Below are 144179 nucleotides of genomic sequence, written 5' to 3'. Positions count from 1 at the left end.
AGGGGGCTGCTGCTCACGACTCCCTTTCCAGGGTGACTTTTCTTGGCCTCTGGTTTCGGGAAAATCACTGAAGTCAGTCACACTCTTCAGAAAACAGGATATTTCATCGAAGACTAAGCAGCTGAAACCATAGCCGGCTTAAAGGGTAAGGAGATGAAGAGTCACAGGCAAGAGAAATTGGCCCAAAAAGGTGAGGAGGCTACAAAAGTTCTGGAGAGTTAACACCTGCCAGCACCCCTCCACCAAGGAGACTGGACAGAGTCTGTGCATTCACACCCCCAATTCCTCGTGCCATTTACCAAGGCTCCCAGCAATACCCCCAGAATCCAATGCGCCACAAGTCAGAAAGCAGCTGAAGCCCAGGATGAGAAAATACAAAGTCAGATGATAATGTCAGATCACAATCATCCCAGGACAAAATACTGCCCACAATGGCTGGAGAGGGGCAACCCTTTCTGTTCTAAAAGGAGAGGGGGGCATCACTATGCCATAGCAGGAAGAACTGTAAAGATGTATGGCCCAAAAGCTACCACAAAAATTGAGAAGAACATCACACAAGCCTTCAGAAGGCCACCAGCAACAAGTCAGGGCTCCGCAACACAGAGTCAGGAAGAAAGAGAGTGGTTTGAAAGAAATGCAGCCTTCCAATCCCAAGTGAGATCATGTGTCCAGTGGGCAAGAATTAGAAGAAAACATAAAGCAATGAAGGAGGCAGATGCTCCCTGAATTCAGTCAGTGCTCTCCTGGAACATGAAGGCAACACATACAGGCCCTAACGAAGGCCATGGGCAACAAGCCACATTCATGCATAGACAGCTGATCAGGAAGGACAAAGAGCAGAAGCTGCTTGAGGAGGTGAAAATGGAACCAGCAGAAAATCCAAGACCTGGAGAAAAAAGTTTTAAAACAGGAAAGGTCCTCTAAAATCTACGTTTGGGTTGATGGGGGGTGGGAGGGAGGGGAGGGTGGGTGATGGGTATTGAGAAGGGCACCATTTGGGATGAGCACTGGGTGTTGTATGGAAACCAATTTGACAATAAACTTCATATATTGAAAAAAAAATAAAAGATAAATGAATGAATGAATAAATAAATAAATAAATAAATAAATAAATAAATAAAATTTACGTTTGTATTGTAAACAGGAGAGCCATGAACTCTCATTCACAGCACAGGATGTTAAAAGAGCTCTTGCCACAGAGAAGAGGGGACCTGCCAATTTGAGGTACATTTTAGGACAAACACACCAAGAAAGAGAGAGAGACTTCAACAAACAGTGTCCCTCAAAACAGCTCCAAGAAGTAAGCAGTCACCAGAAACTTCCTGGAAGGCACCCTCAATGACCAGAGAGTTCCTCTGGCCCAGCCCCCAAAACAGGTGAGACCTGGCTCCCAGCACCAATAATAAGCCGACCCGTGGGGTCTTTCTCTTCTTCCCAAAGGAGCCCAGCCTGGACTTGGAAGCCACAACACCAATTCCTAGGGGTCATGTGGGCCCTCAATTTCATGGCATGCCTCCTAGCAGGCACAACTGTGGTCCCACCAATGAAGACAAAAAATCCTTCTCCTCTAAAGAGCTGGATGTCACAGGCCACCTGTCGTTTCCACAATTTCCATGATTTCTAAGACTAAGATGCCCAGCCCACTGGGGAGACCACCATCCCACCCAGAAGGACCTCCTGTCCTTCTACCTTTGGTTCTTCTTAGACAGTAGCTACTGAGAAAACACAATCCACACTTTCCCCAAGTAAGAACTTCCTTTTGCCCAAAAGGGTACATGCAGACAACAATCTGAGGTTTAGGGTTTTAAAAATCTGTGTGACCACTATAAAGACCACTGCTCAACCTGTTTCTTCCCAGCACCAACAATGAGCCAAACCGTAAGATCCTCCTTGTCCCTCCCGGGGGCGGCTTAGCCTAGACTAGGGTCAAGGCCTGCTGAGCACACCCCCACACCTTGTCCTGGGCTCATCTGGGGCCTCAGCTCCTGACTCCCTATCTGTGCTGCGCCCAAACCCTTCACTTCCACAGGGAAGCACAGGAAAACCACTGTGTCTGTCAGTGTCCTAAAGGAACCAGCTCAGGGGCCATGAAGAGGGCCAATCCTGGGCTGACCCAGTCAGCACCGCCCCCTCCCACCAAGCCTCCTGGCTCTTCCAAATAAGAATGACGAGATTGTGGCCCCGCTGTGTGGATACTGGACACCCTCCAGCACCAGCTCTACTGTCCACACAACAAATGGGAGGACTCCACAATGTTAAGACAATTTGCACCACAATCTTTGGTGCAGTTCGCCCGGCTTGAAGAGACTCCTTCTCAGAGGGGCCACCTGCAACTAACGTCAGACCTGATATCCCAGCCCCATGGTTGCCATGCCCATCTGGGAAATGGAATCTCCCACAGCTATGAGGACCCGCAGCATCAACTGGGTCTACACAATGCAGCGTCCTAGTGCATGATTGAGAAATCCCAGGATAAGAGCCACATTGGCCCTGCAGAGGGCTGGCTCAATGTTTTTAAAGCATCTGGCATCATTACTGTGGTTCACAACACTCACCCAACCCTAGACATCTCTGTGTGTCACCTTTGTCATGGCACCACCATGGTGGTGTCACCAGGTGCTAGCTGGAATCCTTATCGTTGAGCTCACAGGACCATCTGTGCAAACGACGGTCCAGGTCCACACAAATGCCAAGGGGACTCAAACGGCCACACTCAGTGCCGTAGACATGCACCTCCAAGAGCCGGATTCTGTGCGGATTCTTATACTTGGGTTAAGTGACAAGATCCCCAAACCCCACCGGGCAGAGGAGAGACTCAGGCAAAAAGCAGCCCCTGGTCCCCTTTGTCAGAGTCAATCCATCACCCAAGCATGCTGCAACCACAGCATTTCCAAACCTTGCTTCTGCTGTCTACTACCAGGCATCACAGTACCAACGATAAGATACCATTGTGCTGGCAAACCCACAGTGGAAGAACTGCCCAAAAGCAAGCTCCATGAGCATTCAGGAAAAAAAAAAAAAAAAAAAAGCTGCCAAAGTCTGGAGGAACATTCTTCGCTCCTGGGCAGTGACACAAGAATTCCTGGGGAGATGTTAGAGCAGACATACGAGGAGTTAAGCAAGAGAAGGAGAGCTGAACCTTACTCATCTATGGAGGAGGATTTATCCTTTAAAAGTCGGAAAGTCAAAACCCTCATCATAGACCGGATGCCTCCCGCCACAAGGGCACCCAGTGTAGGGTATTCTTAGACCACCTGCTAAACATTGCGGATGTCAAATGCTTCCAGTTCTTCTACCATATCTGTTTCCTGCTGGGCCTTCTCCTTAAAACCCTTCTCTGGCCTTTCCCCTGAATGAGGAACTACCAATTTGAGGTTTGTGGTTTAAAAAAAGAAAAAATGTATTCACCACAAAAGATTACCTCAAGACCTTGTTCTCCACAGAATGAACTGTTTAACTTTCATTATAGCCCAGGTTTCAATAGTAAATGACTGAGCGATTTATGTTGCATTTTAATGCTCTAAAAACCCTTTAAGTGAAAAGAAATACAATAAAAACCAAGTTCCAATCGATCCAGCTGCCCAGCCAGGTTAAGGAACCAGTCATTTATATCAAACGGGGCCAGGGCTTGGAAAGCCTGTGGTCCATCAACTTTGAAAAACCCTCTGTCAGGATGTCACTGGACCCCACCCCAGACAGTGCATAGAAGTAGGCAGACACACTGAGATTAAGAAAATAACCTTGGTATATGAACTTCAGCACAGCCAGCCACTCACTGCCACTAACTGCGGGTTCATGGCATAGAAAGCTTTGCAAGGCAGAAATTCTCCCCCAGAGGCAGTCTGTCTCCCTCTCACCTCCCTGAGGACATTTAGCAACATCTGGAGACATTTTTGGTTGTCACAACCAGCCTTTCCTGGGGAAGAGCTACAGATGCTGCTATTCATTGTACAACACGCAGGACAGCCCCCACCCCCCGCGACAAAGAGTTATCCGGACCCAAGTGTCAATAGTGCTGAGCCTGAGAAACTCTGGTCAGGAATGAAGATACTTGAACCCTCCGAGGCATCCAATCTTGAGTCATGACCCTTTGGGCATCTTAGCACGTAGACCCTGTGCTTGAGGGGGAAAGCTACTTATGCACGCAGACACAGACACAAGGTTTTGCAGCTTGGGAGGGGGTGGTTCAGTCCCTGACGCCATTCAACATCCCCCTGCCCCAGTATCAGGCACCCAAAGATATTGAGGTCAGGTACTCTTCTTAGGGAGTATTCCTATTTTTTTAAATCCTTCTAAGTAAAAGAAACCCTGCTCTAAAGAACCTCTAGCACGTATCGTTCCATTTAAACCTAACAGCCATCTAATCAGATAGGATCACCATGTGACAGAGAAGGACACCGAGGTACAGAGAGGTGACACAGCCAGTAAGTGGCAGAACTGCAGGCATGGCCCAGGCTCAGGCTGCCAGCGCATACCGGGCACTCCGACACCAGTCTGGCTTTCCGCGGGGTTCACACTCCTCGGCCGCCCTCCACTCGCTGGGAGACGGTTGGCCAGCTGCCCTATCACACTGGCCTCAGCAGGGACAGCGGCTCCAGAGGACGGCATGGACGTGGACACCTGGCATAGAGCAGAGGCTGTGCCCTCCCCGTGGCCACCGAGTTTGCGGGGAGAGGGACCCTGCTCCGACTCTCCCAAGTTGAAGGTCTGGGCGGGTGTTGCCCTGGGATCAGGCAGGACAGGAAGCCACGGTCTGGGTCAGATCCTTCTCATCTCTAACCACGCTCACCTGTGAACGTGGCCTTCCACACCAGCAGCCAATCCGTGGAGTCAGCAAGTCAGCTCCGAGACACATCACCTGTGCATCTGCGGCCACCAGAGCTGCCCACCCAGACTTCTACCAGGCCCGGCTCTGTGCTTCTCAGAGGCCCACAGCCAGCCAATATCTGGAAAATAATGAGTCATGGGGAGTCCTCGAAGTTTCCTCATTTTTCCTTCATTAAACCTCTCCTTGTTCCCCAAAAATGCCTCTGCTTTTGTTTCACAGCAAGAGGTTGCTCGGGGAGCTGCTGTTCAGGGACCTCCCCCAGCTGAGACTGTGCCCCAGGACTCATCCTCCATCCTCACTTCCGGGCGGCCACTCTTCAGTCTCCCCGCCGGCTTCCTGTTGAAAACCACCCAGCGTAGCACCTTCGCATCCCTGGAGGCCTGTGACAAGCAGGAAACTGCATCCAAGCAAACTGTCTTCACAGGCACATTTTTCTCAGTTTGCAAATACACATCCTCAAATCTAAAACTTCTGTTTCAGAAAACAACAGCCAGCCCGATTTAACAGACATTACCCATTTGCTGAGTGTGTACAATACAGCCCACATCTGCACCCTGTTTGGCTCATCTCTTAAGAGGCCCCAGCTCCTTCCCTTGACTGGCTATCTCATCACCGACCAGTCGTGCACAGGCGGCTTCTGAGAAGGGGATGGGAAATGCCCAGTTCAGGACCAATCCCCACAGCAGGAGACAGTGGCTCTTCTGGATTCTGGTCCCCTAAGGGCACTGTCTGAGGCCACAAAGCATGGATGGCCCACACAGCAGCACTACAGCCCGGCATGATTTGGGGGATGCTCTGCATCCTGGAACAGGCTGGAAGCTGTAGACCCGGCCATTTGGTGGAGAGGAAATAGGCCCAGAGAGGTGAAGTGAATGTGTCAAGACCACACAGATACTCAGTGTGTCAAAGCGCATCCTTGGCCCCAGGGCCTTAGTGTATTTGTGAGCTGGTGGCATCAACAGAACCTTCTTACTTTTCATTCCTAGAGAACAGGCTGTGTAGACGAGGGTCTTCTTCCAGCACATTCAGCCCAACTAAGAGGAGCCAGCCAAGTGCGCTAGTGTTAACTTGTGGGCATCCTGCCACTGGGATCAGCATTTCTGCTCCAGACGGAGAGGACTAGGGCACCAGAAGTGGGGACCTAGGTGGGGCCAGAGCGCCCCCTGCTGTCTAATTGCTAAGCGACCCAAGCCTCACGTCTGCCTCCCTGATTTCTTGTGCTCCCTGCCCAGGAAAGTTGAGGGCTGGGTTCAGGGTACACTCCCTCCTGGGGAGTTTCTCATTTCATTCCAGACAACCCGGGGGAGTCCCCAGGCTCCCTGGTAGCGGAGTCATGCCCACCATGCTTTTCTGTTTCTCCCTTGCTGTACCCCTGAATGTGTCCAGTCAGCATCACATATTGAGGGCTTTCTGCGGCCCAGCCACTGGGTCTGGTACTTTAAGAACCAGAAATGACAAGCCACTGTTCCAGAAACCCCACCACCACCCCTGTGGAGTCTCTGGAATGAGGCAGATAACCAAGGAAAACAGTGAAGCAAAGATCTGACAGAGGTTGAGAGCCAAGGGATGGAGAACTGACCAAGTACCAAGGAAACGGGTCAGAGGGGCTCTAATGGCGGATGTGGTGAGTCTAAAAAGGAAACAAAAGCAGACAGACATGGAGAGAGGGAAAGGCATTTCTGGGGGCAGGCACAGACACAGCCAACACTCCTCCTCACTTGTCCCAGCTGCTTCCCCTTCCTCCCGCTCTTCCTCCTAACTCACCATGGGTCATGGAGGCTGTCCACCTCAAGAATCCCCCCACCTCTCTTGACTGGCCTCTCTGGCCAGGTCCGTGTCTGCTGGGATTCCTATGACCCTCCCAGCCCTTTTACCTTGGCCCTGCTGATGAACACGTGGTTTCCTGAACCCTACACAAAAGCCTGTCTGCAATCTGGACCCTGGAGAATTCGATACATGGGACAAATTTCTTACGCAGGGGATTCAGTAAAGTCTAAATCATCCTTTGCCCCTAAGAAAGGGAAATCGTCCCAGGGAAGCAGGAAAGGTGCAAAGGAGTCATGCTGAGGGAAGTTTCTCTACAAGTTAGGTGGAAGGAGCAAGTTCACTCTGCACCCCGTGCAAGACAAGAGGAAGTGGGCAGGAAGGGATAGGATCCCCATGGAGAGACGGAGTTAAGAAGCAAAGACTTGGAGCTGGAAGGCCCAGGAGAGGTCTGTGGGACATTGCAAGGAGGAGAATTTCCCAGGAAGCAGCTGTAGGGTTGGAAGCAGGAAAGGGACATAGTAAAAAGTGTGCTTATAAAGATTCCTAGGACAAACAGTGCCCAGTCTCTCTACAGCGGCTCTGATCAACCTGTACTCCAGGGGCGACTGGGTGACTCAGTTGGTTAAGCGTCCAGCTCTTGATTTCCACTTACACCATAGTCTCATGGTTTGTGGGATCGAGCCCCAAGTCAGGCTCTGCACAGACAGCATGGAGCCTGCTTGGGATTCTCTCTCTCTCCTTCTCTCTCTGCATCTCTCTCTGTCTCTCTCTCTTTCTCTCTCAAGCTAAATAAATAAACTTTTAAAAAAATGTTTTTCAACCTGCCCTCCAGCTAGGAAGGGTGGGGACAGCTTGAGATCACCAGCATTTAGCAGAGCCTTGGCCCTTGAAGGCATCCTGCAAATGACCGTCTCCATGGGATGCCAGTCTTTAACCCAAAGGCTATTTAATACTCAAGGTCCAGATCAGAACAGGAAATAGAAGTCCTACTTTTGTGACCTTAAGCTTGTTACAGCACAGAATGGGAACAATAATAAAACCTCCCTCATAAGGTTACAGTGAGAATTGTCTGTGATAATACACAGTCCTACCTGGCATCTAGCGGCTGCTTGAAATCACCACGACGACGTTCTACTTCTTAAAACCTGCTCTTCCCAGGGCTTCGGGGACTTTACACCGGTTTGGTAGCCTCTGCAGCCGCTTGACTTGCTCCCTCAATCTCCTGTTTTCCCTAATGAAATGGTAGCCTTTGTGAGTACTATACACACGTGAAAGCACTTTACATATGCAAGGCATTTAATCCTACAATGGTGCTTTGAAAACAGGTTCTATTCCTTCCCGATTTAAAGACTAAAGTCAAGGAAACTCCAGGACAGAGCTCCCACGTGCACACACCAGGGGTCCGAATGGACTGGGGTTACTGGATCAAACGCCCCTCCCCTGAGCACGCTTTCACATGGCCCCACAGTGAGACTGCCTGGGACTCTGCCTGGGCTCCTTCAGGACCCTCGAGCCACGCTTTCTTCCTCCATAGCCCCTCCTCTGGCTGCTGTGGGAACCCATCTCACTCTGCTTTGAGCCTCCATCTTCTCCTTTGATCAACAGACCCACATTTCCAAAGGCCAGTGAAATATATGCACATGGATATCTGTCTTCACCTAAAACCCAACCAGCTCCAAGCTCCTGACCCTGTCCTCCAGCCTCAGCCTCAGGCACCTCCAAGAAAGCACTAGGTTCCTTCTATCCAGAAGTCTAGTTCTCATCCAGTAGGGGTCCTGGAGAGCAGCAACCTGTCCTCAGAGGCCACTCACAGACCCTAGCACAGCAAATGTCGGACTCACCCATCTCAAACCAGTCAGCCCTCCCAGCTCCCCTCTTGTGGCTCACAGCGCCACCTTTCCTCCCATCCTCTGAGACCGAAGCTGTCCCCTGGACCCATCCCTCTCCAGCAGCCTTCTCACTCCCCCAACAGTCCTTTAGCCTGGAAACTGTCTCCCAACTGCCTCTCGGATTGTTCCCTTCCCCAACATTCCAACTGACCAACCGGTCATCCGCTCATCCGCACCCTCCAACCCCCTTGAGTCTTGACCACAGTCTGGCTTCTGTCAGAATCAATTCCCAGTGTGCATCTTACCCAGTGAATCATAAACTCCTTGGGAACAGGAACTGGCTCTACTTATTTTCCATCCCCACGAAACTGATTGCCCTGGCACACAAAACCATTAATCTATTTTAAGTAAATAAATTTGGGGATTTACTTAAATCAGAAAGTGTCTGATTCAGAGGGAGCATTTGATTAAAAAATAGTCTCGGGGCACCTGGGTGGTTCAGTCAGTTAAGCATCCAACCTCGGCTCAGGTCATGATCTCACAGCTCATGAGTTCAAGCCCCACGTCGGGCTCTCTGCTGACAGCTCAGAGCCTGGAGCCTGCTTCAGATTCTGTGTCTCCCTCTTTCTCTGCCGCTCCACAGCACGTGAGCACAAGCGCTCTCTCTCAAAAATATACATTAAAAAAAAATTTTTTTTAATTAGCCTGCAAGTTCTATATATTTCCTGACACAGAAACATGAAATTGCCCATACCCACAACCCAGGTCACCATGCCCCTTGTCATGCAGACATCACACCTACCCTGTCTTTATTGATTCATTTGTTTATTCTGTTTGAGCACTGACTGGTCACTCAAATATTTCTTGAGCAGAATGAATAAGATGTTAAAGTTCACCTGATCCAGGGGAATACTAGAAACACCCAGGGAGTTTGTTAAAAATACAACCCCTAGCTCCATTTCTAAGATTTACCAAATCAGAATCTCTGGAGGAAGACCCAAGGGCTTTCACTTTTATTCATTTGTTTTTAATTTTTCACTTTTTCTCTTAACTTTTAGACTTAGAAAATAGTTTGAAAATAAAAAGTTCCCACATACCCTTCAATGTTAACATTTACGTCACTGCTAACGCAATGATCGAGACAAGGAAATTAACATAGATATGTTTAACTAATCTACAGACTTCATTCAGATTTACCAGCTGCTCACTAATATCTTTTTACATGTTCCAGGCGCCAATCCAGGTTACCATCCGGCACTCAGGGGTTTTAATTTACATATCTCTCCTTAGGATCGTGCGTGCTTATATATGTTTTCATATGTTTGAGGACCATTTTAATTTGTGCATTGTGTGTGAATTGTCTCTTTGAGTCTTTTCTCATTTTTCTTTCAGATCATTCATCCTCTGTCACTCAATTTTCAAGAGTTCTCTACGTATTAGGGATTTTAGCTTTAAGTCTTTGTAGCAAAGCCCTTAGTTTTACATGTTGTGATTATTTTCTCCCAATTTTTTAGTTGTCTTTTGACTTTGTATATGGTGTGTTCTGCCGTGTCCAACTTACCAATGATTCATTTAATTGCCTCTGGATTCAGAGTCATGGTTTAAAATCCTTTCCTTACACTGAGGTCAAGTGGAATTTACCCAGGCTTTTTGTTCTTCCCACTAGTACTTACTATGGTTTCCTTTTTTACATTTAAATTAATGATCCACTTGAGTGTATTTTTCCATAGGATGTGTGCTACAAATTTAGTTTTATCTTTTGAAATGACTCCCCAGTTTCCCAGCACCATTTATTGAAGAGTCTATCATTGCCTCTGAGATTGGGGAGGCCACCTTTGTCATACATGACATTTCCATTTGCGTTCAGGTTTATTTCAGTTCTATTCTCTTCTATTGGTCTATCCACTCATGTGCCACAGCCCCACTGCTTTAATTACAGAGGCTTTATGGTTTGTTTCAATGTCCAGTGAACGAGACATTAAAAGACCTTCTTTCTTTTCAATGTTTCAGTGTTTCCCTGGATATTCTAGCAGGTTTATTTTTCATATGAACTTCACTATCAACAAACCATTTGTCCCTCGAAACAGCTCCAAGAAGTAAACAGGCACCAGAAACTTCCTAAAAGACACCCTCAGTAGTCAGAGAGTTCCTCTGGCCCAACCATCAAAACAGGTGAGATCTGGCTCCCAGCACCAATAATAAGCCAGCCTGTGGGGTCTTATTCTTGCCGGAGGAGCTCAACCTGGATTGGAGGCCCCAAAACCAGTTCCTAGGAGTCATTTGGGGCCTCAAGTGCATGGCATGCCTCCTACCAGACACAGCTGGGGTCCCACCAAGCCATGCAAGAAATCCTTCTCCTCTAAAGAGCTGGATGTCACAGACTACAGTCATCTCCATGATTTCATGATCACAACAAAACAAAGATGCCCACTCCACCAAGAAGCCCACAGCCCCACCCAAGAGGACCTCCTGTGCCCGCCACCCCCATGCTTCCACATACAGTTCCATTAGACCCACCGAGAAGACACAGTCTGTGCTTCCCCCAAGTAAGAACTTCCTTTTGCCCAAGAGGGTACATGCAGACAACAATCTGAGGTTTGGGTTTTAAGAAACAGTCGACCACTATAAAGATCACTGCCTACACCGTTTCCTTGTATAGAATGACCTTCTTAGTTCAGCTCCTCCCAGCCCTAGAAGTAACTTTGAAATTTATAATGAATTTAACGCTATAAAGAAGTACTTTCTGTAGATGGACAGCAAGCATTCCACAGTTATTCTGATGTGCAGCCGGGTTTGAGAACCAGGGAAATATAACCGACGGGATCAGGATGTGGTGACTCTGGGGACTGCTGCCACTCTCTCGCAGGAGCCCTTGAGAACAGCTGGACCCTTCACGCCAGCAGTGAGGAGGGGAGCTCAGCAATGCCAGAAAAGGTCCTCCAGATCACAGTGGTCAAACGATCAGTGATGAGTAACAGTCACCACAGCTGCCTCTCCATGCTAGGTGGATACGCACACTCTAGAACAATATCTTCCTTCAATCTTCCGGCAGCCCAGCAAAGTAGATTCGGGTATGATCACCATTTTATGGGAACAAAGAGGTTAAGACAACCAATCATGGCCGACCTGGAGATGAGCAGAGCCACCTGACTCTGGCAGCTGTGCACGACTGTTTCCAAGACCTGGTCTTCTAAGGGCAGTACAAGAAATACAATGGCCCTAGCCCTGGGGATTTATGGGATGCTAGTATCCCAGAATAAGCTGGAAGGGGACTGAACCTGTTGCTTCACAGAGGAGAAACAACCCCAGAAAGTGAAGACAGTTTCTTCAGATCACAAAGCCAGTCAATGTCAAAGCAGAAACCGGAGTCCAGGTCTCATAGGCAAGGTGCTTGGCATCTGTTATAAAGCAGTTAGGTGTTAGAGGCAATGCAAGGCTGCCCCCTGGAGGAAGGGCCAGAAACCTGCAGGCACCCCTTCCCAAGACCCTGGGCTGCTTCACTTTGCATGCTGGTAGATTTGGAGACACTGCCGCTCCGGGGATGGGGTCTCCTTTCTTTACTAGTGCCCCCCTGCAGAATCCCCAGGACCCTGTCAATGAAGCCCTATCAGGGGCCCAGTACACACAAAGCAGTTTTTCCTCTCACTGCACCCCTGAAATCACGGACTCAAGAAACACCTTGAGGGAATGGATTTCACGTGAGAGGCACTGCGGTGGGTACAGTGGGGACAGAATCTGAGAAAATAAACCTGTCAGTCTCCTCAGAGGTTATGACTTGTTGGGTGTCCCAAACACAACCTGTGGTGAGCAGAGAGCTGGAGTGAAACAGAGGGGAAGATCAAATACCAACTCGTGGGCTCTTGGCAGGCATCCTGTCTGAGCTAAGAGTGAAGAGGCCAAGATTTCAGTAATGAAGAAGTCAGTAAGAAGGTCCTGGGGAAAGAGAGAAGGCAGGGCCTCCCCTCACATTCCCTGGTGCCTGCTTTTCCTCTCAGCTCCTCACTCCCTGGCCACCCCCCATCCTGGGGCGTCTCCAACACTGACTCCTTCCAATGTGCCCCCACCCCCCCACTGCACCTGCCTCTCCTCTCAGGCCCTCTCCTCTTAGGCCCTGTCAATAAGCTAAAACTAGTTCTTCTGTACTTACTGCAGAGGACCCAGAAAATTTTCAAACCAACCTCTGCTCCCAAAGAAAGAGAAATCGCCTGAAGGAAAGAGCAAAGGTTGGGAAGAAGTGACAGAGAGAGAGAGAAACATCTCTGCTAGTTCCAGGCCGCTGTGCAGGAGGAGCCCAGGAAGATTAGGATGAGCACTCAGAAAGGGAGGAAGGCAGGAAGGCCCTGGATGGTTCTGCAGGACAGTCTGTCTGGTCTGGCTAGGAGGCTGAGGGTCAGCCTTATCACTGCAGGGCCCCGATGGCTATTTCCCCTAATGGGCAGTGAGGAACCACTCAAGATTGAGTAACAGGACGCCCTGCAAAATGTGTTTAGAGAGATTCCTGGAACAAACCGTGTCCTTCCCTCTGCACAGCGGGAGCTCGGGTTTCACAGCTCTGACAGCGCCTGAGAACCCCTCCAGCTGGGGGGGGGGGGGCTGCCTGTCCTGCAGCCAAGTCTCCACCTCCAATTCTTGGGGCAGAATTTGTGCCACCCAGGATGAAAGGGAGGGGAAGCCACAAAGTCAAAGTTGGGTAGAGGCTGAGAGAAAACCAAAGCCAAGCCGTTGACTGTCCGTGCACTGCTGTTTGCTCAATGCACACTCTCCCTCCAGCTTGGAGTCTGGGCGGCAGATGGTAGCAGAAGGTGGCTTGGGGTGGGGCGCAGTGTCCCCCCAACCCATCCTTCTGAATGTGGGGTACTTAGGGTTGGTTCAGATCCTGTCCCTAGATGGCAGAACACCCAGTCAAAGGAGGAGGCAGGACTAACACATAGGAAACAGCTGAAAACAACCTCAAACCACAGGATGTGCTACAGGCACTTCGTGCCCTAGGAAATCCGGGCAGTAAGAAGGAATCAGTGTGAACTGTGGTACCAGAGACAGCCTGAAACCTGTTTCCAATCGAGCACCAAACCCTTAAAGGCGCAAAGAGGAGGAAGAGACCAGTCCTACCAGATATGAAAACATATTATTTATTACTCTGGCGAAAGCAAGAATTCCACAAGAGCTGGAGAACCAAAAAGTTGACAAGTTAACACAATGCTCTTACCCCATAATAATCGCTGGGTAAATGGGATGCATGATGAGTCCTTCCGCAGCAGAAATTTCCCTGCAGGAATAAAGAAGAAGGGCGGGGGAGAATAAGGAAGGAAGGCCTTCTTAGAAATGGTTGTATGTTCTGCCCACCCACCCATCCATCCACCCAGCAGTTTTATCACAATGAAACGTGAAACCCTGGTCAGGGGAAATGATGCCTCTCTTCTGCCCTTCAAGACGAGATGCCCCTTTTAATGAGGGAGTAAATTATTGTTAAGAGGATACAAAAATACAGAATCCAATAAACTGGCAAGTCCAAGGTAACCATAATTTCTTCCCTGTGTTTTCCTACTGAATTCATCTCTCAAGAGTTTTCTGGAATCTTCTCTCGTTTCCCCTACCTCACTCCCACCCCTATTCCAGGACCTGGGCCTGGAGACCTCACGCCCCTAACGGCTCTCAGGCCCACTCTCCTCATCCCGTTCTGTCCTCGCCCGCCTGCTACCAGGGCCTTACCCACCCCTGGCTCAGGGGCGCCTCCTGCCGCCCACCCGCAGCCGGTTCCAGCCCATCCAGCCTCAGTTCCCACCCGTCAGCACAGCGAGCCTCAGGTCCGCCCGCCCACTTGCCAGCTCGTCGCTGTCAGGATTGAAGGCATCGGCTCGGGCAGCCCCTCTCACCTGCCCTCCGCCGGAGCCAGGCGCTCGCCCTCTAAGTGCCCGAGCGCGCCGGAGGGGTCATCCTCGGAGGCTGTGCACCTGTCGGGAGCGCGGCTGCCCGGGGCCGGGTCCGCGTAGGGCTGCCGGGGCCCGGGGCGCGTTCCGTCTGACAAGACCGCTTCTCTCCCTGAAGAGCGACCCTCCTTCCCCATGTTCCCCCAAATATCCCCGCGTATCTGCATGTGCCGGCGGCCTGGGACCCGCGGCGGGGACTCCCGGGTCTCTGCAGGCAGAGATGGACGCGCGGAAGCAGCTCGGGCGGCGGAAGGGGCCGTAGGCACTTCCCTTCAGTGGTAAAGAAGCCCTTCCTTCCAGCGGCCCTCTTGGCGCAGTGGGCAGCGCGTCAGTCTCATAATCTGAAGGTCCTGAGTTCGAGCCTCAGAGAGGGCACGGTCATTTTACTGTGCTCCAACGCGGCGTCTGCATTAAAACTAACGAAGGGTGCTTAGAAGCACCACAGGTAGGGGCATGCCCTCCGTAAAGCAGCGTCCTGCCCCGGCGGAACTAAATCCTGGCTCGGCACACAGATCCCCCAGCTTCGCTAAACGAGAAAGCCGCAGGCAAGAGGAAGGACCTCGGCCACCCTCTCGAGCCAAGAATAAAAACCTGTGAAAAAAAAACACGCCGTGTTGGCGCGACTGGGGGGAAATGGACAAGGCGGTGCCGAGCGGTGCACTGTCTTTTACAACATCTGTGAAAAACAATCTCCTGGACCACTTCCGATCTCCCTTTTCTCCCCAGCTTCCTCTACTCGGAGCAAAGCTGTGTCTGCACCTTCTTTTGAGGCTGTATCCAGAGACTGTACCCTCGCTCTATTCCAGACCAGGCTTTCGAGAGCGGAGCAACCTGGGTAGTCAGCGCCCGTCCTTCCACGTGGCCCGGGACCGAAAGGTGGGGCGTGGCACTGATAGCCCAGGCGACGCCAAGCTCCACCCAAGGCTCTAGCTGAAGACTTCAATTTTTGATTATTCGGTTTACAGTAGCTTCCAGTTACTTTGTGATTTAATCTCTAGTTATTATTTAGAAGTATATTTATTTTCCAAAATAGGGAGATTTCTAGTTTTATTATTCATTTCTATCTTAATTGGTTGCATTGTGGATGTAGGATATATATAATATGATATATATATTTCTTTTTAAAGTAAGTTTTTACCCACTGAGAGGCTTGAACTCACCACCCAGAGATCAAGAGTCACTTGCTCTACCAACTGAACTAGCCAGGAGCCTGGGTCATAGAATATATTCTGTAAGAATTAAATAGCTCAATGTATGGTCGTTTTGTAAATGCATTTTGAATATTTGGGGGAAGTATTCTGTACTGGTTGTGTGCATTGTACTAAATTTTCTAATCACGTTAATCTTCTATATTCTTTTTTTAATTCTTGTTATATTTTTGTATGTTTGAACTATTGGTTATTTTCGATTTTGTCATTTATATATACTTTGAGGCTACATTAACAAATGCATAAAGCATAGAATTCTTGTATCTTCCTTGTGAATCAAACCCGAATTGAACACTTACGAAGTGTTCATCTTTATCACTAGTATTGCTTTTCATTTTAGACTACATGTGGCCTAACATTAATGTAATATCAGCTTGTTTTGATTTCGTGTGTACAAGAAACATCTTTTTCTAGTAGTTTCCTACTTCTATTATGCTTATGTTTTAATGTCTCTTTTAAACACCTACATTTCATGGGGTGCCTGGGTGGCTCAGTTAAGCATCCAGCTCTTAATTTCAGCTCAGGTCACGATCTCTCAGTTTGTGAGATCCAGCCCTGTGGCAGGCTCCACGGTGAGCCTGCTTGGGATTATCTCTCAAAAATAAACAAACGTTAAAAAAAAAATAAATGCGTATATTTGAGATATTTTTAATCCAGTCAAATAACCTCTACAGATTAATAGGAATATTTACCTTATTTACATTTAATAGAATTACTGATCTATTTGGATTTAAATCTACCATTTTAATAAGGTCTCCTTTTTGTTCTGCCTGTTCTTTGTTGTGCATCTTCTTTTGGATTGCTTTATTATATTTACATTAATAAACTAATAGGTTAATGAGTTAATAGATTATATTAATTATTAATATGAATAATAATGTGTTATTATTATATTCTATTATGCTAGTTTTTTCCCTCTATTTGGAAACTGTACCCTTGTTTACTATTCTTTTAGTAACTAACCTTGAAGTTCCAATGCTACTACTTGACCTAATGAATACTGCTATTATTTGGGACTTTTACCTTTTACTTTTCTTGGGGGGGGTAACCTCTACGCCCAACATGGGGCTTGAACTCTTGACCCCCTGAGATCAAGAATTTCACGCTCTACAGACTGAGCTAGCAAGGGGCCCCAGCACTCTTACCTTTTTTCCAAAAAAAATTTTTAAATTCTTTTCCTTTATCACTCCGGTTGTGACCCCCTCAACTTATGTGCTTTTTCTTTTTTCAATTCTCTTGGACATATTCCTAACAGTGGAATTGCTAGGTCATATGGTAACTCTAGGTTAAGCATTTTGAACTACCAAACTGTTTTTCAAAGCAGCTGTACTTTTTTTACAATCCCAACAGCAGTGTATGGGGGCTCCAATTTCTCCACATCCTTACCAACACTTGCTGTTGTCTCTGTTTTAGTCCAATTGTCCTCGCAGGTGTGAAGTGGTATTTCATTGTGGGCTTGATGAGCATTTTCCTAATGACCTTGTTGAACATCCTTTCATGTGATTACTGGCCATTTGTATACCATCTCTGGAGAAATGTCCATTCAAATCCTTTGCCCTTTTTGAAATTGGCTTATGTGTCTTTTTATGGTTGCATTACAAGACTTATTTATATATTTTGGATATAAAGAAATTGGATTTGCTAATATTTTCTCCCCTTCTATGGGTTGCCTGTCCCCTTTCCTGTCTCCCTTGAAGCAATTTTATTTTGATGAACTTTTTTTTTGAAGAAATAAACGTTGCAGAGAGTTGAAGCTCCCGTCTATGACCCAATTTCACTGTCTCCCTCTTCAGAGATTACTATTCTAAATGTGATCTTTTTAATTCCCCAATTTTGTTTTGTTTTTTAATTATGCAAAATACCCATAAATGTTAACATCTTAACCACTGCAAGGTGTACGGATCAGTGGCACTAAGTATGTTCACACAATTTGCCACCAACACCACATCCAGCTCTAGAGTTTTTTTTTTCATCTTGCACAGTTGAAACTCTATCCCAATTAAACCCTAATCTTCCATTTTTCGCTCAGGCCCTGTAACCACCATTCTGCTCTCCATGAATGTTGTAAATACCTCCTATGAATAGAATCACAGTATTTGTCTTTGTGTGACTGACTTATGTCAACTTAGCATAAGGTCTTCAAAGTTCATCCATGTTGTAGCAGGTGTCAGGATCTCCTTCCTTTTAAGGGTTGAATAACATTCCATTGTGTGTGTGTACATCACATGTACATCACATTTGCTAATCCATTCATCTATAAATGGACACTTGTTATAAATGTGTCTATTTGTCTATAGCCCAGTGGGCTAGATCTTCTATTGATCTCTACCCTCTGTATCATATTTTTGAATGGATTTCAATTATGTATATTATTTAGAGGCACTCTGGCTATAGGAGGGGTAGGCAGACTTTGACCAGCACACCAAATTTGTCCCACTGCCTGTTATATATATATAATTCCATTGGAACACAGCCACATTCATTCATTTATCTATTGCCTATGGCTGCTTTCATGCTACAACAGCAGAGTTGAGGGACTGGGGCAAAAACCATATGGCAAAACCTAAAATATTTACTATCTGGCCCCTTAAGTAAGTCTGCTGTTTCCAAGGCAATAGTAACAAATAGATTCCAAAATGTGTAACAGCTCAAATACCAGCTTCTCTTCCACAGCATAGTCCAAAGCCAGCAGTTTTCTCCATGTTTGATTCATGTACACAGGATGCTTCCACTGCACGGCTCTGCAATCCCCAAGGGCCTCCATGTCTTTGCCTTGAGCTAGTAGAAGGGGATCAAGAACCTGGAGGGGACCCCCGTACTCCTTTAGCCTCGGTCCAGGAACGGAACTCATTTCTCACTCATGATTCATCAGCAAGAATGCCTGACAATATCTCAAAGTAAAGAACGGCACATTCATGCCTCCTCCCAGTGACACAAGCTACAAATTTCAGTGGGAGGCCAGCTGTCTCAGCCATGCCAACACCCAGCAAGTAAAGAATCAGAATGAGCAAGAAAGCAGGCCGATATGGCTTGATTTCAGGAGATGGGCTTTTTCTGCCTGGAGAGGGCCAGATGGAATATTATAGAAAGCCAGAATGAAGAGCAGGCCTTTCAAAGATTCAGATAAAACCAGGTATCATCAAGCAGTTGCTAAAAGGAGAGAGAGAGAGAGAGCCCTTTCTTGGGATATGGTTAGACCAGCTCATGGACTCTTAACCTGGATCAAGAATTGAGTGTTGGGGGCGCCTGGGTGGCTTAGTCAGTTGAGCGTCCGACTTTTGCTCAGATCATGATCTCGTGGTTTTTTAGTTCAAGACCCACATCAGGCTCTCTGCTGACAGTGCCAAGCCCACTTTGCATCCTCTGTCTCCCTCTCTCTCTGCCCCTCATTCGCTCACACACACTCTCTCTCTCCCACTCTCTCAAAAATAAATATTAAAAAAAAAAAAGAATTGAGTGTTGGTGGTCTAATGACACCCCAATACAGTCTGAAAGTTTACACAGGTAAATAGGTTTCTTCTTGAGCTTTCTGAAGGCTCCAAGAATTCTCTGACCCCCCTCCAAAAAGTTACAAACAAAACTAAGTGTGGTCTAAAATTCCTTCCACATCCTGGAAGCTGCTGAGTGGGGGCATAAGCAATCCATCACCATCATTTGTTATTTGGAAAAACTGACCACATCTTAGGCCATTTTGGTTTTTGCTTTTCTATTTTGTTAGTTATAAAGTCAGGTTTCCCCACCCAAACCCAGAAATCAGTGGTAGAAAAATAACAAAGGAAAAACCCCTAAGCCATCTCATAAAAACCTGAGAGCACAGGCTGAGCGTGTGCCAGGGGCGGGGGGAATGGACAGATGACAGTCCATCGTGGGTTAAGGTGGAGGTATCCGGGGCATGGAAGTGGTCATCTGCTCTACCTGCTGACCTTCCCTGGGTCTTCATCAGCAGGATCACGGCACGCCAACTTTCAATACAAGAGCTGGTAAATGGTGGCACTGTTCTTGGAGCCTGTGACCAGATACTGGTTGTCAGAGGACACATCACAACACAGGATATCTGTAGACTCCTCTGCCTACAAGGAAAGAGAAGCCAAGAGTGACTACAGGCAGGGGCCAGGCTCGGGCCAGACATGAAGGCCTCACTTAGGGCTGTGTCAAGGCTAAGGACAGACCTGAGCCTCAGTCTGGAGACAACAGGGCAGGTCTCGTGGTTCAAGGTGAAGCCCATGAGTTCACTGGACCTTGGGTCCTCATTCCCCTTGATGTATTAAACGGCCCAGATACCACCCCGGAGGTACTTTGCAGCACTGTCCTTGGGACCTGACATAATGGATCTGAGGCTATGAGCTCTGAGTGCCTGGGTGTGCCCATCCCTCCTCCCAATACCTGAAACAACCTTTGTAGAGAAGGTGCAGCTAAGCAATGGATCGATTCATCCAGCGTGGTCACAAAATAGCTCCCTGGCAAAGGAAAGGCAGATGGAGAGGCCAGACACCAAGCTTGCATTCCAATCCCAGCCTCATTCCCAAGGGGACTAGGGAAAGGGCAACTCCTTCTCTGCCTCAGTTTCCCCATCTATAAAAATCAGAGATAAGACCCAAGCCATTCCTTCATCTGGTCCTACCCTCCTGCTACACGTGGGATCATGGTCAGTATCAATGAACAAAAAAAGGACAATCAGATGGGATTTCATGTCTCTTCTGCCTGCCTGTGTCTTCAGGCTGCTGTTCTGTGTAGGAAGGCACCATTACAGAGAGAGCCAGAAAGGAGAGGGAGGGGGACAGAAGACAAACAGGGTGCCAGACCACAGCGGGAGAGGAAGTGGTGGGGAAGGGTAGGTGGGTGCAGAGGCAAGAGCAGCAGGCAGGAGAGTTGACACCTGGGTCTTGGCTTGGCTGCGCTTGGGGCTGGAGGGTGAGGAACAGACCCTGCAACAAGGCTGGGCCCAGACTCTGCAGATAGGTAGACACCCCATGGTGTGACAGGGCCTCTAGAGGTGTCACCTGGCTTCAACTCACCACAGGAGGAAAACTTGAGGTTGTGGTGGTGGATGTATTTGTTAAAGAAAATCTTCAACTTCTCCCTCCGGTGCGTGTGTAGGATTATGATGTCACTGTTTCTCAAGCCTACTAGCACCCACTCTTCACTGGGGTCATGGGTAATGCTAAGGATCTATTTGGGAAAAAAACTGGAGTCAGGGGTGCCTGGGTAGCTCAGTTGGTTAAGTGTCCAACTTCAGCTCAGGTCATGATCTCCCAGTTCATGGATTCAGGCCCCGTGTTGGGCTCTGTGCTGACAGCTCAGAGCCTGGAGCCTGCTTCAGATTCTGTGTCTCCCTCTCTCTCTGTGTGCCTCCCATGCTTCTGCTAGCGCTCACTCTCTCTCTCTCAAAAATAAATGTTAAGAAAAAATTTTTTAATTAAAAAAAAAAAAAAAGAAAAGAAAAGAAAAAAGGACTAGAGTCAGTGCTCCAAGCTGCCAACACCATCATTTGTGTCTCCTCTTGAAACCCGGCTCTTCCTCCTGCAGGACCCCCAGCTCCCAGCCACCGTGACTGCCCTCAGCCCTGGCACCTCATGCCGGAAATGGTGCTCCTGCACCCTCTGGTAACTCCTCAGGTCCCAGGAATACAGGCTGGCGTCTTCACCTCCTGTCCAGAACTTATTGCCTGCCATGTCCACGCATCGGGATCCATATTCAGGGACTTCGTGCTTCCTGGAGGGAAAACAACTCATAGAGATTCACGCACTGGTTAAACACTGGGAAGTTCTGGGCCCAGGAAGCCCCCAGGAGTGCCCCCCCACCATATATTCTCCTCACAGATTCCCCTGATCCTACCGCACAGAGTGGGGAAGCGCTGTCCAGAAAGGGACACAGGCTTTCCCAAACACCTTACTGTCAAGCCCTCCCCTAGGTCATACCTGATCAAGATTTGGTTCTGCAAGTCCCAAATCTCAACAAATCCTTTGAAACAAGCCAAGCAGATCTGGGCATTGGAGGAGAGAGCCAGGGAATAGCACATGGGGCCTGTGCAGGCCAGCTGTGCCCTGACTCGAGGCGTGGGTGCCAGATCCCAAAGAGTCAGGTTCCGGGACAGACCCCCAGTGATCAGGCTCTGCTCATCAGGCAGCAGCTTGCAGGCGAGGACACGGCTCTGATGGTCCTGCAGGGACAGTTCCCACCCTCACATCACCACCTTAAGGCACAGGGTCAGAGTCTCACGCCAGAGATCATACCCGGGCTCCCCAGGCCTATCCCAAACATCCCTCACCTGGAAGTCCAGCTGGGCCTGTGGGGCCTTGTTGCAGGCATGCAGAGCGCTCTCGTCCCACACCTTAATGTAGCCGTGCCCACACGTGTACACGTGGTGAGTCGAGCCGCTGATGGCAATGGCGTAGACCTTCTTTCCATGGCGGACATTGCCAACCTTCCAGGACTCCCGTGGGGCTCTCTGCCTGACCACCACTTCATCAGGAACGGGAGGCTAGGGACAGGAGAAGGTAGGCGGCCATCAAAGGGCACAGCCCCGGCCTACTGTCATCCACAGCCTGCTGGTCCACTGAATGAATTCCTAACTGTTCACCCAACAGCCCTCTCTGACCCGGGGCGAAACCATGTTCTTATCTGGGGACCCCAGACCATAGACATCCTCCTGCACTAGCCACATGGTGCCCAGGCTTCCCTCCTTGACACACAGAGCCACATTTTGAGACAATTCTGTGCACCAGCAGGAAGAGCAGGACCCGGCACAGCGCCCCCCGCGGACACAGCTTTCGAAGAGGTGACACTGTGAGCTGAGGGCCCTACATCTTGGTGACGAGGGCAGGGTAGCCTAGCTCAGAAGAAGTAGGGAGCTGCAGGACCACCCCACCACCACCACCACCACCACCACCGCCTAAGGGAGAGAGAATGAGGACACACTGCGTGCCCTCACCTTCTTCTTACTAGCTTCTTATTTGGGGCAGGGCAGGGGAAGGCAAAGATCCCAAGTTTGGAAAAATAACACACTTACAATTGCCCTGAGGAATGACCAGACTTCTTCACTGGGAGGTGGCGAGGGGCAAGGCTGGCCTGCAGGGAAATATCAACACCCACCCGCTCACAGAGAGGGGCAACGGATAGCAACAGAACTGCAGGATTCAAGGAGAGGGCCGCTGTCCTGACACCAGGCCTGAGTCTTGTCCCCCACCTTCCCTGCCCACGCATCCCACCTGGGACTTACCACACTCGGGTCCTGGCAGGAAGCTACGACACATAGAGAGCAGAGAGGGGACAGCGCGTGAAATGCAGGGCTCTGTGCTGGGATCCCCTCTCCCACCACCAGTCTTGTTCAAGGGGAGACCTACCTGCGATCCAGTTCTGCTGCTGCTTCTGGCTCCGCCTCAGAAAGCCAGCTGGCCTGGAGCTCAGATCTGTCCAGAGGCTGGAGGACCCACTGTTGTGGGGTCCCAGAGCTCATCTCCTGATAAACCGGGCCATGCGATGTCTGGGGAGCCGGGGGCTGCTGAGGCATCCCATACTCCCCCTCTGCTTGGGATTGTGCTTGGTGCTCATGCTGGGAGGAAATGCCAGAGCTTTCTAGCACGTTCCTCCACTCCTCTGGTTCATCATAAATTCTGAGTGTACTAAACGAGGCCCCCTCCTTCTCTCTATTCATGTTCTTAGATCAATCAAGTGTCTGAGCCACCCGGTTTTGGGCTTGAGAAATGAGTCCATCAAACAGCTCCCGGGGTTACCAGTTCGTCCTGATCCCCTGTAGCAAGAGAGAACAGATGCAGAGACACAGATGTGCAGCATTCAGGGCCTGTTTAGGAGGCTCTGAGAACACCTCTCATGGTGAGAGGTTTCAAAAGACGGGTGGCCGACTAATGTTTTACCCTAAATGCTGGCAGTGATGGTGTCAAGGGTGAACGTTTCTCACAGACACTTTGAGATGTTAGTAGCAGGTGTTGGGTTTTTCCTAGACCCATCTAGACAGATGGCATTTCCAGTCCTTTTAAATCCGAGTCACCCTTTAATCTGGCAACATACCTTTCAGATGAGGACTCACCCCCAGTGTAAACATGGGGTAAGGGGAAACTCCACTCATGCCACAGGCGCTTTCCCTGCCTTCAGGGGATCCCCGAAGGCAGTATGCAGACATGATGTTCCATTTGGATGGAGCAAGGTCACACAACCACAGAGTTTGCTGGTGGGGACATTCATCTATCCCACCCTATATGGTCATTCTGAGAACTAAATGGAATCCCATGTAGAATACTCAGAATTATGCAAGGCTACTGGCAGACCTTCATTAAATGGCAGTGAGTGCATTTATCTGCGGACTGTGCCAGGGACCAGACCTTTGAGGATTTAAAACAGACCATCTGCCTTCCCCCAGGCCACCCAACAGCAAGCCCTTGGACGGGCCTGGGGAGACCCAGCGTTCCAGAACACAGCAGAGCAAAAGCTCAGCCAAAAAATGAGAGGTGGTCTGGGGAGGGGGTCTTCCCCTGTCTATGGAGACCATGCCTGGACGACCAAGCTCAGTCCTTGGTTCTCAGAACCCACCCTCCGCAAATGCCCCATGGTAACCCCAGAGAGGCCGGGTTGCCTGCCTTTGGGAAGATGTAGTTGTATCGCCAGACTCCACTCCTCTGAACACTTTGAGCTCTTAGTATGTATTTAGCCTTGAACCAAACACACTCCTCACAACCGTGTGAGCCACATTTCACAGATTTTAAAAACCGAAGCTCAACTTTGGTTATTTAACCAGAAAGCACAGGGAAAAGGTTCAAATCCCGCCCTGTCTGGCTCTAAACAGTCTCCTTTCCTGACTCTCCACGAGGAGAAGGAAGACAAATATCCACTGTCTTTACAAAAGTGGTTACCTGGGGAACCTGAGTGGCTCAGTGGGTTAAGGGTCTGACTTAGGCTCAGGTCATGATCTCGTGGTTCATGGGGTTAAGGCCCGCATCACCCTCTGTGCTAACAGCATGGAGCCTGCTTCAGATTCTGTGTCTCCCTCTCTCTCTGCCCCACCCCCATTCCCTCGCACTCTCTCTCTCTCTCTCAAAAATAAATTTAAAACAATTAAAAAAACAAATGTGGTTACTCTCCTACCTAACACTGCCACTTTTAGGGATTTAGCCTGAAGGTGTACTTAAATATACACAAAAAAGACACCTGTACAAGCAGCAGCACCACAGCACTGTTTGTGACAGCAGATGACTGGAAAAATCCAATGGCCACAGGAAGGGACTGGTGAAATGTCACAGTATATGCATTCTGCGGAATACTACACAACTGTTAAATGTAATAAGGACACATCTTTAAGGACTGGAGAAAAATCCAAGGTATGTTAAAGAGGGGAGGGGTGGATCTAAGGTTGACAAATGTGAATAGCAGCTTTGGTGGAAAAGAAGGATGGAAATTAGAACCTATCTTTGCATATGTTTGTATGCACAGAAGAAATCAGGAAAAGCAGTCGTCTTTGGGAATGCAAATTGACCCAAAGGAAAGAAGAATGGAAGATTTGGCCACCGTAGAACCTGGGATAGTTTTTGCATCTGTGTGGCTCCTGGAATCTAAATGTAAAATAGTTAGACCTTGAATCTTTTCCTTGACCAAATCCATCTTTCTCACCTTCCCCCAAATGATAATTGGGGTCCTTGTGATGCTCAGTTACTTGTTTAAATTATTTAACCAATTCATCCTGACGCCTTCAGCCTGCGTTAAATGGGCCACGAGGGCTGGCTCACCCTGCTGAGGATGGAGGCCCAGAGTACCCACATTCCCAGCCAGCATGACGAGGATGAGCAAGCAGGGACTGGCAGCGAGCTGCCCTTGGGTAAAGCTTAAAGGCAGTGAGGCCATCTAGCCAGTATTTCACAGATGAAGAAGATTTCACCCTAAGAGTAAGACAAGGCTTTCTAGAAAGAGCAGAAGGAAGAGTCACTATCACTGAACCCCGTTCTGCTCTGTCCCCAGAGCTGCAAGTGTAGAGACCCCACCCCTTACCAAGCAACTCCTACCCCAGGTTCCACACAAAACGCTAGTGCTGGGGCTCCATCCTGCCCACAAGGCAAGCACTCACCAATCCCCATGGCTGGAAACTCACCCTGGAAGGCAGAAAGCCAAACCCCAGAGAAGGGAAGGCAGCAGCAGAACGGAGACCTCACTGGTGCTGAAACCCTTCCTCTCACACCCAGGCACAGCCCCCTCCGTGAACTGCTGCTATTTTTAAACCTTAGCTTAATTGATAATCAAGCCCTGGGTCAGAACCTGGGTCAGGTGTCCTGGCCCTGAATGGTACCTGAATGGTTCCTCAATTCCCAGGTGGGCGTGGCCACAACCTGCCATTTCCAATTAGACCCTGTGTCCTTGGAAGAGAGATAAGATGGAGGTCTGCCAAGTAAGGTCAAGGCAGGAGGCAAGATGGAGTCAGAAACTTTTGTGGGGGAAGTCTCTGGATCGGGTTCGGGCCGCCCACTAGAGCCAGCATTTGCACAGAGGCCGAGAACTGGGTAGAGCTGTCCCCAAGAGCTGGTTTAGATTCATGTCTTCTGGTGAATCTCTTTGGGATTGAAGGCTGGTTTGGGGCTGAGGCCAATATGGGCTTTGATGGGAGGAGAAGGGGGCCACTAGAAGGGAAGACCAGGGAAGCCTTTCTTTTCAGGCACCCCTCATCCAGTGGTTCTTAAATATGACACCCGGAGTGCAGCCCCCGCCCCCTCTCCTCGCCACAGAGACTCAGATTCTGTAGGTGTGGGGTGGGGACTGAGACTGCCTTTCTAACAGGTTCCTGGGTGCCACGTTTGAGAACCACTGCCAGCCCCTCAGTCTGGCGGTCCCCTCCTGCAGGAGAGAATGGCGGTGAAGCTGGATCCCCTCCTGCTCTCCCCCCTCTCCCCACCCCCCCCCACCCCCCCCACACCCCCCCCCCCCCCCGCCTCTTGCTCACCCTTCCAATTGAACACACTCTCTTCCACTCTGGTTCCTTTCTCATTTGCTGGCTTCCTTCTTTTGAAGCAGCAGTCCTGAAATGGCTGCTGTCCACAAAGAAATCTTTTGACCCCTAATCTCCAAAACCCACTGTCTCTCCCTTTCTCTTTCCCCCTCACTAACACACCCCTCATCCTCAAAAATTTTATTACTGCCTATGGTCTCCCAGATAATGCCTGGCATGATCCTTGGCCCAGTATTTGAGATCTGTCCCCATCCAGGCTCAGCCTGTTCTCGCTTTTTCTCTGACTGCACCCTAACCTGACCCCAAAAGAACTTGACTGCACCTTTCCATCCTCATACTTCCCTATGCTGTTCCTTCATCCAAGAATGTTGTTCCTTGTCCACTCATGCATCAAATTTACACTCCCATGTACTCTGAGCATGGTGCCAAGGACCAGTGATCAAGCTAAGACATGGCCCAAGTCCTTAGGGAGCTCTGATTTGAGAGGGCAGGACAGAGGGTGGTTGATGTAATTCCCGAGCTGACGCATGACCATTTTTGGCGAGTTATCCCTTTTTTGACGAGTTATCCCTTTTTTGATTCTCACAGGAAACACACAGCAGTGAGGCATGGATTTTATTGCTAGTTTGGAAATATGAGAATTAATTCGGGGGGTCAGAACATCACAGAGACTTATCCAGGGTCTCACTGAACAGGTGGGAGAGCAAGGGTCCAAAGCCAGGCCTATTTGATTTTTAAAAATATGCTTGAGAGAGAGCTGTACTGAATCATAGGAGCTCTTTCTATACTCTGCGTATGAATCCTTTGGCAGAACATGTGCACTGCCTGTGTCTCTTGCCAACCTGTGGCTGGCCTTTTAGCTCTTAATGGTGTCTGTAGATGAATGGAAGTTCTTAATTTTAATTCAGTCCAGTTTATCTATTCTTTTAAGGTTAGTCTTTTTTTTTTTTTGTCTTATTTAGGAAATATTTTCTGCCTTCAATACCATGATAATACTCTCCATTGTTTTATTCTAGAAGCTTCTCTATTTTACCCTCTACATGTAAATCTACAAAACTTGGCAATACCTAGAAAGGGAACACAGAGGGTCCAGAGAAGCCTGGGCCTCTCTTGAAGGGGGAAGCAGCAAGCAAAATGGTGAGGAGCCCAACCCTTCCATCAAACTCCTGATTTGAAGCCCAGGCCTGCCACTTCTCGGTTGCCAGCCTGTGCCTCAGCTTTCACATCTGTAAAATGGAGATGACAAGATTACATCCTTCTTAAAGCTGAGGTCAGACCTGGAGGTTTAAGAGGGCTTTGAAGAGGCCAGGTTTCATGTAAATGCTCACTGAGGGTGAGCAATTCTTAGGGGCCTACCAAAGAGGAAAGAAAAAGAGAGGGGAGAGAGGCCAGTGGGAAGTCCCCTGTGCAGTGAGGCAGCCCACAGAGGAGAGAGTTGCCAGCAGAGGCATAGGGTCTGGATCCTAATAGGCTGCATTGCTGGGCACTGGGCATGCTTCTCTGTGTCATCACTGCCCCCTCTCGGCTGCCCCAGGAGGGAAGTCACATCTAAGGAAAATGAGGTTCAAAGAGTTTAAGTACCTTGCTCAAGATCACACAGCAAGGAAGGGCTGGAGTGAGGGTTTGAGGCCAGGTTCACACAACCCCACACGGCCCTCTTCCAGGCTGCAGGGAGATGGAAAATGCCGGGAACAGGGGGCCATTTGGCTTCAGCAGCCTGGAGGTGGTGGTTTCTGTGCATTCTTGGGCCAGACACTAGAATGCTAATATGTGAATCATCAGATGTTGAGAACAGAAGTGGGGGTACAGAGTACTTAACTGAGACATTTGAACAAAAGAAGAAATGGGGCAGCTTCTGTGGGGTACAGTGTCAAGAACAGTGGTTCCCAAGCTCAGAGGCAAGTTAAGGTAACCCAGGTACTTACCAATGCTCAGGTATCTGTGCCCTCCCCATTTCCGTTAGTAGGGAAGCAGCCTGGGCAACAGCATTTTTCAGACCTCCCACTGTGATTCCAATGCAAGCTAAGGTTGAAAACCACTCAAGTAGAGGGTTTTGCAGAGAAGGGTAACAGGAGCACAGAGATTGTGAGAGAGGGTAGAGGGAAGAGGTTGGGAGATATTCCAGAGGCTGGGGAAGGAGGGACAAAAATGATAAAGGAAGACCCCTGTGGTCTTGGGAATGGTTGAGGTCATGGGCACAGGAGGAATTTAGTTTGAGATGGAAAGGGAAAATGACCACAAAAAGATGGGCAAGGACAGTTTCACCCTATTGTCCCTCTGCCGAGCCCATGGATGGAGGTGCCCATCCTGAGCCCAGGCAATACTAGGGTTGGTGGCCAACAGGTAGGACCAAAATTGTGTGAACCAGAGTGTTGGAGCTTCCAGGAAAGGAAACAAAATGGGTCCAGGACTGCAATCAAATGCATCTGTGCACCCACCCACTCACTCACCACCCTTCCCTCCAAGTGGCCAGTGAGCACAGTTTTACTGCTCCTTGGTTGCACTGGTCTGGGAGGACACAGGGCTGAGCCTACAAACCTGGCCTTGACCCTTGTGAATTTAGGTCTTTGGAGTGAAACTAACAGTTGAACTGTCAATTATAAATCAGAGTGGAGAGTGTGACCTGATGAACTTAGGGAGGGTGTGACAGGGGAATACAGATAAGGGGGACACACCAGATGTGAAAGATCACGAGTGATCCCGTGAGGTGTGCGACATGAAGGATGGGAGGCATCAGTGGGGAAAGCGGTGGGGGGATGGGGAGGAGAGCATGGGAGAATGTTCTAGGTAGAGAGCATAGCAAGTACAAAGGTTTGGAGAAGTGTATTTTATTTTTTTAAATGTTTATTCATTTTTGAGAAACAGAGAGAGAGTGCGAATAGGGGAGGGGTAGAGAGGTAGACACAGAATCCAAAGCAGGCTCCAGGCTGTCAGCACAGAGCCCAATGTGGGGCTTGAACCCATGAACCATGAGATCATGACCTGAGCTGAAGTCGGATCCTCAACTGACTGAGCCACCCAGGCGCCTCTGGAGAAGTGCATTTTAACAAATGGGAGAATTTTCTAGGAGCTGGAGCACAGGGAGTGTGTTGTGAGGGCAGGGAGGGCAGGGATGTGTGTTCTAATCTAGGGAGACTAGGTGGGGAGCAGCAAAGGATTCTGAGCTGGGGGAGACAGGAACGGACTTGTGTTTTGAAAGGACCAGGCCTTCAGTGGATAGATAGTTTAGGGGAAGGCGGCAAGATTGGAGTCTGGAGACCAGTTAAAAATGCTCAACATTAGCAGTCGTTAGGGAAATATAAACCAAAAGCACAATGAGATACCACTTCCCATCCACTAGGATGGCTAACACAACAACAACAACAACAACAACTAAGAAAATGATAAATGTTGGTGAGGATATGGAGAGACTGGAATGCCAGGGCATTGTTGGTGGGAATGTAAAATGATGCTGCTGCCGCGGAAAGCAGTTTGGCAGTTCCTCAAGAAAGTTAAACACAGAATGACCATATAACCTAGCAATTCCACTCCTAGGTACATACCTGAGAGAACTGAAAACAGAGGCTCAAACAGATTTTTGTACACCAACATTCACAGCAGCATTATTCACAATAGCCAAAAGGTACAAATAACCCAAGCATCCATCAACGGACGGCTGGATAAACGAAATGTGGTCCATCCATACAAGGACTGTTAGTCACCAATAAAAAGAAATGAAGTGCTGACCATAGTACAACGCGGATGAACCTTGAAAACCTTATACTAAGTGAAAGAAGCCAGACACAAAGCCTGCATATCGTATGATCCCATTTACATGAAATGTCCAGAATTGGCAAATCCATAGAGACAGAGAGCAGATTAGTGGCTGCCAGGGCCTGGGGAGCCGGGAGCAATTTCTTAATATGGGGTTCCTTTTGGAGTGATGAAAAAGATCTGAGATTTGGACAGTGGTGATGGGTACACAACACTGTGAATGTACCTAATGCTACTGAAGTACACACTTTGAAACAGTTAAAATGGTAAATTTTATATTATGTGTATTTTACAACAATAAAATAAAATCAGACATTGTGTCATGAGCTACAGGCCTTGCAAGTTACCATAGCATTTTTCCTCTTCCTTCATCCAGCAGATACCAGGCAGTTTAGCTGGTGGTTTTCTTAACTTTTGCTCCCCTAGTAGAAGAGCCAGCCAGCTGCAGGTGCCCCCGCCCCCAGACACCCTTGCCAGCTATAGTCAAATGGCAGCATGGGGTGGAGTGGGGGGTGGGGAACGTTAACAGGGTAGGGAAGTTTGGAGGGGGGGCGGTTACAGTGAGGAGCAGCACTCAGTGGGCAAACACTGAGGTCACTGTTTGGATCCTCAAAGCCTGGGCTCAAATATCGACCTTCAGATCTCTATTTGGGGGGTGCAGAGCCCTTTGGCGGGCAACTGGAAAGCAACCAAATTCTAAGACTTGCGCTCACAGGCCAGTGTGCGCACTCGATGGTTGCTTTCATCGGAGGCTCCCTGACCCCAGGAGTTTCTCTTTCAGCACTAGACCCTCCTCGGGAATCCACCTGGACACCCGTTGCTGATGAAAACGTATATAAACCATATAAACATAGACACAAAACATTTCTTCCCTTACTGATTTACTAACATCATCCACTCAACTGAAATGATTCAACTAGCAAGGTCCTGCCCAGCCCAATAAGCTGTCCCCACTCCCACCCCCAGTGACTTTGTGGTCCACAGGGTAAGGCTGGAAAACACAAGCTCCAGGTAGAGGGCTCAGAGAGCTGGTGGAGGACACAGCACAGGGGACCCAAAGGAGAGGGGGGAGGGCCAGTGGGGGGGCAAGGGGGCAGTGGTGTTGGGCTGAGCTCAGTGTGAAGGCAGGGAAAGCCCTCTGGGTATTAAGAACACCGCACGCACGGCAGGGCTGGGCCCCTGCCCACTGTTTACCTGGTCCCTGCACTTCCTCTAACTCCACTGTCATGGGGAGGCCCCAACCCACTGTTCTTTACTATGTGCCCTTCCCAGGGTTGTGGATCCCACCTCCCTTATCTATTGTTCTTCCTACCCAACTCACACTCGCAGCCCTGCTGTGGAACGCTTGGATTCTGTGGAACGCATTCCGATTTCTGTCTTGGATACCCCTGTTTCCAAGACATCTTTAGGCACAAACCCCCTGACCTTTACTCTCGGGCCCACTGGCAACTGGCCCCTTCACAGTCTCCCACAGGGGCTCAACTTAGGTGAGTTTGCAGTATGCGCCTCTGAGTAAGATTTCTCGGGGCGGGGGAGGGCGGGGCGGGGGAGGAGTATGCTTCTTTAAGAGTTTGCAGTGTCCTGGCCTAAGCCTTCTGTGCGTTCCAACTCTGGCCTGCCGGTTGTCTAAGGTAGTGTCCACCCCACCCCCACCACCGGTGGATCCCCAGTTGAGTTTTCCACCAAGAGCTCGGACCAGGCTGCCCCAGGAACACCCCTGGGATCAGGGTAGGGAGGAAAGGTCCTGCATCCGGGCAGCCTCACAGTGGGGGGTTCTGTGCTTCCAGTCCCTCCTGGAGAGCGGCCCGGGCTTCTTGCGCCCTGCAGTGAGCGAAATGGCCACAGGGGGCAGCAGGGGGCCGAGGCTGGTGGCCAGTGGCTGCTAATGGCTTCTCAACTGCGAGTCCCAGAGCCCTGGACACGCAGGCCCGACGCCCCTGCCCTTTCTTGTTCAGGGGCCAAAACAGTGCCCTGGTGGGAAGGCTGCCACCTGGCTACCCACGCCGCGCGCTGTGGCCCAGGACGGATGGGACTCAGAGCCTCAGGTCCCCACCCTGGGAGCGCGTGGGCCCGGGGCTCGCCGGCCAAGGACGGGTGGCAGACACGAGGTACGGGTAGCCGAACTGCCCCTTACCGTGGCGGGCTGGAGGAAATCGGCCACGCAGCGCGAGGTCTTCCTGGAGGCTGGGCCTGTGCTGAGTGCCTGTGCGATTTCAGCGGCTGGCAGGGGCTGGAGGCACAATGCAGGATCACCGGAGCCACCCGGGGACTGGCAAGCTGTTGCAGGCAGAGCTGGAGCAAGAGGGAGGCTCTGGCCGCTGGCTGCCCGAGCGCAGTTGGAGCCAGGGCCCAGCAGAGCAGGTTGAGACGGGGGGCTAGAGTCCCGGGAGCCTTGAGACCAGTTGGATTTGCTGGGGACCACGTGGTCTGTGCTGCGTTCTGGCCTCAGAGCTGGGGGAAGGGACTTGCAGGGAGCTCTCCCAACCGGTAGACTGGGGACTCTCGGAGAAGGCCAAGATTCGCTCATCTCCTGGTCCCCAGCACTTGGTCGACCCTGGCCTGTGGCAAGGGGAAGGGTGTCCTCAGTTCCGTATCAAGAGACAGGATAGCACATAGAGTGGGGTTGTAGTCTGGGGAGAATGCAGACGTCAGAGGCAGAGAGGACAGAAGAGTCCAGAGGCATCTTCTCAGAATTCTCTGCCAGGAGGAGAGGGATGATAGCCCAGGGGTAGCTGTGCTGGGCCTCTTGTTCCCAAGATGACATTGGAGGCCTGTCCTGCCTTGGCCTCTCTCCCCAGGCCATCCCCTCACCTGCTGGGTGCTGGGCAGCCATATTGCCCTCTAAGCCTCAATTTACCATCCTGACCTGGACAGGGCAGGAGCAGATGTTCTCTGAGGACCCTTCCAATGTGACAGGCCAGGGTAGAAGGGTGTGCTGCAGGGACAGAACATGCTGATGGGGACTGAGGGACAAAGGCTTTATTTAATCCTGGCCCTTCCAGGCTCACAGCTCCAGTTCAGAAAAAGAGAAGAGCTTTTGTGAGGGGACAGAGGTCTCCAGTGCCATGGCTCCTCTTTGTCCTGATAAGGCTTCCACTGGGCCCAGGCAGCTCTGGGCTGGAGTCACCTATGAGTACTGAGGCTACAGGATATCAGGACCACTGGTTGATGGAGCCATTTGACTTCATGAGGCTTTGCAGGTATCTATTTTCTGTTTCCTCTTGTCCTTAGTATCAGAATAGAGCACCTGCCCTGGATAGTAACAGACCTACAGAGAAAGAGAAAACCCTCAGGGACCATCTGGGTGGGAACAGCCTTGAGTTCTGTTCCCAGCCCTCACCCTGCACTGACAAGGGCCTGAGACCTAGAAACCATGGTCACATAGAACATTGGTATCAGATCCCGGACAGATTGTCCTCAGCGGCTGACTCTCCTAGAATCCCTGCCTCGGTCTTGCCTCAGCAGAGAAACTGCCAGATGCTGCTGCAAGCCAGGACTGCAAAGACACAACTAGTGGCTGCTCATGAACCAGGATGGTTGGCGAGTACTGTGGCTTTCTGGCCTGTGTAAGAGACATTAGCAGCTGATTTGCTGGGTGACCAGGCCATCCACCTTTGGGCCTGTTTCTAAATAAATGGCCTGGGGCACTTTGAAGTCTGGAACTACCCACAAGTGCAGGTTCAGATAGTCAGGGGGAAGGCCTTGTTCCCTCCTATGTTCTGAAGGGTTCCAGGCTCTGCCTCCACGCCCACTTAGTTCCCAGGAGCCTGGGGGCAGAGCAGTGGATAGGGATTTCTACAACAATGGCATGCCCAGGACACTCTGCTGAGGTCCTACACCACATCATTAGCTTTCTAACAGGAATGGTGCCTTTGAAATACTCAAGATAGTACCCCTGGCCAACACCGGTAGCTCGAGCTACACAGCATGCAGCAGCAGGTGTCAGTGCCTCAGGGAGTGTACAGTCTCTGTATACGTAGGGTACATTGTGTCTGTGACCAGAAGTGTATCTATGGGAGGGTCTGTGGAAGAGAGGTTTGGGGGCTCCCTGTGTATGACTGTGTGCGTGGTTTTTCACGCCTTAGAGGACTGAGCCTGAGCATCTCTTCATTAGTCATTTTTACATCTTTTTAAAAACTGCCTGCTAGTATCATTTTCTGGGCTTTATTATATTACTTATCTCTTAATTGTAAGACCTTTTTATATATTAAACTTTTATATCACAAAACTTACAAGGGTATTTCTACTTTTTGTGCTTTATCTTTTAACTGTATTTGGAATTATTGAGAACATATGTATTTAATTTTGAAAACTCAGTGTTTTGGTATGTTTGCTTATGGTTGGTTTCTAGCTTTCATACGGTGCTCAGGAAAGGTTTTCTCCATTCCATGAAAATACAAAATGTACTCATCTTTTCTAAGGAAATTTTTATTGTTCATCCTCTTTACAAAAGTGATACATGCTTGTTGTCAAAGGGAAGTAAATTTAGGTAGAGTGAATATCTTGAGTTTTCCTGGCTAAGAACAAGGTTTCTCTCTCTCCCCCATTAATTTTTCCTTTTGTGGCCCTTACTGGAGATTTACTTCTCCATAGACCTGTGTATAATAATTAAGTTTATCCCAAGAAAATCCACTTTTCTTGATGCTGTTGGGAATGGGATCCTTTCTTTCATTATACTTTCTAATTGGTTGTTGGTATAGAACAAGCTATTCATTTTTGGATGTTACTTTTTAACCAGTCCTCATTCTTGATTTTAAAAGATGGAAAAGATTTGTTTCCATGTGAAGATGCCCCATTCATTTCCCTCTCAGGGTTTTCTACCAGGGGGAATCTGATGATACTTGATCCATTTCATTAACCTTGAGAGTTTTCTGCCACGTCCTCCTCATTAAGATTTGCCTTCACCATGGACACTTTGATGCTGACTAAGTTGGAAGCTAAACCTGAAGGCTTTCCCACACACATTACACACGAAGGGTTTCTTCCAAGTATGGACAGTCTGATGTATTATACAATCAGAACTATAGCTGAACCCTTTTCCACACTCCACACATCTAAAGGGTTTCTCCCCAGTGTGGCTTCTCTGATGCCGAATTAAATGGGCATTAACATGGAAGGCTTTTCCACACTCCTTACATTGAAAGGGTTTCTCTCCAGTATGGATCCTCTGATGTACAATATAATCAGAACTACAGCTAAATGCTTTTTCACATTCCATACATTTGAAAGGTTTCTCCCCAGTGTGTATTCTCTGATGCCTAGTTAGTTTGGCATTGATAGTGAAGGCTTTCCCACATTCCTTACATTGATAAGGCTTTTCTCCAGTATGGATTCGATGATGATCAAGTAGGTTTCTTTTAGAAGTAAAGCATTTCCCACACTCATTACATTCAAAGGGTTTCTCCCCAGTGTGAATCCTCTGATGTTGCATTAGTTTTGCATTAACGTTGAAGGCCTTTCCACACTCATTACACTCATAAGGCTTCTCCCCGGTGTGGATTCTCAGATGCTGCCGCAGCTGAGAGTTACACCTGAAGGCTTTCCCACACTCGTTACAACCATAGGGTTTCTCACCCGTGTGGATTCTCTGGTGCTGGATTAACTTCCCTTTGACACTAAAGGCTTTTCCACATTCAGTACACTCATAGGGTTTCTCACCTGTGTGGATTCTTTGATGCTGAATGAGTTTTGCATTATTACTGAAGGCTTTTCCACACTCCTTACACTGATAAGGCTTCTCCCCAGTGTGGATGCTCTGATGCTGCCTAAGCTGGGAACTGCACCTGAAGCCTTTCCCACACTCATTACATTCATAAGGTTTCTCTCCAGTGTGGATTCTCTGATGTTGAATTAATTTGGCATTAACATTGAAAGCTTTCCCACAGTCCGTGCACTCATAAGGCTTCTCCCCAGTGTGGACTCTCTGATGTGTGATATATGCGGAACTGCAGCTGAAGCCGTTTCCACACTCCTTGCACTGATAGGGCTTCTCCCCTGTATGGATTCTCTGATGCCTGTTCAGACTCCCATTAACGCTGAAGGCTTTCCCACACACCTTACACTGATAGGGCTTCTCCCCGCTGTGGGTGGTCTGATGTGTGATATAATGGGAACTGTAACTGAAGCTTTTCCCACACTCCACACATTTGAAGGGCTTCTCCCCGCTATGAAGTCTTTGATGCCAAATTAATTTTGCATTAACACTAAAGGCTTTGCCACACTCCTTACACTGATAGGGCTTTCCCCCAGTGTAGCTGTTTTGATGCTGAGAGTTACACCTGAAGGTTTCCACTAATTCTTCACATTTAAAAGTTCTTTCCCCAGAATTAATTAGTTCATGCTGAATAAGTTTTGTATCAAAGCTGAAGCCTTTCTCCAATCCCATATGTTCAAGGGGCTGCTGTCCAGTGGTGACGGTGTGACAATGAAAGAAGTTTGGACTCTGACTAAAGAAACATTCCTCCACGGGGCTGGTGTTGTCTTTCACCGTTGCATCAATGATGCTGCTGTTTTCTTTCTTCATGCTTCCTACTAAATGGACTTCCTGCTGTTTCTCTAGAATACAGGCTTCTGAAAAGTCTGTTTCCTGGAAAAAGTCCCTCTGAAGTTCAAATGATGTATTATGTTTTTCTTTATATATTTCCTTTGTCAAGTTATTGTCAGTCTGGCTCTCAATATCTACTATAAAAAAAAACAGAAAACAAAATATCATGTAAGAACCATGTTAGAAAAAAAAAAGAATGGTGGTAAAAGTAATAAAGAATCATAGTTAATCAGGATTTTTTCTTGAAAGTCGCCACACTAGGTCAAAAAATCTAAGGTTCATCCATAAGATGGAATAATATATAGTTGGCAATCAATCAATCAATCCATATATGCTGACCTGAAAAGATGTACAAGATACACTGTTAAATGGAAAAACAAGTTGAGAAATGGATATAAATTAGATTCCATTTCTATAAAGGAAAATAAAACGGGCTAATAAATACATATAGATTTGTATATGTATGCCTAGAAAACTACTGGAAGGATATACAAGAAACCGAGCAATCTGGCACAGGAAGTTTCAGCGACTTGTTTCTCCAGTATGCTTTATACACTCTCTGTACAGTTTTGAGCATGAATGATTTAAGATGATGTTCCAGTAACATAAAAGTTAAAAGTGACAGCAGTAGAACAAAATCCTAGGTCTTCTCCACCAGATGAGCATTCTTTTTATCACACCACACTTTACTACACGCTGCAGTTCTTTTCTCAGCTGTCCATGGTTAATAAGAATGGAAACTACTTACAAAGGAAAAGGCATAGGATCCAACAACTTGTAGCAACGCTGAGGGTGGCAAGTGTTTGCAGCACCAGGAAGTGAAAGAGAAATAATCTTATTTCTTTTCTTGGAACTTAAACTCTAGGCTCTCTAAAATTCCTCCTTCACCTTCTGCTTTCTCTGCTTACAAAGGCAATCTTTAGGGGCATCTGGGTGGTTCAGTCAGTTAAGCATCCAGCTCTTGATTTTGGCTCAAGTCATGATCTCACGCTCAGCACAGAGCCTGCTTGGGATTCTCTCTCCCTCTCTTTCTGCCCCTCCCCACTTTGCATGCACATGTGCGCTCCCTCTCTCTAAAATAAACATTAAAAAAAAAAAAAGACAATCTTTTGGCCTGCTTTATCCCTTTGATCCATCTCTCCCCACCCCTCCAGAACACTGCTGCATTCTCCTGGTCTTTCCTTCTACTTCCTCCCTCAATCCTGAAAGTGGTCAGTCCCTAACGTTCTTTTTAGAATTCCTACAGTTCCAATGGAGCCAGTATCTGTCTTTGCTCCCAAATCTCTTAAAATTGGCCTGAAAATGCTGCCTGTATTTTTTCATCTCCCATCTCTCCTCAACCACATGTAATAAGCCCACTTCCCCAGTATTTCATTAAATCTCCCTCAAAAGATCCAAATGACCTAGATTTCCCTAGCAAGCATTTTCAAAATACTGTTGGTCTTTTCCCAATTACAAAACTAATATTCATCTCTAATATCAGAAACATGCAAAGAAAAAAATTCAAATTACCTGAAATACCACCACCTAACAACAACTACAGCTAATCTTCTGATGTATTTCCTCCCTCAACCATTTTCCTTCCAATCATTCTTCTAAAAACATTTTTTCAAAAATGAAAATATTTTTCTTTCCTAACATTAATAAGGATAATTTTCCAGTATCTTTAGATATTCTGTAAAAATATTTTAAAGGGGCGCCTGGGTGGCTCAGTCGGTTAAGCGTCCGACTTCGGCTCAGGTCATGATCTCACGGCTCGTGTGTTCAAGCCCCGCGTCGGGCTCTGTGCTGACAGCTCAGACCCTGGAGCCTGTTTCAGATTCTGTGTCTCCCTCTCTCTCTCTGACCCTCCCCTGTTCATGCTCTGTCTCTCTCTGTCCCAAAAGTAAATAAACGTTAAAAAAAAAAAATTTTTTTTTAAATTAAAAAAAAAAATTTTTTTAATGGCTAAATAAGCATTCCATCCTAAAGAGGCATGTTAATTTAATCAATTATCTCTATCCTGATTATGCAGGTTATTTCCAGCATTTTATTGTATAAAATTATGATGAACTTCCATGCATGTACATCTTTGTTTATATCCCTGATTATTATCAGGACACCCTAGGAGGGAATTTCCAGGCTATCGAGGACAAACTTTTAAAAGGCTTTTGATATGTATCGCTAAAGTACTTTCTAGAAAGACTACTGATTCACATTCACCTCCAGAAGTCTATTCCAGTTTGGTGTATTCTCTCCATCACTTACTATAATTGTTCTCAGTATGAGCGAGGAAAACTGAAGGGACTCCATGAAAAACTACTTGCTTCTGTTCCTGCTTCTATTCTTTCTAGGACCTGCACTTTGGCCACATACATGCCTTATGGAACAAATGATGTATGTCCTTCCTGTGTGAGTCAGAAGTTAATGATTTTTTACACTCTTCCAGCACAGGTGGTAACATCTATGGAATGACTAAGCAAGGCTGTCATGTATGTTTTCCACACCACTGACTCTAGACACCTGATGCCAAAACCCCCTGGCAGCAGGGAGTAAGTGAATTATGGAGGACACCAGGACACTTGTCTTTGTTCTGACCAGTTCCTGGGTGCCCACAGAGGACATGTACATTCTGAATAGAAACCCCAGACCCTGAGCAAAGGAGAGACTCACTCTCCTTTCTTTTCTCAGTCTCCCAGACACTCATCTGCTATACTCTATCACTTATGCTATTCAGTAAACTCTGCTCTCACTTTATCCTGGCTCGCAACTTGATTTCTATCCTGCTCAAAGCCAAGGACCATCTTTGCTGGCCCTGCAGGACCCTCTCTGGGTCTTCAGACCCACCCTGCCTATGTCAAGTATGTTAGGTGTAACATCTGTTTTAATTTCTTTTTCATTGCTTTCTATTGAGGGTGAAGATTTTTCATTGATTTAAATTTGTACTTCTTATGTGGATCAAACATTTATATTCTTTGCCAATTTTTCTATACTAGTGACCTTCTATTTGCCAAATCCTACATTGTGGCAGATGCTACCGGTTTCTTAACCAGTATCCATTCTCCCTTTCTTCCTTACTAGCACAGCCTCCCATGTGTTTGAGGTAGCAGTAAAAACTACAGCTAAAAACTATTTTCTGCCCTCTCCTGCAGTAGGGGGACCAGAAGACACAGTTGTAGCAAATGAGATATAAACAGATGTCACTATGTGGGCCTTCTGAAAAAGCTTTTTAACAGAGAATCAACTCGGCTGACATGGGCCTTGTGCCCTAGGCCTTTCCCCTCTGTCTACCTAAAAGCCATCTGATTCCTCACTCCAATTAACAAACACAAACTAATTGGATTGATGTTCCCATTCTCAGCTAAGATCACCATGGGTTATTCAAAAACTTCAAAGACTTCAGGATTGTCTGTTGCCTACGGAATGAAATCCAGACTCCTTTGAGGAGATCCACGATTATATGGAGCTTCCTCCATATTATATGCAATGCGCTTTAAACTCTTGATTTTGCAAAACATGTCTTCCTTTGTCAGGAATCATCTGGTTGAATGACTAGAAGGAACAAAAATCCACTGACTCTTTAAAGGATTCATGGGACACCTGAGTGGCTTAATCAGTTAAGTGTCTAACTTCGGCTCAGGTCATAATCTCGTGGCCCATGAGTTCAAGCCCCACATGGGGCTCTGTGCTGACAGCTCGAGCCTGGAGCCTGCTTCAGGATTCTGTGTCTCCCTCTCTCTGCCCCTCCCCCACTCATGCTCTGTCTCTCCCTCTCTCTAAAATAAACCAACATTACAAAAAAGTTTTTTTAAGTAAATAAATAAGAGGATTCATTGAAAAGACACAAGAGAATCTTATGGACCACAAACGCAGAGAAGTAAATAGGAAATCACAAGAAATGGGAAATCGTCTGGCACCTACTCTGCTTAAGCCAATGAGAAGCTTGCTACTTCAAGTAAGATCTGGGAAACAGATACATTGGCAGAACCTGAGAATTAACAGAAATGTAGACTCTTGGCCCCCATGCCAGACTTACTAAATGACAATATGCATATTTACAAGATACCCAGAGGTGATTCATTTGCACATCATTTGAGAAGCACTGAACTGAGAGCACTTCCTTCCACCTTATTTCCCACAGCTTAAGCTGTCTTCTCCACACACAAAAAATAATAATAAATACTAATATTTCACTGAGCACACACTATAAGTTACACATTTAATATATATTATCTCATGTAATCCTCAACCCACAAGACTAGCACTGTTCTCTCATTTTATTATTCCATTTTCAGGGATAAAAACATTGAATCTTAGAGAACTCAAATAACTGACCTACTCAAAGTCACAACTAGGAAATCCTGTAACTAGTAATAGCAGTTGGGATTGAACCTCAGGGAAGTCTACTCCAAAGACTGTACTTTTAACCACCAGGCTATTCTGCCTTTCTGTACAAAAAGACTGTTAATTCTCCATCCATCACATTAAGTGTACAATGTTTAGAAAGTAGCAAGGACCCCAAAATACTGAATCCATTCATTTCATCTGAGAAAAGCAGAATTCCAAAATTAGAACTGAAAAGAATTAGAATAAGGCATTTGAAAAAAAAGATCTGTTCTTGGAATTACAAAGAAACAGCAAACTGCAAAAATAATCAGGTCTCAACTGTACATATCTCTATAAATCATCAACATTATTTAAATTTTATTTTCTACAGCTGGCTCACAAATGTGGCATGCTTATATGTTGCTAACGTTGGTTTTCTTCCTAAAGAGTTTAACTCCCCCATCAAAGGCAGCTGTGTGTCCCTTACCAGTCCAGACACCCTGGGAGCCTATTTCTGTTCCAGCCACCAGTGGAGATGGGTCCCCCAGCTCACCTGCTCCCTCCAGTTGCGATATCACAGCAGGTTTGAGAAGCGAAAATCCTGTTTAGGGGGAAAGAAAGAGGAGAGAGAGGTGAATAATCTCCCAGAGATGAGTTCTTAAGCCTCTTCTCCAACTGTCTTGGCAATGGGAAGGGAAAATAAGAGCTGTAGGGGATCCCATGCCTAAAGACGACAGGAAAGGGGGGAATGGCTTGGAAAGTGTATGTGTGTATGTTGTGGGGGGGGGGGTACCTGAGAAGGTGTGGGAGGAGTTGGGAATAGCCTGGGCTGTGAGCCCGAAAGACCAAGATATGCAGGTCAGATGAGGGTGAATGTGAAGATAATGCTGTGGAACAGTAAGTTTCTTTTTCCCACACTGTATCCAAACCACAACTTCTAGAGGATGGATAAAGAGTGCACACTAGTCCCAGCAAAATCCTATATTGGCCCAATAAAGGCTTGGGATTCACCCTTTCCAGCAACCCCTAACTCAAGGGGGATTAGGAATCTCAACCCCTGGGGTTCCGACTCAGTAAAGGATTTCTACAGACCCCACCTGCAACCTGTCAGGGGTCAATAAGCCAGGAAACCCCAACTGGCAGAGTCTGGGTCCCAGGGGGAGAGAGGCCTTACCCAGGGAGGCCACATTTCCATAATTCTCCAGCATCACATCCCTGTACAGGGCCCTCTGTGCAGGGGACAGGCCATTCCATTCCGTCTGAGTGAAGTACACAGCCACGTCCTCGAAGGTCACCGACTTCTGAAACAACAGGTTCCTGCTGCCCTAGGGCCAGTTCCATGGCTCAGGCCCTAGGTGAGGGGCAGAGGGCAGTATAAGGGCTTGGGGAGGGAGCTTGTGAAGAGCACAAAATTAATAAAAAAGGGAAAGGTTTGAGAAAAAGCACCTGGAAAGTAAACCATGGAGAATTATCTGACCTCTCTCATGGCAGGGAAACCTCATGCCATATTTTACATTTATAAAAGATATCCTAAGTTGGGATGACAGAGAAAAATTCCCATAATCAAGTTCCCCAAAAGCAACTCCATTCTTTCTGCTAGCCATGTCTTCAGGGGCAGATACGGCTCAGGACTTGCCCACCAGCATGCCCACCCTGATCCCTACCCCCATAAACGTCCAGCCACCCCCAGAGAACAGCTACGGCCTCCATCTCAACCAGCCCCCATCTGGATTCCTGTCACTGACCCTGCCACGAGGGGCTGTGCAACTGCCTGAGCACCTCTAGCAGCTCAGTGCTGCCCAGACTGGCTGAGGCAGGAACGGCAGCCCATTCTGCTTCCAGATGGGTCTTGCTGAAAACCCGATTTTGTTACACGCTCCCATCAGGCCTTATCCTTTCCAACTTTACCCAAGAACTCACTTTTCTCCAGGGTTCGGGAAAGAGGGGAGATCAGCCTTCCTAGTGGCCAGGTGCTCTGCCACCATTCCAGCTGCTCATCTCTGCATCACTACACCGTGCACCCGGCACAGGCCCTGCATCAGGATTGATGCCTCCCTTCCGGGCAGCTGCGGCCTCTGGTTGCGCTTTCTCCCTGCCCACCTCAGTCCTCTGTAATAACCTGGGTGACACGCTGGCAGGGATATACCCTCAATTCCTTTCTGCCAGGATTTTGCTTGATTCTACTGACCCCCACCCATCAACAAGCATAGTCCAACCACTGGGTGAGTCTAAGTGTCACTCATCTGTGAGCTTGGATGGGCCAAGGAACTTCTCTGCACAAAATTAAATACCTTCACTGCCCACCACCACCACCCTTTACCCCAGCAAGTTGGAGGCTCCTGAATTCAACCCCACCCCACCCCACCCCACCCCCTCCACTATCTGTGCAGGAAACGTCAGCTAGAATCCTGGGAAATGTTCCTGACTCCTCCCTCTCTCTTACTCTACCCTCAATCCTGACTCTCCATATCCTAAAGATTTTGTTAAGCATTACTTGAATTGGGTTCTTTTTTTTTTTTTAACTACTTTCCTTGATGAAGCCCATTATCACCTGGACCAATGGAATTCTTTCTAAGTGGACACCTTCCTCTTGAATCACCCTGAAAATTATTCCCTACACAGCCATGACAAATCTGACCACCTTAACGTCACTGATTGCACAGGTCACAGGAATGAGCAGAGAAGAATCAAATAACAGCTGTGTGACTTTGGGCAAGGCACTCTGCTCCCCTTTGCCTTCCTATGTTTTGTAGCAGAGTGAGCACAACACAGCACCTATGTCAAGGGCAAGGAATCAAGACTGAGCGATCCATGCAAGTGCTTAGTATTATGCCTGCAGCATAGCAAGCCGCAAACAATGCTACTGGGATTACTGTGACTATGATTATTCCCAACCTGTAGTCCATGGAGGTCCATGGATGTGCTTCAGGGAGTCCGTGAAGTCCCTGAAATTGTATGGAAAATTTGGTTTGCATGCTTATTTTTCTAAGGGAGGGGGAGGGTCCAGAGCTTTTATCAGTAACCTAAAGTTTGAGCCCCTGCACCCAAGCCCTGAAAGTCTCTCCAGGACACAATGAGACATCCTGTCCCATAGGACATCCTGTTTTTTCCCTCTCCAGACCCCACTACCCTCGTCTCCACACCGTATTAGAGGCACAGCCATCCTTTGTGTTGACCTGGTCCTACTACTCCTTTTCACCTATGCCCTGGTCTCTGGACATCCTAAGCCGGTGCTACCCTCCTCCATTCACATCCTTGCATGGAGCATCCTCCATGGGCAGCTTCCTGTCGCCTATTCACCAGAGGAGCAAAGAACCTCAGTGTGCAGAACACTTCACCCCTGCCTTCAGGGATGCTCTCCTGCTGCTTCCATCCCTTCGCGTCACCGCTCTTCCCATGAGTTCCAGGCGGAAGCGAGGAGGACCCCTCCAACTTCCATCACAAAGCTCACCAGCTTCCCTTCTTCAATGTGAAACTGCTCAGAGATAGAGCTGAAGGACCCACAGCTCACCTGGGGCCAGGCTGTCAGGAGCATGGCTGCCATTACCTGCTCTCCCTCTCAGAGAAGGCCTGGAGCTGAGGAAAAACAAAGAGACAGATGTAAAGCAAGTCCCGCCCCTGCAGGAACAACACAGCCCCTCAGAGATGTGAGACACAGGCAGCCAGTGTCCAGACAGGAATGCAAGCGGGAGCTGCCACAAGAAGAAGGGGGTGATCCAGTGCCCACGACCCCTCCCACCAATGACACTGATCCTAGGAACCCTAGGGTTTTACAATTCTGACACATATCACATACACTAGAGCATACATAAAATGTATAGAGAGCCTAAAGAATAATAAAGCAACAATTCAGCTCAAGAAATAGAACATTACCAAGATCATGGACTTACTTCTTTTTCTCTAAACAAGGATCATCCTCGATTACACTGCAAGGGAAGCCAGGCCAGCACGGCTGCAGCCCCAGCACAGAGGCCTGAGAGTCATGCTCCAGGGAGCTGGAGGAGACAGCTATTCCCCTACATCCTGCTTATTCCCTTACATAACTGAGTGTTCTCAAGAGCCCTGATACCTCTGTAGAGATCTTGGGAGGCCAGCCTCCCACATGGCCCAGGTTTACCTTTGAGGTCCCATGCTGCCTCCTCATACTTTCCAGCCCTCTGATAGTGAAGAAGCCAGGGCCTCAGCATCCTGAGGGGTCACTCAATTATCTAGGGTCCCGTGACCGAGCACTCCTTGTTCATTGTATTCAAAACACATGGACTGGTTATTTTCTGGTTACTGCTCCCAAAGTCAGTCTTGAAAACCTGTGTTTTCCTAAAATATCATCTATGTCTTCTAGGGTTTCACTTTAGCGCAGAACTGTGGAAAACACTGGTTCATGATTCGTTCCATTTCTTCCATATCTGGAACTACTTTGTTTTTCCCACTTCTTTTGAATATGTGTGCTTTCTAGACCCCTTCCCCTTTGTTAATGTTATGGATGGAACATGTCTCCCCACCCCCCCAAATTCATATGATGAAGTCCTCTCCCCCAACATGACTATATTTGGATATAGATCCTATGAGGTAATAAGGTGAAACAAAGCCATAATATGAGAGGTCTGGTGCCCCTATAAAAAAGCAGGAGAGACACCAGAGTTCATTTTCTACCATGTGAGGACACAATGAGAAGACAGCCAACTGTAACTCAGGGAGAGCCCTTATCAAGAACCGAATTGTGTGGCATCTTAATCTTGGGCTCCCAGCCTCCAGAACTGTGAGAAATAAATCTCTGTGGTTTAAGCCAAATAACTTACTGTATTTTGTTACGGCAGCTTGAGCAGACTAATAAAGTCAAGTGGAACAATGATTTGCCTATTTGAATGTTGTTTTCTTTTATTTTTTAAGAATAAGCTTTTCTATTTATTTAGAACATCACTCCTCTATTTCCTTCATTACGTTCTGCTTTCTTTGTTTCTTTAGCTCTGTAAGAGATACTTTATGCACCACTCCAAATCCTCTGGTCTCAGCCCAGTTCCAGAGGCTTTGATCAGCTTTGCGCAGGGACAACCTACCAATGCCTCCTCAAGGATCTATACCACATGTGGCTGGCTCCTGCCCTGGGGCTTTTCTGGCATCCTGTGTGGGACATCTGCAGATACCTGTGGATACCTGCTAGGTCCCAAAACACAGACAAGTTAAGGCTTGTGAGGCCACCCTTGACCAATAGGGGATAGAAGTCAATGGATAAATATTTTCCCCTTTAGTCCCCTACATTAGCACCCATGAGATTCCAAGGCTGCTCAAAGATCCTGCAAGAATGAGCGCCAGGCGCCTATAGACAGGCCAGCCTGACAACACATCCTTGTATTGGCTCTCCCTCCTCTGTTTTACTCCCCTTGCTGTTCACTCTGCCCTTGGAATACATTCCCAAATAAAGTGCCTGCACAGAAACCTCTGTCCTGTGTTTTGCTTCTGGGGGAAGCTAGACTGCGAAACGTTTTTTCCTACCTTCCTGAGGATGCATGATTTATTCATTTATGTTTATTCTTTACTATTTAGCAATTAAAATCAGTATGGCCATAAATTTTCCCTCTGAATACACTATTACCCACAGGCCAGAGGTTTTGAAAAAAATATTTTATGTTTTAATTATATTAATTATATTTTATAGCTGGTCAGCAACTGTGTTTTGTCTCTGACCACAGAATTGTTTAGGATAGTTTGTTATTAATTTCTTCTCTGTTCATAATTTTGGCTTTATTGCATGGTGTTTAAATAACCTGATCTATTTACTTCTGCTTTACAAAGTTTTGGGGGCTTTTTGTTTTGTTTTTTTAGCTAAAATGCCTAAAAAAAATTCTACAAATGCTTAAAAAGAAAACCTATCCTATAATGGAAGAACATATAATTCTATTTCAATCTAATAAATCAACTCTATTTATTTTGTTATGTAGATATTTTTCTGTAATCCATGATCACTTTTACCTAATTAAACTGAAATAGCCAGTAAAGAGCAAATGCTCACAAAACACTGAACCCACATGTATCATGAACAAATCTTTTCAAGTCTTTAAGAAACGAGTAGTTCTAACAGTACTGAAACTGTAGAAAAAAACAGCAAAATAAGTTTCCCAGTCCTTTTTATGACGCCAGCACAATACTCATGTAAAAACCACAGACCAGTCTCATTTATGAATACTCACAGAAAAATCCCCACTATAAAGGAATAGACTCCAGTAGTTCATTAAAGTGACACGCCATGACTAAAAGGGATCATCCCAGGAAAGCAAGTAAAGCTCAATATCAAGATACAGATTAGTATACTTTTTCACATGAATAAATCAAAGAAAAATAAACACACTCTCCATCCCAACAGATGCCAAAGGCATTTAATCAAATTCAATATTCATGCCTAAATTTAAAAATGTATGCCCTAGAGAAACTCTCATATGTAGAAAATATGTACAAAATTATTATCAGTATTTTAATTAAAAAAAACTGGAAACAACCTACATATCCACTGAGAGTACATAAACTGTCTTATCTTTTTTAAAAAAAAAAATTTATGTTTTTAGTTTACATTTGAAAGACAGAGAGAGAGAGAGGGAATGAGTGGGGGAAGGGCAGAGAGAGAGACACAGAATCCGAAGCAGGCTCCAGGCTCTGAGCTGTCAGCACAGAGCCCAATGTGGGGCTCGAAATCATGAATCATGAGATCATGACAAGAGCTGAAGTCAGACACTCAACTGACTGAGTCACCCAGGTGCCCCTGTCCTATCATTTTTTAAATGAACATTACCCACCCCCACCAAAAAATGAACATTACCCAGCAGCAAAAGTGAACAGCTCAACACACAACAACATAGATGACTTCAGGAACATAATCTTGAGTTACAAGAGGGGCACCTAGGTGGCTCAGCTGGCTAAGTATCAGACTTTAGATATCAGTCCAGGTCATGATCTCACAGTCGTGAGATCAAGCCCCACATCAGGCTCTGCGCTGGGTGTGGAGCCTACTTGGGATTCTCTCTCTTCTGTCTGTCTCTCTCTGCCCCTCCCTGCACACATGTGAATTCTCTCTCTCAAAAAAAAAAAATTAACTGAAATAAAATTATAAAAATAAAAATGTTTTTTTTAAAAATTGAGTTATACAAACCCCAGATGACTAGAGACACTACAATGCCATTTTCATAAAGCTCAAAAACAAAATGTTTACAGACATATTTTGTGTGATAAAATTATTTTTATAAATAGGTAAGATGACGATTAATACAAAATACTAGTTGTTACCTCTAGGGGTAGGAAGTTGGGAGCTGGGTTGAGAAGGAGCACACAGAGAGATGCACCAATACCAGAAATGTTCTCCTCCTTAAAGGGGTGGTGTGTTCATGGGTGCTCATTTTACCATTATGCTTCTTAAATGTCATGCTAGATGCAGTCTTCAGTATACATGAATAACGTTTTTTAAAAAGATACTTATCTCTATGATATGGAGTGGTTTCCAGAATATATCTTCAAATGAAACAAGCAAATGCAAAAGGTAGAGTGCTACCTTTTGTGTACCAAAAAATGGGAGTATAAGAAAATACACATGTATCTGGCCAATTGTACAAAAAAAAAAAAAAATAGAAGGATAAATCAGAAACTAAGGAGAATGGTTGCCTCAAATATGGGTAGGAAGTGAAAGGAGCCTGTGATGCAAACAGGCTGGAAGGAAATAGGGTAGATGAGATTGGCAGGGGAAAGGAGGGCGTGACAGGCTTCTCTGAGTGTGCCTTTTTGTTCTGACACTCATAACCATAGTAATGTTTCACATATCCAAATATACAGACATTAAGCCAACCAACCAGGATGGGATAGGGTGGCGAGCCAAAAAGGAATACAAACAACAGCAAATGAGCCTAACTATACTACAATTGACTAACATAACCACACTGAAGTGGTGGGAAAGAAAAGAAGTAAATAACTTTGGAAAACAGTGTTTTAACTAGATACTACAAGGCTAAAAAAACCTGTGCCCAAATGCTTCTTGATGATACATGATTTATTTACTCATTTCATTCTTCCCTATTTGGCAATTAAAACCTATTAAGGCCATAAATTTTCCTCTGCATACACTACGAGCCACATTCCAGAGATATATACATAGATAGATAGATATATAGATAGATATATACATATATGTGTGTGTGTGTGTGTGTGTGTGTGTGTGTGTGTGTAATTTCACGTGTTAATTACTATAATTTAATGTAGTATAGTGTTTTCGTAAAATTGCTTCTCATGAAGGTATGAATGAGGAATTCTGGGGCTATTTTATGTGTATTCTAGCACTTCGCAAATAAGTGATTATAAATCATCCCCAGATCATTGTCATCCCAACGGCCCAGGAGTAGGGCCAAGTTACCTTTTGGAACGCACAGCTCCAGGAGACAGTGCCCTTCAAAAGCCGGGCTGGTTCTGCTCCCCGGTGTCTGGGAGGGCTCTGCTTTTTCTGCACTCTCACTGAACCCTGACTCACGACCCTATGTTAGGAGTCAGGAGGCATACGGTCCATACTTGAAATGCATATAGCTAAGAGCCCCTGTACGACTTCAACATGTTAAAACACTAGTGATATCACCTCAAGCCGCTTCACTCCTGCCAATATTCCACCCCCTGGCTGCTCCGACATATCTTCCCAAAAGGTCAGTAGTATCTTCCCCGAACAAAATGCTAAATGCTCGGGGCTCCGAGGTTGTGACGGTAATCCGGCTTCGCCTTCCACGGGATGGAACGTATTCGGCCACCAAGTCCAAAGTGGGAGTCGAGGAGGGGCGGAGGAGGACCGTGGGCCGCCGTTCTACCCACTCCTGCAAGTGCGGGAGACCCATCCCCACAGCACCCACAGCTACCCGCCGGGGCACCGCCCCCGCCGCCTGCAGCCCCACACTCACCTCGCAGCAGGCGGCTTCGTGGCGCGGACGGAAGTGCGTCACCAGGCCGCGGCCGAGCCTCTCTAGGAGCAGCGTTGCTACCAGTGGGTAGCACTCTGGCCCCGCCTCTGCGCTCTGAGTCTCGGCGTCAGAGGCTCCTGCGCCCTATGCTCAGGTCCTGCAGGTCTGAGCAGCAGGGCAGTTGTTCCTCGAGGTGGGCTGGGGAAGAGTCGGGGGCCGGCAATGACGCCGGGGATCTGTATCTTAGTAAAGCTCCCGGTTCTACCGGATTCAGGAGTTTCCGGACTGGGCCAGTGGATCGATCACACGCCGACAGACCTTAAGGCAGCCTTTTTGTAACAAATATTTCCTAGTGACTGTTTTATTCTCCTGTCGTGAAACTTACGATCATGACTTAGAAGATCATAGGTAATATAAACAACCTACATTTTAAAAACTAATATTATGCTTTAATAGAGGAGATAAAATACACCTTTCAATATGCAAATGTATGCTCGTGACTGCTATAGGAGACCTAATGAAGTGGTGGATAATTTGCCTTTTCACATGGAATGTGCCTGAACACCACAGCCACAATGCTGTCTGTCTTACGCTGGTGTTTCAAAAATCACAAGGTACGATCCAAAATGGTGAACACTTTTTGGTAAAGTTTAAGTGAAACAGTACAATCTTCTTTTGATTTTATAGGTATAGTAATTATATTTCTGGAGAATCAACGTATGTTAATTAAAACTGTGTAGAAATCGTTGTGTTTAGGGGAACCTGGGTGGTTCAGTCGGTTAAGCCTCTGACTTTGGCTCAGGTCAGGATCTTGCGGGTCACTGGCAGTGCCGAGCCTGCTTGGGATCCTCTCTCACACTATCTCTGTCTCTGTCTCTCTCTGCCCCTCCCCCACTTGTGCACGTGCACACTCGCTCGCGCGCTCTCTCAATCTGTCTCTCAAAATAAATGAATTAACTTAAAAAAATTAGTTGTGTCTAGCTGAAAACACTTTCTAGACTCAGGTCATTTATAAAGTTTTTACCTACATGAATGTCCTGAAAGTATGTGAAAACTATTTCAAATAAGTGGAACCCTTCTGTGCATTGCAGGATTCCTGGCTCTCCAGGCTCCCATCAAACACCACCAAACACTGTAACAAAAATACTCCGATAAAATTCCAAAATGGGAGGTGGGGGGAGGCGGGTAACAGCACTAAAAGCCACTGGATTGGACCATCCTTAGGTTCTGATCCCGCAATGCTACAGCACTGGAATGTGATTGGTGGTAGGCCCCACCCACCTCTCCAGCCTCTCACCACACCTATTCTTCCTCCTCTATCAACTTCAGCCCCACTTTCCGAACAGGGCTCCCTAAACCTAGAATACCCTTCCTACTCTCCAATCTTGACTATTCCTTGAAGTCTCTGCTCAAATCCCATTTCCCTTGGAAAGCAAGCCTTCCCTGAGCACCTAGAGTAAGGCAGGCCCGCCAGTTATGTGCCATCACAGCACTCTGTATTTCTCCGTACTTGGCACATGTGTGCTTTTTTAATGATACCAATTTATTTAACTGTCTTCTCTGCTCACTCCAAGAAGCAAGGACTATATCTATCTTGTTCGACACCATTATCCTCAGCTAAAGCACAAGGCCTGGCACAAAGGAAGTATGCAACAAACATTTGTCGTTGACATCGTCCAAAGGCTCCAACCCCAACTCCAGAGTAAAACCCTTCTTCATTTCTGTGCCACTAGAGGTGGGATATATATTATGCCTGGAATCATAACATTGACCAGGAGCCCTTCTCAGTTTTGCCTTGACCTTGATCATCACTGTTTTCCTAAAATGAGCACTTTCATGGCTTCTCTTGTTCAGATAGAAAAATGGTCCCAGGATTCAGCACAGTGATAGCTGGAGATTACATTGTTCTTGGCATTACATGGTTTGTTTGTTTTGTTTTTGTTGTTGTTTTCCTTTAGCAGATCTTTAGCTAGGACTGAGGGCTTGACTGAAGAAACAGGAAGGAATTAGGAGATCACAGAAGTCCTGGGCCCAAATGTTAGATCATAAATCAGTCACTCATCTTACAGATAAGAAAATAAGGCCTCCAAAGTAACCACGAAGCTCTGACTCCTAAGTATATGAGGACAGGCACACACCAAGTTACAAAAGGCCTGAAGAAGCAGAGACCACTTGTTTGTTGATCTCTATTCTTCCCTTATATAGTAACGGAATCTATAGCAAGCCAAAGACAGTCCAGAAAAAATAACACGTTTTCTGGCTCTCTTTAAATCCAAGCGTGACAACACGACCAACTTCTGATAAACAGACTATAAGCAAAGGTGATGCCATGCCCTTAAATAGAAGGAACATGCATTTCCTGTCCCAGTATCCATCAGCTAGGTAGAACGCTGACAAGGGGGTGAGCATCTTGAACCATGTGAATGAGGATGTGGCTCCTAGGGTTGACATAGCTGCTGGGTGGTATCATAAAGCTGCTGTACCAGCCCTAGACTGCTTAACTTAAGATGATACATAAGTGAGAAATAAGTTTTCATCATGTTTAACCACACTGATTTGGGTTCTTCAAATCAATACCCACAGCCATAGCCTTACCAATACCCCTAGGAATAAGGGATGATGGAAAAATCATACATACTTAAAAACAAACTTAAAAATTTAGGCTGGTTCTCATATTTCGCTGCTCTGGAAGGCTGGGCTTGCAGCCATGTTTCCCTCTGCTCGGCTCTAAGTATCCTCTGCCCCTTCAGTCCCAGGGCCTCCCTAAAACCTTTCCTCCCTTGCCCACCAGGAGAAACTGACAAATCTTCTCATGTTAAAAAAATATTTTTTGGTGTTTCTAGTTTTAAGATTACACAGTAAAGGTTGTTCTACCTGCGTTTCCTCTTGAAAACTGTGGGAAAACAACAAAGTCTGGGGTTCATTTCAAGAGTTCAAGAATGTTTCAATATTATAAAAATTCTCTTTACTTATTATGAATTAACAAACCACTCAACCTCCTATGTGGAGAAATAGGGCAGGAAGAGGTCTTATTCAAAAAAGCAACAAAGAAACCAAAAAGAACTTAAGGATAAACTTAATAATAAATGTTTAAGACATAGACGAAGAAAAATTTAAATACTCAGGGACTAAACCAACAAAAACAACAACAATAAAAACTTGTATAAATGAAAAGGCAAAGGTAATTTTTCAAAGAAAGGGCATTCATCTTGACCTGTAAGTCCAATTTCAAACTATTTTGAAAAAAAAAAGAAGAAAGTGGAAGGAATTGTCCTACACAAATAAAACGACAATAGGATTTGTTTGGGATCTTGTGAAGATGATTCTAAGGTTTATCTAGGGCAAAAATGTTATATATTCACAAGATATTACTAAAACAAAAATACAAAAGGACTGAATGTTAAAGATATACCAGACAAGTGTTAAGCTAAAGTAAAAATACCATTAACTATATTAATATAGTAATGAGTTTAAGACAAAAAATGTTATCAGGCAAGGTTCCATTTAAGGCAATATAGTGAAAGATATAAACTAGTATCCAGAAATTTAGGATAAGATACAATTTATGACATCATTTTATACCTAGCTCACAGGAAAGTATACCCAGGTACCAAACCTGAACAAGAAACTAAAACCAATGAGTTTAGCTGCATTGAATGCTTTGGCCAACACAAGTAGAAACAGTGGAGATTTGAAGATCTTGATACCTGAGGAGGCTGAATCATAATATTCAAGAGGCCACATGAAACAAGTAGGAATTAGGGCTTCTCACAAACACATACACCCACTACAATGCCTGGACCCAGGAAAGGATAAATTAGGGGAAAAAAATCTTCCCACTAGCAAAGAGAGATAACAAAGAAGTCCTTTTGTAGGTTTTAGAGTGGTAGTGGGGATGTCCCGTACGAATTTAGAATTATAGTCTGTATTACTGAATACATAGTTTAATACTACCTACCTGGACCAGTAACTCATAATCTAAGAACTAGAAAACTGATGAAATAGTCATTATAGATTTTGGAGACAATGGCATTTAAAGGTTATTATAACTGCATCTGCAGATTGAAAAATTAAATAGAGACATGGAAAATAGAGAAATGTCCTAAGTCAGGGGGATCTGGGTTGACTCAGTTGGTTAAGTATCTGACTCTTGATTTCGGCTCAGGTCACAATCTCACAGTTTGTGAGTTTGAGCCCCACATCGGGCTCTGTGCTGACAGTGCAGAGCCTGCTTGGGATTCTCTCTCTGCCCCTTCCCCAAGTACACACACACACACACACACACACACACACACACTCTCTCTCTCTCTCAAAATAAATAAACTGAAAAAAAAAAATACACTGGACCAGAGGGGCACCTGGGTGGCTCAGTTGGTTGAGCATCTGACTCCTGATTTTGGTTCAGGTCATAATCCCACGGTTGTGGGACTGAGCCCTTCATCAGGCTCCATGTTTGGCATGCTTGGCATGCTTGGCTTAAGATTCTCTCTCTCCCTCTACCCCTCTTCCCCCACACTCCTGCTCTCCCTCTCTCTCTCAAATAAATTTTTAAAAATACACTAAACAGGGGGCGCCTGAGTGGCTCAGTCGGTTAAGCGTCTGACTTCAGCTCAGGTCATGATCTCACGGTTTGGGTTTGAGCCCCGCGTTGGGCTCTGGGCTGACAGCTCAGAGCCTGGAGCCCGCTTCAGATTCTGTGTCTCCCTCTGTCTGCCCCTCCGCTGCTTGCACTCTGTCTGTCTCATTGTCTCAAAAATAAATAAACATTAAAAATTTTTAAAAAAAAATACACTGAACAGAATTGAGTAGATTAGATATGGGGGGGGGGGGAGGAAACACTTTTTAAAAAAACATAGTGAACTTGAAGTCATAGCAGTAAAAACTATCCAAAAAGAAACAGAGAAAGGGGTGACTGGGTGGCTCAGTCAGATGAGCATCCAACTTTGGCTCAGGTCATGATCTTATGGTTCATGGGTTCCAGCCCTTCATCAACCTCTGTGCTGACAGCTCAGAGCCTGGAGCCTGCTTCGGATTCTGTCTCCATCTCTCTTTCTGCCCTTCCCCTGCTCGTGCTCTCTCTCTCTCAAATATAAATAAACATTAAAAAGTTAAAAAAGGGAAAGAAAAAGACACAGAAAAGAAAATAAAAAATAAATGAACACTAACAAAACATATACAACACTTGAATATTGACAACCACAAAATGCTGATGAAAGAATCAAAGAAGATCTACACAAATGGGGATAAATATCAGGTTCACAAATAGGAAGATTTAGCATAAGAAAGATGTGAGCTCTCCCCAAATTGATATACAGGTTTAATGCAACTCTTATCAAAATTCCAGCAGACTTTTTGAAGATATAAACAAGATTATTTTTAAATCCATATGGAAAGGCAAAGGATCTAGAATGAATAAGACAGCTTGAAAAAAGGAGAGTAACATGGGAGGAATTGGTCTATCCAATTTTAAGTCTTATATAGCCATAACAATCAAGACTGTGTTATTGGCAGAGGAATATACAATAGATAGATCAATGGAAAAGAATGAAGAACCCAGAAATAGACTCATACAACTATGCTGAACTTATTATTTTTTGCAAAAGTGTATAAGCAATTCAATAAAGGAAAGATGGCTTTTTCAAAAAGCAGTGGTAGAGCAACTGGGCATCCATAGGGAAAAAATGAATCCCAACCTGAGTATCACAATTTATAAGCCCAAAATGGATCACAGATATTAATGTGAAAATGTAAATGTAAAATGTTTATAAACAAATGAAAGAAAATCTTTAGGGCCTGGGGCTAGGCAAAGAGTTCTTAGTCCTAACACAAAATTTATTAGCTGTAAGAGGAAAAGTTCTAAATTAGACTTCATCAAAATTTTTAAAAAATTTTCTATGTAAAAGATCCTGTTAGGATGAAAAGCTATTGAGTAGGAGAAAATACGTGCAAACCACATATCCAAGAAGTACTAGCACATACCTGATAATATACTTCCGGAATATATAAAGAACTCTCAAAACTTAACAGTATAAAACAAACAATCCAATTAGAAAATGGGCAAAATATGTGAAAAGACACTTCACTGAAGAAGATACACAGATGACAAATAAACAAAAGATGTTCAACATCATTAGCCATGAGGGAAATGCAAATTAAACCACAATACAATAAACATCTACCAGAATGACTGAAATAAAACAACAGTGACACCACCAAATGCCGCCAAGGATGAAGAGGAACTGAATCACTCATATGTTACTGGTGGAAATGTAAAATAAAATGGTGCAGTCACCCTGGAAAACAGTTTTTCAGTTTCTTATTTATTTATTTAGAGAGGGACAGACACAGTGTGAGTGGGGGAGGGGCAGAGAGAGAGAGGAGAGAGAGAATCCCAAGCAGGCTCTGCGCTGTCAGCACCCAGCCTGACACAGGGCTCAAACCCACAAAGCCGTGAGATCATCACCTGAACCAAAACCAAGAGTCAGACAGTTAACTGCCTGAGCCACCCAGGCACCCGCAGTTTGCCAGTTTCTTAGGAAACTATAAACATGCAGTTATCATATGACCCAGCAACTGTCCTTCTGGGCATTTATTCAAGACAACTGAAAACTTAGGGCACTTGGGTGTTTCAGTCGGTTAAGCGTCTGACTCTTGGTTTTGGCTCAGGTCATGATCTCACAGTTTCCTGGGTTTGAGCCCTGTGTCAGTCTCCGTGCTAGCAGTGCAGAGGCTGCTTGGGAGTCTCTCTCTCTGCCCCTTCTCTGCTCATGCTGTCTCTGTCTCTCTCTCAAAAAAAAAAAAAAAAAGACAACTGAAAACTTTCTTTCACACAAAAAACTGTATACAAATGTCCATCTATAGCAGCTCTATTCATAATAGCCAAAAACTAGAGATGGCTCAGCTGTCCTTCAATAGGTGAGTAGTTCAAGAAACTGTGGAGTATCTATACTATGGAATATATTCAGCAATAAAAAGGAACGGATTATTGATACATGTAGCAAAAATCTCAATGCATCTCCAGAGAATTACTCTGAGCAAAAAGGCCAATCTCAAAATGTTATATACTGTCTGGTAACATTTACATAACATTCTTAAAGTGATTTTTAAAAATGAAATAGAGAATAAGTTAGTGGCTTCCAGGAATAAGGGAGAGGGTTATAAGTGGCTCTAGAAAGGCAAAATGAGAGATCCCTGTGAATATGGAAGTGTGTAGTATGTTGAGTTTTACCCATGTCAGTATCCTGATTGTTGTGTTACCTTTGGAGGAAACTGGGTAAAAGATACATAGGATCTCTCAGTATTATTTCTTACTACTGCATGTCAGTCTACAATCATCTCAAAATTAAAAGTTTAAATAATAAATGAACAGATAATTCGTGAGCTGTGGGACAATTTCAAGCAACCTTAAAAGATTGAGAGGAGTAATGGAAGTACATTTTTATAAGGTTTTTATACTGTACATGAAGTGCTGTAATATTAAAGGCAGAGTGTGCTAAGTTTAAAATATATAGTCTAAATCCTAGAAGAACCCTAAAACAAAAACTATTATAGCTAAACATCCACAAAAGGAGATAAAATGAAATCATAAAAATTATATTGATCCAAAAAAAGCAGGAAGGGGTGGTGAGGAAGAACTATAGGACAAATAGAAAACAAATATGAAGATGATAGGCTTAAACCTAATATTAATTAATAAGTATATTAAATACAAGTGATTAAATATTTCAGTTAAAAAACAAGAGATCACACATGATGATGGTGGTGGTGATGATGATAAAAAAGCAGAGACTACATCTATAGCCAAACCAGGTACTTCTGGTTCCTTAAGGTAGTTTTCCTTGAATTATCTCGTTTGGCTATATTACAAACCACATTGGATAATAGCAAACTGCTAAAACCCCAATGTCCTTTATATTCAGGTTATTTGAAAATGCAATATAGATGGTGGGCAGGAAATGAAAAAGAAACAAATACGTTTGTTATGTGTTATCAAGTGCACTAACTTCACACTCCCTAGTCAGTAAGTTCAAAACACCAGCCAGCTTTTGAGGCACTGTGACTTAGTAGGAATCATATTGAGGAGTTCTGGCTCCTTCCCTGACTAGCAATGAAACACTGGGCAATCACTTCATTTTTCTGAAACTCCATTCATCTGAAAAATGGGGTAATAGCACATAGTTGTTGTAAATACTATATGCTGTTTCACTTAAAGTACATACAATACAGGCATTGCTCAATTAATGTTAACTTCTTTCCTCTTCCACTTTATTTGTGGATCTCAGTAATAGCCAACCAGGGGTGCCTGGGTGGCTCAGTTGGTTGAGCGTCAGTCTTCATCTCGGCTCAAGTCACGATCTCATGGTTTGTGAGATCGAGACCCATATCGGGATCTACGCTGACAGTGTGGAGGCTGCTTGGGATTCTCTTTCTCCCTCTCTCTGCCCCTCCCCTGATTGTGCTCTCTCGCTCTCAAAATAAATAAAGTTTAAAAAAATGAGTAATAGCCAAACAAAGATACCAGGTCCCACTTTCTGGACCTGTAAATGTTACTTTAAATGGCAGTTTTTGCCATCAAAAAGAATGAAATCTTGCCATTTGCAACAACATGGATGGAGCTAGAGTGTATTATAAACAAAATAAGTCAGTAAGACACAAATACCATACGGTTTCACTCATGTGGAATTTAAGAAACAAAACAGATGAACACAGGGGAAGGGAAAAAAAAAAGAGAGAGAGAGGGAAGCAAACCGTAAGAGACTCAACCATACAGAACAAACTGAGAGTTGCTGGAGGAAAGGTGGGGAGGGGAGGAGCTGAACTGGTGATGGGTATTAAGGGCACTTGTAGTGATAAGCACTGGGTGTTTAAGTGATGAATCACTAAATTCTGCTGAAGCCAACATTACATTATATGTTAACTAACTAGAATTTAAAATGAAAACTTAAAAATAAATATTTGAGGGGTGCCTGGGTAGCTCAGTTGGTTAAGGGTCCAACTTCAACACAGGTCATGATCTCGTGGTCTGCGAGTTTGAGCCTGGCATCAGGCTCTCTCCTGACAGCTCAGAGCCTGGACAGCCTGGAGCCTGGTTCGAATTCTGTGTCTCCCCATCTCTCTGCCCCTCCCCTGCTCATGCTGTCTCCCTCTCTCTGTCTCAAAAATAAATAAACATTATGGGGCAGCTGGGTGACTCATTCAGCTAAGCATCCGACTTTGCCTCAGGTCATGATCTCACATGTTCCTTGGTTCAAGCCCTGCATCAGGCTCTGTGCTGACAGCTCAGAGCCTGAAGCCTGCTTCAGATTCTATGTCTCCCTTTCTCTCTGCTCCTCCCCCACTCACACTCTTGTGTCTCTCTCTCTCTCAAAAATAAACATTAAATTAAAAACAATAAACATTAGGGGCGCCTGGGTGGCTCAGTCGGTTAAGCAGCCAACTTCAGCTCAGGTCATGATCTCGCGGTCCGTGAGTTCGAGCCCCGCGTCAGGCTCTGTGCTGACAGCTCAGAGCCTGGAGCCTGTTTCAGATTCTGTGTCTCCCTCTCTCTGACCCTCCCCCATTCATGCTCTGTCTCTCTCTGTCTCAAAAATAAATAAATGCTAAAAAAAATTTTTTTTAAATAAAAACAATAAACATTAAAAATTATTTTAATAAAAAAATTAGAAACAAAAATACACTTTAAAAATATAAAATACAGGGGTGCCTGGGTGGCTCAGTCAGTTAAGCATCAGACTTCGGCTCAGGTCATAATCTCACAGTTCGTGAGTTCGAGCCCCATGTCAGGCTCTGTGCTGACAGCTCAGAGCCTGGAGCCTGCTTCAGATTCTGTGTCTCCCTCTCTCTCTGCCCCTCCCCTGCTCATGCTCTATTTCTCTCTCTCTCTCTCTCTCTCTCAAAAGCAAATATTTAAAAAAAATACAAATCGGGGCGCCTGGGTGGCGCAGTCGGTTAAGCGTCCGACTTCAACCAGGTCACGATCTCGCGGTCCGTGAGTTCGAGCCTCGCATCAGGCTCTGGGCTGATGGCTCGGAGCCTGGAGCCTGTTTCCGATTCTGTGTCTCCCTCTCTCTCTGCCCCTCCCCCGTTCATGCTCCGTCTCTCTCTGTCCCAAAAATAAATAAACGTTGAAAAAAAATTAAAAAAAAAAAATAATAAAATAAAATAAAATAAAATAAAATAAATACAAATCTGAGAATTACATTTTTTTTTAAAGGCAGTTTTTACTGGTGTCATTTGGATTACCTGGGTGGGTCCTAAATGCCACAAGAGAAGCCAATGGAGATTAGACACACAGAGGTAAGACAGAAGCAGAGATTGGAGTGATGTGGCTACAAGCTAAGGAATGCTGACAGCCACCAAAAGCTGGAAGACACAAGGCACAGACTCGTCCCAGAGTCTCCCCAGGGAGTACAGCCTTTCCAACACCCTGACTCCAACCCAAAAAAACAGATTTCACATTTCTGGTCTCCAAAACTCAGTTTCTTTTGTTTTATGCCACTAAATTTGTGGTATTTTGTCACAGCGATAGGAAACTAATATACTAACCATAACTAATTCAAAGGCGGTTACTCAGCTGGAGAAGGCTTTCTGATAACGGCACTGGGGTCAGGGACCATGGATGCACACTACTTGATAATTAAGTACACAAAGATGAAAATGACTAATCACTGGGGCGCCTGGGTGGCGCAGTCGGTTAAGCGCCCGACTTCAGCCAGGTCACGATCTCGCGGTCCGTGAGTTCGAGCCCCGCGTCAGGCTCTGGGCTGATGGCTCGGAGCCTGGAGCCTGTTTCCGATTCTGTGTCTCCCTCTCTCTCTGCCCCTCCCCCGTTCATGCTCTGTCTCTCTCTGTCCCAAAAATAAATAAACGTTGAAAAAAAAATTAAAAAAAAAAAAAGAAAATGACTAATCACTAAGGCTTTCACCACATCTCAAACCTGAAAACACCTCAGAGGAGCCAGCTGATTCAGGTACATGACAGAAAATATCCATTTTCCAATGGTGTTTCAGAGGGTTGAGGGACCTAAGAGCCAGGTCCTCTGCCTCCTGGGTATGCCATATTGAGACTATCTGTACTACAAGTCTTACTGTTCTAGCTCAATCTATGCTTTCCCTCACTGTGTGAAGTCAGGCACAGGCCTCCTGATCTTGTTCCTGATAACTCTCTTCCATCTCTAAGGAGTCCATCACTCTCCTCAAATAACCCCTCTTCTGGTACTGACCTTAACTCGGATCTCTGTAGGGGAATACTGGGATAGCTAGGACACAGGTGCACTCTGAAACCAGACTGACTGCCCGTGTCTGAAGCCCTACTCTGCTACCTCTGTGTCCTTGGGTGGCCTAATCAGTCTTTTCCTCAACTGCAACATGGAGCTAATTACAACACCCACTTGAGAGAATCGTTTAAGTGTGTGCAGTGACTAGGAAAGTGCCTGGCATAGGATGAGTGCCAAGGATATTACTGCTGTGATATCATTTACTTAAGGGCAGCTGTGGCTCACATGGCAGCATGTGAAACCAAGTCCCAAAGCCTGTTTACTCTCACCAGTTTTATTCTGAGTGACTTTTAAATTATCTGCTCTCAAAATGATCCCCCTAGAAATAACTGAAATGCCTAGCAACAGTAGGCAATAATCGTGGTATGTTCAAGTAACAGAAAACCAAGCAGCATTGAGAATGGATCTATACTGATGACTCCATTCATGTAAAAAATTGTGATGGTAGAAATCAGAAAAGAGGTTACCATGAGAGAGAAGTAATGACTAGAATGGGGTGCAAGGAGACATCAGGTCCTGGTATGTACTTTCCTGATTATAAGGCTATGCTCTTTATAACATTTTAAGTTGTACAACTATGATTTGTGCATTTTCCTGTATGTATATTATACCTCAATTCTTAAGTTAAGCGATCCCCCAGCCTATTACCCACTGGTCAGTGCAAGGACATGATACAACTGCTCATTAAACTGCTGGCAAATAAGGAAGAGATGGTGAAGCCACCAGGTGCTGGATTTCAGGGAACAGGTAGTCTGGAATATGGCAGGGTGACTGCCACGATGGTTGGCAGCAAAAGGGCACTAGACAAAAGAGGGTGCAGACTACATTCATCATCTAAAGGGCCAGCTCTTTGTTTTCTTACTGAGACACCTCAGCACCCCTTCATATGAGAACCAGAGCTTTTCCTTGGCACACTAACCAGATCAAAGGGCAAGGTGGGCATGCTCTTCTAGACAAATTGGTAAATGCCACACTATTAAAGCTACAATAGCCTGGCATTTACCAGTTTAATCCCTAGAATAGCGTCCATTCCAAATAAAAACTGAGCAAACAAAATGACAGCTTTAAGAGTGGAAGCTTTTGGCTTTATAGTTAAGATTAATCTTGAGAATGGATTCATTGATGCAGACATAATTTTGTAGTAACATTGAAACTTGTCACAGAGCTTAAATAACTAAAAAAAACTTTAAGTTTTTATTTATTTTGAGAAGCAAAGCAGGGGAGGGACAGAAAGGGAGAGAGAGAATTCCAAGCAGGCTCCATGCTGTCAGCACAGAACCTGACCTGGGACTTGATCTCACGAACTGTGAGATCATGACCTGAGCTGAAATCAAGAGTCAGACACACAACCAACTGAGCCACTCAGGTGCCCCTCAAATAGCTAGAACTTCTATATACTGGTGTCCTGATATAGCCCGTGCTCTTGAATTACAACGGGTTTTCCATTCTTGTTACAATCACAGGAACTGCTGGAACACAAAACACTCTCCTTAAGATTTGTTATCCCTGAAGATTTTTGTTATGCTGGTAAGGCTCTGTTGCAAGGAAAGAAAACCTACCCTAAACTTGCTTGAACAACAACAAAGAAACACAACAGAACAAAAACAAAGCTAAATGTATTGGTTACTGGAATCAAAAAACCCAGATGTATTTCTGGCTTCAGATATGATTTAACGCAGTTGTTCAAACAGAAGATTCCAGGGTGATTGCTCTTCAACTCTGATTCCTCTTTGACTCTGTTAACTTTATTCTGTCTCCACAAGATTCTAAGACTTCCTCTCCACTGTAAGACTAAGGAAAAAAAGAAGAGCATTTCTTCCTATTAATTCTTACCAAGTCCTGGGGCTCTAACTGGACCATTGTGGGTGAACTACTGACATCTGAACCAATAACTATAGCTTAGGGGAAGGAATCTGTGGCCAGGCCTGTGTCACACATCCCACTAGAGTGGAAGATGAAATCCAAAAGGAAATTGACTGTACTATTACCAGTAAAAGGGGGTGAAAAATTCTGGGAGGCCAAAATGACAAATGTCCAGGACAGGTTTCTCTCCGGGGTAGACATGTTCATGATGACCTAGCTTGGAAGAAGTCCTAAAGGTTTTTTCATACTTGACACACTCATAGGGTTTCTGGCCAGTATGGATTCTTTGATGCTGAAGAAGATTTCTTTTGCTAGTGAAGACTTTTCCACACTCAGCACATAAAGAGGAAGACTCCTGAATATGGATCCTTAGATGCCTTTTTAATTGTTCCTGAGCACTAAAGCCTTTTCCACAATCTACACAGTCAAAGCGTTTCTCTATACTGTGGACTCTCTGGTGCCGAGTTAGTTTCGTATGAAAATTGAAGGCCTGCCCACATATTTTACAAGAATAAGGCTTTTCCCCTGTGTGAATACGTTGATGTTGGCTAAGATGAGAAGTCCTTCCAAAGCTTTTGCCACATTCATTACATTCATAGGGTTTCTCTCCAGTGTGGATTTTTTGATGTCGAAGCAGTGGTGAATTACCAACAAAAGCTTTTCCACACTCATTACACTCATAAGGTTTCTCCCCAGTGTGGATTCTCTGATGTATAACAAACTCAGAACTACTGGTAAAACTATTTCCACACTCTCCACAGAGATAGGGTCTGTCTCCACTGTGGATTCTCTGATGCCTGATCAGATTTGCATTATCATTAAAGGCTCTTCCACATTCTTCACACTGATAGGGTTTCTCTCCAGTGTGGATTCTCTGGTGCCGGATTAATGAAGAATTGCCATTAAAGGCTTTTCCACACTCATTACACTCAAAGGGTTTCTCCCCGGTGTGAATTCTCTGGTGTCTAACAAAGTAAGAAAAATAACTGAAGCATTTCCCACACTCCTCACATATGAAGGGTTTCCTTGCACAGTGGATTCTTGGAGCCTTTCCTTTAATATTTTTTACTGTGGAGATTTCCTGGTGTTTCTCCAGTTCACTGGTTTCTAGCAAGTTGGTTCCCTGAAGAACACTCTTCTGCAAACCATGTGACAACATGACATCTCTTTCTTCAGAAATTCCCTGTGTTGATGTGGACTCACTGTTAATGTTGGTCTCAGTATCTAACATAACAGAAAACACAAATGCCACCTGAGAATTATGCTAGAAACAAACTAACATCAAAAATTATAGGGCCTTTAAAACAAACAAACAAACAAATAAACAAAAAATAAATTATAGGGCCTTTAGAGATTACAATTCCAACCCCCACATCGGACTGTTAGCAAGAACAGGCTACTAAAATAAAAGTGCCAAGTATCACACAGAGAACAGTTGAGGAGAAACAGGGTATTGGTATACACAGCACACATTAGATTGCTTCCTAAGCTTTTCCAGACTCCGTATTTTTTTAATGACTTCTCTCTAGTGTGTTTAATCTTCTGACCTTATCATAGTAATAGGCCTACAAAATATCAAAGGCAAAGGGCCCAAGAGCAAGTGGTGACCCTGGGGCTGGCAAGTACAAGAGAACAGAGTCAGGATACAAAGGTGATGCATGAACTGTTCTTTTAAAAAATTCATACCCTGCAAATGTCCCAAAAGACTGGAGACACTGAGCATTAAAGGCACTAGGCTGTGGCAAGACAAAGAAAACAAATCACACTCAGAGGTTCTTAACTGCAGGACATCACCCCTAGAAGTTATTAACTGCAGGTCCATAGATGTCAATGAATACCCCAAAACTGCTGACAATTCCTGTCTTGTCATCAGACTCTCACAAAAGTCTGAATCTCAAAAATGCAGAGATTTTATATGGAAAGAATTCAGTTTACTTAGATACATCAAGACTGCAGAGCAGTCCTTCTCATATTAGCAAAAGGAAGAGAAACAGACACCTATAAAATGGCATTTGTGTTCCAAAAGACTGGATGCCATTTTACCTAAGTTAAAGTCAATCTATTTTATACAAAATGTCAGACTAATTTTTTTTTTTTTTCAACGTTTATTTATTTTTGGGACAGAGAGAGACAGAGCATGAACGGGGGAGGGGCAGAGAGAGAGGGAGACACAGAATCGGAAACAGGCTCCAGGCTCTGAGCCATCAGCCCAGAGCCCGACGCGGGGCTCGAACTCACAGACCACGAGATCGTGACCTGGCTGAAGCCGGACGCTTAACCGACTGCGCCACCCAGGCGCCCCTGTCAGACTAATTTTAACATTAATCTGGGTTATCTGGGACTCATCTGCTCATTAATCAAGTTCATCCTTTGAGTGTGAGTTAAACAAGTAAGAACCCTTAAGAGGAAAGCAGTGGGAGAGGAGATGTCAGAGACTGAAGCAAATGGGAAAACCAGTAGTCTGGAAAAGGGTGATCATGACAACGGAGATCTGGTGGTCTGCTCTCATACCCTTCCTCCTTCTTGCTATAAAACCAGGACTGAGCAATCAATGACCAAAACACTCTATTTTCCTGCTACCTCATACTCTGCAATTCATCTGGATCAAGTTCCCCATAACAGTTCTTCTAAGCAACCACATTCCTAGGTCTCTAGCCATTACCCCCACCCTCCTGCTGAAAGAACACAACTGCCCAGATGCAGTGGCCTCAATGTCTTTCCCTTCCATTTCCACACCCACTAGTCCCAAGCCATCCACTGCCCTCTCAAGTCACACTTCCCAGTCACCCCAATGCCATGTCTTCCCCTTCCCCTGCTACACTACTCTACCAGCTATATCAACCCTCCTTTTCATCACCAACCTCCTTCTGCAGATCCTCAAATCCACTTGACCTGAACAATCTTCCCTTCACATCCAGCTTTTCTTATAGTAATGTTTAATCAAACTGCCTACTCATTAGTTGAGAAATTGACATTGTGTCAATTTTTTAAATGAAATTCATTTTTTAAATGAAAACAATTTTTTAAATGAAATACACTAGCCTAACATAGAACAGTATTCACGTACATTGCAATGCCAAGGTAAATGTTGTTTCTTGATACTCCAGTCTCAGAGTACATAGTAAGGGTTTTGATGTAAAATGTAATACCCCATGAGGCTCATAATAAAAAAAAAGTTTGACAAACATTTGATATACTTATATTCCGTTTCTAAACTTACCAAAATAAACTTATCTAAAGTGCTGCCTCAATTTTGTCATCTCCTACTCCCTCCCTCTGTGCAAAATACCTATCCTGAAACTCCTACCTCTGGCTTCAGTTCCATGTTCCCTCATAGGGACCCTCCTCTGCCTATTTTCTCTTCCCTCTCTCTCAACAAAATTAAATAACCCTTAACATTTAAGATTCAGCCCTTTGTTCTCTCTGGGTGTCATTTCAATTAAAACTCTGGTAGAGTACACTTGCATCTACATCTGTAGACCTGACCTTTATCTCAGACTCTACACTTGCCTTCTCCATGGCCTGCTCTGGCCATCCACTTATACATATTCTAAAGGAACCTCAGACTCTACGCTCACATCTGAATTCCACGAATTAAAAAGCTCCTTTTATGTCATGACTTCCTAGTGTTATCTGAGTCAACTCTCCTCTTTGATGACCAAGTTTTGATAAGATCTGGTCGATTATAGCTCCACACATACTCTTTCCTCTTTCATTTTTTTTTTTTTAACTTTTTAAGTAGGTTTCATGCCCAGCACGCCACCCAACACAGGGCTCAAACTCATGACCCTGAAATCAAGACCTGAACTGAGATCAAGAACTGGGACGCTTAACCCACTGAGCCATGCAGGCACCCTTCCTTTTCCATTTTTGCAGTGCCACTATCCCCTATCCAATTCACTCACTCAAAAGTTAACTCTTGACATATAGTAATACTTTAATAAGATTTTATTCCTTCAATTTCTTTCAGACCAATCCAAAGCACATACTATGTTAATACTTTGCAAATGCAACCAAATATGGGCCTGTGTCACTAGAGGCAAAGTCACTGTGACAGGGGTCACTGCTCCTGCTGCATGATTGGTTTTACCTGCTCTGTCATTTCCTATTCCCATGCCCTAAGTTCTTTAGGATAGAGCCCTCAGGTCCACCACAAACTCTGCAATCTAGATTTTTCACACAAAGTTCGATGGGTAAGACACCCCACTATATTCATCTCCATTGCTGGCTGAGTAAAGGGGGTGAGGGTATACTGTAAACTGCCAGCCCCAAATTCTAGGAAGTCTCGCTTAGGTTTGAGGTCTAAACCTCAGGCTCTTCCACTGCTTACTAGGATAGACAAATATTCCAGAAATACCCATTTTAAAATATGCTCCCCACTGGGACACCCGGGTGGCCCAGTCGGTTAAGCATCCGACTTCGGCTCTGGTCATGATCTCACAATTTGTGCATACAAGCGCCGCGTCAGGCTCTATGCTGACAGCTCAGAGCCTGAAGCCTGCTTCAGATTCTGTGTCTCCCTCTCTCTCTGCCTCTCCCTGCTTGTACTCTGTCTGTCTCTCTCAAAAATAAACAAACATTAAAAATAAATAAATAAAGTTAGATTAAATATGCTCCCCCGGTGATTGTCCTGCATGTTAAACTGCAAAATTCTTCACAATGATTTACTGGATCCTCTATTGCTTTTCTCAAGCCAGATAATCCACCTTCTTTTTTTCCACATGGGATCCACTGTAAGAAGTCAAATTTGGCACATACAGCCTGCCACTGAAGAAGCTTACCCGAGCTTCTACATGGGAATTCCTCCAAGTTCTCCTTCTGCTGTGCTCCCACAGCCCACTACTACATACCAACACCAGTACTTAACACATTTTCCCCCCAGCTCTTTACATCTGTCTCCATAGCATGTATCATCCAGAACTTCTTAAAACAAAGCTTGGCACACGGCAAGTGCTGAAAACTGCCCTTGAACAAATCCATCCTGTCCAAAGAAGGAGGACTACTAAAACAGGAAATGCTGAAACTCAGAAAAGAGCAATGGATTCAAAAATTGCATGAAATGATTAAGAGGAATCTGTTATCTTGATAAGAGTTAAAATTAACGGGAAAAGTTTCATATTATTACCTATTAGGAGAAATAATCCATTTTATTTAAATCCTTCCCAGCATGGTTCATTTTAAAATACACTGCTCTCTCAAGCTCTATAGGTGCCTGTTCTCAACCTGCCTCGCTTACCTTCACAGATGTCTTTGGTCCTCTCTGCAGATAGGTTATCCTGTGCCTCCAGGCCCCATGGCAAATTCCCTGCCTCCAGAAGCGAGATCAGGGCAGGTCTGGGAACTTGATATCCTGAAAAGGGGAGAAAGTGGTACCTTTCAGACATATGTCTGCTGTCTCAATATAAGGAAAACCTTAAGAGCCTCCATAAGAGTAAGATCTGCAGGAGAGGGCTCAGGATTGGGGAAAGCCAAGATTCTGATAAAGAAGAAACTGAGCATTTATGACCCTTCCTACTCAAGAGTAGGTAAGTTACTGAGATCCTACAAGACATATATGTAAACACAGGGAAGGGGTCACACCCTTCCCTAGACGAACTAAGAATTTAACTCTGGCAATGGAAACTAAGTATTCCTTACTGCACAGAGCCCCTGGGAGGATGGGATGTACTCTTACCAGGGGACAGCAATTCCATACATTGGGACCAAACTGATCCAAGCTCTCTCCCTATCCACCAACCTTTGAAGTGGGTCATTCAGTCTCAGCCCTGGAGCCACACACTGGAGGATACCAGAGACAACCACTCCCTTTCCACACTGCACACCCAGCCTATTAGGAGAAAACAAGGAAGGAAACAGGAAAGCATACACCTGAGTCCCAGGAGGAAAGCAACCTTACCCAGGGATGTCAAGTTCCCATAATTCTCCAGCATCACACTTCTGTACAGGGCCTTCTGTCCAGGAGAAAGACAAGTCCATTCTGTCCCAGTGAAGTAGATAGCCACGTCCTCAAAGGTCACCAACTCCTACAACAAGAAGTTCCTGCTGCCCCAGAGCCAATTCTCTGACTCGGCCTGGGTACAGTATGAGGGAGGGGTCCTATTAGGGATGACTAATGAGAAAAAGTGAAAGAACTGGATGTTAGACCATTGAATGACTTTCTACAACCAAAAACCTAAAACTTCTCTAACAGAAGAGCTTCCATTAGGACATAAATTGTACTATTATAAAACACAGTAACATTTCAAAAACCTTAGAAAGCTTCCCATCAATTGAGCTTCCTAAAGCAGTTTCTTTGGTTTTGTAACTACTTTTAATCTTTTACTGTTATACCTACAAATGGACATTAGCTTCAATTGATCTAGACACCCACTCACAGGTGGCATGTCAGGACCTCTTTTCCCCTTCACTGCCTCAGTGCCCAGCTAATCCATGTGTTCCCAGATGTGTTCATTCTGCCCCAAACCTCAAGCCTACATTAACAAGAATAATTTCATGGTTTGCTCTGATGAGCCATTCTCATCTAAGCCCCATCTGTGCTTGAAGAACTATCCTGCCTGTGCTCAAGAACGTCCAGCAGAGAAAGCTTAGTGCTGCCTGGAGCAGTCTATTCTGACAGACTTCCTGATGTGTCTTCCTGGGAGAATATACTTCTGGAATCAAATTGCTTCTGGGCAGCTCTTTTAGCTGCTTTTCTTTATACCTCCAAGACAATCTATAATAGCTTCTACCAACCAAGTCTCATGATTTTTCAACAGCCCCAGTTTCCCTTCTCTGATGGCCCTGAGGCTCTATCTTCCCAGAAAGTTCTAGCATCTGGTTTAGATCCTCTCTATACTCCTCAGACTTTGGTATCAAACTGGTTACCTAAACATGCAAAGAATATCCTCCCACCTTCTTATGCCTCAACTGATTCTGTGGATCCCCACCTTCCACTAGTCCCAGCACTGCCTCAGACTCCCTGGTGACCTAATATGTCTGACCCACCAACTACACCAAATTTATCTTCAAACCGAAACTGGCTCCTTTTCTAAATCATATAAACTAATTGGCACAGTGAGCAACAATTTTGTTTCCCTACCTCAGTTAATGGTACCAATCTCAGCCCAGACTCCACTGGAAACTTGAGATTTCACCCTAGACTAACTCGCCCCCAATCACTGCTCATTTCTGGCATGCAGTTGGTAATCAGATCCTGCCAGTTTCACCGCTGATATATTTCTACAGTCCAACTCTTCTTCACCATCACACAATCAGTACACTAGTTCAATAGCTGGGGGACACTTAAACAGCTCCAATTCCAGGCTGTCCTGCACTGAATCCATCCTCTGCCAGCACATAAAATCATCAATTTAAAATGGCTCAGGTCATGATCTCACAGTTCATGAGTTCGAGTCCTGAGTCAGGCTCTGTGCTGACAGCTCAGAGCCTGGAGCCTGCTCCAGATTCTGTGTTTCTCTCTCTCTCTGCCCCTCCCCAGCTTGCACTCTGTCTCTCTCTCACTCTCTCTCAAAAATAAACATTAAAAAAAAAATTGTTTTAAATGACACCCTGGGGTGCCTGAGTGGCTCAGTCAGTTAAGCGTCCAACTCTTAATTTAGGATCAGGTCATGATCTCCCGGTTCATGAGTTTGAGCCATGCATTGGGCTGTTTGGACAGTGCGGAGCCTACTTGGGATTCTTTCTCTCCCTCTCTCTCTGTTCCTCCCCCAATTTGCACTCTCTCTCAAAAATAAATGAACTTAAAAAAAAAATTTTTTAATGATAACCTGGCCCAGTCAACTCAATGACTTAATGAGTCACCACTAACCATAACAGTGGTTCTCAAAGTGTGATCCCCAGATCAGCAGCAGCATCAAGTGAGAACTTTTTGGAAAGCAAACTGATAGGCCCCACTGGAGAGCATTTTTGCTTCAATGAGCCCTCCAGGTAATTCTGGAGCACACTAAAATTTAAGAACCCAGGACGAGAGGATAAAGTCCAAGCTCAGGAAAATGAACTGCATCAGGTGACAGGCAGACAGTGAGAAGGAGGCACAAGACTGTACACAGAGAAACTAACTGGAATGCTCTGCTGACAAAATTCCAGAGAAGGAATGACAAACCCTGAAAGATGGAAATACAAAATACAGGACAAGTGGAAGAGATAGCAGGCAGAAGGAGCTGGACTTGGTGCCTCTCTAGAAGTGGTATCAAGAGAGAACAGGGTCAACAACTGCTCAGCAATCCGGAAACTGAGTGGTCAGGACAGTGATATGGTGGTACCAGTGACTCACCAGTACTTACAGAAGATCAGAAGAGGGTGGAAACTATATGGAAGATACTGTTTGGATTAAAGTCAGGGAGAGGGACCTGCCAGATGTCAGAAATCCAAGACTGGGACTTGGGATATGCTTCATGGATGCTAAGTCACTGGATAAGTAAATCCCAGGATGAGGAAATGGTAAAGCAACACAGCAACTCACCAGTCCAAAAGTGAACCACAACTCAAGAAATCAATTTCCTAGTCCCACAAATGTAAGGTACTTAATGTTCACTTTACAGATGAAGTCTGTTAAGACACAAAGAGTTTAACTGATTGGCTCAAGACCACTGAGGCCCGATGGGATCCCTAAATTCAGGTGACCTGCCCTAATGCAGATTTGACCTAGTGCAGATTTTCTGTATCATAGTCTGCTGCTGCCTCACCTTAGTCAGCAGCACTGACCTTAAGGAGGATATATTTCCCTTGATTGTAAAGCCCAAACTCCTTTCTTTAGAAGGACAAATACTATAGACCCCCTCTTCTCATCTTCCTCCTACCAGCCCTCTTCTCCCACCTCCTAAGAATCTTGCAACTTCATTGATCTCGATCACTCCTACTAACAGTGGATACTTCTACCATCAGCCAAGTCCCTCATTCTCACAGATCCCTTCTTTGTGGTCCCTACTGAACCAGTTCAGCAGAGATCCTTGGAGTACAGGAGGCTGTACTTCTGATTTCCTGGACACTTTCTCCAGCCAACGCTTGTAGGACTCCTGGCTGCTCAGCCCCTCACCATCAACTTTCTCCCCAACATTCAGTCCTACTAGAAAGACTCAAGAGGTACTTTCCCGCTGATCTGGTTCTAAGAGTCTTGCCAGAATTATCCCTCTCATAACCCATTTCCTTCAGATTAATCTCTCGAAGGTTGACCTGAGGGAGTCATAGCTCACCTGGTGCCAGGGGTTCAGGGGCATGGCTGCCATCACCTGGGCTCCCTCTCAGTGAAGGGCAGAGGCTGAGGGAAGAAACAAAGAGAACCATGAGTGAGCTTGGCCCAGTCAAAGGCTCTCCTTTAAACCAACAAACCTGTTTGCCAATAATAATACCAGCCATCATTTACTGAATGCCCACTGGGTAAGTGGCATATATTTCTTCTTTCAATCCACACTATACAATGAAGTTTGAATGCTGAGGAAACAGATTTTGAAAGAGTAAGTAACTTGCCCTCAGGCACCAGAGCAATGCTGCCTGTCCTGCATAAGACATGAGTACAGGGGGAATAGGAGTACACACAAGCAAAAAACAAACAAACAAAAAACCCCAAAGAAACAAACAAGTAAGCAAACAAACTAAAGCAAAACCTAACAAGAGGAAAAGGAAACCCAGACCTTTATTTTTTAAAAATAAACTTTTACTGAGAAACATAACAAGTTAAAAAAATAAGTTTTGAGATGTAAAATACACACCCCTTCATTCAGTCTTCACTATAATCCTCTGAATTTTCTTCTCCCCAAATGAGAAAACAGGCTAAGAGAATAATTCTCTCTACCAAGGTCACAAGGTAGTGGATGAATGAATTTGGATTCCAAACTAGATCTGTCAGAATTCCAAAGGCCATGTTCAGTAACTACATTAAATCACTTCCAATCATAATCCCAACAGGTTTTCTTTTAAAACCTGATAAAGTGATTCTGAAGTTAATATAGAAGGATAGAGTCACCGAGAAAATTCAGAAAAAGAATCAAAGGGGAAGTCTTCCTTTTCTTGGACCTTGGGGCAGGCATCTTTTTGCTCATCACTCCATTCTAGGACCCAGTGATTACCAAAACTCATTAGCAAAGGACCCTGAAAAGCCACCTCAACATGCAAAATGTCTGGATTATTATTTTAGTTGTATCCCCTACAGACACTGTATTCTTGCTAAGCGGTCATATTCTGCCCCAAAACCAGCATGTTCCCTAACTTCATTGCATGCTGTAATTTCCTGCTGGCCTTACATTATGCCACCCTTCTTGATTTAGCCATTCTGGCCTTCTTTCCGTTCCCTCTACGATGCTAACTCGGGATCTTTATACCTGCTGTTGTCTCTGTATGAACTACTCTGCTCCAACCTTAGGATCTTTTTAACGGATACTCTCTGCCTAGGATACTCTCCAGCAGCCTGGCCCTTCCCACAGGTAATGCCAGGTCATCCTTCACATCCTCTACAAACCAAGTCAGCTCCCCATGTTAAACACTCCACTCATACTTTGTTCACTTTCCTGTATACCACGTCTCCCAGATAGAGATTATACTCTTGCATTGATTTGTGCTTTCTTCACTCAACATTTATGGTAGACTTCATTCATTCCAGGCCAAGTGTGAGATACAGTGGAGACAGGAGAAAAGGGTGTAACCCCTTTTGTCTGGAGCTCAGTCTGAAGGAAAGGCACACATTAATCAACGAATCTCATAAATAAGATCATAATTGTGATTACTTCCCGGGGAATCTATCCTAGATGGGTACATTTAGGGATAGGAATTAACTAGGTTAAAAAAAAAACAAAAAACAAAAAACAAAAAACCATGTTCTGGAGGTGAATGGCCAGGAAGGCCGTAGCAGAGCCGAGGAGAGTGTGCTGCAAAACGAGCGGATACAAGTCGCATAAGAGGACGCCATGCAGGGCGTTAGTCTTCGACCGAAAGCAACCGGCCGCAGCCGGTGGGTTACAAACAGGTAGAGTGAACTGGTCAGATTTAATGACTACGTGACTCCCATTAAACGGAAAGCTCCCTGAAGGCGGAGCCCACGCTGGTGTCCCCTACAACTGCATCCCGGGAACCCCGAGCACCAGCTGGCCTTCGGCTGCTAGGTCAGGAGTGGCTGGCCCAATGAGCAGGGCTCTACAGCTGCGTCTGGCGCACGGGGCGTCTCTTTTCCAACCGCCGCCTCCTTGTCCCAGAGCGGGCGCCGCGGGCCGGGGCGAGCGACGGCACCCGAGCGACGGCGGCGCTGGCCCGCGAGCGGCCTCCACTGGCCTCCTCCACGGCTTCAGGGACCAAGGCGGCAGCCTCCTCCAGCGGCGACGGGCGCGCCGCTAGCGGAGACGACCGGGCGAACGAACCCACCACTCACCTCAGAAAAGGCGCAATGTGCGGCGTGACCGGAAGCGCGTCACTGACGGGCCGCGGGGCCCGCGCCTCACGTGCTTCCTCTCTAGGAAGCCAGAGCGCGCCGCTCGGTGGTTCTCTGGCTTCACACCCCAAGCCGGGCGGGCGGGCGCGGCTGGGACCGTGGTCCTCGGAGACACGGTAAAGGAGAGGCAGCTGACTGGGGTTTTCCCTGATCTCTAACCGAAATGTAGCATTTCCTTCAATTATGTGTTGGCAACAAACCCCAGTACCATCAGCAGGACCGTGCCTTTGTCACCAATAGAAATCACAGATACTTTCATATCACCTCACAGTTGATGCAGATATCTCAAAATACGAGCTATTCTCTTCTTTAATTCGAAATTACCGTCGTTGTTATTAGGGCTCACCTTTAGATCTTGTCATTTGATTTCATCACAGCGGTAGAGACACGTATATTACTGTATCACAGGTTTATTTTTTAAGCCATTTAACTGTATTTTAATATAACTAGTTTCAGAGTGGTCCACAAATGTCATCTCACTGCCAAAGAAGTAGTAAAGCCAAAAAACCAACCAAACTAAAAAAAAACACCTGTCCTCCTTAGGGGTAAAGATCCAGTCACATTAAGAAAGACCAGGACTGTGAAGAAGGGATACTACTGCAGAACTGTTTAGGAAGTGAAAACAATGGAGATTTTTTTAAAGATTGAATAAGATATGAGGGAGAGTGAGCAATCGATAATAGCCATAAAGTTTGCTTGACCTGATAGAGGAAGGTGTCATTAACTGAGATTTAGTTAATTCAGGAATTCAGGAAGAGGAGCTGCAAGAAGACTACAGAATTCGGTTTTAGAAATACTGAATACACATACACACTTGGCTTTATTAAAATGTAATTCACATCCCATACTAATTCATCCATCGAAAGCACAAAGCACACTCAATAGTTTTTGGTATATTCACAGAATTGTGCAACCATCGCCACAATCAATTTTAGAACATGTTCATCATTCCCAAAAACAAACTCCATAACCATCACCATTAGCATTCATTTTCCATTTTCCCTGTGATAGGCAGAATAATGTTCCCCTCAGGGGCACCTGGGTGGCCTGGTATGTTAGGTTACGTGACAAAGAAGCATTAAGGTTGCAGATGGAATTAAGATTACTTATCAGCTGATTTTAAAATAAGATTATCCCAGGACACCTGGGTGGCTCAGTGGGTTAAGTGGCCAACTCTTGGTTTTCCCTCAGGTCATGATCTCATGGTTCGTGAGTTCAAACCCCACATCAGGCTCTAGGCTGACAGCATGGAGACCGCTTAGGATTTTCTCTCTCTCCATCTCTCTCTGCTCCTCCCCCTCCCCCACATGTGCTCGCTCGCTCTCTCTCTCTCTCTCTCTCAACATAAATAAACATTAATAAATAAGTAAGATAAGATTATCCTGGATTATCCAGATGGGCCCAATGTGATGAGTCCTTAAAAGTGGGAGAGGTCACTGGAAGAGAGAACCACAGAGGGGACAGAGAATGAGAAACTAGTCTTATCATTACTGGCTTTGAAGCTGGAGGAAAAGAGCCATGAATCAAGAAAACTAGGTGATCTCTAGAAACTGCAAAAGTCAAGAAAATAAAGTCTCTTCTGGGGTGCCTGGGTGGCTCAGTTGGTTAAGCATCTGGCTCTTAGTTTCAGCTCAGGTCACAATCTCACAGTTTGTGAGTTCAAGCCCCACATCGGGCTCTGTGTGGGCTCCACATTGACAGTGCAGAGCCTGCTTGTGGTTCTCTCTCTTCCCCTCTCCCTTTTTCTCTCTAAAAATGAACATTAAAACAAAGAAAACAAAGTCTCTCCTTAGCCAACACTTTGAATTTATCCCCATGAAACCCATTTTGGACTTTTGACTTCTAGAACTGTAAGATAAATTAATAAATAGAATAAATGTGTGTTGTCTTAAGCCAATGTTCATGGTAATTTGTTATGCTAGCAACGTAAGATTAACACATCCCCAGTGTGAGGTCTTCCTCCATTCCTAGACAACCACTCATCTACTTTCTGACTCTACAGAAAGACTTACCTATTTTGGGCATTTACATCATGTAAATATCCATTAAATCTGGACATAAAACAAAAAAACAGTCTATATTGGGAATGCAAGCTGGTGCAGCCACTCTGGAAAACGGTATGGAGATTCCTCAAAAAACTAAAAATAGAACTACCCTATGACCCAGCAATTGCACTACTAGGCATTTATCCACAGGATACAGGAATGCTGTTTCGAAGGGACACATGCACCCCAATTTTTATAGCGGTACTATCCACAATAGCCAAAGTATGGAAAGAGCCCAAATGTCCATCCATGGATGAATGGATAAAGAAGATGTGGTATATATATACAATGGAGTATTACTCGGCAATCAAAAAGAATGAAATCTTGCCATTTGCAACGACGTGGATGGAACTGGAGGATATTATGCTAAGTGAAATTAGTCAGAGAAAGACAAAAATCATATGACTTCACTCATCTGAGGACTTTAAGAGACAAAACAGATGAACATAAGGGAAGGGAAACAAAAATAATATAAAAACAGTGAGGCGGACAAAACAGAAGAGACTCATGGAGAACAAACTGAGGGTTACTGGAGGGGTTGTGGGAGGCGGGGTGGGCTAAATAGGTAAGGGGCACTAAGGAATCCCCTCCTGAAATCACTGTTGCACTATATGCTAACTAATTTGGATGTAAATTATAAAAATAAATAAAAGCCCAATAAATGTATACTCTAAAAAAAAAAGTCTTTATTGTTGATAATTTTATTATTGTTTACAATAATGGAAACCTGTATGTTTGTTCAGTGGCAACACTTGGGAAGAGCTGGATTTTTTTGCATGGGGGAGGGGGTTGCTATACTTTTAAACTGCACAAACTCTCAACAACAACAAAGAATACCCCAGTGAGGAGTAATGTTTCAATTATCTCTGGTAAATGGCCATCATGGAGAAGCAGTGTGATTTTAGTTGTATTTTGAAGTGCTTTGGACAAACCACATACTGTGGCTAGAAGATGCCTTCTAGCAAGGCTTGAACTTAGGTGCCTGTTTCTCCATGATATTTTATTGATTTTTATACAAGTTTTGGTTTTTTTTTCAAATCATTTAGTAATTCTAGCAAGACTATTCTAGCAGGTGAATGCCAGGTGAACAAGTACTGTCACAGGTGACTCCTGGGGAAGAATCAGCAGTTAAACAGTGTTGCCTATTGCCCGCATAGTCACTCACATTTTATAAGTCTGAGTGCATACTACTCTGGTCTCTTGATATTTAGAGAGAAATTTACTAGAATTTTGCATATGAATTTCCCTGACCAAGACTCTAATCCAATGTCCTTAAGACCTTTGAATGAGGAAAAGCTAGCCATCCTGAAATCTTCTTTTTGCTTAAATAGTCAGTAATTTCCACTCCCAGTTGTCTAGTCTCTTGGTGAGTCTTCAGGGTTAATAAATAGCTAATCGGTGCAGGCCTATTGTACCACTTACAAGAAAATGTATACTCATTATCAAACATAATTATCTTAAAGCTTCAGCCACTCCTCAGATTCCACTGGGAGCCACCTTCTCCCCTGGTCACCTCATGACCTGAATACCCAGCTCTCCCTCTAACTCCTTTGTTACCTGTCTTTAACAGCACTGCAAGATCAGGGGACCCGGGTTATAGTGTGTGATCATGGCACATTTGCTGTTATTCCTGACTTTAAAGTAGGGGGGAAAATATCAACTTCCCTCCCAGCTCTCTAAAAAGCCTAGGACTGAAGTTCTAGTGGGACTTCAATTTCATGCACGAAGTCATTTTTGCCTTGGCTACCCAAAAACGTACAGCTAAACTCAATGTTTTGTCGCAGTGTCTACAATGAGAGAGGATTTGATGTGGATTACTTCCTTACAGCTGAAAACATACTGAATAGTGATGGAAAGAATGCCTTCCTTCCAAGATTGAGCACAAAGCAGGTATGTCTGCTCTTACCACTACTATTCAACACCATACTGGGAGTCCTAACAAGTGCAAGAAGGCCAGGAAAAGAAAGAAAGGGAATAGATTGAAAAGGAAGAAATAAAACTGCTACTATTTGCAAGAGGACAAAACTGCCCACAGAGAAAATCCCAAAGAATCTACACAATCTCCTAGAATGAACAAGTGAGTTTAGCAAGGTCACAGAATCAAAGTCAAGGTACAAAAAGAAAAAAACAATTGTTGGAAACTGAAATTTCTTTTTTCTTTTCTTTTTTTTTTGGTGGAGAACGTGGGCATTGATCCCACCATCCCTCGCATGCCAAGCAGGAAACTGAAATTTCTGATAATAAAATTTGCTACAATACAATTTTAATAAATTTTCAAAAATAGTACCATTTACAACGCCACACAAAAAAATTACGAAATATTTAGGTATAAATCTAACAAAACATGTCTAAGATACAGCTGCTGAGAACTACAAAATAATGGCAAATGAAAGAACACTTAATAAATAGAGAGAGAAACACCGTATTCGTCGACTGAAAAACTCAATATTGTTGTCAATTCTCCCCAATTGATCTATATATTCAAAGCAATCCAATCAAAATCCCAGCAAGACCTTTTGTAGAAATCAACAAAGTGATTCAATTGTATGTCAATCATACAATAAAGCTTAAAAAGAAAAAAAAGCAGTGGAGAAAGGAGGGCAAAACCGTGTAATGGTTAGAGCATGAGCTCTGAAGTCAGACTGCCCCCGTTTGAATCTCTGCTCTTCCACTTATTAGCTGTATCTTTGGGCAAGCTACTAAACCTCCCTGTTCTTCAACTTCCTGACTGAAACAAGGTAACAGCATCTACTTCAAAGGCTGCTGGGAGGATTGAGTTAATGTGGAGTACCTAGCATAGGAAAGCACACAAAATGTTACTGGCTGTTAGCGTTTATTAAAAGGACAGCTATCACAAACAAAAGGCTAATATTCTGCAATGACTAGAACAAACAAACCTTGACTCAAGTAACTTCGACCATTTCTTTGCCTGAATCACTTTTGGTGTGTCTGCAGAATTACAAGTCCATTACTAAAAGAAGATCTCCCAGTGTCTTCTCCACTTGGGTGGATTGCTGTCAAATAAGGAGCTGGTAAAGCTGTCTTCTCAGGGCAAGATTTCAGACAGCAGGGTAAGTCTGGAATTGAGAACTGTCATGACAAGTAGTTGACAGTACAAAGTGGCATGGGAGGGAACAGGGCACAGACTGACATGCATCCAAAGAAGAGGACTGGCTCCTTATTTTTACAAAAACATACCTTGGGATCTCTCTAGATGGGTGGAGACTATTTTGATTTTCATGAGTGGGGGCAGGCAAGAGTGTTGCAAATAGTATCTAGTGGGCAGAAGTCACTGAGTAAGCTAAACATCCTACCGTGCATAGGATAGCGCCAACAAAAAACTATCAGGTCCCAAATGCTGATAGTGTCAAGTTTGAGAAACCCTGCTTTAGATGGATAACCCAGGCCATTTCTTTGGTTATAAGGTAATGGCAGACATGCTATTCTAGGCATTATAAGGACAAATGTCAAGCTTTTGCATGTAAATATATGAGTAATAGAAACATACAGATTTTGTCAACCAACAAATTTAAGAATGCCAAGGAGCATATATTGAAAATATTTTAAACAGGATACATTATCTGGGTAAAAGTCAGGGCTAATAATTTGTAAGTGTCAGTAAGAAATTATAAATTACAGGGGCACCTGGGCTCAGTCAGTTAAGCATCTGACTCTTGGTTTCAGCTCAGGTCATCTTAAATTCGAGTCCTGCTTCAGGCTCCACAATGAGAGCACGGAAACTGGGATTCTCTCTCTCTCCCTCTCTCTCTGCCACTCCCCCATTCTCTCTCTGTCTCAAAATATATTTAAAAAATTAAAAAATTATAAATTAGCAATATTGACTCAAGAAGAAATAGACAATGTAACTGGCTCAATGCCACAGAAAGAACTTATAAAGTAGTAAACATCTCTTCTCTTCTACTACCCCCAACAAAAGCAACTGGCCCAGCCAGCTTTATTAGGTGGATTTTTTTTTTTTTCCAGATTTCCAAGGAACAGATAACTGCTAGGCTTCTGAAACTGTTCCAAAGCACAGAAGAAGAACAGCCTCATAGCTACTTCTAGCAATGCTGTATGAGTCAATTCCCAAATCTGGAGAAAGATGGAAAAATGGATGTACCTGGTCACCTGAACCTATCATTGTGGCAGAGGGAAGGAAGAGGATAGATGGGCTAGACTAGACCACAAGTACCACCCTTGCAGTGGGGAACAGAGCCACACCTATACCACAACAATTGTTGAGCGAGGGAAGAGTAGCTTTCCAAAAAAAGGAAGGCAGTAATTACCATGAAAAGGGGGTAAAAAATGCTGGGAGGCCAAAGGAACCAAGGTCCAGGACAGGCTTCTCCCTAGGGTGGGCACACTCAGGATGATGTAGCTGAGAGGAAGTCCTAAAGGTTTTCCCACACTTGAGACACTCGTATGATTTCTCTCCACTGTAGATTCTCTGATGCTGACTTAGTGTTGACTTAACAGTGAAAGTCTTTCCACACTTCTTACCCTCATAAGGTTTCTCCCCAGTGTGGATTCTCTGGTGTATAACCAACTCAGAACTACTGGGGAAGCCATTTCCACACTCCTTGCAGAGATAAGGTCTGTCCCCACTGTGGATTCTCTGGTGCCTGATTAGATTGGCACTATTCTTGAAGGCTTGCCCACATTCTTCACACTGATAGGGTTTCTCTCCAGTGTGGATTCTCTGGTGCCGAATTAATGAAGAATTGCCATTAAAGGATTTCCCACACTCCTCACATGGGTAGGGTTTCTCCCTAGTGTGGATTCTCTGGTGTCTAACATAGTAAGAAAAAAAGCTGAAGCATCTCCCACATTCCTCACATCTGAAGGGTTTCCTTGCACAGAAGATTCTCTCATCCTTTCTTTTAATATTTTTCGTTGTGGAGATTTCCTGGTGTTTCTCCAGTTCACATGTTCCTGGAAATTCACTTTCCCGAGAAACACTCTGTAGCAGCCCACGTGATATCATCACATTTCTTTCTTCAGAAATTCCCTGTGTTGATGTGGACTCACTGTCAGTGTTGGTCTCAGCATCTGACATGAGAAATGGAAGACACATGCCACCTGAGAATTATACTAGAAACAACAGAGCACTGAAATTATAGGACCTTTAGAGATTACTATTCCAACCTCCGTGTAGCCTGCCAGAAATATAAACCTATTAAACTGGAAGAGCTAAATATGACAGAGGCCGAAAATAGAAGCTGTGGAACAGGAAATGAGATTTTGAACCCAGGTCACTACACTTTCCAACAATGAAGACTACTTCCTAAGCTTCTCCAGACCTTCATGTCCCTATTAACTTGTGACTTCATAGTACTTAAAAGCTTGAAAATGCTCATGGAAGAAGCAGCACGGGATCTAAGAACAAGAGGCAACATCTGATGGGCTACAAGAGTTGAGTGTATGCCATCTAACTGTTAGAAATGGCTGCGGGTGTGCTGTTGTTGGGACTCAAAACGTGTCTGCTCAGCTAGTCAGAAAGGGGACAATTTGCTTTGAGGCAGGAGACTGCACAATGCCCCCTTTTTCATAGTGAGGAACAGGAAAACCTCAGGTGAGAAACAGACAACAATAACAGCCTGTCCAGTGACATTTGTATTTCCAAAGACTGGAAGATGACATTTTAATTAAGTTTGTTAAAATTTGATCCATTTTTTTTAAACTTTTGAGTTCAATTTCATATTTAAGTGTTGATCTTTATCAATCTGTACTCTTGTTAATTAAACATTAGTACGCTAAAAGCAGATATTAGCATTTTTATGCCTTTTGCACAATAAAATTATGTGCAGAATGCTTGTTCATCTTTCCTTTTCTTTACAAATTAGCTGCCCTTGATCTTAAACCACTAGAACATAAGCTTCAGGAGAGCAGGGGCTTTGTTTTCTTTCTTGCTGTATCCTGGGTGTCTTGAGCAATTCTTGGCACACAGTAGGTACTAAATAAATACAATAAAATAAATGATTGAATAACTGCTACTGTGTATACACAAGCATACAACTTATATACTGCAATAATAAAATTATTATGGCTCAAAAATAATTGTATCTATGTTATAATGGCTGATCTACTTGTTTTGGTTAATATTTCCCTTTTTCAAAATGTTTTTTAAGATTATTTATTTTGAAAGAGAGAGTGAGCGGGGAAAGGGCAGAGAGAGAGTGAGAGAGACAATTCCAAGCAGGCTCCACGCTGTCAGCACAGAGCCTGAGGCAGGGCTCGAACTCACCAACCATGAGATCCTAACCTGTTCCCAAACCAAGAGTCAGATGCTTAAGTGACTGAGCCACGCAGGTGCCCCTGAGAAGTTCTATTTTAATAGGGAGTGGGGGTTATCTACCAAGTTCTCTGTGTGTGTGAATTTGAGTGGGCTTCTTCAGAAGGGAAGTGCTGGGACACAGGAACAAGGAGACAGATGAAACTGTGAACAGCAAAATAATCTGAAGCACAGTGACCAGAATAATGTGGAACCTGGAAGTCAATTCTCAATTTCTCTTGCTGTTTGGTAAAAAGCAAGTGTCACATTATCCAGATTAGAATAACAGATGACAAGGAAACCCTTCTCCTTCCCTGACACCCTAGAACCCTATCATTCGACTGATCAGGTTCCCCACAGCGGTTCTTCCAGGCAATCACAACTTTCCCTAAAGCCCCACCTGCTCCCTTACCTAACTCTCCAGTCACTGCCACCTCTTCCTCACTGGGAAAACCAAGACGGCCTCAAAGGTGCTCCTCAACCTCCTCGCGCTCCACTCCCACACGGTGGCGCCCATTTCCCACCTTCCCTTTAGGGCTGCGCCTCTCCTCTCCGGGCAGCTCTTCCCACTCCTCTAGCGGAGCTCAGCAGGTACTTCCTCTCCCTTCTCCCCTTTCACTTCTTACTTTCGCTATTCAGGTCCAATGGAGGGTAGTTATCTTTCCCAGACTAGCTTGATTTTTCTTTTTAATTGGCTGAGAACCACTAGTGGGTCATGAAATAGATGTAGCGGATTGTGAGCAGAAATCTTTCACTCAAAAATAAAAATATTTTATTTAACCCAATATATCCAAAATACTGTTTCAACATAAAGTCAACATAAAAATTATAAATGAGATCATTTATACTTTTTTTGTACTAAATCTTCAAAATATGGTATTTTATACTTTTAGGACATTTCACCTTGAATTAGCCCCCCTTCAAGTGCTTAAGAGTAATTTAATAAAGCACACATAGCTAGTGGCTACCATGTTAACAACACAGAAGTCAACAAAAGGAAGTCCTACTTAGGCTTTCAGTCCTAAGCCTCATGTTCTTTTTCTTTTTAAAGTTCATCTATTTTGGGGGGTGGGTTGGGGCAGAAAGTGAGAGAGACTCCCAATCAGGCTCTATGTTGACTACTGATCAACACAGAGCCCGACGCAGGGCACCCCCTAAGCCACATGTTCTTGAACGCTAACTTAAAAAGAAGAATAAATGCTCACAGGTGGACCTCAGAAATATCCATTTTAAAATAACACTCCCCAGATAATTCTCCTGCACATCAAACCATGAAGCTCTTCACAATTTTATGGTGATATACATGATTAGGGTGTAGTGATATCTCACTGTGGTTTTAAATTGCATTTTCCTAATGGCTAATGTCAAGCATCTTTTCATTTCTGTGTTCTCTTTGGTGAAACATCTCTTCATACCCTTCACACATTTTCTAACCGCCTATTTGTTTTTATTGCTGAATTTGAGAGTTGTTTATATACTCCAAATTCTAGTCCTTTTCCAGACATTATATTATGCCAGAAATTATATTGGATCTTTTATTATTCCCTTCCTCCAGCCAGACTATCTTCCCTTCCCACTCCTTCTGCAATGCATTCTTACATGCTGAACACAGAACACATGGCCTGCCACTGAAGGAGTGTTACCTGATCTTCTAAGTGAGAAGTCCTCTGACCTCTCCTGCTGTGTCCCATAGCCTGCTGCGTATATACCACCAGCACTTAACACATTCTCTCCGTTTTAGCTCTCTACATCGGTCTCCATAACTAGTATCCTTCAGAGCTTCTCCAAGAAGTTCCATTTTGGCACACAGCAAGTGCTCTAAAACTTGCAAACCATGCATCCAACAAAGGACTGTGGTTGATGGTTCTAAACCTGCCTCACCTACCTTGACAGACATCATTGGTACTCTCTGCAGGTGGATCATCCTGTGTCTCCAGGCCCCAAGACAAATCCCCTTCCTCCAGAAGTGACATCAGGGCAAGTCTGCAAACAGGGTATCCTGCAAAGGAGGAAGAAAATGGTGCTGGAGGGGAGTTCGCGTTAGTGCTCCTGAGGTACCCTGTAACCTTGTGTCTACAGTCGGAGGAGGAAACCCCAAAGCAGCTCAGTAAGGATAAGGCCCACAGAAGTGGGCTGGAGGGTGGGGAATTTTTGATCAAGAGAAACTAAGCATTTGTGACCTCTTCGTAAAAAACCATGCAGAGTTTGTCGTGAGATCCTGTAAGACATTGCAAGCACGGAAAAGCAATGAGGGATGTCTTCCTTAGATCACAGGGAGAGCTGAAGGCATGAACTTCAACAGAAGATGTTTCTTTCCCACAGTGCCCTCCACAGAAGCCCTATGATGGGAACTGTTCTCACCAGAGAATGGCCAAACCCACATTAGACCCAAAGTAACCTCAGACTTCCCCCTCCATCCCTGCCTGACATATTCTGGGGCTGAGGGTTTAGGAATTTTTGCCCCTGCAAATATGTGAAAGGTTGTGAGATTTGTGTCACAATCCACCCTACCCTTGTCCAATGAGTCTGAGTCCCAAAGGCAAAGTGGCCTTACCCAGGGAAGTTAAGTTCCCATAATTTGTCAGCATCACTTCCCTGTACAGGTCCCTTTGTGCAGAAGAAAGGCCAGCCCATTCTGTCCGGGTGAAGTAGATAGCCAATCCTCGAAGGTCACCACCTCCTAAAACAAGAGGTTCCTGCTGCACCAGAGCCAATCCTCTGGCTCAGAGCCAGAGTGTGGGGCCCAGGGGACAGTGTAGGGGCTGAGAGAGAGTCCCGTGATGGGCAGGAAATGAGGAGTGACAGGACACAGCCCTGAGTGCTGATGAATGACCACACCTATAGCCAGCAACTCCAAGACTGCCTTCACTATCAGAGCCTCTTCTAACTGCACATGAGACTATTACAAGAGACAATGTCACAACACAGAAAACTAAAACAGAATATCTTTTACAAATTCACCCTCCTGAAGTAAACCCTCATCATTTCTGCGCATGCTCTTCTGGTCTTTCAGATACTCCATGAACAGATGATTGGACTCCAACTGTACCTCTCATGGGTGACATCCCTCAATGTCCCTGCTACCTGTCCTCACTTTACTGATGAGAGTCCAGCCCATCCATCCTGCTCTCTGCACTTACCCAGAGTCCTGCTGTGTGTCCACATCTGTCTGCCCTACCCCAATCCTCACACCCACCTACTGGGAACAGTCATGGTTTGTCAGAAAGGGCCCTGTTCCCTGAAACCTTCACCTGATGCACAACCTGGCTGTGCCACCACCCCTCCACCCTTAGCAAAAGGGGGCTGTGCTGCCCCTGCTTGAGCCCCTCCAGCAGAAAGGACTCTGGTGTTAGAAGAGCATCCTCACCTCCAGGGAGTCTTCCTAGGACAAAGTGTTTCCTGATTCTGCTTCTAGGTGGCTCTTTGGCTATCTCTCTTTATATTTCTCAAATATTATGTCCTCCATCAACCAAAATGCCTACCAGCCCAAAGTCTTCCTTCTCAGACAGCACCAATGTGGTCCTTCTCGTCTCCCTGGTGCCTTCCCCTTGTGGACATGATCCTCCCTCCAAGGTCTCACATGGCCCTGGCATCAGTCACATGCCTGCCTCAGATGCCCTAGTGATCTACATGTCAGTTATGTTCCTGACATGTCCAATTCTGAACTTGTCACCCTCCCTAAAATGGCTACTTCTAATTCATATGACCTGCCTAGTACAAGGAGAAACAAACACTAAGTGCTCAAACCTGATGCTGGTCATTATCTTGATCCTCTGTCTCAGTCAGTAGCACCACTTTCAGCTTCGTCTTCCTGGCTGGAAACCTGAGCATCATTCTCAACTATCCCCCTAGCCACTGCTTAGTTCTGGTAAGCAATCAGCAATCAAATGCTGCCAATTCTATCCCCTAAATATTTCTTGGATCTGATGCCTATGCAACATCATTAATCACCACATAATTCAAGTCCTCAGCAACTGTCCTTTGGACCAAGGCAATGGTCCCTAACTCCAGGTTTATCACCCAAGTCCACCTTCTGTCCAACACCTATTACGATCTTTGTAAAATGCCAATCTGACTTCAACTCTCTGGGTTAAAGCTCTTAGATGGATCATCATACAACAACAAACTCAAATTCAAGAACCTGAGCCTGAGCTCTATAGGCAATAAATGTCAGATGACAAGAAAGCCCAAGACAAGACAAAGGAAACTATTGACAGGCTCTGCTGACAATATCCAGGAAGGGGATGATAAAATCAGGAGAACCATACAGAGAAGAGACAAATGGTTGCTGAGACAGGAAAAACAGGATTTGGATTGAATGGACAAGGTGACAAAGGAAACTGAACAGTCAATAATGACTAAAAATCTAAAAATGGTGACCAGGGATGGTGGCATGGGGATACTAGCAATTGGCAGAAGTGCAGGAGGAATGGGAGGAGCAAGGGATACAATGACTTGTGCTTTGATGTGTTGAGATTAGGCTTCCAGGCAAAGCGATATTAGCCAAAAGGAACCCACAGACAATGGATGATCTGGGAACGGTACTTGGGATAAGATCACAGATGCTGAGATGTGACATAGAGAAGTCCCAAGAAGACAGAGCCCATCAAGCAGCACTCAACAACCCACCACGCTGCAGAGCTGAAAGGCACCTGGCAGAATCTTTTTCCCTAACCTGGAATGAATAGCATTCCTGCCATCTGACAGATGAGGTCAGCTGAGGCACAAAGAGGTCAAGTGATTAGCTCAAAGTTACAATGCCCTGGAGGGCTGATGGGGAAATTACTTTGAAATTTCCTATCACCTAGTACCACGTTTCATATTGCAGCATGCTGCTTCCCTCAACTGACTCTCAAGACAGACATTCATTTAAAAAAAAAAAAAAGAGAGAGAGATAGACATTCACGTGCCCTTCCTGAACCAATTCTTTCGTCACTGATCCTGAACCCCCAACTTCGCTCTCTTTTTGGAAGACAAATGGTATAGGCCCCCTTCTTTTCTTCCTCTTACCATCCCTCTGGTCCTGCCTCCCAAGAACCTTGCAACCTTGTTAATCTTGAACACTCCCACCAAACACTGGATATCTCCACCATCAGCCTGAGTCCCATATCTCACGGATCCCTCTGTGGGGGTCCCTACTGAACCTGGGGGCCCTCCAGATCAGCAGAGATCCTGGCAGTGCATGAGGCTGTACTTCTGATTCCTACTCTCTCTAGCCATCTCCAGCCATTGTTTCCTGCACCCTGGAGTCTCAGTCTGTCATCATCAGCTCTCTCCCCGAGCATCCAGTCCCACTGTGAGGATGAACAGGGGCATCTGCTTTGGCTCTAACGCTTTTGCCAGAATTGACCCTCTTATCTCTCATTTCACTGAAATAAGATTTCTTGAAGGATCTGAGGGAATCTCAGCTCACCTGGTGCCAGGCCTTCAGGCGCATGGCTGCCATCACCTGAGCTCCCTCTCAATGAAAGGCGGGGGCTGAGGGAAGAAGAAGAGAACCAAGAGTGAGATTGACCCAGGCAGTGACTTTCCTTTAAACTTGCAAGCCTGCATTAGCTGCTAATAACAACTGACATTCACTCTACCTTGCAATGTGACAGCTTCAGAGCTCAGCACTTTCCATTCATTATAGTACTAGCAGATATGTAAAACTATTGTCCTCATTTTGGCAAAAAAAAAAAAAAATAAATGAGACTTAGAGGGTTTCAGTAATTATCTTAGGCCACAAGAGCTGTATTCATAACCACTAGGTAGTGTTATCTTTCCTAGGTAAAACAATACAGTGGGGCAAAAATACATACAAACAAAAGCAAAACAAATCAAACCTTAAAAAAAAAAAAAAAAAGCCAAGGGAGCACATGGGTGGCTCAGTTAAGCATCTGACTCTTGATTTCAGCTCAAATCATGATCTCATGGTTTTGTGAGTTTGAGCCCAGCTTTGAGTTCTGTATACTGACCGCAAGGAGCCTGCTTGGGATTCTCCCACTCATTCTCTCTCTCTGCCCATCCCCAGCTTGTGCTCTATCTCTCTAAATAAATTAAAAAAAAAAAAAAAGCCAAGAATAAACTTAATAAAAAACATTACATTACAAGGGCACCTGGGTGGCTCAGGTCATGATCTCACAGCTCATGAGTTCAAGCCCCACATCAGGCTCTGTGCTGACAGCTAAGAGCCTGGAGCCTGCCTCAGATTCTGTCTCTCTCTCAGCCCCTCCCCTGCTCATGCTCTGTCTCTGTCTCAAAAATAAATTAAACATTAAAAAAAATTTTTTTAATATGAGAAACATAACAAATTCATGTAAAGAAAATAAAAAATATTACTGAGAAACATAAATGAAAAGGCAAAACATGATCCTGGATGGAAACAATCAATACTAAACTTTTTGTAAACGCTGACCTTCCTACAAACTAAGATACATATTTAGTTATAGCTTCCTTTCATTAAGAGCTTGTACATGCTCAGCACCATGCTTAAATGCTTTATACACATCTTCTCATTTAACCTCACAATATTCTTTTAAATGAGATTTAGGTTTTTGGGTCATTCCCCACCCACCGACCTCTCCAAACAGATGAGTAAACAGAAGCTAAAAGATTAAGGCACTTCACTAAGTTCACACAAAGAATAGATGGTCAAACTTGGATTTTATGCCAAGTTTGCCAAATTTCAAGAGCCATACTTGGTTGTTTTTTTGTTTTTGTTTTGTTTTTCTAATTTTAGAAAGAGAGAGAGAGTATGAGCGGGTCAAGGGGAGAGACAGAGAGAGAGAGAGAGAGAGAGAGAGAATCTTAAGCAGATTCCACACCCCGCTTGGTGCCCAATCCCACAACCCTAGGACCATGACCTAGGCCAAAATCAAGAGTCACTCGGGGCGCCTGGGTGGCGCAGTCGCTTCACCGTCCGACTTCAGCCAGGTCACGATCTCGCGGTCCGTGAGTTCGAGCCCAGCGTCAGGCTCTGGGCTGATGGCTCGGAGCCTGGAGCCTGTTTCCGATTCTGTGTCTCCCTCTCTCTCTGCCCCTCCCCCGTCCATGCTCTGTCTCTCTCTGTCCCAAAAATAAATAAAAAACGTTAAAAAAAAAAAAAAAGAGTCACTCAACTGACTGAGCCACCCAGGCACCCCAGGTAATTCTTTTTCTTACCACACACATGTACTACTATTTAAATTTGCTTAGGTAGTTCAATTTTATTTATTTTATTTTTATTAAAAAATTTTTTTAACATTTGTTCAGTTTTGAGAGAGACAGAGTGTGAGCAGGGGAGGGGCAGAGAGAGAGGGAGACACAGAACCCCAAGCAGGCTCCAGGCTCTGAGCTGTCAGCACAGAACCTGATGCCGGGCTCAAACCCATGAACCGTGAGATCACAACCTGAGCCAAAGTCAGAGGCTTAACCGACTGAGCCACCCAGGTGCCCCTAGGTAGTTAAATATTAAAACCAATTTTTTTCAATGTTTATTTATTTTTTATAGAGAGACACACAGAGCAGGAGCACGGAAGGGGCAGAGAGGGAGGCACAGAATCCACACTAGCGTCTAGGCCCTGAGCTGTCAGCACAGATGTGGCTTGAACTCACGAACCGCGCAATCACAACCCTAGCCAAAGTTGGACACTCAACTGACTTAGCCACCCAAGCGCCCCTAAACCCAATTTTTAAAAGTTCCAACTTGAGGAATTTATCTGAGATGTGTCCAAAGATTTCTGCTCATAAGCATTCACCACAGTTATTTCTTATATGAAAAAGGTACAAAGTTAAATATCCAACAATTTGGTACAAATCAGAAACAACAAAGTAGTCATTAAAAATCACGCTGTGGTGGGGTGCCTGGGAGTCTCAGTTGGTTGAGTGTCCTACTCGATTTCCACTCAGGTCATGATCCTAGTGTCATAGGATCAAGCCCCATGTCTGGCTCCACGCTGGGCATGGAGCCTGCATAAGATTTTCTCTACTCTCTCTTGCTTGCCTCTCCCTTGCTTGCACTCTAAAATTAAAAAAAACAAAAAAACAAAAAAACCCCACAAATCATGCTGTAGAATATTTCACAACATAGGAAAATATTCAAATGCAGGTGAAAAAATTTCATATTTCAACTTTCAAGTGTGTAAAAATCATACATATGTACTTATATCTACAAAACCATTCAACAGATAAAATTTTAAAACAGTATCTCTGAATGGTAGTCTTATTGATGATTTTTATTTTTTCTTTCTGCCACTTTATTTCCCTAATTTTTTAACTAGAATTAGTTTTTTAATTAAAAGAAATGTCATAACACAAGTATTAAATGGCTGAATGGGTCCCAAATATGTCCTAGCATATGCTGTTCCCCCTGCCTCTAATAGCCTTTCCCGACTTGCCCCCTTTCTAACCTGTTAACAACTCCTTTTCACAGCTTCAGATCTCAATTGGAAAGTCATATCCTGGAAGATCCAAATTAAGTCAGATCTGCTGGACATGTATTCTTTTCTTACATCAAGTATCTTACACTGCAATTACAAATATATTTGCTTGCCCTCTCAGTCAATGTTTACTGAGGTATACTCTGTGCACGGGAATTTGGTTAGCACTAGGGATTCAAACACAGGAAAGAAACTTCTTGTTCTCGTGTGACTTGCACTAAAATAAGTGTGAGGTTACAACTGTGTTAAGTGCTAAGGTATATATGGTGGTCTGCAACCCCATGATGATGTCAACAGTGCTACTGAAAGCAGGGGGAATGCCCTAACCGAGGAAGACTTGAGAAGTGGAATTAACTAGCCCACAACAGCGGCGGCGGGGGCTGGGGAACATACTGAACGAAAGAACCACGTTTTACAAGGCCAAGGAGCCTGTAACAGGGGAAGGGGAGTGGGCTGTAAGACCGAGGATGAAGAAGCTGCGGGACGCCAAGCCAAGAGGGCCCGTGAATATTCGGAACGTGCTTCTGCCCAAAATCAATGGGGTCATTATGACCAGGGGCAGAGGTATGATCAGAATTTATTAATATCCACTTCCCCATTGGGCTGAAAGTTCCCTGCGGCTGTCTCACTGATTGCTGCATCCCCGGAACCTGAACTACACTGCACTTAATAAGCGCTCAGTGGGGTAACGGACTAGAACTGTAGCATGTGGGTCATCCGAGGGGGCTACATTTTCCACTGGCGGCCCACACCCTCAACCCCCATTTCCTTATGCGGTCGCGGCGACGAGTGAAGGGAGTGCGGGGAAGGGTGGGACAGCTCGCAGACCGCCTCGTTCTCCTCGAGAGCCACGCCATCACCCGACTCCATTCCAGGTAGGCCTCCCCCAGAGGCCTCGGGAATCTAGGAGCAGCCAGCCTGGGGCGCGGGACAGAAGGCGCTCGTTCTGCACTCACCTCCCGCAGCCGGCGGCTGCCGGCGGACTGCTGGCATAGGGCAGGAGGCGCGCCAGAAGTGCGTCATCGCCCGGCGCGTCTCTCGCTCCGCGCTTCCTTCCCTCTAGGATTCTGGCGATTTTTCGGGTTTCTTCCGGTTCCCTCTGGGCCGACCCCTAGGAGGAGGCAGGCGTCTCTCTCGGAGGAGCTTGCGGTCGCACAGCCTTTCAACCTTCCCACCGGGTAGAGGAAACCAAAGGTCATCCTGGACGAGCGCTAGCATCTGGGGATTCTCTTATTTGGCGGTACACAAGCTGGTTCTGCTCATTGGATCAAGTTGGATTTCATTGTAGATCTATCGAGTTTTAACTGCAGTGTGAAAAATGGATTTAAGTTAGGCAGGAGAGCAGTTAGGAGGCTATTAAAAGGGCTTAGGCACAATAATGAAGAGCAGAGGCAGTATTATTCATAACTCTGCCGTTAACATTTATTACAAGCTATTCTGCAACGGGAATCAGCTGTAACTACAGACGCACACAAGTACGGTTATATGAATACATTTACTTAGCCTTCTAGATGTACCTCTTTAGATATTAATCATTACATATTCTTAATTTCTTATTACGCATCATCAGCGCCCAAACTGCTCCAAAATCGACAATGTTTATTCTGTCTTAGTGCCCTTGGCTTGACAAAGAACAAAATGTTAGGAGATTTGCCTTCTTCACCCCCAAATCTATTATACCACTGAGGGAACTGAATCCTAGGAAGATGAAATATCAGAGATCTCACGGTGATGTAGGAGGCTTCTTGGCTATCTTTGCATTATGACACTGACTTTTATCTCTCATTGTCCTCAGTCACTGAAGCCTTAACATCACTTGGGCATCTGCAAACGCTTCCAGTCCTACATCTCCATAGACAGATAAATAGCACGTCCTGATGAGGTCTGACTATAGGCTCTGTGATTCAGTTCAAATTCAAATATGTAGTAACAATACAAAGGGAACTTTGACTCTAGGCAGACTTCTGCCTAGTCTATTGCTCTGATACAACCAGGCTTCTAGCTGGTAACTACTCATGTTCTTGGAGCCTCAGGAGATGCACTTGATGAAACTTTTAGTGAAACAATACAGACACACACTATAGCACAGTTTGACAAAGAGATGGAAAATACAAATGAAGTGAAGAAACATGAAGAACAAAATCAGAATATCCATTATACAGCTAATAAAGATCCAAAGGAAGAGAATAGTAAGTAGGAGAACAAGTGATGCAGATATAGGGAAGTGGGTACTCGTTTGTTCTTGAGAATGTGAATATACTGATGTTTGGAGAGCAACTGGGGAATATCACATAAAATTGACAATGCATATGCACTAGGACCCTGTAGGTTATATTCCTATAACCTTAAAAACTTGCACACAAGCACATGGAGGCATATGTAAAAAAAAAATATATATATATATAAGCCCCCAAACTTTCATTCAGTTTTGGTCAAAACTTTGTTGATACCATAAATCACAAATAACAAGGGTATTTAATGAGAAATCTTAAAGGAATGAACATTCTTATACATGCTTTTGAGAAATCAATGCCTATGTTTTTCTGAAGAAGCACTTAAAAATATTACATACCATTTACCTAAAGGCATTAAAAAGAGAAGCGTTAAAAAGAGAAGCGTTAGCCAGATGGGATGCCAGTGTAGTCTGAGTTCAATCAATGCATACTATATGTGGTAGATACTGTGGAGTGGCTCACTTAACATTGTTTCCAGCCTTCTTCTGATGTGCCTTTCTATACTACAAGATGGAAAGCTAAACACCAAATCTCCCATATTCTTGTGGCTGGGCTTCTGGGTAGGTTCCACTGATAGATGTATTCATGCAGGATTAACTTTCGTGATTCAAGTGATGCAGTTCACCACAGAGGCAGCATGGTTCAGAAGCCCCCAACTGTTATCTAGAAGGCAGCTTCAAATCTATTGCAGGAATCATAGCACCTTTGACCTTTGATGGAATAGACCTGCAGTGTTGCTGTGGGAGTCATTCCCAGAAATTTACCTAAAATTTATTTCTTCAACCTCCCCAATTATTTTATAAGCTTCTAAAACCATGTAATAAATCTGGTTTACTTAAACTCTGACAAACACACACTGTGTCTTATTATAATGAATTTGAGTTTCTGTCTAATGCCTCCATTAATAAAGAGAAAGCTCTACTACTGACTACATAAGTTTTATATTTGCCTCCAAGAGAACCTACTTTAGATGACAAGATTATGATATGATTACTGCAAACTTTTTTTTTAAACATATTTGTTGAGGGAAATTGTTTTAGCACGCTCTACTTGCTAAACAAAAAAGCACTTGTTGGGGCCCCTGGGTGGCTCAGTTGGTTAAGGGTCCGACTTCAGCTCAGGTCATGATCTTGTAGTCTGTGAATTCAAGCCCTGTGTTGGGCTTTGCGCTGACAGCTCGGACCTCGGAGCCTGGAGCCTGCTTCAGATTCTTTGTCTCCTACTCATACTCTGTCTTTCTCGCTCTCAAAAATGAATAAATGTTAAAAATTAAAAAAAAAAGTACTTGTTAGTACATGCTTGTTGTAGGAAATTGAATTTATTCATTTAATATGTAATGAACACACTACATCTACTAATTTCTTTTTTTAATTGATTTATTATTATTATTTTAATTCACATCCAAGTTTGTTAGCATATGGTGCAACAGTGATTTCAGGTGTAGATTCCTTAATGCCCCTTACCTATTTAGCCTATTCCCCCCTCCCAGAACCCCTCCAGTAACCCTCTGTTTGTTCTCCATATCTAAGAGTCTCTTATGTTTTGTCCTCCTCCCTGTTTTTATATTATTTTTGCTTCACTTCCCTTATGTTCATCTCTTTTGTCTCTTAAAGTCCTCATATGAGTGAAGTCATAGGATATTTGTCTTTCTCTGACTAATTTTGCTTAGCATAATACCCTCCAGTTCCATTCACGTAGTTGCAAATGGCAAGATTTCATTCTTTTTGATTGTCAAGTAATACTCCATTGTGTGTGTGTGTGTGTGTGTGTGTGTGTGTGTGTGTACCACATCTTCTTTATCCATTCATCCATTGATGGACATTTGGGCTCTTTCCATACTTTGGCTATTGCGGATTGTGCTGCTATAAACATTGGGTTGCATGTGTCCCTTCAAAATAGCATACCTGTATTCCTTGGATAAATACCTAGTAGTGCAATTGCTGGGTCATAGGGTAGTTCTATTTTTAATTTTTTGAGGAACCTCCATACTGTTTTCCAGAGTGGCAGCACCAGTTTGCATTCCCACCAGCAGGGCAAAAGAGATCCTCTCTCTACATCCTCGCCAACATCTGTTGTTGCCTGAGTTGTTAATGTTAGCCATTCTGACAGGTGTGAGGTGGTATCTCATTGTGATTTTGATGTGTATTTCCCTGAAGATGAGTGACGTTGAGCATATTTTCATGTGTTGATTGGCTATCTGGATGTCTTCTTTAGAGAAGTGTCTATTCATGTCTTTTGCCCATTTCTTCACTGGATTATTTGTTCTTTGGGTGTTGAGTTTGATAAGTTCTTTATAGATTTTGGATAATAACCCTTTATCTGATATGTCATTTGCAAATATCTTCTCCCATTCTGTCAGTTACCTTTTAATTTTGCTGATTGTTTCTTCGCTGTGCAGAAGTTTTTATTCTGATGAGGTCCCAATAGTTCATTTTTGCTTTTGTTTCCCTTGTCTCAAGAGACGTGTTGAGTAAGAAGTTGCTGCTGTCAAGATCAAAGAGGTTTTTGCCTGCTTTGTCCTTGAGGATTTTGATGGCTTCCTATCTTACATTAAGGTCTTTCATCCATTTTGAGTTTATTTTTTGTGTATGGTGTAAGAAAGTCGTCTAGGTTCACTTTTCTGCATGCCACTGTCCAGTTTTCCCAGCACCACTTGCTGAAAAGACTGTCTTTATTCCATTGGATATTCTTGCCTGCTTTGTCAAAGCTTAGTTGGGCATATGTTTGTGAGTCCATTTCTGGGTTCTCTATTCTGTTCTATTGATCTAAGTGTTTTTGTGCCATACATCTACTGGTTTCTTACTGAGTTATTACCTTCATTGTCTAACTCCCCTATTATAGAAGTAGAATGAACTTACCAATTATTTTCTTTTAATTGTTTTAACATTTATTTATTTTTGAGAGAGAGAGAGCAGGAGCGGGAAAGGGGCAGAGAGAGAGGGAGACACAGAATCTGAAGCAATGCTCCAGGCTTTGAGCTATCAGCACAAATCCCGACACGGGACTCAAACCCATGAACTGTGAGATGATGGCCTGAGCTGAAGTCTGACACTTAACTGACTGAGCTACCCAGGCACCCCTGAACTTACCAACTATTAAACATGAAGACCCCTTTGCTTTGGCTTTCTCCCTATAGACCTCTTTGAGTTGGTTTAACACATACAAGGATATTCACTATGGCACTTCTGGAAATTGTAAGAGTAGGTAAGTAGGCTGTAGAGAATTATATTCATTAGTTAAAATGATCTAGAGCTAGAAGCTTCAACATGATAATCTCATAAAAATCATGCTGAGTTTAAAAAAAACATGACAAAAGGACACAGTGCAAAATGTTTTCATGTTTAAAAAATACATAAATTATAAATATATATAATATTTATGGATAATTTGATACACACTAACCCCAACATAGGTGTTTACACTGGGAGGAGGGGTAAGGGAAGGAGAAAGAAGGACAGGGGAAAGAAGAAGGGCAGGGGAAACAAGGCTTTAGTTGTGAAAGAAATATTTTTGAAATGTTGGTAAATGCCAATATTTGCTTAACCTAGATGGTGGGTACATGAAAATTGAAATATCAATTATTTCACATTGAAAACAAAAGATTTAAAAGTAGAAATAATGTCTTTATCACATTCATTACGTTTTCAGACTTTCATCCTGGAATGGACTGTCAGATGCTATATTCATTCTGCTTTAATGCTAAAGCTTTCAGATGTATTGTTAGAACTTGTTTCCAAGGGTACACCCTGGGCTGTCTAAATTGGATGTAACTCTTGTTTTACAGTCAGTGGATTTCTCACCTCTGTAATGCATAATACCATTACAACTATAGCTGAAACCTTTCACGTGCTTCATACATATAGAGGTTCTTCCTATCATCATGCCCATTTAGTTTTTCTTTAACAATATGGAATGTTTTCCTGTAGCACTTATATTGGTAGAGTTTTTCTCCAGTGTAGATACTCTGATGCGTATCAAACTGGGAGGTACTTTCAGAACTACATTTAAAGCCCTTCTCATACAACAAGCAGTTTCTAAGTTCTTCCCATGGCAGATTCCTGAATGCCCAATTAATTTTGCATTAACAATGTGGAGGGCTCTTCTCAAGTACAGGTATTCTGATATTAACTCACTTGGAAGATACACCTGAAGGCCTTCCTGCAACCACTTCACTCATAAGGTGTCTTCCCAGTGTGGATTTCCTGATGCTGGCAAAGTGTGAAGTTACATGTTTAAGAGCTTTCTCACACTTAATGGTTTCTCCCCACTGTGGATTTTTTCATGCTGAATTAATTTTGCATCGAGGCTGAAGCCTTTCCCATGTTCCTTACATTGAAATGGCTTCTCTCCAGTATGAATAAGCTGATGATTTCTGCATTGGGAGCTACATTTGAAGTCTTTCCCACACTCGTTATAGTCTCTTCCCCATGCAGATTTGTTTGATGTTGAAGATAGAATTACAACTGAAACCATCCCCATATTCCACACACAAATAAAGTTTGTCCCCATTATGGTTTCTTTGATGCCTGATTGGATTTGCATTGACATTGAAAGCTTTCCCAACATTCATTACATTTATAGGGCTTCTCTCCATTTAGATTCTTTATATCTAATATACCAAGAACTATATTTGAAATTCTTTCCACATTCTACATATTTGAAGGGTTTTTCCACAGTGTGGCTTAGTGCCAAGTTAGTTTTGCACTCATATCAAAGGTTTTTGCCACCTTCCTTACATTGATATAGCTTCAAAACTCTAGTGTGGATTTCTATGGTGCCAAGGTGGGAGTTACATCCAAAGGTTTTCTCACACTCTATACATTTGAAGGGTCTCGCTTGTACGTTCTTTGGTGCTGAATCCGTTTTGAATTAAAGCTGATGCCTTTCCCACGTATCTTACATTCACAGAACCTCTCCCTAGTGGGAATGCTCTGAAAATGATAAAATGTTTGTATATTGATTAAAATAACCTCTCCAGTGGAGACTCTCATCCTCTCCACGCCTACTGGAAAAAACTTTTATTCCCCACCATGGATATTTCCTATTGTCTCTTCAATTCATAGTCTTCTAAAAAGGTAGTTCCCTGGAAAATGTCTCTCTGGAGTTTACTAGAGAACATAATCTCTTCCTTTGCTATATTTTTTGTTGTTATGAATTCATTTGCAGTCTCGGTTCTATATTAAGAAAAAGAAAACAATATTGCACTTAAGAAATAAGTGGGAGGGAGGGGAGGGTGGGTGATGGGTATTGAGGAGGACACCTTTTGGGATGAGCACTGGGTGTTGTATGGAAATCAATTTGACAATAAATTTGATATTAAAAAAATTAAAAAATAAAAAATAAAATTAAAAAAAAAAGAATTGCTTCCGAAAAATCAACAGGATAAAAAAATCATAAGACTATTAAATATCATTGTCCAATCACCTCAACCAACCAACGACAAGCTGAGGCTGTTATAAAGGAAATATATAGTATCTTAAAAAAAGAAAATGGCCAAAGCAGAATAAACCAGGCCTTGTTGCCAGTTACATGTTCTTTCCATCATCTACAATGTACTTTCCCTCACCCTACATTTTGACCTAGCAATTCTAAGTATGTCATAGAAAAATAATTTCACATGTGCGTGAGGAAACATGTCCAACAATGTTCACTGTATCAGTTTTTCAAAACCAAAAATTCCAAACAACTTAAAATGTCCACTATTAAGACAATGGCTAAGTCAATAGCTTTATCCCACAAAAATGAAATACTAAACATTAGTGGAAATGAATGAATTAAACAATGTGTTTAAATCTCAATTACACAATGTTGAATTTTAAAAGTAAGTTTGAATTTATGCAAATTCAAAATATGCAAAATAATGTTATGATGTTTATGGAAATAAGCATATATAACAACTTTAAAAGCATCTATGGGCACAATTAACACCATATTCAGATGGTAAACTGCTTCTGGAGCCACAGAGAGAGAAATGCAATTTAATACAGGGGACTTCAATTACATCTGTAACACTTTAATTCTTAGAAACATGTGAACAAGTCATGACAAAATGTTTACATATGATAAAGCTAAGGGGAGGTACATAGATGTTTTTGATACTCTATACTTTTCTACACTTAAAATATTTCTAAGAATGTTTTAAATCTTAATAGTACCACTAGTAGAATAAAAATAGGAGAAATATCTTCATGAATAGCAAAAGATGATAAAAGAGCAAAGAAAGAGTCCAATAGCAGAAGGGACAAAATAGGACAGAAATAATCATCAAAAATTAAAAGCACTTAAGATGAGATATCAGACCAAATTTTATCACAATAAATGTAAATAGGTTAAAATACTCTTAAAAGCATCAATACATTAAATGGATGAGAAATACTCTGCCTAGATGACTGGGTTACTTTCCATAAGTACAAGGGTAAATAAGCCTGTGAATAGTGTGATTGCCTTTACCTAGACAGCCTTCACAAATGGGAGATCTTGTTTTTCTAATATCTGGAAAGCCCTTCCTCTTTTCACTGAGGACGAGACCCTATGTACTCATGAAGTATACTATCCTAAATAGAAATTACTGATTACTAATTAGTAATTACTAATTACTAACACAACAACTTAAACATAAGTGAGCTATCTTCTCACTATCCTCTTACAGTTCATATACAATACATTCTGTCCTGATATTTCTTGCCAAAGTCCAGTAATCATTAAAGACAGGGAACAATAACTTCTGTGTACCAGTTTCTCGTACCAAACTGGTGGATTTGGACACTCCAAAACAAATGGACACTTACAACAGCCTTAGTTAAAAGCTGCAGCCTTTGGTGAGAGAATCCAGGAGGCTGCTCTCCCCATTTAAAACTTTTTAAATGTTTATTTATTTATTTTGAGAAAGAGAGAGAGAGAGAGAACAAGCAGGAGAGGGGCAGACACAGAATCTGAAGCAGGCTCCAGGCTGCTAGAGTCAGCACAGAGCCCAATTCAGGGTTTGAACTCACAAACCGCAAGATCATGACCTGAGCCAAAGTTGGAGCCCTACCAACTGAGCCACCCCGGAACCAGCACTCTATATATGTTCTCCATAAGTTACAGGCTCAGCTGGCTTTGCCAGCCTCTCCAGATGTTCACAGCCTCTTTGTTTTCCAAAGTTCTCTTGATAGAAAGAAACACGTGCTTACTAGATAGGATGAGTGGAACTACTCATCTGGCTTGGGATATATCCATTCTTACTGAATCAGTATTAAATAACAGTTTATAAAAACCCACTCCAGAAGTCCCAGGAATTTCCACCAGGGAACACTTCCCAAAGAAAACTCTATCAGGGCACTGGTTCTCAAACTTGGCTGCACATTGGAATCACCTGGGAAGATTTTTAAAACATAGATGTCTGGGTCCCACCTCCTACGGCAGTGATTCTCAACTGGGTGATTTGCAAATGTCTTTTTGTTGTAGGCTTCTAGTGCATAGAGCCCAGGGACAGTGCTAAACATCCCACAATGCACAGGAAAGCCTCTCAAAGCAAAATATTACATAGTTCCGAATGTCAGTAGGGCCAACGTTGAGAAGGCTTGTTAAAGATTTGACTGTTTACGTAACAGGTTCGGCCTGGGCATGGGAATTTTAAAACCTTCCCAGGTAATTTTAATAAGCAGCAAAGTTTGAGGGGGAAAATCTCAACAGGGAGACCTGTTGCTAGAGAATATTTGAATACGTGGCTAAATTCCTTTCAACCCTTTATCACTGAGTATTAACTGGAAAGTTTCCATACCTTCCCATTTGATCATGAGTTGGGGGTTGAAGGTGGTTGGAAGGAGGAAGAGTTAGTTGCTTTTGTGAGGAACTGCAGGTTTTCCACAACATGCCAGAATGTACATCTCCACAAATGTAATTTTGCTGCTTATTATTGGCCTCACTTAGGAGTTGGCTTCCCTAGTGTAGTTCAGGAGGATCATTAACTAAGACAAACAATCACATCCCAGGAACAGCCCAGAAGGAGTTACACATGGGAGTAACAACTCCTTTGCTCCAGCTGCTGCCCTGGAGGATGACAGGGGCTTCTTTGGGGGAACCACCAGGAAGTGCCACCACAGCTGTGCAAATCCACAGGGCTCTGTTCACAAAGAACACAATGTGACTGGTGCTCCCTGGCTCCAAGGTCCCCAAAGGAAATTTTTAGACTTACCAGATTGCCTAGACCTTTAAATCAGATCCCTTTGTTTTTTAATGTTTGTTTATTTTTGACAGAGAGAGAGAGAGCACGTGCATGCATTGGGGAGGGGCAGAGAGAGAGGGAGACAGAGGATCTGAGAGGCCTCTGCACTGAGAGCAGAGAGCCTGATGCTGGGCTTGAACTCACGAACCATGAGGTCATGACCCAAGTGGAAGTTGGATGCTTAACCGATTGAGCTACCCAAGTGTCCCTGAATCAGACCCTTTTAAGTCTTTTTGCCAAATAAAAACATCCAGGTAGCTCTCTAGGTATTTATTCTGATATTTACTTATGTGATCTCAGGTAATGCTAAGGAGAATGTGTGTGTGTGTGTGTGTGTGTGTGTGTGTAGTATGTGTATATGTATATGTATACATTATAATATGAAAGTGTTTTTAATGAAACCAGTTTCACATTATACATACAAACCTGCAACTTGCTTTTTTCATTTCACTTTCTATACTGTCCATGTCACAGGTCCAGACATGTAGATACATTATTCCATTTAACACTGTAGAGTATTACACTGCGTGGGACTGACAGCTTCTGAAATACAGGCAGAAAGAACACAGACATTTCCTGGACCCTATAACATGACATTAAAAGTACAAAAAGGATAAGAATCTACAAGGACATGAGAATGAAACGGGATGAAAACAGAGGAGAGCTGTTGACACTGTTGAGGGAGATGGAAAGGGATAGAGAAGTGATAACCAGAGACAAAGGGAAGCCTTGCATGGGAGCCAGGTGGGGAGGGGTGGCTAGGACACATGGTTAATAGTATGGGACAAGCTGATTCACCCAGTGGAAAGGCTCAGGAATCAGCCATCAGGTGTCAGGTATTTTGCAAGGCAGAGATGAGCCATAGAACAGATGTACAAAGAGAAATTGGACCTGCAGGTCTTACCCACACGTACACAGCCCAGAGACTTCTCCCAAACCCTGCAACAATACACTTACTCTCTGGGGGGAAAAATAGCAAAGGGTCAGATTTAAGCAGTGGATTTAAAACAAGGAAATGAACGAAAGTGTATACACTGAACAGAGAAAAATCACAATGCTCCACCACTGCCCCCTGCCTATTCTCCCACCTGGCTCTCAAACACTCAACCAGGGTTATAGCCTTTGCATGGGAGCCTGGAAGAGCCTTCTTTACAGGCAATGGGCAGTGAATAATCCCAAATTAACAGACATCTTGGGTAAGGGTCTATCAACAAAAAATTTGGAAGTCTCTTGAGCTTTTCCTCCTATAGAAGATTGGATGTGATTCTAAGGTCTCAAACATGTCCATGCCTATGGGTAGCTTGAATGTAACTGAAATAAAAAGGAAGTAGAAGGAATACTCTAGAAATAATGATTAAGGATACAGGTGATATTTTATGTTCACACTGGGACCCCTAAGGAACACAGTAATGGAGGTAATGGGGAGCTGCTGGAGGATGTCAGTCTGAGATGGACCAGAATGAAGTGAGAATCAAGAGCAGCAACAAGGATGTCTCCTTCCTAATTCCCATCAAGGAGGCAAGGGGGCTCAACGTGTCAGGAAACAGAGTATCACCAGTCCACAATCCAACCCCATAAACATCCTGTGTGTAACTACTATGTTCCAGGTTCTGAGTTAGGGAACATATGTGGATATAGAACTAAGATGCTATTCTTGCCCTCAGTGAACTAGCAACCTATCCAGGGGAGACTGCCAATCATAAAGCTCCCTGCCGTCCTAGAGCAGACACGTGGGCCCCAAGACTTTCCTGTTACCTTCACAGCCCCCTGCCTAGGCACAACTTAATGCAGACACACCCTCATTTCCTCACTCTCCTCCAGCCTGACACAGAACTGTCTTTCTGAGAGCACTCTCCCTCAGTTTGCACAGCTAAAGGTCCCTTCTGACTTCATGTCAAACCAACAAATAAGCATGGAAAAAAGCTCACTATGTGCAAGGGGCTAGCTAACTTTGGCATTCAAATTTAAAGTCTTCAGAATATAGGAGGGCTAATTTAGCAGGTAGCAGAGAAAGAAGATTCGGTATTATAAGTTGTAGTTTCAGTCTGCACAGACTCTCAAAGCCACCCCACTGAAGAGGAAGTTTTTTTTTAATTTTTAGTCCAGTACCTCTGGATGGGAGAAGTGTCCCTCAGACAAACTGTTGCAAAGCCTTGAGGCCATAGCACAATGCTTGGAGAACAGAGGGGCATTAGACAAGATCTTCAGAAATACGGTGGCTTCGTTCTACAGCTGTGGAACACAGCATTTTTGCTTGCACACCCCTTAAAATGAAAAAATAGGAAAAACTAGGTAGTCATGGCCAACAAGCACATGAAAAGATGTTCAACATCATGAGTTATTAGGGAAATGCAAATCAAAACCACAAAAAGACACCACTTTATAGCCACTAGGTTAGTCATAACTTTTTTATAATGAAAAAAATAACAAGAGTTATTGAAGAAGCAGAGAAATTGGAACGTTGTACATGGCTGCTGGAAACATAAAATGGTGCAGTGTGGGAAAGTTTGGCAGTTCCTCAGAAAGTTAAAGACAATTATCAGCAATTTTGCTCCTAGGTACAGACTCGAAATAACTGGAAACAAGTATTCAAACAAATGCTGTACACTCATGTCACAGCAACATTATTCATAATAGCCAAGAGGCAGAAGCAAGGCAAATGTCCAGCAGGTGATGAATGCATAAGCACAATGTGGTATACACAATGAAATATCATTCAACCATGAAAGGGAATGAAGTACTGATACACCTCAAAAACATTATGTTTAGTAAAAGAAGCCGGACACCAAAGATCACATATTGTATGAATCCATTTATTTGCAACATCCTGAACAGGTAAATCCACAGAGACAGGAAACAAATTTATGGTTGCCAGGAAACGGGCAGGGAGTCGGGGAATGGGAGTTCTTGCTTAATGGGTACAGAGTTTCCTTTTGAGATGATGAAAATATCCTTAGAAATAGAGGTGAGGGTTGCACAATATTATACATACACTAAATGCCACTGAATTGTAGGCTTTAATATGGTTAATGGTTAATTTTGTTATGTGAATTTTACTCAGTAAAAAAATCCATGAAAGAAAAAAAACCCTAAATAATCTCCCTACATGGTTTTAGTTAATATTTAACATTTTGCATGTAAGAATAAAGAATTGCAAAGGATGTAATTTCAGGTATATCATATGGTACTGGTGCACTTCTGGCTGTGCAGACAGCAGCTCTCGGGTATATCATAACAACATTTGAAAATAAAACCGTTACGTCGTTCTTTTAAGTGCATCCATATAGGGGCACCTGGGTGGCTCAGTCTGTTAAACCTTGTCTCGGGTCATGATCTCAAGGTCAGTGAATTGGAGCCACCCCCACCCCACCCCCATCAGGCTCTCTGCTGACACCTCAGAGCCTGGAGCCCCCGCTTCCGATTCTGTGTCTCCCTCTGTCTCTGCCCCTCCCCTGCTCATACTCTGTCTCTCTCTCAAAAATAAATAAACATTAGATATGTCCATGTAATCTTAATGCTCTAATCTGATACCCCGTTGCCCATTTTCTTTTTTAATGTTTTATTTCTTTCTAGAGAGAGATCAAGTTGGGAGAGGCAAAGAGAGAGGGGAACAGAGGATGGAAGCAGGCTCTGTACTGACAGCAGAGAGCCTGATGCAGGGCTGGAGCTCACAAACCTTGACATCATGACCTCAACCAGGAGATCATGTCCTGAGCCGAAGTTGGACGCTTAACCGACTGAGACACCTAGGCGCCCCCTCCCCCATCACCTATTTTTAAAAGTACATGAACAACCTCTTCTTTATCAGTTCTTTTATCTAATTCCTTTTTATCCTTGCAATTATATTTTCATTATATTTCCTCTCAGATATTCATCTTTGTGTAATTTTTAAAGTTTTTGGTTTTTTGTTTTGTTTTGTTTCCAGGAGTGCCTAGCTGGTTCAGTTGGAAGATCATGCAACTCTTCCAAGTTGTAAGTTCAAGTCCCACATTGGGTATAGAGCCAGCCAGATGTCCGAACCCGGATACTCCCCTTGCATGCTTTTGGCTTCTGTAATCTTGCTTGTCTCTTGATCAGCCAACTGCCCACATAGCACAACCGATAAATGCCCCCCCCCCTTTTTTTCCTTGAGCCCCTGCAATCCCACCCTGGGCAGGCGATAGAAAGTTTCCAAGTACCTGGAAGCTGGCCAGGCATAAAAGTAGGCTAGTGCCAGGGCTGGGGTCTCAGACTTTGGAGAGGACTCCACTGAGCTGACACTGGTGTGAAATAAACGTCATTTCTGATTCTCCGAGCGCGTGTTGCTTCTCTCTTCCTGTGTGCCGAGTATTTGCTGTAACACATTTGGTGCATTGGCTAGGAGCCGCTGGCCCCTTGAGCGACCGTTGTCGGAGGCCAGCAGAGAGGCCACTCATCGCAGGCCGCTGCAATGGAAATGAAGGCGCCCCGCCAGTGATTTCACTGGGTCATGACCCTCACCAGCAGATAATAGTTGGCCACCGTTGCAGTTGAATGGACTCCAGGGGGAATCAGAAATTTCTGCCAGGATGGGCCACTGAATCAGGTAAATGTCCCCAGGGACCCAGGGCAGAAATCAAGCCTGCCCTAGAGGCAGAAGGGGAGCTTGATCACCTTGCAGGTGACCTAGTCGCCATATAGGACAGGGAAGTCCTGGGTGGGAGTCTGCAATCTGTCTGAATGCGTGTGTGAGTGCCCATGCTCCATGGTTTTGGCTACGCAGCCTGAGTGGGTCCTGTTCTGTGATTCCCTGACGACCTCATACGGCTCAAGGCAGAATCAGGTCCGCAGAGGCCTGATCAGAGTCAGGGGTTTATACTGACCTGCCAATGCTAAGAGGCGGCTGAATCTCTACAAGAGGGAACGGCCAGGAGGACAAAACGAACTCTTGCCTCGTGTTTGTCCTGCAACACAGTACACTGGGAGGGACCCATCTAGGGTATCAGGATGGAGTGGGGGGGGGAACTCCTCAAAACCAACTGTTAGAACCAACTGTCTCTAGTTAGTCTACCTCAGAACAGGGACTTTAAGAAATATTCCTAAGCAGCTGCCGAAACTCACTTTGTTTCCGGGAAATCCCCTGTCTTCTCTGGACTGACATGGGCTGCCTAATTCCACTAGTGGAAGACAAAACAAAAGAAAACAAACCTGGAGTACACTCCTCTGAGCTGACAATATTTAAAACTGAGAATTCTCTTACTCTACCTTCTGCTAGCACCTCGCCTCCTCTGCCTTTCCTTCCCTTCCCCCTCCTGTTTCTGCACCACCTGGGGTGCGGCCTGCATAACTGGCTCCTCAATGCCTCAGGCATCAGCTCCTCCTCCCACCCTAGATGCCCAGGAACGAAGACCACCCACTTCAGATTTCTCCACCAATGTCCAACTAAAAATTAACTGTGGGGAACAAATTGTTTTAAGTGGACCCAAGTAAAACATATTCAATGTTTAATCTAATTTAAGTTTGTTGGTTTCAGATAGACCTGTTTATCAACATTAAGTAAAACACACACACACACACACACACACACACACACACACACACAACCACTTTTATTCTACCTAGATTTGCTGAAGGTCAAATAAACTCATGTTATCTCTGTTCCAATCTGTTAGCAAAAGGATGACTTAAATAATGGTTAACTTTGTCTCCTAGTTTTCATGGGTAATTGTTAAGATAGCTTTCAAAGTCTTTGGTAACCTAAAACGTTAAAATTTTGCTTGCATGATAAATTGGTATTGAATTCATTGGATATCTAAGGAGATAAGAGAAAAAAGCACCAATTACTAGATGTAGGTTTGTGCTTTTGACTTGTTGCAGAGAAACTAGGGATGTTTAGATCTGTTGGAAAACACGCTTTGTGCTTAACTGATTCATAAGTTTGCCATCTAAGGAATTCTGGTGTAACAGTTCACAATTGGTCACTACTTAGTTTTCACTGGAGACTAAGACTTCCAAGAGTTAAATTCTGCTAAATGTAATTAAGACTGATGGAAATAAAAAAACAACTATGTAAATAAAAAGTACATATGTAAAAAAGATATACGAAATGGAAATACATTTTTGTTAAAGGTAAAAGAAAATAATTTTGTCCTAAATGAGACTGCTTATTTAGAAACAAATGGCTTGGAACAGAATCTGAATGCAAAGGAGAGTTGTAAGAGGTTCATGAGGGAAAATCTTTAAAAAAAGAAATTTTATATATAGTTAGGATGGACTAAGCTTAAAATGAATGGATTTTAAAAGTACCCTGGTTTAAGATTTAAAAAATCGAGATACATGTATGCAATGTAAGGTGGATCCTGATTTAATGGCAACCCTTCCTGAAGTCCAGGAATCAGGAGGGAAAATAATGAAGGGCCCCTTACCTGTATCAAAGCAGACCTAGAGAAGGAGGAAAGAAAGTGTTCCACCTCTTCCTTCTCGGGTACTCAATCCATATAAAAAGTGCAATTCAGCTCCCTGCTGCCCACCTTATCTAGGTCCTCCCCATAATGTAACAGGCATGTTTCCATTGAAAGAAGCTAGAATGCCAGAAGGAGAAACCTTTTACATCACAAGGTTTAAGACAGATAAAAGGAGATCTAGGTAAATTTTCTGATCAGGTAAGTATATAGAGAGGATTTTCTGAATATTATTATGTTTTTGAGTTGACCTGGAAAGATATAATGCTTTTGTTAAATCAGACTCTTAATGAGACAGAAAACTGTGGGGTTCAGGCAGCAGATGAGAGATATGGGGATGAGCAACTCATTAATTACCATGGGACTGGAGGTCCTGTAGGAAACTTCCAGCTCCCTCCTGGAGCTCAGGCCATTCCATCCCAAGATCCTAACTGGGACTATGACCATACTTTTGGGGAATGGTATCGCTGGCAGCTTGTGTTTTTAAAAAATTAAAGAAATCTAAAATTAAGCCCTTAAATTATGCTTAATTAGCCACTATTTTACAAGCACAGAACGAGAGCCCGATGGTCTTCCTGGGGAGGTTGAGGGAGGCTCTCATTAAATATATGGCTATCTCCCCTGACACCCCTAAGGCTGAGATGGTTTTAAAGGGCAAATTGGTCACTCATTCAGCCCTAGATATTCAGAGGAAATGCAAAAATTGGCTGTTGGCCTAGAAGGCACCCTAGAGGAGCTCTTACTAGCTGCCAATTTGGTATATTACAACCAAGGTGAAGAGAAAAACACAGGAAAGGAGACTTAAAAAAAAAATCTAAGGCCTTAGTCGCAGCCTTAAGTACTATGTCAGACTAGACTTCCAGAGGTCCTGGCACCAAATGCCACTCATGTGGCCCTTCAGGGCACTGGAAACAAGACTGCCCTCAGAAGGGACAACAGAAGTCAAAGCCCCATGTGGAGACAATCACTGGAAGCCTGAATGCCCTCAGGTACCTCTATCTGCAGGGCTCAGATAACCAGTGTCCCTGAAAGGAACTGAGGGGGTCTGGGTCTCTTCAGGGTGGCTCCCCAGAACCAACTGTCTATTGGAAACACAGAGCCTTGGGAACTCTGGATATAGAAAACAAAAACAAAAACAAAAACACCCCAAAGACCAAAAAACCAGTTGATTTCTTTCTTGATCCTGGAGCCACCTTTTCTGTCCTCCTATCCACTCCTGGCCAACTTTCCAAACCCAGCATTAACAATTAGAGGCATCTCCAGAAAACTTTTGACCAAATTTTTCTCTCAGCCCCTGGGATGTACATAGGGAAACCTAATTTTTTTTTTTCATTCTTTCCTGATAATGCCAGAGAGCCTTAATCCCTTGCTAGGAAGGGACATTATAACTAAATTAGAGACTGTAGCATTACTAGGTCCAGGACAGATAAACAATTGCATGTTTTTAAAAAAATTACTGGATATTGTAGACTGTGGATATCAGGGTTCAGAAAATAGCTCACCTGCTATATCAATTATTAAGAGAGATTCAATCCCACCTACTCTCCTGAGGAAACGAACTGAGATCTGATTCATGGACACTGTCTCCAGCCCTTAAAATCGTTACAAACAGAGCAGGGGCAATTACTATTATCTATCTCACAGAGAGAGAATATCCGTAAAGCACCACATCAGGCCTTTCATTTAGGGAGGGATAAAACTTATCAAATGGCCCAAAGGATGTTTACTGGAAAAAAAATTTGTCAAGGACATTTCAACAAATAATATCAGCCTGTAAAGTTTGTCTTAGAAACAATCCTCTCAACCACAAACTTACTCTCTCAGGCAATTAAGATACTGGAGTCTACCCAGAGGAAGATGGACAATTAGATTTCACTCATATGCCAAGGTCAAAGGGGTTGCAACATTTGTTGGTATGGGTTGATACTTTTACTAATTGGGTAGAGACCTTCATCTACAAAATGAAAAAGGCACAAAAAGTAATAAAAGTTCAGCTGTATGAAATAATACCTGGGTTCAGCTTACCTAAAAATTTACAAAGTAATAATGGGAAGCGGCTGCCTTGGCTCTTTCTATAGTAGGACTCCCAGCTCTTGGAAAAGTTTACATATCGAAATAAGACAAACTGTCTGCTTATACTCAGTAAAACTATAAATAACACCCCACAAGCGTTAGATGCTTTAAAAAAAAAAAGTTAGGGCCAAACTCTTGGAGAATAGAGCCACCATGGATTACTTAATGCTCTGCTTCTCCATCACCTGGGTTATGAGAGTTCCCCTGACATATATCGTTTCAATGTAACTGATAATTCTCACAGAGTCTTAGAACTGATAGGTGACATTCAGACAAAATCAGGGTCTCTCCTGGATTGTTTGACATTATCTTAAGATGCCCTCTTGTTGGTCAGTATCATCTTTACTTTGTGTTTTTCTCTTTGTGTCTGCTAATGTTTTTACCACCTCATGCCTGCCAGCCTTCCTGTAAAACCATTCTGTGGGCAACTCGACTGACTCTTGGGTAGACTCTAACTGCTGTACCCCCACACCATCCCTTATCAACTTGAAGAAGCCAGAATGGTCATCATCTCTGCTCCCTAACAGCTGTTACAGGCCCTATTCCAGGGCAAAGAATAAATAGGAAAAGGATTAACATTAGGCAGGGAGAGATTAGGGACCTTCCAGACCTTCAGACCTACAGACTGCACCTACAAATGGGAAGTTAAAGAAGCAGATGGAGTTCTCCTCTTATAAAATCCTTTATGGGTGCTCTCTCCCCATTATCAAGGGCATAAGGGGGGATCTAAATAACATAGGCAATCTACCCCTAAGGCAACAGATGTGGGCCCTTGCCTCTACCGTAACCACCTTACACCACTGGGTTAGGGAACAAATTAACAAACGGAGGCAGAAATTAGCAGACTCAGGGAACTCTTGGAACAACATATAAAATTGGGCATCTTGGCTCCTCCCTTTTGCTGGTCCTCTCCTAATGTTTTTCATAGCCCTCCTGTTTGGTCCTTGTATTAATATGCTAACCAGATTTGTTTCCTGTTGCCTAGAAGCTATAAAACTCCAGATGATGCTTCAGTTGGGCCATTCTAGCTGTGGCTAACTCTTTTGGATGGCAAAGAACCCTAGCTGTCACATTCCTCCCTTCGACGTCCCTGCCCAGCAGGAAAAAGCCAGAACAGTCTTCGCCCCTCCTCCCATGGCAGCAATGAGTTCCCTGGCTCCCACAAACGGATTTTCTCTAAGGTTGCTACAGCAGCTTGAGAATCAAGAGGGGAGAATGAAAAGGAAAGCAGACAAAAGCAGATAAAAAAGAGCCAGCCAGATGCCCAAGCCGGATACTTCCCTTGCATGCTTTTGGCTTCTATAATTTTGCTTGCCTCTTGATCAGTTGACTGCCCACACAGCACAACTGATAAGCACCAGCACCACCACCCCTGTCTTTTTTTCCTTGAGCCCCTGCAATCTCGCCCACCTGTGCCGCCAATGGAAAATTTCCAAGTACCTGAAAGCTGGTCAGGCATAAAAGTAGGCTAGCGCCAGGGCTGGGGGGCTCAGCCTTTGGAGAGGACTCTGCTGGGCCAGCACTGGTGTGAAAGAAAGTTTTTTCTGAGTCTTTGAGTGCGTATCGCTTGTCTCTTCCTGTGTGCCAAGTATTTGCTGTAACAACTTAAAAATAAAATCTTTAAAAATAATAAATAAATAAATAAATAAATAAAAATAAAAAATAAAAATAAATAAATAAATAAATAAATAAATAAATAAATAAATAAAGGTTTTTCCCCCCATACCAAAGTCTCCAAATATTAAAAATTTCTTTTGGATTGGGTTGTTATAGTTGGTATTAGTATACAATTGATCAAAACAACATAAACATTACAAACCTTGATAAGTAATATGAACAATTATTAAACACAAAAAAAGAAAATAAATTGTTAAAAGAAATTCTCTTAAGAGAATGGATGGGGCTTTTCTTTTTTTTTCCTGTTTGCTCATGAATTCATGAATAAATATTACAACTTGCTAATATGAAAAACTTCAGCATAAGCCTTTATTGTTTGTCTTTGTTTCTATATATTTAAGCACTGTTCACATAAATAGGTAGATGGGAATGGAGAGTTTTGTTATAGCAATGTCAGTCATTCAACCCTTTCAAGGTATATGCCAAAAATCACAGTGATAAATCATCAAAAAATTAGTTTTAGTGATTTATCAGCTGACAGCTAGATTAGGTACTCCTTCAATGAGTTTATTTTTTTAGATTTGTTTTTATTTACCTTTTAATTTTTATTATTGAAAAGTTCAGGTCTATACAAATGTAGAAAAATAATAAAATGAATCTCCATGTGACCACCATCCAGCTTTGACAATCTTATTAACCCATGGCCAGTCTTCCTTCATTTCTATCTTTTCCTGCTATCTATCCTCCACTCCCACCCTTCACACTGCTGGATTATTGAAGAAAATCCAAAGTATCATCTGCAAATATCTCCATAAATATCTCTTTAAAAATAAGGACACTTTAAAAAAAATATTTTTAACATTTCTTCACTTTTTGAGAGACAGAATGTGAGCAGGGCAGGGGCAGAGAGAGAAGGAGACACAGAATCTGAAGCAGGCTCCAGGCTCTGAGCTGTCAGCACAGAGCCTGATGCAGGGCTTGAACTCACAGACCATGAGATCATGACCTGAGCTGAAGTCAGATGCTTTAACCGACTGAGCCACCCAGGTGCCCCCAAAATAAAGACATTTTAAAACAAACCAGTACACCTAAAAAATGTAAATCATCCACTATCCAGCCATTGTTCAAATTTCCCTGGATTGTTCCATATATGTTTTTGTTTTGTTTTGTTTTGGATTTCAGTGTTGGTTTTTCAACTCAAGATTCCACGAATGCCCACAAATTTCATTTGGCTGATACTTCTCTTAAGTCTTTTTTTTTTTTTAATCAATAGATTCTTTCTCCTTATTTTTCTTTTCCCTTTCAATTGATTTGTTTAAAAATGGGGTCATTTGTCCTGTAGATATGTTTTCCATGTTCTTGATTTTGCTGATTACATCTCCTGGCCTCCATATTTCCTCAAAATTGATATTTTGATCTCAAGACTTGATTAGATTCAGATGTGATACTTTGACAAGAGTCCTTCATAGCTGGTGTATGTGTACTTTTTATTTCACGGGAGTTACCTAAAGTCTGAATGTCTCTTTTTGTGATAGGCTGTATCAGTGGGTTCAATGTTATTAGCCATATCCACTCATGATGAAGGTCTCCATCAGCTTTGCATCTAATAGTTTAGCAGCCAATAATGATCATTGCCTAGATCGGTCATTTCAATACAAGTTCTTCCTTCAATTTTAATGAAAATAAATGATTGGAAACATGGAAAACAACTTGTTGCCTAATTATTAGAGTCATCACTTTCTTTCTTTTCTTTTTTTTAAGTTTATTTATTTATTTTGAGAGAGAGAGAGTACATGTGAGTAGGGAAGAGGCAAACAGAGAGGAAGAGAGAGAGAATTCCAAGCAGCCTCTGCACTGACATGGGGCTTAAACTCATGAATGGTGAGATCATGGCCTGAGCCAAAGTCAGACTCTTAACCAGCTGAGCCACCCAGACACCCCAGAGTCATTCACTTTCTTAATTTCTGAAAAGTAGTATACTCAAATAATTTCAAGAATTACTAATTATCAGATTACATAATTATTAATATTGAGAATTATGTAATTATAATAATTATGCTTGTTACTCTTTCATGTAAGAGGGACCTTAATCTAATATACTCAGAAAATATTGGGAAAACCAAAATATTAATTCTAATACACCATAGCCAATTCAATATTTTTTAAATAAAAACAATTTTCCCATCCCACATTAAAAAAATATTTAAAATTTTTTTTAATGTTTATTTATTTTTGAGAGAGAGAGAGAGACAGAAAATATGCAGGGGAGGGGCAGAGAGAGAGGGAGACACAGAATCTGAAGCAGGCTCCAGGCTCTGAGCTGTTAGCACAGAGCCCAATGCAAGGCTTAAACTCACAGACAGGGAGATCATGACCTGAGCTGAAGTCAGATCAGATGCTTAACCAATTGAGCCACTTAAGCTCCACCCTTACCCCACATTTTAAATACACTTTTGTGAAAAGTCTTGGAGATATGTCTCTTTACACTTATGAAAAACACTCACCATATAACCTAATTGGCAACTCTGATCCTCATTTTCTTTTTTTTTTAAGTTTATTTATTTAGTTTTTAGTAATCTTTATGGCTAATGTGGGGCTCAAACTCACAACCCCAGATGAAGAGTCACATGCTCTTCTGACTGAGCCAGCCAGGCATCCCTCTGATCCTCATTTTCAAACCAATAAAGTAAATCAGAGCTAATTTCTGTCTGACTTTTAAAATTCAAGTCATTGGGGCACCTGGGTGGCTCAGTTAGTTAAGTGTCCAACTCCTGATTTCAGATCAGGTCATGATCTCACAGTTGGTGGGATCAAGCCCCATGTTGGATTCTGCGATGACAGCATAGAACCTGCTTGGGATTCTCTCTCTGCTCCTCCCCTGCTCATGCTTTCTCTCCCTCTTTCAAAAATCAATAAGTATTTCAAATAATAAATAAATAAATAAATAAATAAATAAATAAAATAAAATAAATAAAATAAAATAAAATAAAATAAAATTCAAATCAATATGTTAATGGGCATTTTGAGGGATATTAGAACAATTACTGAGCAATAAGTTATGGAACATATCTTGTATGATACATTACCAAAAGCAGGCAAGAATCAAATAATGCAGCTCTTACACAATTAATTTATTCATGTTCAGACTAATTTATAAAAACAAGATAATTATGCTATTTGCCATATATGTTCCAATATGTTATGCAACTAATATTGTGAGTTATTTACAAAGCAAGGAATATGAAGATTTTTTTTTATTTCTTGGATGTGTGCATGTGCATATATAAAAATCAGGTATTCAGCTTTTGAAAATAAAATGATGCATAAAAAACAGAATTAACTTTATTACTTTTGACAACATGTTTTTTTTTAATGTTTATTTATTTTTGACAGAGAGACACAGAGTGTGAATGGGGCAGAGGCAGAGAGAGAGGGAGACACAGAATCCGAAGCAGGCTCCAGGCTCTGAGCTGTCAGCACAGAGCCTAATGCGGGGTTTGAACCCACGAACCATGAGATCGTGATCTGAGCTGAAGTCAGACGCTTAACCGAATGAGCCACCCCGGTGCTCCTGTTTGACATCATGATTGAACTTTTCCAATGAAAGAGAAAGGCATATTGCACTAATTAGTCCAGGATTTGCATCATTAAACATTAAAACATTTTTTTTAATGTTTATTTTTATTTTCTGAGAGAAACAGAGCATGAGCAGGGGAGGAGAGAGAGAAAGGGAGACACAGAATCTGAAGCAGACTCCAGGCTCTGAGCTGTCAGCACAGAGCCTGATGCAGGGCTCGAACCCATGAACTGCGGGATCATGACCTGAGCTGAAGTCGGACGCTTAGCCCACTGAGCCACCCATGCACCCCTCATTAAACATTTTATAAGTTAAATCAGATGAGGACTGACTGCTATTGGAGTAAATATTTCATGATATGTTTTGATAAAACTACCTTATTAACTACCATATTGATTAATGCACAGAAAATCTGAAAGAAATCACATGACAGTTTTGTTGGCGAACTTATCCGGTGTATCTTGAATAATTTGATAGTCCCAGATGAAGTTTCCTTGAAAGGAATCAGCGTTATTTACTTGTACCCCTTTGAAGGTAGCTTTTCTTTCCACAAAAGACATCCTGGGGTGAGTACTGAATAAAATGTACAGAATGGAATGGTTTATCTTAAATATGCAGGGAGGGGGGCAGGGAAGGTACTTGGAGGATTTGATATTTGCTTTGATTTCAGGAGGTTGTTGCTAGGAGCAAAGTTTTTTCAATAATAAACTAGAGATGGAAGAGGTGAAGTCATTTCCACTCCATTATCCCACTACACAATATCTGAATTCAAAATATCCCAATGGAGGCCAATTCCTCCCAATAAAAAAATGTACAAACAATGGAAGACAAAAAGTAGGCAGTTTTTCTTCCCCCTTTGATTAATTATTAAAGGAGCCTTTTCAGAAATCTATATTTCAAAGTGTCCCTTTGTTTGGTGCCCCAGAGGTTTTTACTCCCAGGGGCAGTTCAGGGCAGGTTAAGAGTATGCATTCCTTTTGTAAAGCAAGAGGAGGGCAAATTATGAAAGCAGCTTTGAGAAGGAGAACCTGTGTGAGCAAGCAGCCCTCCTTTCATGCAAAGCTGGGGATCTGGAAATAGATGCTGCTGTTCCCACTTTGAAGACATCTGACCACTGACCTCCAGCTTTGAGGATATTTCCTTGGGCTGGACAAAGGCAGATATAGCAGGCTCACCACTGAGTTGCTTTGGAACTCAGGGAACATTCTTCATCCATCTTGTTCTAATCTTGCAAGTGGAACCAATGTCTAGGTTCCAGTTTCCCTCCATAGTATTTTGAGAATTAAGCATGAGAAATAGTTACTACTACTACTTAGGTTTTGAATAGTACTTTTAACTTTCCAAAAGACTTTGTTGTCTGGATCTTGTGTTTTCCTCCCAGTTGTCCCTCAAAGGCAAGTCTTCCCCTTGTGTGACAGATGTGAGTCATGGAGACCCAGGGCAAAACAAGCCAAAGATCTCACAGCAAATAAGTGCCCTGGTTGGGAGTAACACCTTCGCTTGCCTCTTTCCTCCACATGCATCAACATGGGAACATACTGAGAAAACAACAAAAGCAGAGCACAAAGAAATCACCAATTACATCAAATACTAGCAGATGAATAGAAAGTATGAAGCATTTCCAGTATGTATACTTCATACAATATATAGCGTATCTAAGTTTCTAGTGCATCTGGATTTTTAAAAAAAATATCATTTTCATAAAGTAATAGAGGCCAGTGAATATTCTTAGTTCACTCCATCAAATTATGACTCAGTTAACTGAAGGGGATAAAAAACAAAACCATTCTTTACTGCCCAGTGATGTGTGATGTACTTTGCACTTCTGTAACCACCCTGTAAGATGATCCTCCCTGGTATGGAATGATGCCAGCCAAACAAGAAATTTTTTTAGAAATAATTACATTTCAGATTATTTTCAGATTGCTTCATTTGAAACAAAGTTTTATTTTTTGCCACCCTGTTCCTTTCCCCAGAGGTAATCAATGAGAAAGAATTTAAACCATGAAATCTGCTGTAATCCTGCACATGCCCTGGGCAATATGAAATAAGATATTTGGGGCTAACATCTTAGGAAATATTACCTAATCCAGGAAGTGTTTGGATATTGTAAGACCTTGGTTTATGGACAACTAAGTATATAATGTTGGAAGCAGGGTAGGGGCGGGGCAGGCAGCAGGCGGGATGGAGACGACCTTGGAGCAACACTTGGAGGACACAGTGAAGAATTCATCCATTGTTGGAGTCCTGTGCACAGATTCACAAGGTCTTAATCTGGGCTGCCGCGGATCCCTGTCAGATGAGCATGCTGGGGTAACATCTGTTCTCGCCCAGCAAGCAGCTAAGCTAACCGCAGTCCCCACTAAATTCCTGTGGTGTGTCTAGAATCAGATAATGGGAACATTATGATCCAGAAACATGATGGCCTCACAGTAGCAGAGCACAAAATGGTCTCTTGACATCTCATTTCAGTTCTCCAGCAGCCTGTCTTAGGGGCTTGATCCTATGTTAATTATCTTGTAGAACTATTAAACTTCCAGTGGTTAGGCCCCATTTGTTTAGTGTGCATTGGGCACTTTTCTATGAATTTTAGAGTAAGCTGCTTTTTCACACTCAGCGGACTGACTTATCAAAATATAAGTAAGAAAGAAAGGATCATGGTTTGAGGCAGCAGATCCAGGTCACCTTGTATATAGAATTTTGTTATGTTCAATAAATCTGGTTGGACAACTAGAAAGAAAGAAAGAAAGAAAGAAAGAAAGAAAGAAAGAAAGAAAGAAAGAAAGAAAGAAAGAAAGAAAGTCGGAAGCAGGTTCTAGTCAAGGGTCAAGGTAAAAATTTACATATCACTTAAGCATAAAAGAGGACAAGGAGTGAAATAATGAGTGTGGGAGAAATGAATCATAACTGGGAGTTGTGTGTGAGTCCAAGACAGGAAAGGAGCTTCCACAAGTCCATCGAGCAGTTAAGAGCAGAGAAAATCCAGGTGCCCAAGAACAGTCAAACAATGTGTAACCTAGGCCCAGAATCCAGTTCCAAGATGGCCCTTCTTCTCTGAGCTGCCCCAAAGACTGCCTAGTGATCTGGAGCCCCTGCTCCTGCCCTCCAAAAGTTATGTATGATCTAAATTGCTTTATGAGCAGAGAACCCTTCAATTTTAGAGCCGAAAAGAAACTTAAATATTACCTAATAACACCAAGTTCTCAAGCAATTTGCTCCCTGGGCCACATAATACTCTTAAAGGTATTGAGGACCCCAAAGAGTTTTAGTTTATGTGTGGGCTATATCTACTGATATTTACCATATCAGAAATTAGCTCTGATAAAATTTTTAAGTACTTGTTAATTTAATATTTTTAATGTGTATTTATTTTTGAGAGAAAGAGAGAGACAGAGTACAAGCAAGGAAGTGACAGAGAGAGACAGAGACTCAGAATCCAAAGCAGTCTTCAGGCTCTGAGCTGTTGCACAGAGCCCCACACAGGGCTCAAACTCATGAACTGCGAGATCATGACCTGAGGCAGAGTCAGATGCTTAACTGACTGAGCCACCAGGCACCCTGTACAGAAGGTCCCTTTTATGACTATGTGCTTTCCTACATGTGCATCCTGACAGTCATTTAGATATATAAATGAGGTGATGGATACCTATAAATGTTTACTACAGGGCTTGGCTCATAGTAATCACTCAAAAAAAAGGGGGGGGGGGAGCTCTTCCTACTATTGTTGTTAATAGCTGTTATTAAGTACATTCCAAGCAATGTGCCAGGGACCAAGGGTCATATCAAAGTGAGTAGAATGGCCTGAGCTGTCTAAGAGTAGGGGAGGTAAGATAAATACACACCTATATAGAACAAAACAGATTATGTCAAGAATGATAAAAAACAAGGGAGATGCCATATTCATTCATTCATTTATTCACTCTACAAATATTAACTGATTGTTCCCCATGTACCAGGAGCAACAGCCAGGAGGGAGCCAATGTAGTGGAGTCAAGTGAATGAGAGGGAGGGCGGCAGGAGGTAAGGTGAAGAGATAGGGGTGGCCCATGCGCACACTGTGTGGGCCTTTGTAGGTCAGTATGATTGGGGATATAAGGAAATGTTTCATGAGAAATTGGCATTCAAGTTAGAAATTGAGAAGAGGTAGGATTTGGAAATAGAGTTTGATACACACATTTTTTTAATTCACATTCAACAAACATTTGATTTTCTTGCTAAGTCTGCTCCATGTTGTACAAAGGATCCCTACTTTCTTTTTAATTTTTTTAAATGTTTTATTTATTTTTTAGAGAGAGAGACACACACACAGAATATGAGTGGGGGAGGGGCAGAGAGAGAGGGAGACACAGAATCTGAAGCAAGCCCCAGGCTCTGAGCCATCAGCACAGAACCCGATGCGGGGCATGAACTCACAGACCTATGTGGGGCATGAACTCACAAACCGTGAGATCACGACCTGAACCAAAGTCAGACGCTTAACCGAATGAGCCACCCAGGTGCCCCAAGAATCCCTACTTTCAAAGAAGAAAATTTTGCATTTGTTTTTATTATATAAGGAATACATGCTCACTTCAAAACATTTAGAACATGCAGATGAGCAAAAATGAGAAAATAAAAACCACCCACAATCTTCCTATCCAGAGAGAATCCCTTTAATTAAGGCCAGGATTAGAGTAAGGTGAGTGACACATTTGCCTCAGGTACAAAATTTAAGGGAGTGCGGGGGAGGACAGTGCTAACAAATTCAGTAATCAAGATAAATCATATTTTAATGTAATAGTTTTTAAAAAGCAAAAAAATCCACAGTGACACAATACCTAAATTTTAATAAAGGCAGGATCCAACCCTGCACTTGTCTTGCTCACCTTCCCTCTCTTTACCCTCAGACTGGCACTGACTGGGCTTGGTCATTTCCTGCGTGTCCCCTCTCCTCCAGATCCAGTCTCTGCCCTCCTTTAGGCTGTGGGAGGCTGAGCCCTGGTGGCGGGTGGGGGGAGGTACCAATGGGCTTCTTTGCTGGGTTCAGCCAACGGGAAGCAATTGCAGGAAACCAGAAAGTGGGGTGTTTCTTCTCCACTCTCTCCCTTTTCATCACCTAAGTTCTGGCAGTGGTGGCTTTTTCTGCAAAAACAGCTCCTGCCCAGAAGCCCCACTCCCACACTTCCCGCTTTTACAGAGCTTCCTTTCCTCCTTCAGGCATACTGCTATTGTCAGAGGGTGGGTACCTCACATTCTCTTGCTGATTCCCTTAATGCTGCTTACATTTCTGTAAGTTGACCTTTTAGAAGAAACTACTTACTAAATTCCAACTTAGGGTGCCTTCTGCTTTTTAAAGGAACCTTGACTGTTAAAAACATTGTCAACATTTTAGTTTTAAGATATTTGCCTTAAAAAAATCTTTTTTAACATTTATTCATTTTTGAGAGACAGTGTGAGTGGGGGAGGGGGAGAAAGAGAGGGAGACACAGAATCCTAAAGCAGGCTCCAGGCCGTGAGCTGTCAGCACAGAGCCCCACACAGGGCTCAAACTCACAAACCCTGAGTTCATGACCTGAGCTGAAGTTGGACACTTAACTGACTGAGCCACCCAGGCACCCCAAGCATCCAACTCTTGATTTCAGCTCAGGTCATGATCTCTCAGTTTGTGAGATCAAGCCCCATGTTGGGCTCTGCACTGACAGCACAGAGCTGCTTGGGATTCTCTCTCTCCCACTCTCTTTGCCCTTTCACCACTCATACTCTCTCAAAACAAATAAATAAACATAAAAAAAAAAGAGTCTCTTATGAAGGTTTGTTTCCCTTTCTTTTTCCCCCTTCCCATATGTTCATCTGTCTTGTTTCTTAAATTCCACACATGAGTGAAATCATATGGCATTTGTCTTAGCATAATACATTCTAGCTCCACCCATGTGCTTGCAAATGGCAAGATTTCATTCTTTTTGATGGCTGAGTAACATTCCATTGTACATATATACCACACCTTCTTTATCCATTCATCAGTCGATGGACATTTAGGCTCTTCCCATAATTTGACTGTTGTGTGTGTATATATATATGTGTATATATATATATATATATATATATATATATATACGTATATATATATGTGTGTGTGTGTGTGTGTGTGTGTATATATATGTTGTATGTATATATATATATGTTGTATATATGCTGCTATAAACATAGGGGTACAGGTACCCCTTCAAATCTGTATTTTTGTATCCTTTGGGTAAATACCTACTAGTGCAATTGCTGGAATGTAGGGTAGTTTTATTTGTAACTTTTTAAGGAACCTCCATATTGTTTTCCAGAGTGGCTGTCCCAGTTTGCCTTCCCACCGACAGTGTAAGAGGGTTCCCCCTTCTCCACATCCTTGCCAACACCTGTTGTTTCTTGTGTTAATTTTAGTCATTCTGACAGATGTGAGGTGGTATCCCATCATAGTTTTGATTTGTATTTCCCTGATGATGAGTGAGCATCTTTTCATGTGTCTGTCTGTTAGCCATCTGGATGACTTCTTTGGAAAAATGTCTATTCATCTCTTCTGCCCGTTTCATTTTTTTTTTTAATGTTTGTTTATTTTTGAGAGAGAGACAGAGAGAGAGAGAGAGAGAGAGAGAGAGAGAGAACATGAGTGGCAGAGGGACAGAGAGAGAGGGAGACACAGAATCCAAAGCAGACTCCAGGCTCTGAGCTGTCCACACAGACCCCGATGAGGGGCTCAAACTCACCAGCTGTGAGATCATGACCTGAGCTGAAGTGGAAGCTCAACCAACTGAGCCACCCAGGCACCCCCTGACCATTTTTTAACTGGATTATTTGTTTTTTGGGGGGTTGAGTTGGATAAGTTCTTTATAGATTTTGGATACTAATCCTTTATCAGATATGTCATTTGCAAATATGTTCCCCCATTCTGTAGGCTGCCTTTTAGTTTTGTTGATTGTTTCCTTTACCGTGCAAAAGCCTTTTATCTTGATGAAGTCCTAATAGTTCATGTTTGCTTTTGTTTCCCTTGTCTCTGGAGACAGGTCTGGTAAGAACTTTCTGCGGCTAAGGTCAAAGAGGTTGCTGCCTCTTCTCTAAGATTTTGATGGTTTCCTGTCTCACAATTAGTTCTTTCATCCATTTTGAATTTATTTTTGTGTATAGTATAAGAAAGTGGTCCAGTTTCATTCTTCTGCATGTTGCTGTCCTGTTTTCCCAACACCATTTGTTGAAGTGACTGTCTTTTATCCATTGGCTATTCTTTCCTGCTTTGTTGAAGATTAGTTGGCCATATAGTTGTGGGTCCATTTCTGGGTTTTCTATTCTGTTCCATTAATCTATGTGTCTGTATCTGTACCAGTACCATACTGTCTTGATGACTACATAGTCTGGAATCGTGATGCCTCCAGATTTGCTTTTCCTTTTCAGGGTTTCTTTGACTATTTGGGGTCTTCTGTGGTTCCACACAAATTTTAGAACTGTTTGTTCTACCTCTGTGAAAAAATTCTGGTAGTATTTTGGTAAGGATTAAATGTGTAGATTGCTTTGGGTAGTACAGACATTTTAATAATATTTGTTCTTCCAATCCATGAGCATGCAATGTTTTTCCATTACTTTGTATCCTGTTCCATTCTTTCAAAAGAATTCTATAGTTTTCAGAGTACAGATCTTTTACCTCTTTGGTTAGGTTTATTTCTAGGTATCTTATGGTTTTTGGTGCAAATTTAAACGAGATTTATTCCTTTATATATATATAAAATTTATTTATTTATTGCTGTTTCGTTATTGGTGTATAGAAATGCAACAGATTTCTGTACATTGACTTTATATTCTGTGACTTTGCTGAATTAATATACTAGTTCTAGCAATTTTTGGGTCGAGTCTTTCAGGTTTTCTACATAGAGTATCATGTTGTATGCAAATAGTGAAAGTTTGACTTCTTCCTTGCCAGTTTGGGTGCCTTTAATTTTTTTTTTGTTGCCTGATTGCTGAGGCTAAGACTTCTAGTATTATGTTAAATAGTAAAGGTGAGAGTGAACATCCCTGTCTTGTTCCTGACCATGGAGGAAAAGTTCTCATTTTTTCTCCATTGAAGATGATATTAGTTGTGGGTCTTTAATATATGGCCTTTATGATGTTGAGGTATATTGCATCTATCCCTACTTTATTGAGGGTTTTTATCAAAAATGCATGCTGTATTTTGTCAAATGCTTTTTCTGCATCTATGGCTAGGATCATGGTTCTTATCCTTTCTTCTATTGTTGTGGTATATCATGTTGATTGATTTGCAAATATTGAACCAGTGCTGCAGCCCAGGAATAAATTCCACTTGATGGTGGTGAATAATTCTTTTAATGTAGTGTTCGATTCAATTTTCTAGTATCTTGTTGAGAATTTTACATCCATGTTCATCAAGGATATTGGCTTGTAATTCTCCTTTTTCATGCATCTTTGTCTGGTTTTGGAATTAGGGTAATGCTGGTCTTGTAGGAGTTTGGAAGTTTTCCTTCCATTTCTATCTTTTGGAACAGTTTGAGAAGAAGAAATATTAGCTCTTCTTTAAATGTCTGGTAGAATTTCCCTGGAAAGCCATCTGGCCCTGGACTTTTGTTGTTGGAAGACTTTTGTTTACTGATTCAATTGTTTTGCTGGTTATGGGTTGGTTCAAATTTTCTCTTTCTTCCTGTTTCAGATTTGGTAGTCTGTACATTTCTAGAAATTTATCTATTTCTTCCAGATTGCCCAGTTTGTTGGCATATAAATCTTCATAATATTCTCTTAAAATTGTTTGTATTTCTGTGGTGTTGGTTATGCTCTCTCCTTTTTAATTTGTGATTTTATTTATTTTGGGTTCTTTATCTTTTCTTTTTGATAAGTCGGGCCAGGAGCTTATCAATTTTATTAATTCTTTCAAAGAACCAGCTCAGTTTTGTTGATCTGTTCTGTTTTTTTTTGTTGTTGTTGTTGTCGTTTGTTTCTATATCATTTATTTCAGCTTTAATCTTTATTATTTCCCTTCTTCTGCTGACTCTAGGCTTTATTTGCTGTTCCTTTTCTAGCTCCTTTAGGTGTAAGGTTAGGTTGTGTATTTGAGACTTCTCTTGCTTCTTGATGTAAGCCTCTATTGTAATATACTTCCCTCTTAGGACTGCCTTTGTTGTATCCCCAAGGTTTTGGACTGTTATGTTTTCATTTTCATGTGCTTCCATGTAGTTTTTAATTTCTTCTTTAATTTCCTGATTAACCCATTCATTCTTTAGTAGGATATTCTTTAACCTCCATGTATTTGTGGTCTTCCAAATATTTTCTTGTGGTTGACTTCAAGTTTCATCACATTGTGTTCTGAAAATATGCATCATATGACCTCAATCTTTTTATACTTGTTGAGGGCTGATTTGTGACTCAGTATATGATCTATTCTGGAGAATGTTCCATGTGCAGTGGGAAAAAAATGTGTATTCTGTTGCTTTAGGATGAAATGTTCTGAATATATCTGTTGAGTTCATCTGGTCCAATGTGTCATTCAAAGCCATCGTTTCTTTGTTGATTTTCTGTTTAGATGATCTGTCCAGTGCTGTGAGTGGGGTGTTAAAGTCCCCTATTATTATTGTATTATTATCAATGAGATTCTTTATGTTTGCTACTGATTTATATATTTGGGTACTTCATGTTGGGGACATAAATATTTACAACTGTTAGATCTTCTTGATGGATAGATCCCTTAATTATGATATAAAGTCCTTCTTCATCTCTTGTTATGGTCTTTGGTTTAAAATCTAGTTTGTCTGATATAAGTATAGCTCCTCTGGCTTTCTTTTGATGTCCATGCCTGATAGATGGTTCTCCATCCCCTCACTTTCAATCTACAGAGGGTCTTGAGGTCTAAAATGAGTCTCTTATAGGTAGCATATAGATAGGACTTTTTTTTTTTTAATCCATTCTGATACCCTATGTCTTTTGACTGGAGCATTTAGTACATTTACATTCAGAGTGATTATTGAAATATATGAGTTTAATGCCATTATGTTACCTGTAAAGTTGGTGTTTCTGGTGGTGTTTTCTGTTCCTTTCTAGTGTTTGTTGCTTTTGGTCTTTTGTCCCCACTCAAAGAGTCCCCCTTAATATTTCTTGAAGGGCTGGTTTAATGGTCACAAACTCCTTTAGTTTTTGTTTGTCTGGGAGATTCTTTATATTTCCTTCTATTCTGAATGACAGCTTTTCTGGATAAAGTATTCTTGGCTACATATTTTTCCCATTCAGCACGTTGAATATATCCTGCCATTCCCTTCTGGCCTGACAAGTTTCTATTGACAGATCTGCTGCAAATCTGATTTGTCTTCCCTTGTAGGTTAAGGACATTTTTTGCCTTGTTGCTTTCATGAATCTTTCCTTGTCTGTGTATTTTGTGAAATTGACTATGATATGTCTTGGTGATGGCCAGCTTTTGTTGAATTTAATAGGAGTTCTCTGTGCTTCTTGGATTTTGATGTCTGTTTCCTTCCCCAGATTAGTTTTCAGCTATAATTTGCTTAAATAAACCTTCTGTCCCTTTTTCTCTCTTCATCTTCTGGGACTCCTATGATATGAATGTTATTATGCTTTAAGGAGTCATTGAGTTCTCTAAGTCTACATTTATGACCCAATACATTTCCTTCCCTCATCTTTTCAGCTTCATTATTGTCCATAACTTTATCTTCTATATCCCTGATTGATTCCTCAGTTTCATCTATCCTCACTGTCATGGCACCATTTGGGTTTGTATCCCAGTTATAGCATTTTAAATTTCAGCCTGACTAGTTTTTAGTTCTTTTATCTCTGCAATAAGGGATTCTCTAGTGTCTCCCATTCTTTTGTCAAGCCCAGCTGCTTTATTTATAATTATTGTTTTAAATTCTAATTCAGACATCTAACTTATATGTATATTGATTAAATCCCTTCTTCATATTCTTTCTTTTGGGGTGAATTCCTCCATCTTGTCATTTTGTCCAGAAAAAAAAAAAAGGAAACTGGATCCCAGGTGTGTTTTGGTCTGTCTGTTAAAAGAAGCTAGATCCAGGGGCGCCTGGGTGGCTCAGTTGGTTGAGTGTCTGACTTCGGCTCAGGTCATGATCTCACGGTTCGTGGGTTCGAGCCCCATGTTGGGCTCTGTACTGACAGCTTGCTCAGAGCCTGGAGCTCGCTTCAGCTTCTGTGTCTCCTTCTCTCTCTGCCCCTCCCCTGCTTGCACTCTCTCTCTCAAAATAAATAAACTTTAAGTTTAAAAGCAAACTTTTAGTTTAATACTTTAGTTTAAAAGTTTAAAAATAAGAGAAACAATAAAACTCTATTTTAAAAAAAAGAAGGGGGGCGCCTGGGTGGCGCAGTCGGTTAAGCGTCCGACTTCAGCCAGGTCACGATCTCGCGGTCCGGGAGTTCGAGCCCCGCGTCGGGCTCTCGGCTGATGGCTCAGAGCCTGGAGCCTGTTTCCGATTCTGTGTCTCCCTCTCTCTCTGCCCCTCCCCCGTTCATGCTCTGTCTCTCTCTGTCCCAAAAATAAATAAACGTTGAAAAAAAAATTTAAAAAAATAAATAAATAAAAAAATAAAAAAAAGAAGGAAAGCTAGATCCTAGATGTGTTTTGGTCTGCTTGTTAAAAGAGGATAGATTCAAAAAATAAAAATAAATTACAAAATAAGAAATAGAAAAATTAAAATTAAAATTAAAAGTATATATATGTATATATGTACATATATATGTATATACACATATGTATATATGTACACATATGTACACATATATGTGTATATGCATATATACATATACACATATATGTACATGCGTGTACATATGTATATACATATGTATATATGTACATATGTGTGTATATATATATGTGTGTGTATATATATATATATATATATATATGGGGGCACTTGGGTGGCTCTGTTGGTTAAGTATCTGACTTCAGCTTAGGTCATGATCTCATGGTTCATGAGTTCAAGCCCCATATCAGGCTCCCTGCTGACAGCACAGAGCCTACTTCAGATCCTGTCTCCCTCTCTCTCTCTCTCTTTCTCTGCCCCTCCCCCACTTGCTCTCTCCCTCTCAAAAATAAATAAACATTAAAAAAATTTTAATGATAAAATAAAAATAAAAAGGAAGCTAGATCCATCCAATTTCAGCTCAGGTCATGATCTCATAGTTCGTGAGTTTGAGCCCCACATCAGGCTCTGTGCTGACAGTTCAGAGCCTGGAGACTGCGTCAGATTCTTTGTCTCTCTCTCTCTCTGCCCCTCCCCTGCTCACGCTCTGTCTCTCTCTCTCAAAAAAATAAATATTAAAAAGAAAAATTTTTAAAAAAGGAAGCTAGATCCTATTTCTCCTAGAAATGAAGCTTTGCAACACTCTATGATCAGTAGACTTGGGGCCCTGGAGCGGTTTGTGCTGGTTTTCTGGGGTGAGGCCTGTTGTGCACATTCTCAGGTGGACTTGCCCTAGTGGAGATGAGCCTGCAGTGTGCAGGGAGGCGGGGCTTGGTGTAAGCAGCTCCAGCCTCCACTAGGTGGCACTGTTTTGCTCTCTGAAGTCAGTCAGTGCTGATGGGGGAGGTGAAAATGGTGTGGCTCCACTTGCTCATCCCCAGAACTGAGAGCTCACGCTGGCCACCCTTCAGGAAGCCCTCACAGAAGAGCAAACAATCACTTCTGTGTCCCTGGACTTCATCAGATCCTTCCTTCATCCTGCCTACCTCTGAGCTGTCTGCCTGCCAGGCAGCACAGCACTCCTAGGCTTTATCTCAGGTGATGGCTGGGTTCTAAAACTCCAGATTTTAGAGATCCCCACAGTGCAGTCCCACACCAATCCCCTGAGGGAGGGTCTTGCTGCGCTGGGGCCATCCACCAGTTCGTCCCAGAAATCGGCTGCACACGTGCGAGTTTAAGGCAAAGCACAGCAGAAAGCCAGCACCAAGGCTCACTGCCCTCAGCCAGCGCCCCATTGCTATGCTACCATACAGGGCAGCTCAAAGGTACCAGCTGGATCCCTCGCCCCCAGAGAGGTCATGCTGTCTCTCGCGAATGCACTCCAAGCGGGGGAATGCCTCTTCCTGTGCAACCCAGGGGATCCTCAGACCATGCTGCCCACTCAGGGTTTCTGCCCTCCTCCACCAGGGCACTGCCAAGCCCACCGGGCACAACGCTGGCGATGGTGCAAACTTTCACAACTTCAGACTCTGTGCTCTGCTGTGTTTTTTTTTTAATGTTTGTTTGTTTGTTTGTTTGTTTGTTTGTTTAGAGAGAATGTCAGCAGGGGAGGGGCAGAGAGAGAGGGAGAGAGAGAGAATCCCAAACAGGCTCTGCACTGTCAGTGCAGAGTGCAAAGTGGGTCTCGATCCTGACTAGGCTACTAGATAGATTTTCCTCTGCAGACTTTCTGTCTATATCACCTAGGAAAATATTTGGAAAAAAATGACCCTAAAGCTAGAGTAGTGGAGCCACCTGGGCCCTGGTTTGTTACACAATTGAGGAATTCAAGGGGATAACAACACACCTGTCCCTCACAGTCCACCCTCAACCTCCCCTAACTGGTCCCTTGAACCTAGCCTGCTCCTTTCCTGGTTCTTTTGGCATCCTGAGAACTGGGATGTGTTTGGAGCTTTGTGACTTGGTGTCCCTAAGACCCACATGCCAGATTCAAGCCAGGGGTACCAGTGATTTTATCAGTAGGAAGCTAGAAGAAGCTGGAAGAGCCAACCTGCTAGCGTAGACTTCCTCCTCTCCCCCTAAATAAATTGTGCTCATGTTCATTTAGTCCTCATTGCCTAATGATTACAATTCATGCCTATCTGATTACAGTTTTGAAAAACTGGAAGGAATATACATTAAGCAAAAGGCCCTTTAACAAAAGGGCCCAGAGGATGCCCCCTCTTGTCTGCTCTTCAGGGAGGCAGTGGGTGGAAGAAGATGTGGTGGGGAAGGCAGATCTCCTCAAGAGAGTGAAAAAAGTTACTGTACAGAGGAAACATGAGAAAACCAAGACAAAGTGGAGTTAGCATCCACAATAGAGATGCAGCGAGGCAGAAAAAGTAACCACACTCTGCAGGGCTCCTGAGAGGGGTCAAAGTGTCATGGGAACTGACCAGCACACAACTGCAGGGAGTCCACGGGGGAAGCCCTGAAGGGAACACCACAAAGGGGCAGCATTGACACTTCCTTGATGGCTACAGGAGGGCTGGGAAATGTCCTTTCCCAAACATTTTAAAGAAGAAAAACATGAATCTAAGTGAAGATAGCTTTAGGTGCTGTCCCTTAATCTTTTTTTTTCTTTTGGTCCCTTATTCTTTTGCTTAGATTGTTGGAAGAGTTTAGAATTTTCCTTTTTGCTTTTCAATTCTTTCAATTTGGATTTGACATTAACCAAGCACCTAGTGTGTACCCCAGCTTGGTGCTGGGGACATAGAGGAGAGGAACCTCAAGGCTCTTAAAATCCAACAGGGGAGACAGACATGTAAAGGAATATGCATAATTACAGAAGTTTGTACATCCCAGAGAATGCTCATTTCTATGAGGGAAGGAGCGTGGATGGGAGGAGACAGAACTGTCCTTGGGAACAAGACAAGGTTGCACAGACAAGGCATGTCTAAGCAGAGTTTTGAAAGCTGAATCGGAGTTTGTAAAGTGGAATTGGGAGGAAGGTGGAGAGGAGAACATGCCAAAGAAAACAGGTATAGAGGAATGGAACACGAAAAGGCTTCTATCACTAACATGACAGAGGATTTGAGGTAAGATATTTACATTCCTGACTCTAAGTTCCACTTGAATTAAAAGAAATAGTGACACCTATGTAGCAAATCAATTAGTGGATTATGAATCATTTTTCAAGAACACAATGATACCCTCACACCCAAAAGGTAAATGCTACCAAAACTCAGGTGAAATGCATTCTTGGAAAAGGCACTTAGAAAAGTTTATACCAATATTGATTCTGGTTTTGGTTACATGGAGTCCCATTCATTCTGACTTCTGACTTTCACACCCGTCTGTAACTAGATTTTTTTTAAGTTTTATTAAAACTTTGTTTTAAATTTGAGAGAGAGCAAGAGAGAGAGCTTGAGTTGGGGAGGGGCAGAGAGAGAGGGAAAGAATCCCAGGCAGGCTCCGTGCTGTCAGTGCAGAGCCCAGTATGTGGCTTAATCCCACAAACTGTGACGTTATGACATGAGCCCAGATCAAGAGTCAGACACTTAACCGAGCCACCCAGGTACCCAGGTGCCCCCCGTAAATAGTTTTTTTATAGAACTGGACAAGCAGAGCCAGCGGACTGTATCAAAAGCACAATAGAAGAAAATGAGACAACGCAATAACCTGAGGGGGAAAAAAGTCATTCATGGACTCCTAATAGACAACAGGCCAAATGACTATCAGGAAGAGAAAAGCAAACCTTCCAAAATTTCAAAATAATTCCTTGGTCATTTACATCCAGTATGAACCTAGACTTCAATGAGACATGTGATTTTACAACAAATGGGAACATCATCTGCATAACAGTATTTTGGTATTAAATTATTTAATATAACTATGAAATACATTCCTACAAAAACCATCCCACATAGTATTGCTAGAATCCAGCAGCTAACATTGACCCAACCCTTCATGATGTCACTTCTTTGCTCAAAAGCTGTTTAACTATCCTCTGCTCAGTAAAAGGTGATGTTGAAATGTCCCTAACCTTATATTCAAGGACTTTCACAATTGGGGTCCATCCTGCCCTGCCGCTTCCAGCCTTTTATAAAAAATTTATATGTAATTGACATTTAACGTTAGTTACTGCCAATCTTACTTACAATTTCTCTGCAGAAATGCACTTCTTTGGTAAAATTACTTTCTGTGTCCCCAATACATGCCATACCATGTGACTGCTGACACATATAATAATATGTTTTATATGATATATAAATAAAACATATATGTTTATATATAAAACATATATATAAACATATATAAACATATATATAAATAAAACATATATATATGTTTATATATAAAACATATACATAAAACATATAATAATATGTTTTATAATAATGATATTCTCTGGCTAAAATAAAAAACATAAGAAATAAGTGTTGGCGGGGCACCTGGGTGGCTCAGTCATTTGAGCATCTGACTTTGGCTCAGGTCATGATCCCACAGTTCATGGGTTCAGGCCCTGCGTTGGGCTCTGTGCTGACAGCTCAGAGCCTAGAGCCTGCTTTGGATTCCATGTCTCCTTCTCTCTCTCTGCCCCTCCTCTGCTGTGGTCTCTCCCCCCCCAAATAAATAAATAAACATTTTTTAAAAAGAAGAAATAAGTGTTGGCAAGGATGTGGAGAAAAGGAGCCCTCAAACACTGTTGGTGGGAATGCAAACCGGTGCATCCACTGCAGAAAAGAGTATGGTGGTTCCTCAAAAAATTAAAAACAGGATTACCATATGACCCACTAATTCTACTACAGGGTATCTACCCAAAGAATATGAAAACACTAATTTGAAAAGATACATGCACCCCTATGTTTATTGCAGCATTGCTTATAATAGCCAAATTATGGAAGCAACCCAAGTGTCCATAGATAGATGAATGGATTAAGAAGAGGTCTCTCTCTCACACACACACACACACACACACACACACACACACACACACACTGGAATATTACTCAGCCATAAAAAGGAAGGAAAGCTTGTCATTTGCAATAACATGGATGGATCTAGAGGGCATAATGTTAAGTGAAATAAGTCAGAGAAAGACAAATACTATATGATTTCACTAATATGTGGAATTTAAGAAACAAACAAGTGAACAAATAAAAGAAGAGACAAACAGGAAAACAGACTATTAACTACAGAGAACAAACTAACAGTTACCAGAGGAGAGGTAAGTGAGGGCATGGGTGAAATAGGTGGAGAATTAAGAGCACACTTACCGTGATGAGAACTAAGTAATGTATAGAGTTGTTGAATCACTATATTGTATACCTGAAACTAATATAATACTGTATGTTAATTATACTGGAAAAAATAAAACAATGATATTCTCACCTTCCCACTCTCATACCTGACTAGGCCACTAGATGTATTATCCTTTACAGACCCCTAGAAGAAGTTATCTTTTTTTATGTTAATACAAATAATGTTTTTTAAAGTTTATTCATTTATTTTGAGAGAGAGCAAGAGAGAGAAGGGGAGGGGAGGGGAGGAGCAGAGAGGGAAAGCAGGAGAGAGGAAGAGAGAGAGAATCTGTGCTGTCAACGCAGAGCCTGACATGGGGCTCAAACCCATGAACTGTGAGATCATGACCTGAAGTCAGACACTTAACCAACTGAGCCATGTAGATGCTCCAAAATAATGTTTGTTTGTTTGTTTTTTTTTAAATTTTTTTTTTCAACGTTTATTTATTTTTGGGACAGAGAGAGACAGAGCATGAACGGGGGAGGGGCAGAGACAGAGGGAGACACAGAATCGGAAACAGGCTCCAGGCTCTGAGCCATCAGCCCAGAGCCCTACGCGGGGCTCGAACTCACGGACCGCGAGATCGTGACCTGGCTGAAGTCGGACGCTTAACCGACTGCGCCACCCAGGCGCCCCGTTTGTTTGTTTTTTTAAGGCAGTGCAAGTTTCTCAACATTATTAGGAAATGTCAGTAATTACAATGGTTTGGTATTGTGTACTGAAGATCATAGTAAGAATATGTACACTGAGTCATATCCATTTACACTCTACCCTTTAAAGTGTATTTTGTGAACTGAGAACAAACTGAGGGTTGATGGGGGGTGGGAAGGAGGGGAGGGTGGGTGATGGGTATTGAGGAGGGCACCTTTTGGGATGAGCACTGGGTGTTGTATGGAAACCAATTTGACAATAAATTTCATATATTGAAAAAAATAAAGTGTATTTTTTGGGATTTAGATTATCTTTAAACTGACTACACAATATAATAAACTATTAAATTGAGTGCCAATGTTTAAGAAATGACCACTGTACTTGAGGTAGAAAAGCACTTGAATCTGTGATGAGAGTTTTTTTTAATTACTAAAAGATATTTTTTTAGAGAGAGAGAGTGCAAGTGGAAGAGAGTGGCAGAGGGAGAGAGAGAGATACTCTTTTTTTTAATGCTTATTTTTGAGAGAGAGAGAGACAGAGTGCAAGTGGGGGGAGGGGCAAAGAGAGAGATGGAGACACAGAATCTGAAGCAGGCTCCAGGCTCTGAACTGTCAGCACAGAGCCCAACGCGGGGTCAAACTCACGAGCCGTGAGATCATGACTCGAGCTGAAGTCAGACACTTAACCGACTGAGCTACCCAGGTGTCCTGAGAGAGAGATAATCTTAAGCAGGCTCCACTTGGAACCCAGTGTGGGGCTTGATCCTACAACCCTGGGATCATGACCTGAGCCAAAATCAAAATTGGACACTCAACTAACTGAGCCACCCAGGAGCCCCGAGCTTATTTTTTATTGTAGTTTCACGCACCTTGTTGAACCAGGTCTTTTGTGGTTGAATTCATTTCATCACATTGTTTAGTTATGGGGAATTTTGCACTTGTTGTGCACAAAGCAGAAAGTCCCTTTATAAAGCTTGAACAAAGGTTCATTCATTCATTCCTTTTGCAAGTTTCACAGCACTCTCAGTGTGCCAGGCACTATGCTAGGTGCTAGGTATACACAGATAAGAGGTGATCATGTTCTAAAGGAGATCCCCAACATTAGCTGGGGAGATAGAGCTAAGGCTTGTGACAGAGCTATGCTCAAGGGATTCTGTATCGATGATCCAATGGCACCATAATGCTGAGTAACAACCAACCATAAAACTTGAGCAATATAGGACAATAACTGTTTATTTCTCATACATCTGGGGTGGTTGCCTAAGCAGTTCTGCTGATCTTGGTTGGGCACCCTGAAGTGCATGGCCGCTGTTGGCTGATCTAGGATGCTCTCATCAGAATGATTCATCTCTGCTTCATGTGTCTCTCATTATCCAACAGGCATGTTCTAATGGCTTAGACACAAGAAGAAGTGCAAGCCCAACTACACAAGTGATTTTTTAATTTCTGCTTAAAAACCTCCCATTAGTCAAAGCAAGTTGCATGGGTGAGACTAGAATCAGAGTTATATGACACAGGGCATGGATACAGACAGGAGAACTGGGGTCAGTACTGCAATCTATTACAGGCTCTGAACACATGGACTAGGGGCATCTAACAGCCTAGAGAGATAGGAATGGTTTCCCTCAGAAGGGATAGTGACTTGAGTTGAATCTTTTTTTTTTTTTAATTTTTTTAATGTTTAGTTTTGAGAAAGAGAGAGAGAGACAGAGTGTGAGTGGGGTAGGGGCAGAGAGAAAGGGAGACACAGAACTCAAAGTGGGCTCCAGGCTCCATGCTGTCAGCACAGAACCCAACGCGGGGCTCAGCCTGAACTCAAACTGTAAGATCATGACCCAAGCCGAAGTTGGACGCTTAACCAACTGAGCTACCCAGGTGCCCCTTGAGTTGAATCTTGAAAGAGAATGGAAGTAAGCTAGATTATACAGAAGGGACGGTATGTTTAGCAGAGCAACCCACACGAACTAAGAACTTCAGAGATTATTAAGTACTTCTACATGTTTGCTCCATAGGATGTATATACCCTTTATCTCTTTTCCTCATTTCCTATTTGGAATTTAGATGTGAGTCCTAGATGTATAGCAGCCTTCTTTTTAGCATGACACAATAATCATCAGATTGAAGGTCTACAGAAAGATCGCACCTAACAGCATCACTGAGCCACTGAAATGGCCTTGTTAATGGGTCAGCACCCAAGAACTCCTGCAAAATACCCTCGAGAACCACCCTGCTGCTTAGTGCTGCAAGCACCATTATGTCCCTTTCTTCCTTCAATGAAAACTCCAGTTCCTTCAGTCAAGCTGACTCCAGATGCTTTGCATCAATTGCAAAAGTGGTGACACTATTTCTCTCCAGGATGAAGTTTCTAAATTTCTGGAGTTTCAAGTGCTCTGGAAAAGACAGAACCCTTATCCTGGACTCCACATCATCACTGCCAAACATCAACAGGTGCACCTTGGACTCTCATGGCAGGTCCTTCCTCAGTATTCAGTTTGACCACCACTGTCCTCCTTGAGACCACTGTTACCTGTTATCATGATTCCCTTTATCAGGGTTTAGGCCAGTCACGCAAGGAGCCCAGGATCCTAGGTTGTTCCTTATCCCTTGCATTTCATCCCCAATGGCCTTGTACATCTGACCCCATTTCCCAGATCCCCCACCTCCTGAAACCCTCAGCAATTCATTGTCAGAAGTGGCAAAATCCCTCTTTTTTCAAGGTCTCTGAATTTTTTCTCCACTTTTTTGCTCTAAAGGGACACTGCTTCCTCTGCTTCTCAAGCTGTGGCTCTTTTTCTCCCACCTCCCACAGTGGAATAATTGGTGTCCTTCATTATTCTTTAAAATTCCTCATTGCTGCTTCCAGACTGTTCTGCTTCCCCCCTTCCTAGCAACTGCCCAGCTTTGATTCTGACATTAACCAGGCTATGCTACCCTCATTGCAGCCATATGGCCACTCTCACTTTTTGACTCAGCTCCTACACAATCTCAACATCCTTAAAGACGATCCTTCTAAAATACTAACTTCTGGGATACCTGGGTGGCTCAGTCAGTTAAGCATCTGGCTGTTGACTTCAGCTCAGGTCATGATCTCATGGTTCGTGAGTTCAAGCCCCACATCAGTCTCTGTGCTGACAGTGTAGAGCCTACTTGGGATGCTCTCGTTCTTCCCCACCTCCATTCATGCTCTCTTTCTCAAAATAAATAAATACACTTTAAAAATAAATAAATAAAATACTAACTTCCCAAATCCTTGACCTCCTCTGGTCAAAAAAGCCTGTCGTCCTCCTTAGCTCAGTTATTCCCCTCAAGCCCTTGTTTCACCTCTTATCCTGCTTAGATTCCATGGCCCTTTATTACAATCACTCTTTTGAATTCACCCTTGGTTCCCTTTCGCGTCTCTCATTTCGTTACACTCTTCTGACAGCACACAAGCCTTAATTAAATCTAACTCTCCACTTATGTCTACACAAGTACAACAGCTGAACATGGCTGGGACATTCACACACCTATGCTACTGCTCCCACTTTAAGTTCATGACCACGCACCTCACAAAGGCCATCAATCCTACTTACGTTACCCCAGCATACCCATCCTCATAAAGGGCCATTCCATACCTTCTCTCTCTTCAAAATTTCCACAACTTTTTCCCTATCTTCAGACTCAGATGTCAACCTTGTTAACTAGTTCACTGAGAAAATAAAAACGGTAAGAAGAAAATCGTCACAAACTCCCAGAACATCATTTCCCTACCTACCTGCATCTGGGCTCATATAGTCTACATCCCTCCTATTAATAAGGATGAACTCTATGTGCTTCTAACTTGGGACAACTCTCCACTTGTGTCCACCTTATTCCATCATTCTAACCATTCTCCTCTCTGTCCTGGACCATTTCCACCAGTAAATAAACAAGCTGTAATTACTCCCATCTTAAAATTAAAAAAACCAACAAACTGTCTTTTGACCTCACTTCCAACTACTGTCCCATTTCTCGTCTCCATCAGACAGTGATAGCTGGTTATCTTCCCTACTTCCAATTCCTTTCCTCCCAACAGATTTTCAAGCTTATGACTCTATAGAATGTCTTCCTGTCAACGTCATTAATAACATCTTGCTATATCCAGTTGTAAATAACCAGTCTCTATCTTTCTTAATCTTTCTGAAGGTTTTATCACAACTGATTACTCCTTTCTCCTTGAAATACTTTTTCCTCCTGGCTTCCAGGACACCACATCCCCTTGTTTTCCTCCTAACTTGCTAGTGACTGCTTCTCCTGGTTTCCTTTGTTCCCTTCTCTATCTCCCACTCTTCCAGATGTTCTCCTCCAGTCTCTTGGCTCTACATACCATCTCTATCTTGATGACTCTCAAATGTGTGTCTCCAGACTGGACCTCTCCTTTGAACTCCAGGCTGTATATTCACCTGCCTACTCCAACATTCCCACTTAGGTGCCCAACAGACATCTTGAAATTGACACATCTCAAATAAAAACTCCTGATTTCCACCCCTAAACCTAATTCTTCCCATTTTTGAAAATGGCAACCATATCCTTGAGTTGGCCCAGACTCCCTCTCTTACTCTTATCCCCAAATCTGATCCATCAGTGAATTATTTGACTACCTTTAAAATATATGTTTTAGGGGCGCCTGGGTGGCGCAGTCGGTTAAGCGTCCGACTTCAGCCAGGTCACGATCTCGCGGTCCGTGAGTTCGAGCCCCGCGTCGGGCTCTGGGCTGATGGCTCGGAGCCTGGAGCCTGCTTCCGATTCTGTGTCTCCCTCTCTCTCTGCCCCTCCCCCATTCATGCTCTGTCTCTCTCTGTCCCAAAAATAAATAAACGTTGAAAAAAAAATTAAAAAAAAAAATATATGTTTTAATAGATACTGTGGAATCCACTACCTTCACTGCTACTACCCTGATCCAGGCCACTGGTCTCTTGCCTAGCTTCCTAGCTGATCTCCCATCTTCTGCCCTTAACTGTTTATTCCCCTCACTGTATCCCAAATGATCCTTTTAGAATATAAGTCATTCCCAAATTCATACCCTCCAGTAGCTGCCCATTTCATCCCAAGTGGGAGTCAAATTCCCACTAATAAAGACAAACACTCAACTTCCTTGTTTACTCCCCTATTACTCACTCTGATTAGTCACACTGTTTTCCTTGTGATTCCTAGCTTAGTACCATTGCACTTGCCTGTTTTCTTTGCTTGGAATGGTCTTTCCTGAAATATTTTGTTTGATTTTCCCCCTCACCTCCTTCAAGTCCTCGCCAAAATGTTACTTTCTCTGATCCCACAATTTAAAATTGGAATAACCCCCACCCGTGTCACAATCTCTCTCTTCTTTTCTTATTTTTCTTCATATCACTTACTGCAATCTGATAAACTACACATTTTATTTACATGCTTGTCCCCATCCAGTAGAATGCAAGCTCCACAAAGGCAGGGATTTTTCTCTTTTGTTCAATTCTGCTTTTAGGGCCTACAGCAAATCCTGGTGTGTAATAAGCAACCAACAAATATTTTTGGAATTTATTGCATAAAGAAGATTATGATGGAGAGTAGAGAGACACCCACTCTTAAAAGGTGCTTAATGGCATGCCAAAAAATTTTCACCTTGTCTATAATGAGCTCCATTGCAGCTTTTCATCAGAGAAGTGATTGGGATTAGATCCATAAAATGAAAGCTCACTCTAGCTGTAGGGTGGAGGAGGTAGACTGGAGCGGGTAGGATTGGAGGTTGAGGGAAGAGTTGAAGGGCTTTTGGTGGAAATTCAGGCCAGAAAAATTGAGAGCCTGAGCAAATACAGTGTCTGTGGACAAAAAGAAAAGGGAAGCAAATGTGAGTTATATAGGGGTAGAACAGACAGACCTGGTGATCAGTGTGATACATGGGGTTGGAACCCACCAGAAAACACCTCTTTATTCTCCCCAGATTTCATCCCCAGAAACTTCTTGACTAGGTCATCATGGATCACCTATGTCAATCTGTGAAGATCTTTTGAAAGCCTGGAGGTAGAATTCTCAGATCATATTCTGGCCCAATTCCAGATAAGGCATGCTCTGTCCAATAATGACAAACTCTTGAACCACCAACAGCATATAAAATTGAGCTTTATGAGGAACTCCTCTTTATTCCCCATTTTCTCACCCTCTCTGTCCTATTAAGGGGCCTCAAGAAAGTAAGTATCAACAAGAAACTTAACGCCATGTTTACCTTTTCCCTCATCCTGACCTACCCTAACCCAACTTGTTCTCCTACTATTGAAATGAATACTTTCAAACACAGAGATAAGGGCCAAGGGAATCCCCAGCCAGGTGTCCACCCCCAGGGCCCAGCTTGCAGCAGGTTCTACTGAAGGCATTGTCCATTTGATAATAGGATTTATAGCAATCAAAATTCCCTTCCAGGCACACTTTTTCAGAAGGTGTTGGCTCCCTAGGATGCTGAGGTCCAACCTCTGTAGCCTGCAGATTGTTTAGCCAGCAGAAAGTTCTAGTCCTCCAGAATCTATTCTCTAAATCCAGCCAATACCCTCACCAGTCCTGACGCTAGGCTTTGGTAAGTAACATAGGGCTGATGACCAATGCAGGAAGTATAATGTCACTCAAGTTTCAGGTCTTGACATTCATATTGCAGACTGAGGCATACTGAGAAAAAGCACTGAATTCTGGAGCCCTCATGTGAAAATGCACTCAAGGAAAGCCTGCTATTCTTTTAACATGACAGTGAACAGGAAAGACATGTAGCCAAGTAGAGAAGTGAAGAAACTCCAAACCTAATACACAGGGAGTGATGGTCTGGGTAAAGATAGGGATGAATAGTATAGCCAGTGGAAAGATTCTTCCTGACTTCTGAGAAAATCAGACTCTGGCTCAGTGGCTGACTCTTTACCATTTGAGTGGGTCCCCAGACTATAAAGATGGCAAAAGTCCAAGGGATGGAGGGATGGATGGACACAAAGCTCTGCTGAACAGAGGGCCCTGGGAGACAACTCTCTTGAAATCATGCTTTGAGAAACACCTAAAGTACACACAACCTTTTGTCGGGATTCTTAAGGTAATTGGATATTGCAAGTTGATATAATTTTGTGTTTATATGATGATCAAATGTACATTTTTCTAGACAGATGGTATTTATCTTTCATCAGATTTTCTGACACTCAAAAAGAAAGAGAGTGAATCCATACAACCTTAACTGAATTTTCTAATATGGTCCATTTGCCACATTTCAAGTGTTCCGTGGTCTCATGTGGTAGTGGCTGCTGTGTTAGTGCACACACATAACATTTCTTTGTCACAGAAAGTTCTATGGATGGTGCTGACTTACAGAAATGGTGTTTTTCTCTATAAAAGTTCTGTAAGAAGGCTTGGATATCAGATACCCACATTCAAATTTCTTTTGGTGCTGTGGAACACTGTAGACTCTTAGAAGACACATATCTGAACATGCTGACTACCACCAGATGCTAGTAACCAAAGGAGGCTTTTCTTTAGCTGGTTGGCATTCTACCAGCACAAATTCCTATCAAGAAAAAGATGGTGGGTGATATGAATTATTGAATGCCCTCATTATATTTGGGAAGGCTTCAGAAAAGCATGAAAAGAACAGCAGAAAAGGCTGGATTAAAATTATCAGGGTTCATCATTGACAAAGACCTAGTTTCTCTCTTTTTTCCTTTTACATGAGGCTAGTAGAATCCCCCACAGGGTCTTCAACGACTGAGGATTACATGGTGATATAGGGAATTTGGGCAGTTCTTTCCTCTTTATGAAGATTAAATTTCTATTCCTATAACTGTAGAAAGAGTTCTGCCCTGAATGAACTGTCAACTACTCTTAGGAGCACGGCAAAAGAGAATAGACTCAATAGTCCTGTCCATGATCATTCAGAGAGGCAGCATTGCCTGATGAGTAAGCCTGGACTTTGATATCAGACCAGAGTTGAGATGTAGACTTTTCCCCTACAAACCATGCAATTGTGGATACACTGTTTAGCTTCTCCATGCCTCTATTCTGTCATCTGGAAAAACGGAACTTATCTCCCAAGGCCACAGCAAAGACAACAATACTATGATCCAAATAAGCATGAAGTGCAGGGTTTAGCTTGTAGCCAGCCCTGAACAAGCAGGAGCTTTTAGTCTCTTTCATAGTCTTCACGTTTCCTAATTCCTTACTGGGAATGCCCTCTGTTTTGGGTTTTGGATACCCTGTTTTTTTTATTACTGTGAACACCTATTTTTCTTCTTTTCTTCTTCTTTTTTTTTTTTTTTTTTTGAGAGAGAGAGAGAGAGAGAGTGAGAGAGAGGGAGGGAGAGGGAGAAAACAAGTGCGGGAGAGGCAGAGACAGAAGGGCACAGAGGATCCAAAGTGGGCTCTGTACTGACAGCAGAAAGCCCGACACGGGGCTCGAACTCACAAACTGTGAGATCATGACTTGATCCGGATGGAGTAAGACGCTTAACTAACTGAGCCAAGCAGACGCCCTGTGAATACCTATTTCTTAATGGCTGCTCCCAGCCGAGCCTTTCCAAAAATTCTTCCTGATTTATGAGTCACAAACTAAAGAGGCTAAGATCTGTGGTATTACATGTAAGGAAAGAGGTGGGGCAGCTACTTGTACTGAGAATTATGCCAGGTGTTTCATTAATTGTTAAGATCACCGTATCCATCACAGTGTTATATGTAATAGGGAAACTGGGAACAATCTAAATGCCTGACAGAGCACTGGAACATTGGCTTTGACAAATCATTTCAAAGTAATGTCTCCCATTAATATTTGTTTACATGCATAAATGATTATTACATTGTATGAGGTGGAAAAATCTGAGCCAAACACCCCTCTGTCCCAGCATCCCCTAGAGACACTTGTGTAAATGCATGCCAGGAGGTATGTTGAGAATATTCAGTTATATGGGAATGCAAGCTGGTGCAGCCACTCTGGAAAACAGTATGGAGGCTCCTCAAAAAACTAAAAATAGAACTACGACCCAGCAATTGCACTACTAGGCACTTATCCAAGGGATACAGGTGTGCTATTTCGAAGGGACACATGCACCCCCATGTTTATAGCAGCACTATCAACAATAGCCAAAGTATGGAAAGAGCCCAGATGTCCATTGATGGACGAATGGATAATATATGTGGTATATATATATATATATATATATATATATATATACACACAATGGAGTATTACTCGGCAATCAAAAAGAATGAAATCTTGCCATATGCAACTATGTGGGTGGAACTGGAGGGTATTATGCTAAGTGAAATTAGTCAGTCAGAGAAAGACAAAAATCATATGACTTCACTCATATGAGGACTTTAAGAGACAAAACAGATGAACATTAAGGAAAGGGAAACAAAAATAATATAAAAACAGGGAGGGGGACAAAACAGAAGACTCATAAATATGGAGAACAAACTGAGGGTTACTGGAGGGGTTGTGGGAAGGGGGGATGGGCTAAATGGGTAAGGGGCACTAAGGAATCTACTCCTGAAATCACTGTTGCACTACATGCTAACTAATTTGGATGTAAATTAAAAAAAATTTTTTAGTAAAATTTTAAAAATTAATTAATTAATTACCATTTTGTAATACCAAAAAAAAAAAGAAGAAGAAGGAGAAGAAATTCTATTTCCGTAACAGTTACAGGATGATTCAAATTATCTAACTTATGCTGGATGAATTGTAGTACCTTATGCTCTTTAGGGAATAGTCCATTTTATGTAAGTTGTCAAATATATGTGTGAAGAGTTTTTCACAGTATTCTCTTTACCCTTTTAATGTCTTCAGGGTCTACAATCAAGTTCCCTGTTAAATTTTTGCTATTAGTAATTTGTGTTTTATCTCTTCTTTGTCAACCTTGCAAGAAGTTTATCAAATATATTGATCTTTATGAAGAAAAAAAAAAAGAATATACAGTCACAGCTCCAAACTACAAACATTTCAGATGTCCATTAACAAGACCATGGACAAATAATGGTATATTCACACACAGAATGTTACAAGAATAATAAAAACAAATTTTTAAACTGTAACTCTATGAAACAACGTGATGAATTTTACAAGGATAATATGAAATGAAAACAGCAAAGTTCAAAACTGATTCTATTTACATAAAGGTCAAAACAGAGAAATTATAATTGTCTTGTTTAAGATGATAAAGTACAAGGAAAAGCAAGGAACCACTTACCATGGCAGTGATCACCTCTGAGTAACTAGGGTGGGGTGAGACTATGGGAGGCGGGGGACACTGAAACAGCTCTGACAAGGTCCTGGTTTTGTTTTGTTTTGAAGTGGTAGTTCCTATTTATATTACTTCTTAAATTGTACCTTCATGCCCTTATTATAATTTCATAATATAAAATGTTTTTCAATAAAGAAAAGGGAAAACAAGCACAAATCTATACTTTCCAATGTGATCTCAATTATAGAGATTTCTGCATGCATGGGGGAGAAAAGATCAACAGTGGTTTTCTCTGGGCAGCAAAATGTAAAGGGATCTATATTGTTTTCCTTAGAGATTTTGTATTTTTCAAATTTTTAATAATGAACAGTACTACTTTTATAATAAGAATAGGGGCGACCGGGTCACTCAATATGTTAAGCATCTGACTTCCCCCTCAGGTCTTGATCTCATGGTTCATGGGTGTGAGCCCCGCCTCTGGCTCTGTGCTGACAGAGCCTGGAGCCTGCTTCAGATTCTGTCTCCCTTTCTCTCTGCCCCTCCCCCGCTCACACTGTGTCTCTCCCTCTCTCTCAAAAATAAATAAACATAAAAAAAAAAAAAGAATAAAAAGCAAAACCACCAACCGCTCAGTTCTGGCTCTTCAATTTACATCTCAGCATGGAATCACTTTGAGAAAGAAAAATTTCTCTTCTCCTTTCCAGGGAGAAATTGGGAGAGAGGGAGAGTCACACAATTAAAATCCTACTACTACCGGTTGGTCATCTGTGTCAATGACGAGGCCTTGGGTAGCTTACTCAATGGAAATCAGCAAAGATACTTCCTAGATTATCCTAGGACTCCTATAACTCCCTGCCTGTTCTTTCAAAGTCTAGAAAATGAGCCAGAAACTGAGCAAGAAGAAAGAGGTATTGGGATTAACTACCACTTTTTAACTCATCATTGTCATAACATTAATTAATGTTGCAGGCATT

General features: G+C 43.4%; 4 protein-coding genes, 1 non-coding gene and 1 pseudogene across 7 annotated transcripts; 2 read left to right on the top strand and 4 right to left on the bottom strand.

Annotated features, from left to right (window-relative positions):
- Positions 1-14653: 14653 nt before the first annotated feature.
- TRNAM-CAU (transfer RNA methionine (anticodon CAU)) lies at positions 14654-14726 on the top strand. The gene has a single exon. It is a non-coding gene; the product is annotated as a tRNA-Met (tRNA).
- Positions 14727-19524: 4798 nt separating this feature from the next.
- On the bottom strand, positions 19525-23213 carry TLE7 (TLE family member 7). The gene is made up of 9 exons (XM_047077412.1): positions 22903-23213; positions 22779-22801; positions 22569-22627; positions 21828-22040; positions 21478-21719; positions 21130-21271; positions 20575-20728; positions 19943-20016; positions 19525-19629 (listed from the first exon to the last, which is right to left on the bottom strand). The coding sequence occupies exons 1-9, from the start codon at positions 23211-23213 to the stop codon at positions 19525-19527; spliced, it is 1323 nt and encodes a 440-aa protein (XP_046933368.1).
- Positions 23214-34674: 11461 nt separating this feature from the next.
- ZNF23 (zinc finger protein 23) lies at positions 34675-68478 on the bottom strand. Of its 3 annotated transcripts, none has more exons than XM_047078722.1 (5): positions 68396-68478; positions 44618-44682; positions 42281-42407; positions 41594-41707; positions 34675-36938 (listed from the first exon to the last, which is right to left on the bottom strand). In XM_047078722.1, exons 2-5 carry the CDS (start codon positions 44648-44650, stop codon positions 35146-35148), a joined length of 2067 nt encoding a protein of 688 aa, XP_046934678.1. In that variant the 5' UTR covers positions 44651-44682; positions 68396-68478; the 3' UTR covers positions 34675-35145. The 3 variants fall into 3 exon arrangements, with proteins under 3 accessions (XP_046934678.1, XP_046934679.1, XP_046934680.1); XM_047078723.1 differs by having other exon boundaries at positions 41660-41707; XM_047078724.1 differs by having other exon boundaries at positions 34675-36935; positions 41660-41707.
- LOC124511466 (zinc finger protein 19-like) lies at positions 62621-73888 on the bottom strand. The gene is made up of 5 exons (XM_047078725.1): positions 73649-73888; positions 72351-72415; positions 69056-69182; positions 68396-68509; positions 62621-64383 (listed from the first exon to the last, which is right to left on the bottom strand). Exons 2-5 carry the CDS (start codon positions 72381-72383, stop codon positions 63281-63283), a joined length of 1377 nt encoding a protein of 458 aa, XP_046934681.1. The 5' UTR covers positions 72384-72415; positions 73649-73888; the 3' UTR covers positions 62621-63280.
- Positions 73889-80431: 6543 nt separating this feature from the next.
- Positions 80432-88328, bottom strand: LOC124510764 (zinc finger protein 19-like). The gene is given in 5 exon segments (XM_047077411.1): positions 80432-81669; positions 84777-84890; positions 85446-85550; positions 85553-85571; positions 88305-88328. Coding segments are annotated over 5 exon segments (1029 nt in total). The 3' UTR covers positions 80432-80902.
- A 29272-nt stretch (positions 88329-117600) lies between these two features.
- Positions 117601-117875, top strand: LOC124511358 (ragulator complex protein LAMTOR5-like; annotated as a pseudogene).
- The last annotated feature ends 26304 nt before the right edge of the window (positions 117876-144179 follow it).

This window comes from Lynx rufus, unplaced genomic scaffold (genome assembly GCF_022079265.1).
Source record: "Lynx rufus isolate CCGP_SWC_20201006 ecotype Redwood Valley unplaced genomic scaffold, mLynRuf1.p SCAF_16, whole genome shotgun sequence".
Taxonomy (NCBI): Eukaryota; Metazoa; Chordata; class Mammalia; order Carnivora; family Felidae; genus Lynx; species Lynx rufus.
Note: the sequence above shows the minus strand (reverse complement) of the source record. Positions and strands in the feature narration are given on the sequence as shown.

Coding starts and splice junctions, on each gene's coding strand:
- LOC124511466 (XM_047078725.1), bottom strand. CDS start 72,383: ATGGCAGCCATGCCCCTGAACCCCTGGCACCAG. Junction 69,183..72,350: donor CCCTGAACCCCTGGCACCAG/GTGAGCTATGAC, acceptor TTCTTGTTGTAG/GAGTTGGTGACCTTTGAGGA. Junction 64,384..68,395: donor GACCAAAGACATCTGTGAAG/GTAAGCGAGGCA, acceptor CTGTTATGTTAG/ATACTGAGACCAACATTAAC.
- ZNF23 (XM_047078722.1), bottom strand. CDS start 44,650: ATGGCAGCCATGCTCCTGACAGCCTGGCCCCAG. Junction 42,408..44,617: donor TCCTGACAGCCTGGCCCCAG/GTGAGCTGTGGG, acceptor CTGTTGTTTCAG/AAGTCGGTGACCTTCGAGGA. Junction 36,939..41,593: donor CTCCCAGGGTGTCTGGACTG/GTAAGGGACACA, acceptor TTTTTTTTATAG/TAGATATTGAGAGCCAGACT.
- TLE7 (XM_047077412.1), bottom strand. CDS start 23,213: ATGAATAGAGAGAAGGAGGGGGCCTCGTTTAGTACACTCAGAATTTAT. Junction 21,272..21,477: donor CAGAACCAAATCTTGATCAG/GTATGACCTAGG, acceptor TTTTCCCTCCAG/GAAGCACGAAGTCCCTGAAT. Junction 20,017..20,574: donor CCTCAAGTTTTCCTCCTGTG/GTGAGTTGAAGC, acceptor TTCCTTTGCCAG/GGAGCTATTTTGTGACCACG.